The 133,469-nt window shown below is 39.9% G+C and overlaps 1 protein-coding gene and 1 long non-coding RNA gene across 2 annotated transcripts; one reads left to right on the forward strand and one right to left on the reverse strand.

The window, feature by feature from the left end:
* Window positions 1–74,162: 74,162 nt before the first annotated feature.
* Window positions 74,163–121,617, reverse strand: LOC134856974 (uncharacterized). The gene is made up of 3 exons (XR_010164870.1): window positions 121,512–121,617; window positions 79,326–79,636; window positions 74,163–74,596 (listed from the first exon to the last, which is right to left on the reverse strand). It is a non-coding gene; the product is annotated as an uncharacterized LOC134856974 (long non-coding RNA).
* Window positions 103,995–105,466, forward strand: LOC134856973 (uncharacterized). Its single transcript, XM_063873284.1, has one exon. It carries the CDS (start codon window positions 104,107–104,109, stop codon window positions 105,310–105,312), a length of 1,206 nt encoding a protein of 401 aa, XP_063729354.1. The 5' UTR covers window positions 103,995–104,106; the 3' UTR covers window positions 105,313–105,466.
* Window positions 121,618–133,469: the final 11,852 nt, after the last annotated feature.

Here is a 133,469-nt window from a genome sequence, read left to right on the forward strand (position 1 = left end):
AGACAACGCGAATACTATTCTCGGTGTCACTTTGGTGAATGACCCCTCCTTCGTCGCATCCACCACTTCACCCATCGACTCAAGGATATCTTTTATCGCTGGCCATACAGCGTTCTCTGCCGTTGTAGGATCTCTGAGTCTGCTCAGAAAACCTCTACTGTGTAGATGGTCATTGATGCCAGCAAACACAATCGTAATTGGGTTCATTGCCGTCTGCCTTTGTACCCCTATAGCCAGAGATATCGATTGCAGTAGGTCCAGGTCGACCGCTGCCAACATTATGACGTCCGGCCAAAACAGAGACTTGGAGGTGCACACGAACTCTGAATTCGTTACTATCATAATCTTGGCCTTCCTCATTTCTGCTTTGTCATAGGCGGCGAAGATGGTCTCATCTTTCTTTATCGCTATCAATCCGCCGTATCTCTGGGCATCACCATCTTGATTCACTAGTTTTGGGTATATTCTCTCCTTCACATGACCAGGGGGTGAGCTTAGTTGCTTGAACATCTTCACATGTTGTCCGATCGGTGCCCTTGTCACTAGAAATCTTCCAGGTCTCTCTTCTCGATTCCCTTCGTCATGATTCAACCTCACGTCTTGCAATGGTCTCGCGTTCACTGGTCCCATTGTGTTGTTAGAGGGCAATCCCTCTAGGTCAGCAAATCTCAAGGCCGTCGTGGAGCTGAAATTTATGCTAGCGGCTATCAACCAGTCTACGCCGGTTATCGAGTACAATCTGCTGACGGATAGCGTCGCTCCATTCAGCATCCTCCTTGCATCTTCGATGAAGCTTACCCTCTGGAGATCCAGCTTCATTAGCTCGTCCGTGTATACATGCCGGGGAGACGGTATGGATCTTGACCACATCAACGAGCCTCTGCCCGGACGTCTCTCCTCTCGACTGGTACTTGTCGTCTCCGATCTAGTGTCCAATCTAGTGTCCGATCTAGACGTGCCGGCTGTCTCTTCGATTGGGTTGACAGGTCCTATTCTTCTCCTATGATGGATGGTCCTCCTCATCGGCGCTTCTCCCAATCGATCCTGTACGTCTGTCCTTTGACCTGGTTCGCTGGAGCTTTGTTGCCTGTAGTTCGTGACGGCCGGGACCGTACCCAAGCGTGTTTCCAGGCTAGGGGGCACAAAGGTGGTAATCACCGCGTCACTCGCTGTTCCTTCTTCCTTCAGCACTCCTATGTCAAAGAGCTCTGCTTCTAGTTCGTCCAACCGCTCTTGGAAGACTCGATTCAACCAAGCTTGTCCTTCGATACTGTCGAAGTGGATGCCGTCCGTGGTCAGTCTGGCCTGATCCATAGCTCTCAACTCATGTTCGATGTCCATGAGGATCATTCTTCCGGCGTTCCGACTTGCGAGGTTCCTCAAAATGTTATTCCACCTGACGACTCCCTCGTTGTGCCCTCTTCCTGATGCTGTCAGGCTTCTCGTATTCATTGGCACAGTGCAAACGGTCAGTACCGCGCAATTGAATTTCAGCCAGAGGGTAGTAAACAAACACACCATCATTGACTCCCATAGTGCTTCCTGCTCATCTGAACCTCTGGAGATGTCATTCGTCCCAACTAAGATCATCACAACTAAAATCGTCCCAACTAAGATCATCGCTCGATTGAAGCAGCCCCTGGGATCTGTCTCCGGAACTCCCGTGAAATTATATTTCAATTGATTATTCTTTTGCACGTCTATTATGCGAGACACTTTCTTCGCTGGCATCTTCCGTATTCTTCTCTCTGGGGCCCTCGAGCTCCCCATGAGTGGTGTCACGTCACTTATCCCCTGTCTGATCACTGTCTGGGAGAGTCGTACTCTGCCCGTGTCGTCGATCGTTCCATAGGGTGCAGTCACCCCGGAACCTGGCGCATTCTTGTTGGCGACCAATTGTCCAGCTGTCTCTATCAGCTTCCTCACTGTCTGTTCCACGACTGGGTCACCCAAGGTGTCACTAGGATCCGGGATTGTTACTCGATTTGTCTCTGCTGGGAGCCGTGTCTCCGTTGTTTGACTCATTTCTCGAGGCGTCAAGAGCTCCATCGGGGACTGCCCACGAGGAATATTCCTTGCAGGTATCACTTTCTCCACGGCCGTTGTCAACGCCATCTGTTCCGATCGCTCTTTGTAGTCCTGTCTCAAGCGCTCAATTTCTTGACCCTGCTTTTTGTTGCAGTCTTCAAACAATTTTCTCCACATGTCTCGATCTTCCTCCATCTGGAGCATACTTTTGGTCATCTCGTCCAGCTCCTTCTTCGTACTTTTCAGTTCATCGTTCATCTCATCCAGATCTTGCATGGTTTGGTTCGTCTGAACCTTCTGTCCTACTTTCGCCCGCCCTTTTTGGTGGCACAGCTGCTCTCAGTGGAACCAGACGAGGCCGCCTCGCTGTTCATCTCCTGATGCATTCTCGTCAGCCCAGGTTTGGGCTTGGAGGGCATAGGCATCTCACCTGGTTGGTGGTCCTAGAACTTCCCAATCCAGGCTCATTCGCCAAGTCACTCCCTGAGAGAGCCCCGTTTCTCCACCTCATCACTCTCATGTTCGGGCGGTCTAGTACTCCCCTTTCTCCATATGCTGCCATCAACAGGACTTCCGTGGGGCGGTCCCCACGGTTGTCGTGCCCCAAGATGTTGATCAGGGCGGTCAGCAACATGACTACCTCTGGGTCCTCCAGAGCGAAGTCTCGTTCCATCAGCCGACGATAGATCGCATCTACCATCGGTCCCACATCTGCCTCTGCCAGGTCCATCAATTCATCCAAGCTGAAGTTATCCATTCTATTCTTTCAAGTTCGATTCGGTTTTGATTCCAAGATTTGACTCAAGTGAGTAATTAAACGATCAATCAGGATCTAGGAAAGAGGTTACGAATATCATCCTTGTCAGTTCCATCTTAACATATATCGCTAAAAATGCTAAAATTTGCTTAAAAACAGTTCAGATAAAAAGATATTTTATCCTAAAATTTATTAAAATCAATCGGTCTCTAAAATTTTTGAATTCGACCTAAGATTGGACAGTCCAAACTTTGGATCTATTCCTAAGATCGTCATTCAGTTTTTCATGGTCACTAACCCCTTCTTACCCACGATCTTAATAACCTAACACATAACATAACATAACCTAACATAACACATATTACATACAACTTAGTCTTTGGCCTAACACCCTCTCGCACGTCACTCAGCCTATACTTAAGTAATATTTCTTATGTAGATATACTTGTATAATCGTATCAGAGAATATCACGTGTACAAGAGCGTACAATTCCCGAGGATGCAGTCTTCCTCTGTTTCGATCGTACACTGGAAGCGAGAGCTCCTTCACGTCCATTTCCACGAGAAAGTTCCTCAGCCTCGTCAGGGACAAGACTAGGTTCTCTGGGTCCACGTGCTGCTTCTCCGTCGCCCTCGTTACCAGGAAGCATAGGTATTTTCCCGGTATCTGCGACGCCGCCGGAGGTAAGGCCGCTACGCCCCCTATCCCTGGTCTTTGCTTCCAAAGGAATTCCACGTTTTTGTATCCTCTCTTAAAGTCGGCCGCTAACGCTGTCCTAAAACTCATGTCTGCTGTGATTGCTATCAAACATGTTCTATTTGTGAGTATGAAATCACTGTCTGTTAGTATTATGTTACTTGAATATTCATTTGGTAAGTTAAAATATGACTCAACTACCCTGCGTATGTCAGGTTTCTTAGGTTCTTCGCCTGTTTCTGCTTCTAAATCTCCTGTTTCTCTTGCTATTCTTAATTTTTTTATCATCAAGTTTTCAGTGTGGGTAAGTCCTACCCCCACTCCCCGGACAAAAATATCCATCGACGTCCCCGTCGATCGCATACCGGGTATCAAGTCGAGGTTAGAAGCTGGAATGAGTAGTCGTCCTTCCTGGGCAGCCCAGGAAGGATCATCTCGTTCGGTCTTGATGTATTTCATGCTTTCACGATCTGCGTCTTGAATCGTGACACTGGTCTCCTCAGGATCCGAGGTCGTTTCATTCAGCCACTCTAAGACACAACGGTTCGTCAAGTCTTGTTCATATGACTGCTGTTGCTCGTCGTCGAATTCTACCTCGGGTTTCGACCAGTCGTCAACCCACTCATCGTGGTGATCATCGACTATGTCAATGTCTTGTGACACAGTTATTTCCTCTAGACCCACTACTTCCTCCACTATCTTCTTCAGATCTATCCTATCCACTACAAAGTCGTCACCGTAAGGATTGTATTTCTTTCTTGGTCTCGTCCCGTCCTTCTGACGAGTCTGTATTGTGAACGGAAGATCCGGTTCGAAGTTCTTGGGAACTTCTGCCTGTTCGGGATCCTGCCAATCTTCCTCTGCGTAGGGTAAGGTTTCATCGTCCGCTTCGATCTCCTCGTTTGGAACCAGGTCCAGCGGTGTATCCGTACTTTCCTCTACGACTTCGTTTCCATCGTTCTTCTCCCTGGTGCCCTTTTCATTGACCTCACAAGCAGGATTCATCATTAGATTATCCCCTTCTTCCATGTCTGCAGGTATACTCTAGTCTTCTGTCGATGGATTGTGTGGCTTGATGTTCTCGTAGTGGGCGGCCCGGCCAGTACTCAGTCTATGAAAGCGTCCCTCCTGGTGCACCTCTGTAACCATGAAGGGTCCCCTCCATTTTTTTAGGAGCTTTTTTGTCCCTTTCGGTGGCATAACGTTCTGAAATACCCATACGTAGTCCCCACCGAGTAAGCTTTTGCACCAGCTGCTTTCTTGTCGAATCTTTTCCTCTGCCTTGGCTGTGCTTGCTGAGTATTTCGTCTACACAAATCGTTCAACTCCTGTTGGCGTCTCATCACATCCCTCACGTAGACCTGTGGAGACGTTTTCTTTCCCTCATATTCTGGATAGAAGAAGGTTAAGAGTAAAGACTTTTCGTGTCCAGTTAGCATCATGCGTGGACTTACTCCGGTGGTGGAGTGTTGCGTGCTGTTGTATGCTCCCATCACCTGTGGAAGGTATGTGTCCCAATCGGTCATGTACCTGGAACAATAAACTCTCAGCATCGACACTAACGTCCTATTCTGTCTTTCCACTAAGCCATTCGTCTGAGGGTGGTATGTCGTGGAGTGAGCCTGAGCGACCTGTGAGCGTCTCATAAGCTCTTTCGTAAGCTCTCCTACGAAAGCTGTTCCATTATCCGATTGAAACTTCATCGGACAACCATGTCTTGCTATCCCCGTATTGATCAGGTGGTCGCATGTCTCTTCCGCCGAGGCAGTTATGCAGGGCACGGCCTCTGCATACTTCGTAAAATGATCTATCATGACCAGCACCTGATTAAAACCATTGTCTGTCATGCATATCTTTTGGTGATCTATCTGCACCACCTCGTTGAATTCAGACGACTCGATCGACTGTAAAGGAAATCGCAACTTCCTTGGATCCTTGACTTGTTGGCATGACAGACATGCTGTTACCCACTTCTCGCATGCTTTTTTCATCCCAGGCCACTCAAAGCGCTTCAGGATCCTCTGATATACTTTGTCGATCCCCTGATGGCCCATCTGATCATGTGACCTGAATAATAGCTCTGTCTGATAGAGTTGCGGTAACACTATCGCGTTATACTTGTATAGGAATCTGTCTTCCTCCCTTCTTTTGCAAGCCACAATCCCGTCCTTGTTCAAATATAACCTCCCTTCCTTCTGCATGAAGTATTGTCTCAGGATGCGATAACTATCTTCCTCGAAGTCCCCTTTATCCGGAAAACCATTCTCGATCCACCTTTTCAGGTTGCTTGTCATGCGATCATTTCTCTGCACCCTTAGAAGATCCGAGAGTCTGTATCTCGCCTTTAAGTACGTCTTCATGACCCTCATCTGACTATTCAGCTCGTTGGTCTGGTGTGTGTCTTCTTCCATCTTAACGCACCAAATCTTCGCCAACGGCTGTGTTTCTTGTTTAAACGGCTGAAGATCAGTCCTGACTACCTCTTTCTGCGGCAACAGGCTTATCGAACGTTTCGATACCGCTATTGTCTCCAAGTCATCCGCTGCGTTGTCAAAGACTCTTTCGCTTGGTATAAGGTAGCGATCGCTGTCAGGATCCTGGTACACCTCGCTGTCCATGTCCCTTGCCCGAGTTTCCACTAGTAGTGCGTGTATCGCTAGTTCTGACAGTTCTGATCCCGAGCTCGAGTTCCTGTCTGAATAGGTGTCCATTCCTGAGTTTCGGGAATTGTCATCCGTCGAAGAGGTTGTGCTGGAGACTGCACGCTCCTCCAGATCATGTCTGTGCCTTCTTCGCATCCATATGAACTCCCCGGACAAAACCTTGTTCTCTAGGTCCTGTTTCTCATCAGGAATTTTCTCGTCTATCTCAGACTCCCCGGACAAATTTTCTTGTCCCGGGTGTTGATCTTGTGATCGCTGGTTCTTCTCATCATTCGTCTCCCCGGGCAAATAGTCTTGCAGCAGGTTTTGTTCTACCTTTTCACCTTCCTTATCCTGGTCCACAAAGGTGACGGTTTTCTTTCGCTTGCTGCTCCCCGGTTCTTTCTGTCCGTAAGAAGTACTGGTTAAAATCTCATGGGGTATTGAGGACACTAGTTGGTGAACTATTGTCCTACAATCCCTCTCGTTCTCTTCGTGCTGTCGTCTGGACGGCATGATCTTCACCTTCTCACTGATTGTTAGCAATGCCACTGCTGATGTCCACTCTGGGTCATCTCTGGTCACTTATCTTTCTAACAATCCACCCAGCATCCGTATCACTTGCGGTGTGACTTGCACCGTTCTATCCAATAATGAGAGGCTGTTTATGTTCATGCGAGAGAGTTCTTGCTGGACCAGATTCGAGCGCAGCAACAGATCCAAGGGGACTGGGTCCTCCCTGGATAGGATCTTTATCTCGGCTGCTTTCTCTACAGGTAACTCAGGATGCCCTGGAATTGGATGTCCAGACTTATCCAACCATCTCGTTAAGGGAAGCGCTTCATAAGTTTCTTTGTCCAGAAACGAGAATCCCTCCTTTATTTCCGCCTGATTGGCCTGCTTCTGCTCCAACCTTTCATAGAACTCAGTTTTCTTGCTGAGGCTGTCAGCATTTTGGTGTTTATCACGCATCCTATGTTCGATTATCATATGGTAGCCATCCAATCTTACTATCCATCTACCAATATAACTCTGATCCATCGAGTAGGTCTTCAACCAAGATAACGCTCTGTTGTCCACGCGTAACTTGAAGGGAGCGCTCCCCAAGTATGCACGGTACTTTTCCACGAAGGTGACTACTGCAAACATTTCTGCCTTCGGTGCGCCGTATTTCATCTATGTGTCACTCAAGACCTTGCTGCCGTATGCAATGGGACGGAGAACTGTTCTTCCGTTCCATTCTTGCTCTTGATGCAAGATTCCTGAGATGGCCACTACCGATGTGTCAAGAACATACATGCCCTTTTCTGTAGGCATGCCTAGCACTGGCGCTTCGCACAGTTCCCGCTTTATATTCTCGAAAACAACCTGTGCCTCATCGTTCCATTCGAACTTTTTCCCTTTGTTGCGAATCAGCTTCTGCATCGGATACACCTTGTCCGCATATCCTTTTATGAATTCCCGGTAGTAATTGGCAAACCCTAGGAAGCTCAGGAGCTGTGTGTCCGTTCTGGGAGCTTTCCATGTCAACACTGCTTTCACTGCTTCCGGGTCCGGCCTCACACCATGCCTATCCACCATTCTTCCCAGGTACTTTATCGAATCCCTAAGGATTTCAAATTTCGATGGTTTGCACTTCAATCCTGCTCTTTTCATGCATCCAAAGACCTCATCGAGCCTATCAATGTGGTCTTCCAGGGTCGGTGTCGCTATGACTACGTCATCCACGTAACACATCACGAGATTCCCGTACTTCTTGGTCACTCTCGTCAAAGCCTGAGCCATCAGTCTTTGAAAAGTGGCCGTTGCATTGCACAAGCCGGAGGGCATCCTCTTCCACTGGTACAATCCCAATTCGCACGCGAATCCGGTTTTCTCTCTGTCCTTCTTCCGCAGAGGGACCTGCCAGAAGGCAGAACCTAAGTCCAATGTGGTGAAGAACTTGGCATCACCAAGCTTAGATAGGCTCTCGTCTATTCGCGGTATCGGGTACGCATCTTTTATCGTTACCGCGTTCAAGTAACAAAAGTCGCAACAAAATCTAAGCTGCCCCCTTTCTTTTTCGCCATTACTACCCCGCAAGCCCATGGCGATTTCGAGGGTTCTATCATGTCGTATTCAAGCAACATTTCTATTTCCGCTCGGCGCGCTTCCGATTTGTGTGGCGTCATTCGTCTTGCGCCTTCCCTATGGGGAACGGCGCCCTCTTCAAGTTCGATTTCGTGTTCGACGAAATTACAGCAACCAATATCCGCCTTATTTTTTGAAAATACATCTGCGTTCCGATTTAGGAGGTCCCGCGATTTTTCGAAATCTCCCTCACCTGTTTTCCCTTTTAAATGTTCTATCTCTGGCAAAACCGGTTTGTCAGATTCTAGTTCATATGGCGAGGGGCGTTCCTGAAAATTCGAGCAGCTTGATAAGCCGTCGTCGGTTTCGGATTTCATTGAAAACAATTTATGAATAGATTTTAATTCATTAATCCTCTTTAAAATTTTATCTTTACTGGCATGATAAGGACAGTCTTTCACACTGTGTTTCTTCAAGTTTTGTGTCTCCTCATAGTCGGTCCTCATCGGTAAAGCGTAACCAAGCTTCTTTCCACGCTGGATTGAAACCGTGGTGTCCAGTGTGTTCAATAACACACTGACACACAGTCCGTTTCGCGTTACCGAGAAGCTCCGGCCTAAAATCACCGAACTCTGACTATTTGGATTCGGTACTAAGCAAACCTGTTTACTATCACTTAACAAATTCAAATTTCTCATTCTAAAAATTGCCACCACAGCTTGTCCTGGCTGTAGTTTTACCTTTCTATCTAAAAAAATCGGTACCTTGTTTTCGTCTGTTATTATCCTATTAATTGGTCTCTTAACATACTTCCGGTCCGGGTTTCTAATCCGTATCAGACCGTTGTTCAAGTCAATCATCACGTCAAAATTCCTGACAAAATCTCTGCCCAAGATGAATTGGTCGGCGTCGTCCAAATTCTCTACCACCAGGAAGCTCATCCAAAGATCCCGTCCTCCCATGTGGAGTACCGTTATTGGTGTTCTTCCGGCTACGTAAATAGGTCCTCGATTGGCGGCGGCCAGTCGGAGATTCGTTGGAATTAGATCTTCCCGCGTAAAGCCCATTCTTTCCCAAGTTTGTATCGGCATCACACTCACTACCGCTCCTGTGTCCAGAAGCCCTGTGACTCCGATTTTTGTTCCGTTGGCGTCGAGCAGATGTGCGGTCACATTTGCTTCATACCCAATGTGTACTGCGTCTTGTTCCATCATGGCGTCATGGCCTATCCTGCGGACTTTGAGTTCCTCCTCACCCAAATTGATCTGCCCCATTTGGTCATCATCTGTTGTTACATAAGTCCTGGTGTAGATACTGATTCCATCCACGTTCAGCATCACTTGATACGGCCCGTAGACCTCTAGGTAGCGTCCATGAAGTTTCTTCATGCGAGGGCCACCCGTCGTTAGTAGTGCTCGCACAGCTCTCGACTCGGTGCGTGGCTCCACCTGCCTCAGATAATCTGCATATGTGTCCAAATGCATCAAAGTGAACTCGCATGGTTCACTCAGATTCCTGATCACCTGGTGTCCAGCCACTGAGATTATCGACTGTATCTTGCTTCCTTGCGGCACCATGCCGAACCTCTGACCAGAGATCACATTAAGTTTCTTGCTCAAACTGCTTGGTGCTTTAGTTTCTTCGAACTCCGTTGCTTCGAAGATATTCAGTTGCTCCTGAAGTTTCTCATTCTCCAGTTCAAGTTTCACTTTTTGTTCTATCTCTTTCGTCACCAGTTCCTGCTGCACTCTATTTAGAGCATCCCTCGCGGCTGCCCTATAATCGATCTTGAAGTCATCAGCCGCAGTTGCTGGTTCCGGTTCACGTGTCTCCTCTGTTACCGCTTGCATTTTCTTTGCCGCCAGCTCTTGAGGTTTATCCTTTCTGCGTGCCCCCGCTTCACTCAAAAGGCGAGCCTTGCTGGCTTTCACTCCTGACAAAGCTTCTTCATGTCTTGGATGCTTGATGTCTGCCACTGCATCCCAGAATTGCGGACAATCTGATTTAAAATGACCTTGCAAGTTGCAAAAGAAACACCTCGGGCCGAATTTCGCAATTACTCCTCTCATGAAATCCTCATGGTCTAATTCTGACGCATCTTCGTCCTCGAGGCTAAAGCCTATTGTTTTCATGCCTTGTTTGTAAGTTGGGCATTCTGACACATGATGGTCCGTTGAACTGCAATTGGCACAAGAGCGTCTCTTGTCCATATCATCCCTCGGTTTGTACCAATTGTTCCCTTGGTTTGCTGGTCCGTTGTTAAAAATGCCATAATTGTTCTTGTAGTATCCAGATCTCGAAGGAGGTTTCAACAAAAGATACTCTTTTGACTTGAGCCTCAACTCCTTTGGTGTTGGCGCATTGGTTGATAGTGGTGTGTAATGCGTTGCTAGCATCGTTCGAAGTTCATCATTCTCCACACCATCGATGAATTTTGAGGCTACGGCCAGGTTCATCCTTCGGTTTGACTCATCCGGTTGGCTGCGTCTTCTCAGCATTTCCAAGTCATCGAGAAACTTGTCTATCGTTTCATCTTCTCGTTGCCTCCGTTTCTCGAAGCGCATCATCGCTTGGTGCCCCTGCACCCCTGATCCGAAACGGTTTAACAAGATTTCGCTGATCTGTGTCACGCTGATATTGCTTCTTGGCCATGACACAGTTCAGGGCTGTCCCTTCCAAGTTGCTGGTGAGCGCACTGCATTCCTGTCTCTCCGACAAGTCCTCTTCCTCGAAATGCAGCTTCATTACCTCTATCCAGGTATCAATACAGCCATCAGATTCATCTTTATAGCATCTTGGTTTCTTAAAGACTCTTCTGGACTTCTCACTGCGTTCATTGGTTCTGGATAACCTTGTAAGGAATGTCTCCAAAGACCTGTTTAGGGGTTCAAATGCTGTGGCCATTGCCGTAGCATCCCTTGAGTGTCCCGCCTGAGTGTCCTCACACCTTGTCAAAGGCTCTGTATGCGGTGCATACCTGCATTCCGAATCGCCGTGAGTGTTTCCCGCTTGGCCCACATGACTCCTCCCCGGGCTTGCATGCCCCCTGTTACCGGAATCACTTCTCCCAGTCGCATGTGTGCCTTGCGTTGGTCGTTCATTAGAGGTCTGTCTGTTCCCCGTTGAACTTGTTCTACTGTTCGGGCTACATGTTCCATTACCCCTTGTGGCACAGCCTGATGAACTGCCCCTGCCTCTAGTGGATCCATACGTCTTCCTCTTTTGATGTTCATTGAAGTTCACCCTCGGCTCCCTGCTGGGACCTCCCGAGTTCGGTTCTCCTTCTTTTGGTCCACTCTTGCTGCTTAGTAGCCCGTCCAACCTATCCATGATAGCCTGAGTTCGCCTCTCCATCATCGCGTCTATCTTTGTGTCAAGAGTCCCAAGAGACTGCTCTTGCTGCACTCTTAACTTCTCCATGTCGTCTCTTAAGCGTAACTCTCGCTGTTTCGCTTCTCTTGTCATTCGCGACAAGTTCTTCGCCATATGCTCGTCCGTTCTTTCTTTCAAGCGTTTTTCGCTCCTGCCAACTTCTTGTCTATTGCGGTTTATTTCTTCCCGCAGACTCTCTCTTTCAATGTGAACTGCCCTTTCTAGTTCACTCATTCTTATGGACATCTGTTCATTTTGTTCTCCTAAACTGTCCACTATGTTGTTTAAGGCTTCTTCTAGTGCTGCCCCGTTATCCACGAGTGGCGTCACTAGTGGCGGTGTAACCCTGTCGGTCCCAAGTCGCTTCGTGCTGGTCGAGATCCGGGCCTTGACTCTCTGCCTCGACGTCTTTTCATTATCTACCTCAGGATCCGCCAATGCGTTGCCTAGCCCTCTGTTTTTACTCTCCCCAGTTTGCAACTCTGAATTTTTCATAATCGCGAAGTCTCTTGACTGGCCCGGTGTGTTTACCTCTTTGCTTATCGTTCTCACTACACCAAATTTGTCCATGGTTCCAGTCTCTCTTCCGACGTATGCCTCATTCTCCTGGGTCGAACTATTGAGGCTGATTTGAGATCCAAAGTCCACTTGCTCTTTTTCGTCCTCCTCCTCCTGGGATTCACCTTCATTTCCTGCGCCCCCTCCCATGGTGAATGGAACGATGTTTCCTAAGGTGTTCCTCATTCTTTCTGAGAACGATGATGACGTTGTTTGTTTCTCAGTTCCGCCTGCCATCATAGTGTTGTCTGTTGGAGATCTTCTAGTTGCCGCTATTTCAGTTGAGATGTCGGACAGTTCCGACATCTCCTCTCGATCCAATGTCCCGGTGGAAGTGGCAAAATCATGGCTTTGTTCTACCGGAGTAGATTCACTCGCCAGCCTTCTTCCTCTCCCATCCAGTCCATGTACTTCCTGGTTGTCATTCATAACTTGGTCTGTTTTGACCTCCACTACCAACATTTCTTTTCTCTCTTCTGAGGTCTTCTGACTTCTCGTTTCAACCATTCTGCCGGAAACCGTCTCCCCTTTGTCGGTCCGGGCTCGTTTGATCCAATCCACAAAAGGATCGGTCATCGTTTTTCTTTGCTTTTCAGGTATGAATTTCCTAGAGCTATTACCTCGTTTAGGTATCCTTGACTTGTCTAGACTCATTCTCTATTTGTCACTTCTTAATGCCTATACACTTAATTCGATTGCTAGTGATCTTATAGTTTGACTACCAATAATAGTGACACAGCACAATAAATTTCACAAGATTCTATAAAATAGTGACCACGAATCCTTGTATGTTATCAGAGTACAGTTTGTATATAACATTCGCCCAAATACTACACAGCGACGGAGCGTAGAAAAAGTACCTATTAACGACTGGCAGGCGTCAGTTACCTTAATCCTACTCGTTTTTCACCGTCTCGACCTTGCCAGTTGATTTTCTGGTCTGTTTAGGGCAAAGTAAAAAGTTACCATTTTTAGGCCATCAGTCAAACGACTTTTGATCAGCTTTCGTTTACATGCGAACACAACCACATAGCTGAGTCTCGGATCCTCAGACTACGTGATTGTCATTAAAAACACGGCTCGAACAACCTATTTTGTGTGACAGTTCTATATTAAATCCATTGGAGATGGATTGACCCTTTCCTCTTTCTAGCTACTCATATTCTAAAATATCAAGTTACACCGGTGTTAAATTAAAGTTTCACGACTCCCAAGTAGCTATATAATCAGTTTCATACAGTCCCTTCACATAAACAGTCTCTGGGGGACCAAGCCTCCGCTCCCGTGATATTCCAACGATAACGCTCTTTTTTCTCCTAATTTGCGTCCCGGGAGGGTTCCGTGGAATACTCCTTCCCCACTGAAGCTTCCTTCTCCACTAATATCTGCTGATAAGGGTCTTATCGTGCGTTGCTGCCACGATAAGAGGCTTCGTATTTTCCGTCTCTTGTACGACTGTTTTTCACAATATTTGTCGTTGTTCTGATTTTCCTAGTTCTTTTGGTCAAAATGGCCGTTTTTCGTATTTCTGAGAAATATCAACTTGAAAATCGAAATTTTAAAAATAAATATTCCAGAATATTTCGACCCTCCTTTCAATACTTTTTCGTTAATAAGGCCTTTTTCTTTCTTTTTCATGTCCCCGGAAGGTTGCGCTGTGCCATCTAGCAGAATGGCACATACTCCCCGGACAGTCCCCATCAATATCCCTATTGATCGCATAACACCGGGTTATCGTCAAGTAGTTATCCAGTTTTCTGTAATCAATCTTACAAATCGCATAAGAAAATGAAATTTATCTACCCCACCTCAACTCACTACGTGTTCACAAATGGCATCGTACTACATCTCACTGCCTTTCAACATTTTCACAAAATTTGCACCATGAGGAGTGTCCTAGATAAAATTTCTTTTCTGACTACTTACGTCGTCTTGCCATAAAATTTCTTTTCGCTCTTTGTGATTAAAAAGTGGGACGTGGCACGGCCACGCACCCGTTAAAATTAACTTAACGTCACTCACCAAGTATAATCAGTTATTTATGCGGTCCTTTCAATATTAAAACTAAGAAACTCTGTGGCTAGGAAAGTTATTGAGTTATCCACCCTTCTCGAGCGAGTTTACTCAATCTTACCATGTCGCCACACAGTGAAATTGTGTCTTACACAGGTTAAAAACTTCAATCGTGTTTAAATAGGTAAATATACTCACCTATGTTCTATATATACATACATAAATAATCATAACTAAAATTTCTTTTTCAACAATTTAACAATTGTCAAAGTTTGGTTTGACCAAACTAAATCAAAACAAAAATTTTCACAAGTTCAATAATCAAAACTTGGTTGATTGGTTTAAGTTTTAGCACACAAAGACAATCAAGTTTTCTCTCCTTCTCTTCTCTTCTTCGTTCATCTTCATTCCATCACTTCTCCATCTTGATCTTCAGCTTCGCTGTCTTCCAATACTTTCTCCAGCATGTCCATGGAGTTGCGGGCCGTGCCCCAACTCTCCTGTTCCAACAGCCTCGGTTTGCAACAAGGTATCAAGTCAACATTAACCTTTTGCTCCCGGTTCCTGCAAAAGCTGTTGTGAAGACACAGGCTCACGTTTCGTTCTAGGTCAGCTCTTAAGACCTCTTTCTTATCATCTTCAGTTACACAAGGCGCTCCAGCTACTCGCTTCACCGCCGTTGTGACCGCGTTTCTGTGCGTCAGGAATGCTCTCTTATAGGCTCCTGGTCCTATATCTAGCTGGAAAGATTGATAGGCTTCCGTGTTCCTCGACATGTGACGCTTCGCGCGTTCATACATCCCTGCACGGAACCAAGGCATCAATCTTTGCCTTGACCATATTCTTTCAATGGCTTTAGGTATTCTCAGAATCTTGCAGGTGGTTCTGAAAAGATCCAATTCATGACTCATCTTCACGTTGCTCAGCTGTTCAGGAGTCGGCACGGCCGTCTCCTGTTCACTTGTGTCCGCGTTAGCCTCCAGCCGTCTCACTGCCAGCATGGCACTAACCACCACGATTGACACCTGTTGATTCTGATCGGGCAACCCCGTGGAGTACAACTCCTCCATGTCCCATACTAGCATCAGATTCCCGCGTTTGGGGTACCACAACGTCTGCGCCAAGCAGTGGCAAGGATACTCTCCATGGGTTCTCACTATGTTCCTTCGGGTCCGATACCCTGAGGCTCCCAGCAACGGTTCCACCTCCATCAGAATTCTGTGTAAGTCGTCTTTCTCTTCTATGGTGGGGAATTCAGTGGGTAACGCTCCACTCGCTTTCTGCTTCTGGAACTCACTCACATTGCCTTCGTTTAATCTCAGAAACTCTTCACCCACTACGTCTTGCAACTCGCCTTCAGATCTCTTCGGGACTGCCCGAAAGATCTTCGCCAATAAATCATGTGACCTCTCCGACATTCTGGCCAACCTCACGCACTTTGGCATAGAGAAAAGTTGGTCAATCAACACCTGCTGTGTCCTTGCATCCATCACCACCATGTGTGTAGGATATCTACTACTGCAATATGGTGCGGAGTTTGAACCCACCAGATATTTTGAATCAGTCGGTTTATGATAGGCCTCACTATCTTTCAGATTCATCTCGTTCTCCAGAGCTTCTCTCCAGCCTCCGATCTTCTGCTCCGTTTGCAATGCTCCAGGGAATACTTCCACGCTGAGGGACGTCACTAGCTCATGGGCACGCTCCAGGCGCTCAAGCGATTCAATCGAACTCGTCATGCTACAAAATCCCAAGGCTGTGATCAAATTTACATCCGTCACCCCATGACAGTCCGCGACCAACTCCATACCACTCTTATCCGACATGCTCAATCTTCCGTACAATCGTGCCAGTTGCCGATGCTGCTCGCTCAGCGGAACTAGGCAGTGTCCCAGGTTACAAACATGTCCTTCCATCCCACTATGTTGAGCCAAGCATGTGCCTTGCTTCAACCAATTGCTCGATGGACCTTCCTCGGACAGCTCCGTGGATGGGTTGCTCTTCCGCTTCGTCAGCCTCATGGCCAGCAGATGATGTATCATGGCCAGATCATGTAAACTCGCGTCATCATCTAGGTCTAATGTGGTATCCGCCGTCATGTCCCAGATTAAACCGGCGTTAGGATGAGGACACCAAGAAGGCTTCATGAGTTCCCACATCGTCACTAGACTGGTTTTCAAGGGACCGTCCCAAGAACCACAATCAAAACTCACTTGCCCCCTTAGCTCGGGAACCGAGGGTTCGACCACTCGTTCTTCCAAGATAATTCCCAGCTTGGGTTGTTCCACCATCAGCATCCCAGTTTCTTTAATACGTTCAACCCAGAAATTGAGTACTATGACTTGCTCATAGTCGAAGTACGCTTCCCTGGCTTCTTCATTCACGAAGGGATTATACGCCATCCCCGGTATGCCAGACACATATTGGAACGACTTCAGTTTCCCTAGTGTTGCAAACTCTTTTTGTCCTTTGACTGCTTCAATCAACTCCCGGCTCACTTTCAATTCTTTGTTGGAATATCTTCTCACTTCTTCCAACTTGCGATAGCTCTCCATGTCATTCGACTCCTTGTTTGGTACAGTCAACGGCATGTCCTGATACAGTTCCAGGAGTGCCCTAAGGAAGTTCCTTTCGCAATCAACTCCCTTTTGCCGAATGATCTTTATACATTCTCCCAAAACAGGAGTGGGGATACGATCCACCACGAACCTGACAAAGCAAAGGGCATCCTTACGCTTAGCCCATGCTATCGCAGAATCGTCTTTTGAAATCAACGCTCGCAGAGCTTCCATCAACTACAGCTCCTGTTCCCGTGATTTCGAATCATTACTGGCTTCATACTCCGCCTTCTTGATGCCCATCAGGCACCAAGCCAACCGTACTTGCAGATCAGTTCTCATGCAAGGATGAGCCAGGTATGCTGCCACCGTAGCAGGTGCATGCATCAACTCGTCGAATTATCTCTGGAGGGCCGCCCTCCAGGAGATTTCTAGTAGCTTTTCCAATCCAACTTCGTTCGCTTCAGAGGACATTACCGTGCCGTATTCTTTTCGATTTAAGTTTGAATTCTCCGTGAGCTCTTTCAGATATTCCTGCATGGCTCGCTTCTGGCTCCAAGCCATCAGGTGCCCTCTCGCTGAGTTTCTCGCTTTCAACATCTCCACATAACCTCCTGCTGGATCTCCCATGTGGACTGATTCCGGCACAGTGACTCGACTGTACTCGACCACGTCGAGTTGTCCTTCCAGCTTCAGCTTGGCTATGTTGGTCCGCGAGGGCCTGTAATCTTCAAGTCCTCCAAATCCACATTGACTGATGATCTCCATCTCTAATTTAGTGTCTGCCAGGGTTCGTGCTGTTTTCTTTGATCTTACGGCAGTCGTGGTCAGACCTGCCAAGAGCATAGGGGGTATCAGATTCTCTTTTTCTTCCCCTGTCAGCGTTGCACTATCTCCTTGCCCGCTCTCGCCTGAATGACCTGCGCTCGTTAGAGAGGTCACCACTGCGCTGGCTCTCGACTTCACCACTCTCGGGTTCATGGCTCGACTTCCTGTTATCCATTTTAGTCGCTTCAGCCCCTTCCTGGCTCGTCTGACAGGTAATTTCTTTGCAACCTGCTGATCATCGGCACTGTCTTCTGTTACTGACTCGGTCAGAACATCCGACTCCATGGAGTTCACTATTTTCTCCAAGACCTCACGCATGATGTGCTGGTTCAATCCCACCTTCATTATGGACTGCGTCCCATATCGTCGTATCACGTCCCATGATCTTTCCATGAAATTCACTCGGCTCCAGGTTGCCCCTGTCTTGCCTTCTAACTCACTTTGATATCTCACCCATTCCTCTTCCGGCAGCGTGCTCAGGAAGGATACCCTCATTGATTCTTCAATTTTTCTCCTCCTTGGTGACTCATGGAGCAATTTCTGCGGATCCCTGCTTCGGCATTCTCTCGCCTGGCTTATTGGGTCTATCGGGGATAAGTCGGCCGACGCCTCCTTTATAGGGGACATGAAAGACGATGGCGTCATTAGCAACAGACTCCCATCGACTTCCCCATCGTCGTCTTCACTAAACCGGTATTCTAACAAGTCTCTCTCCATCGCTCCCAGATCTGTCTCACCCGGTTTTCCCGTCTTTCCCTCGATGTCGTCGTCGTCATCGTCCTGATCCATCAATTCATCATCACCTGCATCAGGTTTCGGCCTGGGTCCTGAAGGTCCTTGTTGTGAGTCTATGCCCGAGTCCGGCCGAGCCGGTACGGTCATGTCACCTGCGTGATAAAACAACTCATCATTCACCAGGAATTCCACAGACTCCTCGCCATGTGGTGCCAGGTCCTCTACTGTTATATACGAGCCTCCTCTGCTCTCCTTTGCCACTTCCATCATCACTACTTTCACTTCTCGTGACCACTTCAGTCTTGACCAATCGTCTGTGGGAGAATACACTTCGTTCCACATTTCGGCCGAGACCTCTGGTCTCCTGGAAGGTAGTGCCTTGATCTTCTTTCTACTCCAAGCATCAGGAAATGAGAAGTCAAACATGTGCGCGGCTGCAACATTCCAGCCGATGAAGCGCGGCTCCATCCCTTCACTCCACTTCAACATTCTCTTCTCTGCGTCGCGAGCTGCTCCGATGCGAGGGGCAATGATGGGAGATGTGACTCCCAACAACATCCTCCTTATCGGTGGATATCGAGGGCATTGGTCCGGCAGCGGCCTGGACCCGGAAAGCCACGCTTGCTGGTTCTCTTTAGCGTGTGCATAGGCTTCTGGTAGGAGTGGCACTCCCATGGCCGCTCCCGTATCCTTCACTACTGGTCTTAAGTTCCAAAGCTTCGGGTTGAACTGGATGTGAGAAAGTTCCTCACGGCCCATTCGGCACTTGAAGTGGTTGTTGAAATCCATCAACATCCATCCTGGCTCCGCTATTCTTCCGAACAGCCTATCGTCTCTGGCCAGCCCTCTCAACTCCCTCTGTTCTACCCAGTTCAGCACAGAACAGTCCACGACTGAGACCAGGTTGACGTATAACACCGAATTCCTGTATGCCTCGACTTGCACGTCCGGGAACACGAAAGACATCACCGGTCCATACACCACCGTGACGAATTCCCGCAGTCCGTGAATCAGAGCCAACGGATCGATCCGCATCATGACTGCCAAATCTGTCAGCAAAAGCATGCCACAATATTGCTTGCACTCACTCGCATCCGTCGCCACCTTATCTTCTCCCGTGACGCTTCTGTTCTGCTGTAAAAGATATTGGAGCAGGAGAGTCCTCCAGTCTTTCATCTTCTTGAGCGAGGCGGTTTCCAACTGTGCATTGAACTCACGACTGGGTCCCTGTAGTTGTTCAGGGTAACGTAACAGCACAAGCAAATCACCCAGTCGACCGTAGGTCATGGCAATCAGGGTCAGGAGTCCATCCAATCTCAAATCTGCCAACGCTTGGGTGAAGAGATTCGCCGGCCCCTTCACGAAATTTTCGTGACCAAATGTCACGTACAAGGCTAACACCAGGCCAATCGATAACTTCCTGATGTCTCTGACAAAACTCGCGATCAAGTTCCGGGATGCCCTAGGATAGCACGTCGACAGGAAGGATGGCGTCCAATCCCACTCCCATTCCACCCAAGATAGCATCCGATCGTTCGTACTGTGCCCTCGTGGCTAGCACGTTAGCTTGGAACTTGTCCAGTGACATCGTGTTTACGTCCTGCATCAGCTTCAACATCATGCCCCCAGCTAACTCCCGGGCATCAAACAAATTTTTCAGATACACATGTATCTCCTTTATCACTGCCGGCGCATGCTCGAACGCGTCCTCACCCAAGGTGCACAGCCTTGGTGACAAGTACAACCATACGTTATTGTGCGGCTTCGTGCGCAAAGCCATTGCCATGAGATCTTCTTCCGCTGATGTCATGTTCTTCCTGACTACCCTGCCCTGCTCATTCTCGGCATGATCCATCTGTCTGAACCAGAGATCATCAGCCACCTGTTGTACTAACAGATGATCGTCGTCCACCCCTGGTCTTAGTTTCAGCAATCTGGCAAAGTTGGACAGCTCCAACCCCAGAACTTCATCTAGCACCAACCGAGTTGTGCTACAATCTCTGAGCCCTTGTATGGCATTCGAAATGTCAGCCCAAACGGCGGGAAGCTCAGATCGGGACGGGTAGTAATTGTCTGGGTCTACTACTCTGTTCGGGGCAGGAATTATTACGTTGAACCTCCCCTCTGCTATCGTCGTGACCATTGTGTATACAAACTGAAGGGGTTCTGGCAATGCAGCGTACCCTGGTGACAACACAAAGACCACCTTCACCACATTATGGGTGAAACGTTGTTTTGCTGCTGCTTCTACCTCAGCCATCGCCGAGAGCAATGTCATTATCGCCTCCCCTATGACCTCGTTGCTCGGGATCGACCCATCCGTCAGACGTGACAATAAGCCCCTGCTTTGCGGATGATAATTTGAGCCTGCAACCACTATCACCTGCGGCTCCATACTGACTACCCTTCGTACACTTATCATCATGCCGATTGCCTGTCCCCAATCCAATTTAGGTGCCGTGAAGAAAATCAAGTCGGGCCAAAAGAGAGAACGAGGCGTATAGAGATAATCGGAACTGGCTACGATCAGATACTTTGCAGCTTTCATCTCTAAGGGATCGTAAGCTGCGAACAGGCCGTCGCCTATTGGGGCCTTCAGTTTCCCATATCTCTGGTCATCTCCATCTACCGTGGTCGTTCGGGGGTAGTCCCTTGAATACTCACCAGGCGTCTGACCAGGTGGTTTAGCGAACTGCCTGTACATTTTACGGTGCTTGTTGTTGGGCTTGTTCTCTACCTGAAACTTGCCTCTTCGAGCAGGTGGCGTCAATTCCCGGGCTCTCTGTCGGACGTCCGTAAGGGACCGCGTGTTCAAAGGTCCAAAGGTATTGTCCTGAGGCAACCCGTTCAAGTCTGCATGTCGGAGCATAGTCGTAGAGCTGAACTGCTCCTGCACTGCCAGCAGCCAATCCACACCTGATATCCGATATAGTCGCGACACCGTGGGGCTTTCTCCGCCAATCATTCTCATCGCGTCCTCCCGACACGTCAGGGTATTCATGTTCAATTTCGTGGACATGTCTGTCTTGTACTGTCCCCAATGACTCGGGTCTGATCGGTTCCAAAGCAGCAGGCTGCCTGGTTCAACTCCCTCCGCAGGCACGGCGCTCGTAGACGGTCCTGCTGCTGAAGCAGGATTTGCCGTGGCGGGCGGATCGTTCCTCCTAGACACGGTCTGGGAGTTATTTCTGTTCTGAACCACTGATCTGCCGAGTCGGCTTTCAAGCGGTTGTGTTCTGGGAGGAGGAGCAGTCCCTAGCCTCTCTCTCACGTTTGAGCTCGGAGCGGTGGGTGCGGCTACAGCCGTCTCCATTGCCAAGGGCCCTAGGCGGTTGACGAGGGATTCGGGCACGCTTGCCCTTATTCTACTTCCTCCAGTCGTTGAGCTGGTCCGAGCCAGAGAACTGGTCTTCCTCGACTCCTGCTCCATTTCCCTCAATTGCGTCTGAAATACATCATTCATCCAGTGTCTCCCTCGTTGGGTGTTGAAATGTATCCCATCTCTGGTAAGCGCAATATGATCAATCATGCGCAGCGTGTTTTCGAGATCCAGAAGTCGCAACTCGCCAGGGTTGTTTCTCACCAGGTTACGGACCATTTCGTTCCACCGTGTCACGTTGCCATTCATGAAATCTGCCACTGTGGTGCCCACCAGCGGGTTTTGTGGTATCGTCCACAGCACCACAAACCTGGGCCTATACTTCTCTTTCAGTTCATTCAGGAGGCATACCAGCAGAGGCTCCCACTTGCACTCGGGAGTCACTGGGGCTCTCGAGACGTCGTTAGTTCCTAGCATTATCACCAGCATATCCAGGTGATCCTCGCTTTGGAATTCCATCATCTTGATGACCTGAGCCACTGAAGCTCCTCCAAAGGACAAAGTGGTCGTCTGACCATAGACGAAGATCTCATTCAGATCCCTCACCAAACTGTCTCCTATGATCAGGTGGCGACTCCCTGGGGGAATCACCTGGTCGCTCGTAGCGGGGTTCCAGCTCATATCATTCAGGCAGGCTCGAGGATGCTCCGCAGCTACTTGCGTGAACTGGTGCCGTTTCATCAGATTCTTCCTAATATCTACCACGCGGGACTTTTGATAGGTTCTGCCATGCGCAGTCCCCGAGGGCACTATCGTGTGGGGTGCTCGCTCCGAGCTATTAGATGACTGATCACGACGCTGGGAAGGAACGATCCTACCCAATGTCCGTCCAGTGGTTCGGCTGATCTCATCCATCGTTGCTCTGGCCACTTGGTTGAACGATTCTTGGAACTGAGGAGCGAGGTAAGTGTCAGAAGGGTCTGGTATCGTGAACCTTTGACTAGAAGCAGACAGTCGTGTCTGCTGAGGAGCCTCGGGCTCTCTCGATGCACGTAAATCCAGAACCTCGGGCCCTCTCGATACACACAGCTCCTGGGCTGTTGTCCCGGGGCGTGTGTCGTTGGATCCCTCCGAGGATCTCATGCTCGCCAGAACTTCCGGTGACACTTGGCTCACCTTCGCCATATACAGCTCCTTCAGGTGCTTTATTTCATCCTCCTTATAAGTCACCTGTAGATCTTCGTATTTCTTCTTCCATTCGTCTCTTTCTCGAGCTATTGCCCTATACTCCTGGAGTTTGGCACACAGCTCGCTCTGATCTTTCTCCTTCTTTTCCACCGTCTCGATCGTCTCCGACGTCTGGATCTCTATTTCACTCACCCTCACTTTCTTCGAAGGAGGAGCAGCTGTAGGGGAGTCGACCGAATGTGACGGGCCTGGCCCATCACGTTGTCTCTTCGCTCCGATGAGTGGCTGCGCCGGTTGGACTGGTAAGGGCATCTCACCTAGCCGGTGGTCCCTCTGCTCGCCTAGTCCTGGCTCACGAGCCAGGTCGTGGCCAGACATTTCTCCACGCCTCCATCTCATCAGTCGATTTCGGCCTCTCTCGGCGGTCCCGGACTCACCGAAGGCCAACATCAACACGACTTCCGTAGGGCGATTCCCTCGACCCTCTCGTCCTAATGCATTGAGGAGCGCGACCACAAACATCGCCAGCCCCGGGTCTTCTCGTGTGAAATCACAATCGATCAGCCGCTGATAGATCTCGTCTAGAGTCGCTCCTAGACTCGCTGAGAGGAATTCCATGAGTTCGTTCGTATCACCCATTTCTTATCGTGTTGATTCTTGCTGTCGTGTAGTGTCTTCCTGTCTCGTTTCGATTCAATGGATTCAATAAACAATTTTTGATCAATCAAGATCTAAAAAAATAAGTCGCGACTTAAAACCATCATTTTTGGACACAACATCATTCAACTCTTTAAAACTCTCCATTGAAATTCTCTTCTTAATTCTGATTTAAAAATTTAGCACCAGGGTGGATCGTCCACCTTTATCTTTGTCAGAGTAGCACGAATGAGCGCTGTCACCTTGATGACCTGGAGTACCCCAGGTCTTTTATGACACATCATAACCATCACATGAGACACATCATAACAATAACATAACACATAAACACATAAACATCACACACCTATGCCATCACATAAAAACATAATCCCTAATACTGTACCTAAAACCTAACCTAATCTAAAACTTGACTCTAATTCTTATCGAGTAACTTAATAAAAACCACTTATCGCCGAGCGCAATTCTTAGCATATGCTCAGATAGTATTTTTTATGTAAGTAAACCTCTATGTCAGTCTCTGAAAATATCACATGTACAAGTGCGTACAACTCTCTCGGATGTAGCTTTCCACTATTAGGATCGTATACTGGCAACGAGAGAGAGGTCACTCCTCTCTCAACCAAAAAATCCCTAAGTCGAGTCAAGGTCAATACCAAGCTGTTTGGATCTACGTGTTGCCTATCAGTGGCCTTGGTAACCAGGAAACACAAATATTTCCCTGGTATCTGTGATGCAACAGGGGGCAACAGTATCATCCCTCCCACACCAGGCCTCTGTTTCCATAAAAACTCGATATTCTTATACTCTCTTTTGAAGTCAGCCGCTAGTGCTGTTTTGAAGCTTACGTCCGCGGTTATCGCTATGGCGCACGTGCGTTCCGTGAGTATGAAATCGCTGTCCGTTATGACGATATTGTTCGAATAATGGTTCGGTAGATAAAAATACGATTCAAAGATTCGTCCAAAAGGTGGTTTTTTAGCATTCTCGCCCTCTGTCTCTAGTTCTCCGGTTTCTCTTGCCGATTTCAATTTTTTTATTATCAGATTTTCGGTGTGGGTGAGTCCTACCCCCACTCCCCGGACAAAAATAACCATCGACGTCCCCGTCGATCGCCCAAAGTCTAGGAGATCGAGGTTGGATTGTGGAACACGTAGAGGACCATCTGGGGCGACCCAGTTGGACTCGGTATTGTCATGACTGATGTATTTGATGCCGTCTTTATCGACGTCCTGAATCGTCAGGATCGTCTCTTTTGGATCTGTCGGCAGATCATACAGCCATTCGAGTACGCGCAAGTTCGTTAGTTCTTGCTCATGAATCTGTTTCGCTTCTGGTTCGAACTCCACTTCCGGTTCTGATCGATCGTCGATTCAATCTTGATCCATATCGTTCACCAAGTCGATTTCTTCTAGCATCGCCACTTCGTCCAGTCCCACTAGCGAGTCCATGACATCACTTACCACTATTCTGTCTACAACGAAATCCTCGCCGTACGGATTGTATTTCTTCTGGTTTTTTCCTCTCTTGCTTTGGCGTGTTTCCATAGTGAGAGGAAAGTCAGGCTGTATTCCCTTGTCAATTTCAATTTGTTCCGGGCAGTCCCAGTCTTCCTCGGCATAGGGTAGAGTTTCATCGTCCACCTCTACTCGCTCGGTCAACTCGAGATCCAGTGGTAGGTCGCAGTCATACACCACCTCATTCCCGTCGTTTTTGTCGCGAGTACCCCTTTCATTCACTTCACAAGCAGGATCCACTATCAAATAGTCTCCCTCTTGCATGTACGCTGGGATGCACCAATCATCTGACGAGGCATTGTGTGGTTTGATGTTTTCATAATGAGCTGCTCTTCCAGTGCTCAATCGATAAAAACGACCTCCTTGGTGCACTTCTGTTATCTGAAATGGACCACGCCATTTCTTTAATAATTTCTTGGTTCCCTTTGGTGGAACCATTTCCTGGAACACCCAGACGTAGTCGCCAACTGAGTAGGCCTTCGCATCGGCTGTCCTTTTATCAAACCTCCTTTTTTGTCTAATTTGCGCCTGTTGCGTATTCCTCCTGCATAAGTCATTGAGGTCCTGCTGTCTTCTAATAACATCCCGCACGTACGTCTGCGGTGCTGTCCTCTTCCCCTCATATTCAGGGTAGAAAAACGTCAACGGGAGCGCTTTTTCATGACCCGTTAACATCATGTGCGGACTTATTCCCGTGGTGGAATGCTCCGTGCTGTTGTAAGCACCCATCACTTGCGGCAAGTGCTTGTCCCAGTCATCCATGTAACGCGAGCAGTAGACTCTCAGCATGGATACCAGTGTGCGGTTTTGCCTCTCGACTATGCCATTCGTTTGCGGGTGATAAGTGGTCGAGTGGGCCTGCGCTACCTGCGACCTTTTCATCAACTCCTTCGTGAGATCACCCACGAATGCTTTGCCATTGTGCGATTGGAACGTGATGGGGCAGCCATGCCTCGCTATCCACACATTTATCAAATGATCACATCTTTCTTCCGCCGATGCTGTCATGCAGGGTGCTACTTCCGCATACTTCGTAAAATGGTCGATCATTACCAGCACCTGATTATAGCCCGTTGCTGTCATGCAGATTTTCTGATGATCAATTTGCACCACTTCATTGAAACCTGACGACTCTATTGACTGTAGGGGGAACCTTAGTTTCCTGGGATCCTTCGCCTGTTGACATGACAGGTATGCGGCGATCCACTTCTCACAAGCCTTTTTCAATCCCGGCCATTCGAATCGTTTTTGTATCCTGTTATACACTTTGTCCACGCCTTGATGGCCCATCTGATCATGTGAGCGAAAGAGCAATTCGGTCTGGTACAACTGTGGTAACACTATTGAATTGTATTTGTCGCTTGCAGGCAACGATTCCGTCCTTATTCAGGTACAACAAGTCGTTTCGCTTCAGGTAGAATTGCTTCAAGATCTTGTAGCTGTCTTCTTCCAAGTCTCCCTTGTAAGGTGCTCCATTCTCGATCCATCTCTTCAGACTGCTTGTCATTCTATCATTTCGTTGAGCCCTTAGGAGATCCGACAGCCTGTATCTGGCTTTCAAATACGTCTTTAACACGTTCATTTGCCCACTCATTATCTCCGGAGCATGAGCATCGTCCATCAACTTGACACACCATATCTTTTTCAAAGGCGTCGCTTCCTGCACAGATGGTTCCAGATTGGTACGGACGACCGTACCATGTGGCAGCAATCTGGTTGGGCGTTTCGAAACTGCTATCAGCTCGAGCTCGTCTGCGGCATTATCCACCACAGTGCCCTCTTCATCTGAGGTGTATCTGTCCCTGTCTGGATCCTGATGTGTTTCTCGGTCCAGCCCACGCTGCTTCCAGTCTACCAATAAGGAGTGGATTGCGATCTCTGACATATCGGAATTGGAAGTTGTTTCAGACGTGTTGTCCCAGGATTGGGGCCTCGAGTCAACACTTGAGTCGACTGATTTCCCAACATCATATTCCAAGTTGTCTGAGAAGTTTCTCGACTCCCCGGATAAAACTCTGTCCATCGGTCGCTTCAAACCCGACTCCCCGGACAAAATTCTGCCCCTAGGTGGTCTCGTCAACCTCTCCCCGGACAAGTCGTCCTGCACGGGCTCAAAGGTGTCTGACTCCTCAGACGAGTCGTCCTTGACTGGCTCGAAGGTATCAGACTCCCCGGACATTGTCTCGTCCACGGACGAACAATCTGGGCTCGGCTCGTATTCTTCTTTTGCGTCCGTGAAATGCACTCTCCTCGTGAAGCTAGATTTCGACCTGATCCTGACTTCCTCAGTAGTTTGGTTCTGATTCAGTGTTCCATATTCAGTGAACGAAGTGCTCAACAAGACCTCCTTCGGCATCGAGCTCACCAGCTGGTTGACAATCGACCTGCAATCCCGTTCAACGCCTCGGCTGCGAATGGACACTGGCCTCTTCTCTGTTCTCTCGGTGACAGTCAACCGCTGCATGGTCTCCATCCATTCACGATCATGCCTATCCACTTCCCTGTCCAACAAGTCACGGAGCTTTCCCATGACGTCCAGCGCCAAGTTCACCGTCCTGTTCAATAGAGCCATGCTGTTTATACCTAATCTGGTAAGTTCTTGCTGCACCAAGTTGGATCGAACTAGCAGATCCAACGGAACGGGCTCGCCTCTGGCTAAAAGCTTTATCTCCGCGGCCGTCTCCACTGGAAGGTCAGGGTGTCCGGGTATAGGATGCCCTGACTTGTCTAACCACCTAGTAAGTGGCAGTTTGTCGTAGGTTTCTTTGTCCAGAAAGGAAAACCCGTCTTTGATCTCTGATTGGTTAGCCTGTTTATCCTCGAGGCGCTCATAAAACTCTGTCTTTTTACTGAGGCTATCTGCGTTCTGATGCTTGTCACGGGTACGGTGCTCTATGATGATGTGGTATCCATCCAGGCGCACGATCCAACGACCAATATAACTTTGGTCCATCGAATAGGTCTTCAGCCAGGCAAGGGCACGATTATCCACACGTAACTTGAAGGGAGCACTCCCCAAGTAGGCCCTGTATTTTTCCACGAAAGTGATCACCGCAAACATCTCCGCTTTTGGTGCGCCGTGCTTCATTTCAGTATCACTCAGGACTTTACTCCCGTAGGCTATCGGACGAAGAACCGTTCTCCCGTTCCACTCCTGCTCCTGGTGAAGTATGCCCGATATCGCAACCACTGATGCATCCGTGTCCAGCACGAACATCCCCTTCTCTGTCGGCATGCCGAGGACCGGTGCCTCGCAAAGTTCACGTTTGATGTTTTCAAATGAAACTTGCGCCTCATCAGTCCAGGTGAACTTTTTGCCCTTGTTTCTCATCAACCTCTGCATCGGGTATATTTTGTCAGCATACCACTTGATGAACTCTCGATAATAATTCGCGAATCCCAAAAAACTCATCAGCTGTGTATCTGTCTTAGGTGCCTTCCAGGTCAGCACCGCTTCAACCGCTTCGGGATCTGGTCTCACTCCATGTTTGTCAACCAGGCGGCCCAGATACTTTATGGAATCCCTGGGGATTTCACACTTAGAGGGTTTACATTTCAGACCCGCCTGCTTCATGCAAGAAAACACCTCCTCCAACCTCTCTATGTGGTCTTCTAAGGTTGGTGTTGCAATCACGACACCATCGACATAAGACATGATGAGATTCCCGTATTTCTTAGTGACGCTCGTGAGTGCCTGGGCCATCAGTCGCTGGAATGGGCCAACAATCCCAGCTCACACGCGAAGCCTGTTTTCTCTCGATCTTGCTTTCTGAGTGGCACTTGCCAGAACGCAGAGCCCAAATCCAACGTCGTGAAGAACTTCGCGTCTCCCAGCTTGGATAGGCTCTCATCGATGCGGGGAATCGGATATGCGTCCTTTATAGTCACTGCGTTCAGATAACGGAAATCACAACAAAATCTGAGTTGTCCCCCTTTCTTTTTCGCCATGACCACGCCACAAGCCCATGGGGACTTCGACGGCTCGATCATGTCGTACTCCATTAACATCTCGATCTCCTTCCTACACGCTTCTGACTTGTTTGGGGTCATTCTTCTCGCCCCTTCCCTATGAGGTACCGAGCCTTTCTTCTATCTCAATCTCGTGTTCTACAAAATTACAACAACCTATGTCGGCCTTATGCTTCGAAAAAACGTCTGCGTTCCGATTTAGCACCGCTCTGAGCGAATCTAGTTCTTTGTCTGATATTTTACCCTTCAGATGTTCTATCTCAGGTAAGACAGGTTTATTCGCTGCTAACTCTGCTTCCGTCGGCCTCTCAGGAAAGTTGGAACAACTAGACAGCCCATCATCTGTTTCCGACTTCATTGAAAACAATTTCCTAGAAGATTTCAATTCATTCACTCTCCTCATTATACATTCTTGGTTCGCGTGCAATGGACATTTAGTTACATCAAACTTTTTCAAGTTCTCCACACTCTGAAAGTCTGTGTTCAGAGGCAAAGCGTAGCCAAGTTTCTTTCCCCTTTGTATTGTCACTGTTGTTGCTTCTGTGTTCAATAACACACTCACACATAGTCCGCTCTGAGTGAGTGAGAAGCTTCTTCCTAAAATAGCCGAGCTTTTACTGTTTGGATTTGGTACCAGACACACCTGTCTGTCATTGCTGAGTTCATTCAAGTTCCTCATCCTAAACGTCGCTACTCTGGCTTGGTTTGGTTTTAATCTAACTTTTCGATCCAGAAAAATTGGCACCTTGGCCTGGTTAATTAAGATCTTATTAAGGGGTCTCTTTTCATACTTTCTCTCAGGATCCTTGATCCTAATCAACCCGTCATTGAGATCGATCGTGACGTCAAAGTTGCGAACGAAATCCCTTCCTAAGATGAACTGATCGGATTCGTCCAAATTCTCCACTACTAGGAAGCTCATCCAAAAATGTCTCCCTCCGAGCTGCAGTGAAATGATCGGGGTTCGTCCACTCACATATATCGCTCCCTGATTGGCCGCTGCCAACCTGATGTTTGTCGGTATGAGATCCGACCTCTCGAAACCCATATCGGTCCAAGTTTTGACTGGCATGACACTAACCACTGCTCCCGTGTCTAGCAGTCCCTTTACTGAAAGTTGTCTGCCTTGCACGTCCAGAACGTGTGCGGCCAGATCGGCCTCGCAACCTCATCTTGTTCGAGCACCGCATCTTGTTCGAGCATCGCGTTGTGTCCGATCCGTCTAACCTTCAGCTCCTCTTGACCAATGTATATCCGGCCAATCTGATCGTTCGCCTCAGTTATGTGAGCTTTCGTGTAGATGTTGATGCCATCCACATTCATTAGGATTGGGTAAGGGCCATGGACATCGATATAATGTCCGTCCACTTTCATCAGCCTCGGACCTCCTGTTGTGAGCAGCGCTCGCACTGCCCTGGAGTCCAGTTTGGGATCTTTCTCCTTCAGGTAGTCGGCATAGATGTCCAGGTGGACTAGTGTAATCTCGGATGGTTCACTCAAGTTCTTGACCTCCTGGTGCCCTGCGACTGAGATGATGGACATTATTTTGGTCCCCTCCTTCGTCATGCCGAAAGTCTTACCAGATATAACATTCAGTTTTAGTCCCTGTTTCCTGGGTTCCTCTTTGTCTTCTACTTTTGTCGTTTTACCCAGAACATTAAAACTTTCCCGAAGATCTGTGCCTTCCAGCTCCGACCTTACCCATTGCTCCACTTCTTTCGTGGCTAGGTCCTGTTTGACATTCTGCAGCGCTGTCCTTGCCGCCAGGCCGTAATCCACCTTGAGTGGGCTAGACGACTCTGCTTCGAGGTTCGAGGCTACCACCTCGTCAGGCCATGTCTTAACCTTTTTGGTCGCGAAGGTGCTCGGTGTCGTCTCCTTTCTCCGAGATTCAGCCTCGTTCATCAGACGTGCTCGACTGGCCTTGACACCCGAAAGCGCCTCTTCGTGGCGGGGATGTTTTGCGTCCGCTACTGCATCCCAAAATTGAGTACAATCCGACTTGAAGTGTCCCTCCAAATTACAGAAGAAGCACCTCGGACCATATTTCATGATGAGCCCTCTGACGTACTCTTCATGATCCTCGTCGGTCGCGTCGGCGTCCTCGAGAAAGTAGCCTATGGCCTTCATGTTCTGTTTGTATGCAGAACACGCGGAAACGTGATGGTCCATCGAACCACAATTCGCACACGACCTCCTCTTATCCATGTCATCTCGAGGTTTGTACCAACTGGAATTCGCACCAGTGTTTGTCCCGCTATAGTTACCATAATTGCTGTAACGGTTTTGCGCCCTCGGTTTTATGAGTAAATACTCGCGTGACTTCATACGCAAGTCGTCGGGTGTGGGTACCTGGTCAAGCGACAGGGTGAAGTGAGTGGCCAACATCGTCTTCAACTCCTCACTCCTTACTCCGTCCATGAACTTCGAAGCAATCGCCAAGTTTCGCTCGGATATTTTCTCATCTGGGTTGCTTCTCCTCCTAAGCAATTCAAGGTCGTCCAAGAATTTATCTATGGATTCGTCATCTCTTTGACGCCTCTTTTCGAACTTCACCATAGCCTGGTGCCCTTGTACTCCAGAGCCGAAACGATTCAGCAGGATGTCGAATATCTTGCGAGCGCTGTCTCTCTCATTGGCTCTTTTCGCCATTACACAACTTAATGCAGTACCCTCCAGATTGCTCGTCAGCGCGCTGCACTCTTGTTTCTTGGAGAGATTCTCTTCCTCAAAGTGTAACTTCATCACCTCTATCCAAGTATCAATGCAGCCGTCTGACTCGTCTTTATATGACTTCGGCTTTTTAAGTGTCCTTCTTGACCTATCTCCTCTCTCGGTTGACTTCGAGAGCTTGGTGATGAATGTTTTGAGAGATCTGTTCAGAGGCTCAAACATCGAGGCATACCATGTTGTGTCCTGTGAGACTGTAGTCAGATCTGGTACTGAACTGACTTGTGGCACAGTTGGCAACCTTGTCTCCGGGGTGGCATCTGCCTCCGGCGGGACTGGATTCGTCCAGCCAGGCCTCGACGGGGTTGCCCTTGGCCGCTCCTTGTTTCTGGGTTCGTAGTTCGTTCTCGAGCCTTGCTGGGATCTGGCATTGCTGCCCGTACCATCTCCATCATTTGCATGGCGTGAGCGCTCCGTTGGGTTGGAACGCTCCTGCCAATTGCTCCCATTCAGGATCGCGTCAAGCTTCCGCATCATTAAGTCAGACTTTGCCTCTAACCTTTTCTCCAGGCTAGTCATCGTGTGGGCGTAGGTACTATCATGATCGTTCAACAATCGTTCGATCTCCCTGGTCATCCTAGCCTCTCTTTCGTATGACTCCTTGTTTGCCTGTGCCAGGCTCTCCGCCAGGCATTGATCGGTGTCGCGAATCAACTGAGCCTGATCAACCCTCGCCTGCGACTTCACATGCGTTAGTTCGTCTCTCAGATTCTCTTGACCTTTGTGAGCTCTCTCATCAACCTGATCTATTCTTTTAGTCATGTCCCGCCTCAGTTCATCTAGACCATTCATTACGCCAGCGAACATGTCACTTATGTCGCCAGTGGCCCCAAATGACGGGGTTAGTCCCAGAGAAGATGAGGTCAACTGCGGCTGCAGCCTGGTACTTGATGACGCACCGCCTTTTTGCTTGCTCATCGACGTCATTAATCTGTCGAAGGTTGATGACGCTCCCATCGTTATCCCATCTGACATGGGCCTGGTCGGCGAGGTTGACGACGCCTTCCTGCTCATATCGTTCCTTGGGCACGGTGTGAAGTTCACATCCGGATGGGTTATCTCCGGGTAGTCATCACTGGAAGTCAAACCTACAGTTGGTAGTGACGCCATGCGTTCGTCGTACAAAGACTTCCAACTCTTCTTGGCCTTCGAACCCGTTTGTTCTTCAATCGGGCTTATACTCGACATCATCGCGTTGTTGCTCTGCTTGGCCAGAGATGAGTGGGTAATAGCCGAATGTGAGTATTCTCCCCTCCACCTGTGACTTTTGGTCTCCGATTTGGACATCCCCTTGAATAATATTTCCTCTCGCGGCTCGATTTCGGAACGCTCCGAGGTCTCCTCTGCCCTCTCGACTTCCTCCTGCTCGAGGTCCTCGCTCGGCTCAAAGTCGGGTCGAATGAGCGTCTGTTCTCCCTCGTCAAAGGGGTCCACAAGCGTTTCGCCATCGAGGTTTTTCTCGCTCCTCAATCTCATTCCGCTCACTGAAAGATCAGGTTGACCTTTAGTCGATTCATTTTCAGCAAACACGTCGGAGGCGCTGCTAAACGAGGACTGGCTACGCCTAGTTTTAAATTTTCGCGTGCTGCCCTTGCTCAGCCTGGGAATCTTAGTAGTCGATCCTAACGAGTCCCTGCGCTGCATACTTTGTGACACAAAAAAAAAACAATATTCGTATGTCGAAAAGTCAGTATCAATCTCTTAGGTTTCTCAATGACAATCTTAGTGACTCAGCTAGAGTTACACACACACACACAGGGCCTGCTCAGTATTGATATAATGCTAACTCAACCCTGTCGTATAGTATAACAGTATCACAAGATTTTCACAAGATATAATCAACACACAAAACACAATAGATAATCAGATAAGAATATCCTACAGGTGACAGCGACCTTTTGTCAGTATCAATTTATCGCCACACAATTTATCAAGTCACTATTTTGTTAAAATTAAACAATCTTTGATAAAAAGCAGTGATGACTCAGAAACAGATCAATAAAACTTAGTCTTAAAGAAAAAGACTTCCCTCAATCGGAACGATCTGAAAGAACAAAGCCCAGGACACAGTCTTCTCAAGTGGGTGTGTATTTGCCTAATACACCCACCGAGGTCTTCTTTTAGGTGCCCTGCGATTGCCCGAGCTGTCCTATTAAGTAGCTCAAGGCAACCTCTGATCGAAAACTTCTAAAGTCTATGAAAAAGCTCCCCCACACCCGGAACGCTCCAAGTGCACGAGAGCAGGGAACAACTTTTCTTCTCAAGTGAGTGTGTATTTGCCTAATACACTCTCCGAGGTCTTCTTTTATTTGTTCCTGGATTGCCCGAACTTTCCTATTAATTAGCTCAAGGCAACCGCACAACCAAAATAACAAACAAAAAAAAAATTTTTGTTCGGGTACTTCTAATACACCCGATCTAGAATCCAAAGTTGATCACGAATTTCCGGGTCAAAATGGGCTCTTATGATCCTAATAAGCACGCCTAATATCCTAATATGATCTTAATTAAATGGATATTTTCCGTCTCCCAAATTGCCACAGAAGGTTTCCTCAAGCTCCTAACAAGGAGGGTTGCTAAGATGTTTATGTCACTCCGGAGGGTTGTTAAGACACTTAGCCTACCTCGGAGGGTTACTTCGGAGGGTACCTTAATCGCCCAAGTTACCTCGGAGGGTCCCCTTAAATTTACTAAGGAGGGTCAATAAGATGCTTAATATGCTCCGGAGGGTTACTTCGGAGGGTACCTCCAAAATTTTCAAATTTCTGAAACTCACTCAGAAGGGTCTTCAATTAACCTCAGGAAGCGTCAAAACAAGCGAAGTTCTCTACGGGGGCTGTTTTAACTTCTTTGGGTGATCTCGTGGAATTTTTCCACTAAGGAGGGTTGCTAAGGGGTTTAGCTGACTCCGGAGGGTTACTTCGGAGGGTTCCCCAAAAATCAAGAAAAAAGGTTATGTTACCGCAATAAAGTCTCCAAAAGCAGTCTACCTGACTTAAAACTAGGTTGGCTGACACGGTCAACCTTCCCAGTTGGATAAAAAGGTGTTTTGATAAAAATTTTCCGCCGCTCGGAGGGTTACCTGAAATTTGGACCCTCCGAACCAACAAATTCTAAAAAAATTTTCTCTTCCAAGATTATCAACCCAAAAACGGTTGCGGTCCGGAAAAGTGGGCCAAAACGTCGACTTATGGTACCAAAATTATCCCGATCGGATGACTAGTCTTTGAGAAATTGCCAAAAACGTGTTTGTCCAAATGGCCTTTTTTCACCACCTATATAGGTTCTGAGAAACTTTTTCCGCAATTCCTATCGAAAGTGCCTAAAAATAATTGAAACGAGCGTAGTAGCCCTGTACGGCACTGGAATAGTGCAAAAAACCGTATCAAAATTGGTTTGGAGACAAAAATTTGGCCAATAACTATCAAATTTGGACCCTCCGGTTCCTTCCTTTTCCAATCCTTAAGTCGTTAGCTCTATCCAAGGAGCCAATCGGAGGGTTACTCAAGAATTTCTCTGGTAACCGAGCACGTTATGCTAGCACGCTCCTAACGCAAAAATTTTATTGCTCTGACTCTAAAAACTCAAAAACTCGATCCCCAAAACAGATTGACAAAATTCAGAAAATTATCGAAATTTTGACCGAAAAATTTTGGTTTTTTCCAACTTCTACTGAGTCTTCTCTCACGCGGTTTCTTTAGTTAGGGGGATCGAAATACGTAGCTACTCCCTATATAAAAGCTTTTTGTTGTTCGGAAAAGCTCGGATATCCAAAAATTTGGGGGTCTACAGTTTGATCGAAAATCGATGATTTTCGACAAAATTGGGTGTTTTTTGGGTCTAATTGAGGAGATAAGTAATATGTAATAAGAATAATAACCTATTAGTAGTCGTTAATGAATAGTACTATACCCTCTTTTGCACCAAAATACCCGAATTAAGACCCTTAACTCGGAAATTTGTAATCGATGGAGGGTACAATCGGACCGCGCCAATCGTGCCCCCCACCACTTAAGTTTTAATGAAATAGTACCCGAACGATACTAAAATTGCTTCAACGATACCAAACAGTCGTTGCGGATGTTGTCCCTGATGTCCCTGTTGAGTGTGGAACACGTTGATCAGCTTGCCACTCTACCCTCCTGTCACCGGCAAAATCACCATTAACGTGCTTAAACACTCAAATTACACTCGAGGGAGGGTATCCAACCCTTCACCAAAACACACAATCTTTCTATCAGAAACGATATAAATCAATCTGAAACAACAACAAATAGGAAGCTCAGATCACATCTCGTCCGGAAATAACATATAAACTGTCACTTTATGTTTTTTACTGTTTTTGGTCTTTTTTGGATTTTTTACAGTTTTTGTTTGGTTTTACGCTTTCTCTTTAATTGTTTTTGGTCCCGGGACCTCGGGACAAGCGGGTTTATGGCTTCCCACCTAACCCTCCGGCCCCCGGAATTTTCGGTGTTAACTAAGTTAAAAAGCTAAATAGTACTGGACGGAGGGTACGCACCTTCCCCCCAGTACAATAACGGTCATTAAGGCCTCTACCTCGGGCTTACGCCCGGAGCGGAGGGTTCGTCGCTGAAACGCTTGCTGATCATGATGGTCTTATGCCTTTGACACGCCCACCCAGGAGCGCCATAAAAACGTCTATGTAACATTCGCCCAAATACTACACAGCGACGGAGCGTAGAAAAAGTACCTATTAACGACTGGCAGGCGTCAGTTACCTTAATCCTACTCGTTTTTCACCGTCTCGACCTTGCCAGTTGATTTTCTGGTCTGTTTAGGGCAAAGTAAAAAGTTACCATTTTTAGGCCATCAGTCAAACGACTTTTGATCAGCTTTCGTTTACATGCGAACACAACCACATAGCTGAGTCTCGGATCCTCAGACTACGTGATTGTCATTAAAAACACGGCTCGAACAACCTATTTTAATATGTTTTTGTGTGACAGTTCTATATTAAATCCATTGGAGATGGATTGACCCTTTCCTCTTTCTAGCTACTCATGTTCTAAAATATCAAGTTACACCGGTGTTAAATTAAAGTTTCACGACTCCCAAGTAGCTATCTAATCAGTTTCATACAGTCCCTTCACATAAACAGTCTCTGGGGGACCAAGCCTCCATTCCCGTGATATTCCAGCGATAACGCTCTTTTTTTCTCCTAATTTGCGTCCCGGGAGGGTTCCGTGGAATACTCCTTCCCCACTGAAGCTTCCTTCTCCACTAATATCTGCTGATAAGGGTCTTATCGTGCGTTGCTGCCACGATAAGAGGCTTCGTATTTTCCGTCTCTTGTACGACTGTTTTTCACAATATTTGTCGTTGTTCTGATTTTCCTAGTTCTTTTGGTCAAAATGGCCGTTTTTCGTATTTCTGAGAAATATCAACTTGAAAATCGAAATTTTAAAAATAAATATTCCAGAATATTTCGACCCTCCTTTCAATACTTTTTCGTTAATAAGGCCTTTATTCTTTCTTTTTCATGTCCCCGGAAGGTTGCGTTGTGCCATCTAGCAGAATGGCACAGTATATAATTTATTCACACTAACCGATTATCTCGGTCGTAAGATTTGAAAACTAGCACAATATGATGTTATCAGTCAATTTAAAAGATAGTGTACTCACTACCCAATCAAGCACAGTTTATGTAGATTTAAAATCAAGAACAAAAAATATATATATATATAATGACAGAATATGAATACCTCTATGAAAAAACGTATGTGTAATGTACTTTTAGTCGGTCGCAGTACAATGGTCGAACTTGTCTTTTAAAGAAAAAGCTTTCCCTGCTCGGTGCTGCACCAAACAGACAAAACTTTGAAGGCAGTAATTTTCTCAAGTGGGCGTCTATTGCACCCACCGAGTACTGTGTTACCTATTTGCCTTCGGACTGCCCGAGCTAGACCTACTAAAATCCTCAGGGCAGTCACTTTTCACAAAAACGTATTATGTTACAATCCACACCAATGAATCACGCTCTTTTTAGTTTAGACTTAGTGTCGCAAATATCCGAGTTCGGAACTGTTTTGTTTTGGTCTGGTTCTTATTGAAAGGCAAGTTACCAGTGCAGTCACTGATTCCTAGCCTGTCTGCTAATAACCTAATACCTCTCACTTTAGTCTTTCTTCCGTCTACCTAAGTCCTTTAATAAAATAATACCCCTCCGGATTGGCACAAATAGGACCCTTCCGGATTAACAAAATCTAGACCCCTCCGGATTGGGACCCCTCTGAGTTAGTTAAAATAAGACCCCTCCGGATTTGGACCCCTCCGAATTAGCAACTATAAGACCCCTCCGGATTCGGACCCCTCCTAATTTGAAAAAAAATTTTGACCCCTCCGGATTGGGAGCCCTCCTTTTGTAGAAGTAGCTTTTCGAAGATCTCCTTCTTTCAACCTATACCCCTCCGGGTACGTTTTTCGATGCTATTTTGCTTTTTTGATTAACTAGGAAGGGTGTGTAATGCTTTCCTAGACCCTTCCGGATTGAAGTTAAGCCTCTTATTTGACAATTCACGCTAACGGTGAAGGGTCTTATCGCTCGCCTAACTTCGGCTCGATTAAGGTTTTGCTGTGCCTTTAGCCTTCCCTTTTCGGCTAGAACAGTCTAAAGTTAGTTTATTCAACCGCTATTACCTTTTGGTAGGGGTATAAGGGATTTTCTAAAAGAAATTTATAAAACGTGAAGGGTCTACCCTCCCAAATTATTGAATTTGCTAAAAACAATCTCAAAAAATGTTCACGCTTATTTTTCCGAAAAACTTTTGACCCTATTAGTAAGCTCAGCTAATTTCTGATCTATTGGTACCAAGCTCAACCGGATATGCCCAGTAGTTCCAAAGTTATTAACAAAAACGTCTTTTTTCTAAAGTCAAAAAAATTTCTCGCTTATAGGTTCCGCCTAACTTTTTCCGCAAATCTGGTCCTTTTGACCTAAAAATTATTGATCCGAGCTCAAAAGGCCTATACTCTTCTAGTTCAATGCAAAAGACCCGATCTAAAACGCTTTAGTTGAAAAAATTTGCGAAAAACTATGCTACCTGTACCCCTCCGGATTGATGAATCCACCAAATCAAACACGTTAAGTTCGATTTCTCTGCACCCTGGAAGGCTTTCGGGTAGCGGGTTTTAAAACTTGTAGATTCACTAGTGGACGTTGTCCGAACAACTATTTTTACTGTTCTAACTCAAAAATTTCAAAAATTTTTTTGATTTTATAGTGTTTCTTACTATCAAAAATCGCGAAAATTCGGTTTTCGGTACCAAAATAGTTCCAACCACTTCTGAACTGAAATTAACCGGTTCTATCTATTATAGTAGTGCAGTTACGATGTAACACACTACTTTTGCGCTTTTTTCCGTTTCAAAAAGTATCGATATCTCAAAAATCACGATTTGTGGGGGGATCAAAATATCGCTATTTTGACCCTAAAAACCGGTCTGTTTTCGTTGTTTTTCACTGAAAAACGATATAAGACTATTAATATGGGCTATATAAGTAATAATATTAGTAATACTATACCCCTCCGGGTTTGTTTAATATCCGAATTAAGGTGCTTAACTCGGATATTCGCAGTTCGGTGAAGGGTCACTACAGTGCAGCACTGTCGAGCCCCCACAGATTACTATCTTAATTTTTGTACCAAAATGGAAACAAAACTTGTTAACGATACCCAACAGTCGGTTGTTGTTGTCATTGAGCCCCTTCTTGTTGCTCCTTGTACTGCTTGCCGGATCAGTCTTCTCCCTTCCGGATTGAGCGCAATTTATCATTAACGTGCTTAAATGCTCAAATAACCCTACAGTACAAGCCTCACAAACGGGCTACAAAATTAATCGTAACAATCCTGACTGATATAAATGCCTGTAACAACAATATATCTATCAACAACAACGGGAGGGTCGGATTACATCTTGTCTGGGGGGATGATTTCTACTGATTTTTACTTATTTACTGTTCTTGGTTTTTTCGGTTATTTTTTTAATGTTTTTTGTTTTTGTTGGGTACTATACTACTTTTTGTTTGGTTTTATATATATCTTTAAGTGTTTTTGGTCACGAACCCCTCAGGGAACGAGGGAATGGCCGATCCCCCCACCCTTCCTGATTCGTGAATTTTCGGTCTTAACTAGGTTAAAAAGCTATTCACGGTAATCCGGAAGGCTTCCGCGTTCCGAACTACCCTTCCGCCCCAGGGGTTTAGGCCTATTAAGGGCGTTAATGTGAGCATCCGCTCGGCGCGGAGTGCTCGTTAATGGTTCTGCCGGTCATGATGTTAAAAAGAATAACACCCAGGAGCGCCATAAAAGTATCTATGTAACATTCGCCCGGAAGATACATATCGACGGAAAATAAAACTAAGTCCTAAGACGACTGGCTAACGTCTAAACAGAGCTTTACATGCTTTTCACCGTCTCTACCAAGCCAGTACTTTCGGTGGTCTTTTCTAACATCGGGTCGACAAAAAAAGTTACTGCATTCGGCTTCGGTCAAAACACTCAAATTAACTTAATTACATGCAAAAATAGTGAGCTCTTGGCTGGGTCTCAGTATCCCCAGACCACGAGGTCACTCCTAAAAACAGGGGTATTACTATTTATTGAATTATTATTGTTTTTGTTCAGTAGATAAAAATTATCATCTCCATCGAAGATGGATCAACCCTTTCCCCCAACTCCTAGCTTCTCATCCTTATCAAAATGAATCCAGTTGTTAATTAAATTCAATTCAGGACATGACAAGGAAGCTAAAAGTTCATATAAAAGGATAAAAATTTCAGTCCCGAAACCCTTCCGGATTCTTGAATCCACTGAATCAAGCACGTTAAACTTGATTTCTCCGTAACCAGGAAGGCTGGTTTCCACCCTTCACCGCTGTTCGCAACGTCCTTGCAACTATTGTAGCGACACATTAGTTGCCACTCGGGACGTTCTCTGTCAACTCCGTGATTCGTTGTCGTTTCTTAATCACAATTTCCGTTGTTCTCGCAATCGCAACTAATGTTGTTCTGTTGCTTTTTAGCTCTTCTGCCAAAATGGCCGTTTCTGACGTTTCTCAGAAATGTTACGTCATCACTTCGAAAATTTAAAATTTCAAAATACCAGAATATCTTGACCTTCACCGTTCTACTAATCATCCGAATAACATCGTTAATCCTTCAAAATCACTAACTCGGAAGGTTCGCTGCTAAAAGTTCCTAAACTGCAGAGATTGCATTTTGTCCATTCTGGTCGAATGTCACAAACCCCCATGCCAAAACATCGCGAAAACTGCATAAGGATGCATACAAAAACCACGAAACGCTGAAGAACTCCAAATATCAGCAAAGATTTTTAAACGTAGAGCAGAGTAGCTTCTGCCCGCTTATTTTTGGATGCACCGGTGGCGCTGCTCCAACAGCCACGCGGACGATGCAGCGATTGGCCGAAAAACTAAGTGAAAAAAGACAAGAAAGCTATCCAGAATCTATAAACTACATAAGAACGAAAATAAGCTTCGCACTCCTGAGGAGCTCTATACTTTGTATAAGGGGGTGCAGATCGCTACGCAAAGCTCAATTTATCCACAACTCCATAAGCGCTATTGTAGAGGAAGGACGGCTAAGATAAATTAACATTACGACGATGCATTTAATGCTGATTTATGACTTCATTGCTGATATATATGCATTTTTATATCGCTGGTATGGCCCTATCGGGCTTGTGCACTTACCGTAACTAAACGGAAGGGCCCCTTTTGTAATTTAGTTTTTTTTTCAAGATCATTGAATTTGAAATTGAAGGCACGTCTCAGCCATTTTTATTACAGTATCCGCTCAAATCCTTACCTATTTGAAACACTTTCTCGCAGCTTCTTACTTCTAACAATGACAACTTTTGAAGAATTATGTAAGAAAGGTTGTTTAATGAACAAGCTTAGGTCCCGATTACACGACATTCGCTCTTGCTTGAACTAATCAGAAAAACTTTTCCAAGAGAAAAACCAACCACTTTTCAAGTTAATCTAGAGATTGCCAATAATGACGAAATGATCAGAAATCAAATTCATTGACCGTAAAAAAAACTTCTTGAACAAGAGTACTCGGTTGCTGATTAGTTAGCACAAAGCTCACACAGATCTCAGTATTCGTTGCAGAAGTTCCAAAGCAAAAAATCATGAGTACTTTTGAGGGTTGAAATGAAACTTGAGAATTAGGTTGATAATAGCAATCCGGTTAAAAAAATTTAATTTTATTTCCATAAAAACAATTCATCAAGGCATCAATTTCATTGAAATTCAATTTGATGGCCTGATCAAGTTCGCGAAAACTGTGAGTTTTTGTTGCCAGCTAATGAAAAAAGAAATCTGATGTAACATTTGCCCGGAAGTACATATCGACGGAAAATGAAGCTAGGTTATGAAACGACTGGCTAGTGTCTGAACACAGCTTCATATGCTTTTAACCGTCTATACCAAAGCCAGTTCTATGTGTGGTCCTTTAACACCTGGTCGACAAAATCATTTTTGTTTTTGGGCTATCGGCCAGATCACGCAGATTAACTTAATTACATGCAAAATAGTGAGATCATGGCTGGGTCTCAGAATCCCCAGACCACGAGGTCACTCCTAAATACAGGGCTACTACTTATTTATTATATTACTATTGTTTTTGTTCAGTAAATAAAAATCATCATATGCATCGGAGATGGATCAACCATTTCCCTCAACTCCTAGCTTCTCATTATCTAAAAACGAATTTTGATGTTATTCAATTCCATTCAGGACATATCCGGAAGCTAAAAATTGCTAAAAACAATTTCAGTTTTCTTCCCGACACCCTTCCGGATTCTGGAATCCGGACGAAGTGCGGTCTTGTCCTCCTTCTGGAAGGGTGTTAAAATCCTCCCGATACACTTCCGAATTCTCGGGAATTGTTAGGTTACGATTGTACTGGTTTTAAAAGTTACAATTCGGACAGCCTCTACCGTAATCTCAATTTGATTCACTCTTTTTCTTCACTGTCGAGAGCCAATGTTGCTATTTTCTAGCGAAAATCTGTCTGTTCTGATTTTCGCGGTTTTCAGTGTTCGCAAAATTTCAACACTTTCGAGAGTCAATGTTGCTGTTTTCTAGCAAAAATCTGTTTGTTCTGATTCTCGCGGTTTTCAGTGTTCGCGGAATTTCAAGTTCGTGACATGTCTTTATTTTCAAACTAATTTTTTAAACATTATTTCGTCACTTCAAAATGACCCTTCCTAATTCGTCAAATTGCACGATTAGCACTGTTAATCCATCGAAACTGATTATTTTTCCACTCGGCTGTCACCAACAAATATTCGATCTTGCCATGCATTTTGGAGCTGTTCTGGTTGAATGTCACATACTCACCGGACAGCCCGGTCAATGTCCGCATTGAGTCTCGTGGTATTCATTAAAATGATACAGTGCCATCGAACACAAGCATGAAAACTTTTTTAACCACATCACATCGACACATTGCAGAAAACAATTTGCATCATATTCTGCTGTTATAGCCTTCTAACTTTTTTCACTAATCTGCACTCTGAGGATGTGACTCAAGAGTAAGACATCTTTTCTGAATTTTGGTACCATTACCTCGATTTAAAAAATTTTCTCCTACTTTAAATGGTGATGGGACGCAGGACAGTCCTGCCAACCAACAAACTAAAATTATCCTACCATGCTTTTTCTTTTCGGAAACTTAGTTGTTATTGGTCCTGAATATTAAAATTAAGCACTTGGTGGGTAGAAGGAGCAATGAAACATTCTCCTTCTTCAAGAAAATACCAAAGCCCTTCATCTCACCACAAAATGATCAGTCATCTTAATTGGTTAAAAACAAAAATGCAGGCTAGAATGTTTAATATACTTTTCACTTCAGCATCTCTAAATAAATAGTAAGTGTCTCTAGAGCCACTAACTAAAATACAATGCAATTTTATAAAAGCAACAAATTCTCAAACTCAAAAATCAACTAAAAGTTCTTCTTTTATTCAGTTTCAATTGCAAGCTTAGTTTCTTGGTTTGTCATTTAAGTTTTATTCACACAAAAAAATTCTGAGTTTTAGCTTTTGCTACTTAACCTTAGTTACTTCCTCGTTCACTTTTCCTTCTGGTTTTTCGTCGGTTAGAAGTTCTAAAAACTCAAAATTTTTCTATTATTTCTCTTTTTTGCATCTTGTTTTCCGAATCTTTGTCATTGCCCTATCTCCCCCCCCCCCTGCGACATTGACTCCGCACTCTCAGTTTCAGTGTCTTGCAACACGTCGGTGGCTATTCTGACGCTACTGGAGGCAGTCCCCCAACACATCTGCTCTTTTAACTTTTGTTTACAAGAAGGTAGAAGGTCTACACTAGTCTCCCTGTTCCTGCAGAAGCTGTTGTGGAGTCACAACGTCACGTTTCTCTCCAGGTCTTCCTTCAGCATTTTTTCTTTTTTCTCCTCTCACAATCACGTGTTCTGGACGTTCTTTTAACTGCTGTAGTGACTGCATTCCGATGCGTTTCGAAACCTCGCTTGAAAGCTCCCAATCCAATGTCCAGCTGATACGCACTGTACACTCTGCTGTGCTTCGAGATGTGTTTTTTGGCATACTTGTACAATCATGCAGTCATGTTGGCTCTAAACCATGTCATCAGTCATCTCCTCGCCCATATCTTCTTTACTAGGAATGTTCAACATTTGGCACACTGTCTCAAAAAGATCTAAATCTTTTAGAGAATCAAGTTCCTCCAGCTGTTCTTGCGTCAGTGTCTCTTGTCGATGGTTCTCCTTTACATGAGCTTCCAACCATCGAATTGCCATCATAACTCCATATATCACTATCGTTATGTGCTGTGAGGAATCTGGTAATTTCATGGAGAGCACCTCTCCAGAGTCCCAAATCAACACCACCTTACTACGCCCGGGATACCACCAATTTTGATGTAAGCAATGGCATGGGAACTCATCTTTTGTCAACATGGTGCTCCTCCATTTTCACTTCCACTTCCATCATCACTTGATGGATTTCAATATTTTCGTCTTCTGTAAAATAATATGTTGCTATTGATCCTATCTTTTTCTGTCTTTCAAAGTCACTTAAGTTTCCACTAGCATATCCCATGAACTTCTTTCCCAGTATCGGCTCCAACTCGTCTTTGGTTCTTCCTGGAACCGCTGCGAACATTTTACATAGCAACTCGAAAAGTTTTTCTAGCATTCTCGCAAGTCTTACACATTTCGGTACTGAGAAGGCTTGATCCACGATTGACCTCGTTCTCTTTACATCCACTGCTAAGAATTGTACTGGGTATTGGCTTTTGCACATCGGAACCAACTTCAATCCTACCAGATATCGCGCTCCAGACGGTCTGCGATAAGTTTCACTCTGTCGTCATTAAGTTATAAATGATGTTAAGGTCACGCAAGTTACAGTCTGAATTCAACTCCCGTTGCACATCCTGCGTCGCACGCAATATCGAATCAGCATTAAGGCTCGGGCACGCTGATGGTTTCATCACTTCCCACAGCCTCATTAGGCTCGTTCTCAGTAACTCGTCCGAGAAACCCAATCCAAATTCCACTCGGCTATCAGGTTTTGGCACTGGAGGTGCAGTCACCTTTTCTTTCAACACAAATCCCAATTTAGCTTACTGATTGACAATGCTCCTCATCCTTGCAATTCTTGACAACCAGAATCTTAGCATCACCGCTTGTTCGTAATCGAAGAAACAATCACGTAAGTCTTCGTTGATGAAAGGGTTGTATGCCATCCCCACGACTCCGGACACGTTATGATACGATTTCTTCCCAATCGATCCGCAAAACCCACTGAGCTTCGGCAGTGCCCCCATTGAATCTTTTGTGGGCCTCAACTCTCTATTTGAGAATCTTCGTATTTCATCGACTTTCTTCTTTGGTTCCAGTTCTACAGGCTCCTTCATATTCACTCACATCGCTTTACTCTGATGTATGTCTAACAGCGCTTGTAGGAGCAAGGTTTTCGCTCAATCAGTACTTTCTCTCAGCAATCTGGCACATGTATTCAACGCTGGCACCGATATTTGTTCTAGCATGAACCGGAGGAAACAGAGAGCGTCTCTCCGTTTCAGACACACCACTGCCGCTCCTTCTTGGACCATGAGGTCTCTTAGACTCGTCATCAAGAGCAGCTTCTCTCCCTTTGATCTTTTCCTTTCTTTTGAGTCGTATTCTCCCATTTTCAGTCCAGTCATTCACCAAGCAAACCTAAGTTGCAGCTCCGTTCTGACGTAAAGTATCGCTATCAGAGCGTGTATCTTCGGAGTGGTTCTCACCTCTTCTTCAAAATGACGCAAAACCACCGCTCTCCAAGGTAAACTCAACAACTGGTCTATCGTTTCTGCATGCATCTCAGAGGAGACCAATGTTCCATACGCCTTCTGCTTCTTCGTTGTGCCTTGTATCATCTCCTCCAGATAACCTTCCATGGCACCATTGTTCTCTGGAGCGAATAGGTAATCTCTAGCCGAACTTCTGTACTCCACCATCTCCATATATCTACCAGCGGGATCGTCAGTCGAGACGGTCTCCGATACTGTCAATCGGTTATGCTCCAATGGGATTAGCTGTCCTACGACGCTTCCCTTTCCATGGTTCATGCAAAACGGTCTAAAATCTTGTAGAGTACTTTGTCCACACTGGCTAAGCATTTCCAACTCTAATGTCGCTCCAGTCAAAGTGCGGTCACTCCTCTTGGTTTTGTAACTGGCTGATCTTAATCCTGACATGAGGATGGGTGGCACAACCGTAACATCGGTAAGTGTTCTATCTGTGCCACTCAATCGGTCGTCACCTTGCCCCATATCTATGATTTTCTCGACACGCTTTCGTTTGGCTGTGTTGACAGCTTTTGCTGAGATCTCAGAATCTACCGTTGTCTTTCCAGTTTTCCCTGATCTCACTTTGCTGCCCAGTTTCATTTTTATGTCCTTGATTTTGTCAATCACTATTTTCGATCGCATCGTTCCTTTTCAAGTACTGGACAGGTATACGACTTCATTACTGCCTTCTTGCTGCTTTGAATTGATTGGAGAGTTGGTTTTACTCTCGTCAGTGGCCGAATCAGTCAACAATTTGCTCAATCTCCCTTCGCATTCATCCAATTTATCGAGGATCTCTCGCATCAGCGATCTTTTTAGACCTGTTTTCAACATCGATTGGGTCCCGTAACAGTGCACTACTGACCAGACCTCCTCCATGAAAGCAACTCTGTCCATGATATAGCCTGTTCTGATTTCATGATCACTGTTGTGAACTTCGCACTCTGCCTCTGGAAAGGTTCCCAAGAAAGGTACTCGGGTAGTGCCTTCTATTCTTCTCCTCAGCGGAGACTCCAATAAAAGTTTCATTTCGGTAGTTTTAAACCTACCAGGAGAGCTACTCTCCGGCAAATTTCGGCTCAATTTCATGAAGGCTGACGGATGTTCTAGCGCGGAAGTTTCATCTTCCGCTGGCTTAGTCGTCCCTTCCAACGTTTCCGTCCCGGTCCCAAAGTCGTCCAAAAAATTGAAGTCTAGGCTGGACACTCCGCCTGTCGAGGCCTTATCATCATCTTTTCCCGCTTTTTTTGGGATCCTGTTGCTTTGGTTCTACCGGGCTACGGTCTTATCTCTCCTTATCGTCTCGTTTCTGATTTCTCTTTGACCCTGAATGTCTTTGCACTTCATTCAGCGTTTCGTCTGGAAACTTTGGCACCACTAGCTTGTCCGCTGACTGATCTTTTTCTTCTCTGTGTTTTATTTTGACTTCTTCAAGGCGAAGGGTGCTAGAGCAGTCCGCCTTGCCTCCCATGACCGTTGGGGCCTGGTAAAATTTTGCCCATTCCTCCGCAAATCTACCAGGTTTCGGAGTGGCTGCATTTTCATTCGTCTCCTCGTCGACTCATCCGCGTATGCAACCTGCGTGCATTACAACACGTTTCTGCCCACGAAGCAGCGTTTCTGTCCATCGTTTCGGAGAGCTTTGCCATCCTCCTTTCAATAGTCTCAAAGGCTCTCAACCTGGGAGTTTGTATTACGGAGTCTGCTCCAAGCAACATCCTTTTTATCAACGGGAAATCAGATATTTCTTCTGGCACCTTTCTGTAATCGCCCCAGTCTTTCGTTTCTTCTTTCATATTTTGGTACGAGACCATTAAACAAGGAATTCTTGCTATATCGCCGTTCCTTTTGTCGTAGGGCCTCAAACTCCAGAGTTTCGGAAACACTTCAATGTGCCCTCTCTCTACTTCGCCCATTCGGTCACGGAAAGGATCATTAAATTTTATTGCCGTCATCTCTGGCTCTGCTACCTTGTCGAATAATAAATCTACACTCATCAACTCGCGTAGCACGTTTTGCTCACACCAATTGAGTGTGCTCCCGTCCATTGCCGAAATGAGGATCAGGTGCAAGACGGACCTTCTGTATGCTTCCACCTTAACGTCAGGGAACGCAAATGTCACTGCTGGACCGTATATCACCGTCACGAACTCAGTGGTTCCTCTGATTAACGCTTAGAGATCGGTCCTCATAGCTAGACTCAAATCAGTCAATAGGGGAATGCCTCCTGCATGACGTCGCACATCTTCTTTTTCCATCGTCTTGTCTTCTCCTGTTCCAAAGCGATTCTGCTGTAGGAGGTACTGGATCAGAGAAGGTGAGTAGGTCCCAGGTCTCCTACTTTAGTCCAGGAGTCAGTGGATTGTTCCATATCAAATTTTTTCACATTCTCCCTCATTTCTGCGGGTTAGCGGGTCAAGTTAATCAGTCCTCTCAAGTTCCCGTGCGTGATCGCGATTAACGTCAGGAGTCCGTCCAGCCATCAATTCTGTACCCCTTTAGTGAGCAGTACCACTGGTCCTTTCACCAAACTTTGTGCTCGGAACATCACAAACAATGCCAGGATCATTACTATCGACAACTCGGTGACTGCTTTAAGAATTTCTTTTATCAGGTAGCGAGAGAGTGCCGGGTAGACTTTCGCCATAAAGGACGCGGTCCATCCTGCTCCCAACCCTTCTAACATACTGTCAATTCTGTCAAAGCCTTCTTCTCCTCTTAAATTCTGCGTCCAGAATGCTCCAAGAATTAGTTGGCACATCCTAATCACAAATTCAGCCGACTTTTTTTTTCGCATTTTCTGATAAGTTCTGATTTCTTTTACCAGGTAGGCGTGAATTTTCGTGATCATCGCTAGGCCTCGTTCGTGCTCAATGCTGCTATTCGAGGAGTCAAATGAAGCTACTTGATGGCCTCTGGCTTCGTTAGCAAAATCATAGCTTTAGCTTCCCAGTGAGCTTCCGTTTCTTTGGTGATTTGCCTTTTTCCCCTTCTTCCTTGATCTCCATTCCCTTGAACCACAGGTCAATGGACATTCCTACTATCACTTGATGATCGTCGTAGATTCCTGGCTTCAATATGAGCAGTCTGCTTAAATTGGACAGTTTCAATCCCAACACTTCATCCAATACTAGCATATATAGCGATTGGCCTTTAAACCGTCTCATAGCAATTGAGATATCCGACCATACTGCCCGCAATTCGGTCCCAAGTTGTCTCAGGCTTCTCGCTTCCACTTCGCGGTTCGGAGCAGATATGATCATATCATAATTCCCATCCGAGAGTAATGCTACCATTGCATTCACAAACTTCAACTCATCTGAGGGATGTGCATATCCCGCAGACAACGCGAATATGGATTTTGGTGTTATTTTCGGGAATGCGCCTTCTTTCAACACTTACCTTATCTCGCCCATTGATTCCAAAATGTCTTCTATTGCAGGCCACACTGCATCTTCCGCCGTTGTAGGCTCACTGAGTCTGCTCAGGAAATCTCTACGATGCAAGTGATCGTTTATGCCGGCGAACACGATTGTTATCGCGTTCATTTTGGTTCGTCGTTGAACCTCAATTGCCATTTTTACAGACTGCATCAAGTCCAGGTCTGTTCCCGCCAGCATTATTACGTCAGGCTAAAACAAGGACTTGGAAGTTTGTAGAAAGGTTGAGCTCACAACAACTAATATCTTGGCTTTCCTCATTTCTATTTTGTCATATGCCAAGAAGATAGTCTTGTCTATTCAAAATCTCAGCCTGCCGTATCTTTCGACATCACATTCTTGGGCTACTGATTTTGGATAAGCTCTTTCATTTAATGGAGCCATGGTGTTATTTGAGGGCAGCCCTTCTAGGTGAGCAAATAGTAATGCCGCTCTGGAGCTAAAGTTGATTCCTGCTGCTATCAATCAGTCCACTCCCACAATTGAGAACAATCCTTTCAAGGAGAGTTTCTTCCCATCCATCATTCTCATCGCATCAGCTGCAAGCTTTACTGTCTGAAGGCTCAGCTTCATCAGGTCTTGTTTATAGACGTGCCAGGGGGAAGGTATGGGTCTCGACCACATCAAAGAACTTCTGTCAGGATGTCCTTCCTCCCTGCTCATACTCGTCGTCTCAGATCTCGAGGTGCCTGAGATCGTGTCCACTTTTGGATTGTTAGGTTCCAATCTCCGTCGAGGATAAATGGTCCCCCTCACTGGTGCTTCGCTCAGTCGATCTAAAACGTCCAACCTATGCCCTTGCTTGCTGGAGCTCTGCGGCACTGCTGGCACTGATCACAGGCGTGTCTCCAGATTAGGAGGCACGAAGGTCGAGATTGCCGGTTCGTTCCTGGCTTCTTCCACTCTAAGCACTCCTGTATCAAAGAGTTCGACCTCCAACATATCTAATCGCTCCTGGAAGACACGATTCATCCAGCCTTGTCCCTCTATACTGTCAAAGTGTATCCCATCAGTGTTGAATCTGGTCTGATCCATAGCTCTCAGCTCATGCTCTAAATCCATCAGGATCACTCGTCCAGCATTGCGACTTGCCAGATTCCGCACGATATTATTCCATCTGGTGACTCTTTCATTCTGCCTTCTCCCAGTGGACGACAGTATCCTCGTGCTCATCGGTATGATGCAAACGGCCAGTATCGCGCGCTTAAACTTCTGCAATAGCGATGATGAATAGGCATATCATCATCGACTCCCACTGAGCTTCTTCCTCGTCCGAGCTCCTGGAAACGTTGTTTGTGCCTATCAATATCATTATATCCGGGATTCTTCCTGGGATCATCAACTCCACCATCCGATATAACTGGGCTATTGTGGCGCCTTCGAAGGCCATCGCCAGAGTGATCAATGAGGTCCTTAAATTCTGGAAAACTCTCACCAGACTATCGCCCAATATCAAATGTGACGTCCCGAGTGGCGGTTGCTGCATGTTCATTGCTGGACTCCACGTCGATTGGTTAAAACACGCTCGCATGTCCTTATCTGGAGCTACTGTGAAGTTGATTTTAATCTGGTTGTTCTTCTGTATGCCAAACACGCGGGAAGTTTTTTTCATGGGCATCTCCCTTGTCTTCCTGTAAGGGGCTTTTGAGGTCTTTGTCGGTCTCGTCACGGTAGCAGCTCCCGTTTTCGTCTTTGTTCCCGTAGAGAGCTCCACTCTACCTGTATTGTCAATCGTTCCAGGGGTGCAGTCACCTCGGAGTGACTGTACCCTAGTGACACTGGTCTCCTTTGAGTCCGATGACATTTCGTTCAGCCACTCTATCAGCTTTTTCATGTTTCTATCAGCTTTTGCATGGTTTGCTCCACGACTGGATCACCTAGGGTGTCACTTGGGTCCGGGATTGTTACTCTGCCGGCTGCTGTTGGGATTTGCACTTTCGTTGTTTGGCTTAGTTCGCGAGGCGTTAGAAGCTCCATCGGGGACTGCCCACGAGGAACATCCCTTGTTCTTTCTCCTGCTGTCGTTAGGGCCAGTCGTTCCGATCGCTCCTTATTTTCTTGCCTCAAGCAATCAATCTCCTCGCCCTGCTTCTTGTTGCAATCTTCGAACAGTCTCCTCCACGTGTCTCGGTCTTCCTCACTTTTGAGCAAGGTTTTTTCTCACCCGCTCCAGTTCGTCTTTTGTTACGTTCAGAACTTTCATTGTTTCATTCGCCTGGACTTCTTCTTCTACTCTCGCCGTTTTAGTGGCACAGCTGCGCTCAGTTATGAGCTAGACGAGGCTGCCTCGCTACTCATCTCTTGATGCATTCTCCTCAATCAGGCATCAAAAAACTTTGATCTCGAAATATCTTAAAATCAGTTCACTTCTTATATCTTGGAATTTGACCTAAGAACGGACAGTCCAAACTTTGGATCTATTCCTAAGATTATCGTTCGAAAACTCGTGGTCACTAACCCCTCCAAACCCAAGGTCCTACTGACAAAACACTTAACATATCACACATTACGCATAATACATCCTACACTCAACCTACACTCAGCCTATACTCAAATAGTATTTCTGATGTAGATAAACTTGTATGTTGGTATCAGAAATGATTATGTGTATCAGCGCATACAGCTTCCGTGGGTGCAGTCGTCCTTGGTTTGGGTCGTACACTGGAAGAGAGAGTTCTTTCTCCTCCCTCTCCACTAGGAAAACCTTCAGTCTCGTCAAAGACAGAACTAAGTCTTCAGGGTCCACATGCTGCTTCTTCGTCGCCCTTGTCAACAAGAAGCATAGATACTTTCCTGGTACTTGCTTGTTGCGAAACCGCCGGAGGCAAGGCTGCTACACCTCCTATTCCTCGTCTTTCCTTCCACGAAAATTCTATATTTTCTATATTCTCCTGAAGTCTGCTGCTATCGCTTTCCTAAAACTCATGTCCGCTCTGATCGCTACATGTACTATTTGTAAGTATAAAATCGCTATCTGTTAGTATTATGCTACTTGAGTATTCATTTGGCAAGTTAAATTATGAGTGTACTACTCTCCCTATGTCCAGTTTCATAGGATCTTTGCTTGTTTCTGCTCCTAGGTCACCTGTTTTTTCTCTTGCTATTTTAAATTTTTTTATTATTAATTTTTCAGTGTGGGTAAGTGCTACCGCCACTCCCCGGACAAAAATATCCATCGACGTCCCCGTCGATCGCATACCGGATATTAAACTGAGATTCGACGCAGAAACGAGTAATTGCCCTTCCTGGGCTGCCCAGGAAAAATCATCACTGTCATTTTCTATGTATTTCATGCTCTCGCGGTCTACGCCCTGAATCGTGACACTGGTCTCCTTCGGGTCCGATGCCATTTCGTTCAGCCACTCCAAGACGCGCAGGTTCGTCAATTCTTGTTCGTACGATTGCTGCTGCTCATTATCAAATCCTACCTCAGTTTTAGACCGGTCATCGACCCACTCCTCGTCTTGGTCATCGACTATGTCTTTATCCTGTGACGCGTTTATTTTCTGTAGACCCACCAATTCTTCCACTATCTTCTTCGGGTCTATCCTGTCCACTATGAATCGTCTCCGTAAGGTTTTATTTCTCTGCCTGTCTTGCTCTCTCCTTGTGTCGTGTCTGCATCGAAAATACTATACTTGGTTCCAAGTTCTTGGGAACCTCTATATGTTAAGGTTCTTCCCAGTCCTCTTCTGCGTAGGGTAAGGGTAAAGTTTCTTCATGTGCTTCAATTTTTTCATTGGGTTTCAGGTCCAGCGGCGGACTTGTTTCTTCTTCTAGGGCTTCATTCTCATCGTTTTTTTTTCCCTGGTACACTTCTCATTGATCTCGCAAGCAGGGTCCATCAACAGATAATCGCCCTCCTCCATGTCTTCCGGTACACACCAGTCCTCTGTGGATGGATTTTGTGGCTTTTTGTTCTCAAAGTGCGCAGCTCGGCCAGTACTCAGTCTAAAAACGTCCCTCCTGATGCACTTCCGTTATCGTTAACGGTACCATCCACTTCTTCTGGAGTTTCTTCGTTCCTTTCGGCGGAATGACGTTCTGAAAGACCCACACGTAGTCTCCTACTGAGTAATTTTTGCACCAGCTGCCCTCTTGTCAAGGCTTTTCCTCTGCCTCGCCTGGGCTTGTTGCGTATTGCGTCTGCATAAGTCGTTCAGCTCTTGCTGACAACTTATACGTCCCTTACATAGACTTGTGGCAATGTCTTCTTTCCTTCATACTCTGGATAGAAGAAATTTAAAGGCAATGACATCTCATGTCCAGCCAAAATCATGTGTGGACAAATTCCTGTGGTGGAATGTTGCGTGCTGTTAAAAGCTCCCGTCACTTGTGGAAGATATATATCCCAATCAGTCATGTATCTGGAACAAAACACCCTCAATATTGACACCAGAGTCCGATTTTTTCATTCCCCTCCACCATACCGATTGTTTGTGGATGATATGTGGCTGAATGAGCCTGATCTATTTAAGAACGTTTCATGAGCTCCTTGGTAAGTTCGCCTACGAAAGCTGTCCCATTGTCCGGTTGAAATGGCATGGGATTTCCATGTCTTGCTATTCACGTATTGATCATGGTCGCATGTATTTTCGGCTGAAGCAGTTATGCAGGGCACGGCCTCTGCATTTTTTGTGAATTGGTCTATCATCACCGGGACCTGACTGTAGTCTCTGTCTGTCATGCATTTCCTCTGGTGGTGAATCTGTACCACCTCATTGAACTCAAATGACTCAATCGTCTGCGATGGAAATCACAATTTCCTCGGATCTTTTACTTGTTGGCATGACAGACACGCGGTTACCCACTTCTCGCATGCCTTCTTCATCCCAGCCCATTCAAATGTTTCAGGAGCCTCTGGTATACTTTATCAATCCCCTGGTGGCCCATTTGATCATGCGATCTCAATAAGAGTTCCGTTTGATAGAGTTGCGGCAACACTATCGCATTATATTTGCACAGGACCTAGTCTTCTTCTCTCCTCTTACAAGCCACGATCCCGTCCTTGTTCAGATATAGCCTTCCCTCCTTCTGCATAAAGTAATGATTCAGGATACGATAACTGTCTTCTTCCAGATCACCTTTGTCTGGTGCCCCAATCTCGATCCACCTTTTCAAATTGATCGTCATACGGTCATTTCTCTGCGCTCGTAGTAGATCCGAGAGTCTGTATCTCGCCTTCAAGTGTGTCTTCTCAATTGACTAATCAGCTCACCGGGTTGATGCGTGCTATCTTCCATCTTATCGCACCAAATCTTCGCCAATGGCTCCATCTCTTGTCTGAACGGCTGAAGGTCAACTGACTGCTTCTTTCTGCGGTAACAAGCTCATCGAACGTTTTGATCCCGCTATCATTTCCAGGTCGTCCGCTGCGTTGTCAAAGACTCTTTCACTGGGTACCAGGAGGCGATCACTGTCAGGGTGTTGGTATACTTCCCTGTCCAAGTCTCTCGCCCGAGTCTCTAATAGTAAAGTGTGTATCGCTAACTCTGACATTTCTGATCCTGTGCTCGAGTTCCTGTCTGAGTAGGTGTAGATCTCTGAATTCCTCTGCTCATCCATCTAAACTCCCCGGACAAAGTTTTATCCTCCAGGCTTTGTTCCTCTACACGACCACTTTCTCCAACATCCGACTCCCCGGACAAACTTTCCTGTGTCTGGTTGTGTTCATTAACTCGACAAATTTCTTCGACATCCTTCTCCCCGGATAAAATTTGTTGTTCCGGGTTTTTGTTCATTCTCTCCTCATTTTTGATCGGACTCCTCAAAGGTAACAGTCTTCCTTTGTGTTCCGATCTCCTGTTCTCTTTCTTTGTATGATGTTCTCATCAAAATGCTTTGAGGAATCGAGGATACTACAATGCCTTTCGTTTCCCTTATGTTGGTGTCTTGATGAATTTATCCGTTTTTTCTTACTGACTGTCAGCGATGCCATGGCTGCTGCCCATTCGGGGTCATCTCTAGTCACTTATCTCTCCAATAATACCCCCAGCATCCGCATCAATTGTGGTGTGACCTGCACAGTTTTATCCAGCAATGAGAGGCTTTTTATGTTCGTACGAGAGAGTTCCTGTTGGACCAGGTTCGAGCGTCGCAACAGATCCAAAGACACCGGGTTTTTTTTAGATAAGATCTTTATTTCTGCTGCCTCCTCAACTGGTAACTCGGGGTGGCCCGGAATTGGATTCCAGGCTTGTCCAACCATCTCGTCAAGGGAAGCGCTTCATAAGTCTCTTTGTCCAGAAACGAGAACCCTTCTTTAATTTCCGCCTGATTGGCTCGCTTCTAATCTAGTCTTTCGTAAAACTCAGTCTTCTTGCTGAGGCTATCAGCATTTTGGTGTTTGTCACACATCCTGTTCTCGATTATCATGTGGTAGCTATCCAACCTAACTATCCAACGACCAATATAACTCTGGTCCATCGAGTACGTCTTCAACCAGGATAGGGCTCTGTTCTCCACACGCAACTTAAAGGGAGCGCTCACTAAGTATGTGCGGTACTTTTCCAAAAACAAGACTACCGCAAGTATTTCTAATTTTGGTGCACCATATTTCATTTCAGTGTCGCTTAACACTTTGCTGCCATATGCAATGAGAACTGTTCTCCAATTCCATTCTTGCTCCTGATGCAGTATTCCTGAGATGGCTACTACTGAAGCATCAGTGTCGAGAACGTACATATTTTTTCCAGCGGGCATGCGTAGCACTGGCACCTCGCACAGTTCCCTCTTTATATTCTCGAAGGCGGCCTGAGTTTTTTCACTCCACTCGAACTTTTTTCCTTTGTTGCACATCAGTTGCTGCATAGGATACACCTTGTCCGCGTATCCTCTTATGGTAGTAATTGGCAAATCACAGGAAGCTCATGAGCTGCGTGTCCATTCTGGAGGCTTTTCATGTCAACCCGGCCTCCACTGCTTCCGGATTCGGCCTTACGCCATGCCTGTCTATCATTCTCCCCAGGTATTTCATTGAGTCCGTAAGGATTTCACATTGCGACGCTCTGCATTTCAAGCCCGCTCTTTTCATGCAATCAAAGACCTCATCGAGTCTTTTAATGTGATCTGCCAAGTTGAGTGTCGCTCTGACCACTTCGTCCACGTAACACATCACGAGATTCCCGTACTTCTTCGTTATCCCGATCAAAGACTGAGCCATCAGTCTTTGAAAGGTCGCCGTCGCATTGCACAAGCCGAAGGGCATCCTCTTCCATTGGAACAAACCCAATTTGCATGCAAAGTCAGTCTTCTCTCTCTCCTTGTTCCGCAGAGGAATCTGCCAGAAGGCAGAATCCAGATGCAGTGTAGTATAAAACTTAGCAACGCCTAGTTTCGCGAGTCTCTCGTCCGTGCGTGGTATTGGGTAAGCGTCCTTTATGGTCACCGCGTTCAGGTAGTGCAAATCATAACATAATCGAAGCTTTCCCCTTTTTGTTTCAATCATGACAACTACACAAGCCCAAGGTGAATTTGAGGGTTTCGTGCTCAAAAAAAAACAACAACCAATATCCGCCTTGTTTTGAAAAACAAACGTCCGCTTTCCGGTATGAAACCTCCTTTAGTTACTTGAAATCTCCCTCACCTATCTTACCTCTCAAGTGCTCTATCTCCGGCAAAACTGGTTTGTCAGACTGTAGTTCATATGACGAGGGGCGTTGCGGAAATTTCGAGCAACTCGACAGGCCTTCAATCGTTTCGGACCTCATTGAAAACACTTTTTTCACAGATTTCAATTCAACGATCCTTTTCAAGATCAAATTTCTATCCGCACGAAAACTACAGGCCTTTACCTTGAACTTCTTCAAGTTCGTTGTTTCTTCATAATCATTGCTCATTGGCAAAGCGTAGCCAAGTTTCCTGCGTCGCTGGATTAAAACCATTGTGTCCAGTGTATCTCACAATACACTCACACACAGCCAGCATATTATAGCTACTAAGGCCTGCCCGGGCTGTAATTTCACTTTTTTGTCTAAAAAAATTGGTACCTTTTTTTCATCAGTTATTATTCTGTTAACTGGTCTCTTAACATACTCCCTGTCCGGTTTCCTAATCCTAATCAGTCCATTATTCAATCGATCATCAAGTCGAAGTTCCTAACAGAGTCACGACCCAAAATGAACTGATCTGAAACGTCCAGGTTCTCCACTCCGAAAAAACGCATCCATAAATTTTGTACTCCCATGTGGAGGACTATTATCGGATCTCTCCCGGCCACCTAGATTGCTCCGCGGTAAGCGGCTACCAATCTTAGATTCGTTGAAATCAGGTCCTCCCTTGTGAAGCCCATTCTTTCCCAAGTCTTCACTGGATTTACACTAACCACTGCTCCTGTATCTAGAAGTCCTGTTACTTCAATTTTCTTTCCATTGGTGTCTAGCAGATGTGCAGTCACATCTTCCTCGTATCCAATGTGCACCGCATCTTGCTCCATCATGGCGTCATGACTGATTCTACGGACTTTAATTTTTTCCTGACCCAAATAGATCTGTCCTATTTGGTCACTGTCTGTTATGACGTAGGTCTTAATATAGATACTGATCCCGTCCACGCTCAACACTGGTATGACGTAGGTCTTAATATAGATACTGATCCCGTGCACATCCAACACTGGTTCAACTTGGTATGGTCCATAGACTTCCACGTAGCGTCCGCGAAGTTTCTTTCTTCGAGTGTCACCCGTTGTTAACAACGCTCGCACAGCCCTCGATTCAGTGCGTGGCTCTACCTGTCTCAGATAGTCCGTATATGTGTCCAAATGCATTAAAGTGAACTCTGAAGGTTCACTTAGGTTCCTGATCACCTGAAGGCCCGCCACTAAGATTATTGACTGCATTTTGCTTCCTTTAGGCACCATCCCGAATGTGTGCACGGAGATTACATTAAGTTTCATGCTAAAACTGCTCGACGCTTACGTTTTTTCCACCTCCGGTGCTTCAAAAGCGTTTAGCTTCTCTTGAGTTTTCTTATTTTCTGGTTCGAGCTTGACTTTCTGTTTTATCTCCCTTGTCACAAATTCTTGTTGGACTCTGTTTAAGGCATCTCTCGTTGCTTCCTTATATTCGATCTTAACATCGTCTGCTGCGGTTCCAGGTTCCGGTTCACACCTTTCATCTATCACCGCCTGCATTTTCTTCGTAGCCAGCTCTTGCGGTTTCTCCTTCCTGCGGGCCTCCACTTCGCTCATCAGGCGTGTCTTGCTGGCTTTCACACCCGATAAGGCTTTCTCATGCTTTTGATGCTTATTGTCTGCAACATCATCCCAAAATTGTGGACAATCTGATTTAAAATGAACTTTCAAGTTTCAAAAGAAACACCTGGGGCCGAATTTCGCAATTAATCCTCTCATGAAATCTTTATGATCGACTACTGACGCATCCTCATCTTCTAGGCTAAAGCCTATCGCCTTCTTACCTTGTAGATTGGGCATGCTGATACAAGATGGTCCGTCGAACTCAGTTTGCACAAGAGCGTCTCTTGTCCATGTCGTCCCTAGGTCTGTACCAGTTGTTACCTTGGTTAGCAGGACCATTGTTAAAATTGCCGCAATTGTTTTTGTTGTAGCCAGATCTCATAGGAGGCTTTAGTAGCAGATACTCCTTGGATTTGAGTCTCAATTCCTCCGGTGTAGGCGCAGTGGTTGAAAGTGGTGTCTAATGCATTGCTTTGTGTGTGTAACATTGTCAGGAGCTCATCGTTCTTCACACCATCTATGACTTTGAGGCTGCTGCTAGGTTCATCTTGCTGTTTGACTCGTCTGGTTGACTGTCCCTTCTCAGCATTTCTAAGTCATCTAAGAACTTGTTTATCGTTTCGTCTTCACGTTGCCTCCGTTGCTCGAAGCGCATCATGGCTTGGTGTCCTTGTTCCCGAAACTATTCAAACTAGAGCCAAACGATTCAACAAGATTTCAAATATCTTCTCAGCTGTGTCCCGATAGTTTTGCTGTTTGGCCATCTGGCAATTTAGGGCTGTCTCTTCCAGGTTGCTGGTGAGCGCACTGCATTCCTGTCTTTTTGTGAAGTCTTATTCCTCAAAGTACAGCTTCATGACCTCTATCCAGGTATCTATGCAGCCGTCAGATTCGTCTTTATAGCATTTTGCTTTCTCGAATACCCTTGGGGACTTCTCGTTGCGTTCACTCGTCCTAGGTAACGTCGCCAGGAAAGTTCCAAGGACCTGTTCAGAGGTTCAAACGTTGTAGCCATTGTTATTGCAATACGCTGGATTGACTTCTTCGGGGCGCTGTATTGACTTCTTCCTTGACCTTGATTGGCATGACGTCCGCTTGTCGATTCACATTTCTCTGTCGCATTTGCGTCTCGCCTCGGTCGTTCGTCTGATGTTTGTCTGTTGCCAGTAGAACCTCCTCCGATATTAGCTGGGCCCTCGGCCTATTGTCCCCGGTGGCATAGCTGGATGAACTGCCCCTTCCTCTCGTGGTTCCATATGTCCCTTCTCTAATAGAATGTTCATTGAAGTTCACTCTCGCCCTCCCTGTTGGATACTCCTCTATTCCTCGATCCACTTCTGTCTCCTAGAAGCTCATCGAACCTGTCCATAATAGCCTGAAGGCGCCGCCTCTCCGTCATCGCGTCTGTTCTAGAGTCGAGAGTCCCAAAAGTCTGCTCGTGCTGACTTCGTAGTTTCTCCATATCATCTCTCAGTCGTGTCTCTCTTTGCTCAGCTTCCCTCGCCATTTGCGACAAGTTTTCGGCCAAGTATTCATCCGTCCTTTCCTTCAAGATTTTTTTCGCTTGTGCTGTTTTCTTGTCTATTGCGCTTGATCTCTTCCCGCAGGCTTTCTCTCTCGACATGAATTGCTCTCTCCTCTTCACTCATTCTTAAGGACATCTGTTCATTCTGCTCACTTATGCTCTCCATTATACTAGTCAAGGCCTCTTTGATTGATGCCCCGTTGGCCACTAATGGCGTCACTAGTGGTTGCGTCACCCTATCGTTTCCAGCCAGTTTAGTGCTAGTCGAGACTCCAATTTTACCTATCTGTCTCGATGTTTCCTCATAATCCGCCTCCGGTTCCGCTGGTGGGTTACTTGACCCTATGTTCCTGTTTTTTTCCGGGTTGCACCTCTAAATTTGTCATGGTCAAGACCTTTCTTGCCTGCTGTCTTCCATCTATAGTTTTGTTTATTGTCCAGACCACACCAAACTGATCCGAAGAGCTAGTCTCGCTGTTGGTCGATGCTCCATTCTCATGGGTCGAACTCTTGAGGCTTACTTGAGATTCGAAGTCATCTATCTCGTCATCGTCGTCCTCCTCTTCCTGGGTTTCTGCTTCATCACCCGTACCCGTTCCCATAGTAAATGGGAAGAAGTTTCCCAAAACGTTCTTCACCCGTTCTGATAACGAGGAGGACATTGGCGTTTTCTCTGTCAATCCATGCATCATGGAATTATTAGTAGGTGATCTTGTTGTTGCTACATTTTCAGTCGAGATGACGGACAGTTCCGACATTACCTCTCGAGCAAGAGTCCCGGTGGAAGTGGCAAAATCGTGGCCTAGTTCTACTAGATAAGATTCACTTGCCAAATTTCTGCTCCCATTCCCTTCCGTTCCACGTCCCGCCTGATTCTACTCCAGGGCGGAGTTGTGGTGAATCTCCACTTCTAACATTACCTTTTGATCTTCCGAGAACTTTTGACTCCTTGTTTCAACCATTCCGCCTGAAACTTTCTTCACTTTATTGGTCCGAGTCCCTGCGATTCTTTCCACAAAAAGGTCGTTCATCGACTTTCTTTGTTTCTTTGGTATAAAATTCCTAGAGCTATCACTTAGCTTAGGTATCCTCGATTTGTCTAGACTCATTTTCGATTTATCACTTCTTGCTACTTACACGATCAATTCGTTTAATACGGCTTTTATAGTTTGACAACCAGTAGCAGAAACACAACTCAATTAAAGCCAAAAGTTTCACTGAACTAGTGACCACAGTACCGGTTATAGAATATCACCGTACAGCGTGTATACAATTTATGCGAAATAATTGATTATTGGTTATTGGATGTAAAGCTAGCACAGACTGATGATATCAGTATATCTAAAAGATAGTGTACTCACTACTCAATCAAGAACAATTAACGAGGATCCAAAACCAAAATCGAGGAACGGTAAAAAAAATGTATTTCCAAAAAATGTTTGTGTATTGCACTTGGTCTGTCGCAATTCATCAGTCGAACTTGTTTCTAAAAAAAAGAGTTTTCCCGGTTTAGTGCCGCACTTAACAGACAAAACTTGAAGGCAGCACTTTTCTCAAGTGGGCGACTATTGCACCCACCGAGTCCTGTGTTACCTTCGAGTTGCCCGAGCTAGACCTACTAAAATCCTCAAGGCAACCACTTTTCCAAAAATAGCTGGGATTTTTAATCCACACAGATCAGTGTCGAACTCTGTTTTCAGATACACTTAGAGTCGGGAATCTCTGGGTTTAGATCTGTTTTATTTTACTATGGTCTTTCAAATCTTATTTAAAGGCAAGTTATGAGTGCGCTTACTGGTTTCTTGCCTGATTCCTAATATCCTCATACTCTTCACTATGTATCTCACTTTCGTCTTAGAACGTTTTAGGATCCCTACAACCACGTTCGTTATATATATGAACAAATGGTATTTCTGGGATCCCTCTGGATTGACGAAAATAGGACCCTCCATTTTGAAGAAAAAAGGACCCCTACGGATTGGCAAAATTAGAACCAAAACGTGAAGGATCTACCTTCACAAATCGGTAGTTCTGCTAAAACGAATCTTAAAATTTTTTATGCTTGGCTTTTTCTAAAAACAATTACTTTATGGGTGAGCCAATTTCTGTTCTAACGGTACCAAGATTATTAGTTCCAAAGTTATTAACCAAAATGTCTTTTCTGCGAAGTCAAAATCTTTTTTCGCAGTTCTTGTCTTATCGACTTAAAAGTTATTGATACGAGCTCAGAAGGCCTATAATTTTCTAGTTCAACGCAAAGAAAACGACCCAAGAACAATTATTGAGGATTTAAAACCAAAATCGAAGAGCGGTAAAAAAAAATAATTTCCAAAAAATGTTTGTATATTGCACTTGGTCTGTCGCAATTCAATAGTCGAACTTGTTTCTAAAAAAAAGAGTTTTCCCGGTTTAGTGCCGCACTTAACAGACAAAACTTGAAGGCAGTACTTTTCCCAAGTGGGCGACTATTGCACCCACCGAGTCCTGTGTTACCTGTCTGCCTTCAAATTGCCCGAGCTAGACCTACTCAAATCCTCAAGGCAACCACTTTTCCAAAAAGAGCATGGAACTTTAATCCACACAGATCAGTGTCGAACTCTGTTTTCAGTTAGACTTAGAGTCGGGAATCTCTGGGTTTAGATCTGTTTTATTTTACTATGGTCTTTCAAACCAAATTTAAAGGCAAGTTATCAGTGCGCTCACTGGTTTCTTGCCTGATTCCTAATATCCTCATACTCTTCACTATGTATCTCACTTTCGTCTACGTACGTTTTAGGATCCCAACAACCACGTTCGTTATTTATAAGAACAAATGGTATTTCTGGGACCCCTCCGGATTGACAAAAATAGGACCCTCCGTTTTGACGAAAAAAGGACCCCTACGGATTGTCAAAATTAGAACCAAAACCTGAAGGATCTACCTTCACAAATCAGTAGTTTTGCTAAAAACAATCTTAAAGTTTTTTTATACTTGGTTTTTTTTTTAAAAACAACTGCTTTATGGGCGAGCCAATTTCTGTTCTAACGGTACCAAGATTAGTAGTTCCAAAGTTATTAACCTAAATGTCTTTTCTGCGAAGTCAAAAACTTTTTTCGCAAATCTTGTCTTATCGACCTAAAAGTTATTGATACGAGCTCAGAAGGCCTATAATTTTCTAGTTCAACGCAAAGAAAACGACCCAAGAACAATTATTGAGGATTTAAAACCAAAATCGAAGACCGGTAAAAAAATTGTGTTTCCAAAAAATGTTTGTATATTGCACTTGGTCTGTCGCAATTCATTAGTCGATCTTGTTTCTAAAAAAAAAGAGTGTTCCCGGTTTAGTGCCGCACTTACCACACAAAACTTGAAGGCAGTACTTTTCTCAAGTGGGCGAATATTGCACCCACCGAGTCCTGTGTTACCTATCTGCCTTCGAACTGCCCGAGCTAGACCTACTAAAATCCTCAAAACAACCACTTTTCCAAAAATAACTTGGAATTTTAATCCACACAGATCAGTGTCGAACTCTGTTTTCAGTTACACTTAGAGTCGGGAATCTCTGGGCTTAGATCTGTTTTATTTTACTATGGTCTTTCAAATCTTATTTAAAGGCAAGTTGTCAGTGCGCTCACTGGTTTCTTGCCTGATTCCTAATATCCTCATACTCTTCACTATGTATCTCACTTTCGTCTTAGAACGTTTTAGGATCCCTACAACCACGTTCGTTATATATATGAACAAATGGTATTTCTGGGACCCCTCCGGATTGACAAAAATAGGACCCTCCGTTTTGACGAAAAAAGGACCCCTACGGATTGGCAAAATTAGAACCAAAACGTGAAGGATCTACCTTCACAAATCGGTAGTTTTGCTAAAAACAATCTTAAAATTTTTTATGCTTGGCTTTTTTTAAAAAAAAATTACTTTATGGGTGAGCCATTTTCTGTTCTAACGGTACCAAGATTATTAGTTCCAAAGTTATTAACCAAAATGTCTTCTCTGCGAAGTCAAAAACTTTTTTCACTATTCTTGTTTTATCGACCTAAAAGTTATTGATACGAGCTCAGAAGGCCTATATTTTTCTAGTTCAATGCAAAAAAAAACGACCCAAGAACAATTATTGAGGATTTAAAACCAAAATCGAAGAGCGGTAAAAAAAAATTATATTTTCAAAAAATGTTTGTATATTGCACTTGGTCTGTCGCAATTCAATAGTCGAACTTGTTTCTAAAAAAAAGAGTTTTCCCGGTTTAGTGCCGCACTTAACAGACAAAACTTGAAGGCAGTACTTTTCCCAAGTGGGCGACTATTGCACCCACCGAGTCCTATGTTACCTATCTGCCTTCGAATTGCCCGAGCTAGACCTACTAAAATCCTCAAGGGAACCACTTTTCCAAAAAGAGCATGGAACTTTAATCCACACAGATCAGTGTCGAACTCTGTTTTCAGTTAGACTTATAGTCGGGAATCTCTGGGTTTAGATCTGTTTTATCTTACTATGGTCTTTCAAATAATATTTAAAGGCAAGCTATCAGTGCGCTCACTGGTTTCTTGCCTGATTCCTAATATCCTCATACTCTTCACTATGTATCTCACTTTCGTCTTAGAACGTTTTAGGATCCCTACAACCACGTTCGTTATATATATGAACAAATGGTATTTCTTGGACCCCTCCGGATTGACGAAAATAGGACCCTCCGTTTTGACGAAAAAAGGACCCCTACGGATTGGCAAAATTAGAACCAAAACGTGAAGGATGTACCTTCACAAATCGGTAGTTTTGCTAAAAGCAATCTTAAAATTTTTTATGCTTGGCTTTTTTAAAAACAATTACTTTATGGGTGAGCCATTTTCTGTTCTAACGGTACCAAGATTATTAGTTCCGAAGTTATTAACCAAAATGTCTTTTCTACGAAGTCAAAAACTTTTTTCACAATTCTTGTTTTATCGACCTAAAAGTTATTGATACGAGCTCAAAAGGCCTATATTTTTTTAGTTCAACGAACAAAAAAACGACCCAAGAACAATTATTGAGGATTTAAAACCAAAATCGAAGAACGGTAAAAAAAAATTGTATTTCAAAAAATGTTTGTATATTGCACTTGGTCTGTCGCAATTCAATAGTCGAACTTGTTTCTAAAAAAAGAGTTATCCCGGTTTAATGCTGCACTTAACAGACAAAACTTGAAGGCAATACTTTTCCCAAGTGGGCAACTATTGCACCCACCGAGTCCTGTGTTACCTATCTGCCTTCGAATTGCCCGAGCTAGACCTACTAAAATCCTCAAGGCAACCACTTTTCCAAAAAGAGCATGGAACTTTAATCCACACAGATCAGTGTCGAACTCTGTTTTCAGTTAGACTTAGAGTCGGGAATCTCTGGGCTTAGATCTGTTTTAATTTACTATGGTCTTTCAAATCATATTTAAAGGCAAGTTATCAGTGCGCTCACTGGTTTCTTGCCTGATTCCTAATATCCTCATACTCTTCACTATGTATCTCACTTTCGTCTACGTACGTTTTAGGATCCCAACAACCACGTTCGTTATATATAAGAACAAATGGTATTTCTGGGACCCCTCCGGATTGACAAAAATAGGACCCTCCGTTTTGACGAAAAAAGGACCCCTACGGATTGTCAAAATTAGAAGCAAAACGTGGAGGATGTACCTTCACAAATCAGTAGTTTTGCTAAAAACAATCTTAAAATTTTTTTATGCTTGGTTTTTTTTTAAAACAACTGCTTAATGGGTGAGCCAATTTCTGTTCTAACGGTACCAAGATTAGTAGTTCCAAAATTATTAACCAAAATGTCTTTTCTGCGAAGTCAAAAACTTCTTTCGCAAATCTTGTCTTATCGACCTAAAAAATATTGATACGAGCTCAGAGTGCCTATAATCTTCTAGTTCAGCGCAAAGAAAACGACCCAAAACGTTCCACCTGAAACACTTTGTCAAAAACAATGCTATTTGTACCCCTCCGGATTGATGAATCCTCTAAATCAAACTTGTTAAGTTCGGTTTCACCGGGGCCCGGAAGTTTATTGGCAAACGGAATTTAAAACCTGTCGATTCACTAGTGTATATTGTCGGAACAACAATTTTTGTTGCCCTATTTCAAAAATTTTGAAAAAATTTCTTATTTTGTAGCGTTTTCTTTTTTTAAATAAGGAAAAATTAGATTTCGGTACCCAATTAGTTCGAACCACGTCCAAACTAAATTTAACCAGTTCCACTGATTATACTAGTGCAGTTACGATGTGACTCACTAATTTAGCTCTTTTTTCCGTTTCAAAAAATATTGATATCTCAAAAACGGCGATTTGTGGGGAGATCACAAAATCACTATTTTGACACTAAAAACCGGTCTGTTTGCTGTGATTTTCACTGAAAAACGATATAGGAGTATTAAAACAGGCAGTATAAATAAAAAATACTAATAAGTTTATACGCCTCCGGGTTCGTTCAATATTCGAATTAAGGTGCTTAACCCGGAAACTCGCAACTGGGTGGAAGGTCACGACAGTGCAGTCACTGTCGAGCCCCCCACAGATGGTTATCTTAATTTCTGTACCAAAAGGGATAGAAAACTTGTAAACGATACCCAACAGTCGATTGTTGTAGTCCTTGAGACCCTTCCGGCTGCTCCTTGTACTGCATGCCGGACCAGTCTTCCGCTCTAATCCCGAGACCCTTCCGGATTGAGGGCAAAGTAGCATTAACGTGTTTAAATACTCAAACAACCCTACAGTACAGGCACCCGAAACGGAACACAATTTTGATCGTGAGGATCCTGTTTGATGTAAATGCCTGTAAGAACAATATATCTAACAACAACAAAAGGGAGGGTCGGATCACATTTTTTCTGGGGGTATGATTTCTACTGAATTTACATTTTTTTGCTGATTTTGGTTTTTTTATGTTTTTTTTTATGTTTTTGGTTTTCTCTTGGGTACTATACTTCTTTTCGTTTGATTTTTGTATGTTTTTAAATTTTTTTGGTCATATACTGCTCAGGGAACGACGGGACGGCCGATCACCCCACCCTTCACGATACGTGAATTTTCGGTCTTGAATAGGTTAAAAAAACTAATCCTGGGAATCCGGACGGCTTCCGCTTTCCAACCATCCTTCCGCCCCTGTGCTAAGGGCCTTATTTAAAGCATCCGCTCGGCGCGGAGTGCTCGTTGACGGTTCTGCCGGGCTTGATGTTAACAAAAATAACACCCAGGAGCGCCATAAAACATAAATGTAACATTCGCCAGGAAGTACATATCGACGGAAAATGAAACTAGGTTATGAGAAGACTGGCTAGTGTCTGAACACAGGTTCATCAGCTTTTAATCGTCTCTACCGAAGCCAGTTCCATGTGTGGTCCTTAAACACCTGGTCGACAAAATCGTTACCGTTTTTGGGCTATCGGCCAGAACACGCAGATTAACTTAGTTACATGCAAAATAGTGAGCTCATGGCTGGGTCTCAGTATCCCCAGCCCATGAGATTACTCTCAAAAACAGGAATATTACGTGTTTATTATATAACTATTGTTTTTATTCAGTAGTTAAAATTCATCATATCCATCGGACTATACTTCCTCAACTCATTGCTTTTCATGTTCTGAAAATGAGTTTTGATGTTATTTATTTCAATTCAGGACATATCCGGAAGCTAAAAGTTGCTAAATTACAGTTTCAGTTTTCTTCCCGAGATCCTTCCGGATTCTTGAATCCGGACGAAGAGAGGTCTTGTCGTCCTTCTGGAAGTGCGGTAAAATCCTCCCGATACCCTTCCGATTTCTCCTGGAAATGTTAGGTTACGATTGTACAGCTACAATCGTTACAATTCGGACAGCCTCTATTGTAATCTCAATATGATTTACTCTTTTTCTTCACTGTCGAGAGTCAATGTTGCTGTTTTCTAGCGAAAATTAGTCTGTTCTGGTTTTCGCGGTTTTTAGTGTTCGCAAAATTTCAAGGTGACGTGTCTTTATTTTTGAACGAATCTTTTAAAAATGATTTCCTCACCTAAAATTGACCCCTCCTAATTTGTCAAACTGCACGATTAGCACTGTTAATCCATCAAAACTGCTAATTTTCCCACTCGGACCTCCAACAAAAATCCTGATTTTGAAATCTTTCCTGATTTTGAAATCTTTCTCCTTTCTTCATTCACTCTCAAATCTGGTTCAGATAGGCTGCAGGGTCAACATGGAGGTGTTCTAATAGCAGAATCAAACCAATATTCGATTTCTCTCAAATAATTTCCTTTTTCTATCTCTTGTGCACTTCTTGACGATGATGTCAAACTTTTCATTGTAATCTACAAGCCCCCTCCTCGTCAAAATATCACATCGATGTCTCCCTAATTATCGAGTGTTTGCATGAATTTCAGAAAATTTTCTCCAAGTTTGCAGTTCTCAACTAATGTTAGGCGACATCCGATGACCAATAAAAAAAGTCGATATTTTAATGCATTTTGGCGCAATTTTGGTCGAATGTCACGTGGAACATACCAAATTGTTTGCATAACTTGCAATGGCTCACCAACAAGTTTTTTGAAGCAAACAATCACGCCAAAAAATGAAACTTTGATGGCTTGAGTTTTGCTGTAAAAGTGAAAAGCAACTTTTTGAAGCCAGCTAGCCAAGCGATGAAGCTTCAAATTTCAAATTGAATTGATTTCAAACAATGGCTTGCTTCAACTTGAAACTTTTAAAGGAAGCTTTTAAATAGTTTTTCTAAATAATTTCATAAATGACTCTCGAAACGTTAGATTGGTCTCTAAATGTACCCTCAAATGTGAAACCTGCAAAAAATGTAGTCAAATAAGACGACTTGTCAGGTATCGCGTGTTACTCTTGCGATCTCTGGTTTCGTGGGAAATGCGTTGACTTGTCGCTGGACGAGGTGAAATGGTTGGGGACAAGACGGAACTGCTAATTCGTTATTACCGGTTCCGATGAGATTGAAGATACTTACTTACAGCAAATCGAGAGATACACCGACGAAGTGAATAAAATTTTCAACCATATGTGATTAAATGAGGAATGTCACATATCTGAAATCCGTATATTGGGCAAAAGCCTAAGCCCTGAAAACAAATAGAGACGAACATGCCGTTCCAAACCCGTAGCAATCATCTGCAGAACTATGAGAGTGCCGTTTCACTCGAAAACTTTGTGTCGTCCTAAGAACGCCAATCGCAAAAATAGATACTGTCCCAAAGTAATTCCATAATTAAAAACGAAGGCAAGTCCAAAGAAGATTTTCGGATAAAGAATTTGAAACTCTATTAAAAAGGGAATGTTGTGAATGTTGTGAATGTGAGTGATTCCTGACTGGCAAAAGGGATCTATTGAACTGCCAATTGATCTGCAGTCTATCTAAACGTCATCAATTATCAAAATTGCTCAATTTGCTTTCTATTGTCTCAGCAATTCTTTTTGAGACGTGGCTTTCGAGGGCTTTTTCTGATTTTGAGATCTTTCTCGGTTCTTCATTCACTCTCATATCTTGTTCAGATAGGCTGCAGGGTCAACATGGAGAAGTTCTAATAGCAGCATCAAACCAATATCCAATTTATCTCATAGATTTTCCTTTTTCTGTCTCTTGTGCCCTTCTTGACTGGCTCCTAGTCAATTTTTTATCGAGACCTAGTTAACATTTTTAGCACTAGGCTAGCACAATCATCATTCGAAAATTCAAATGCCTATCGAATCCATTTTAGGTTATCATTAATTCTTTTAAATGAAAATTAAAATATTTGATTTTTTTTCTCAGATTTGTGGTCTTTATCTTCATTTTTGTCAGCTTATTTTGCGTTTTTATTATTAAAGCGTTTTTTATCATCTGATTTAATATGAAAAAATTAATTTTGATTCGGAATGGAAAAAGTAATTTTTTTTGATCTTATGTTAAAATAAACCGTAACTTTTTTCTACTCACGAACTTGTAACGCAGTGTTTTTGAAGTGCTGCAATTTTAATGAACACTAAAAATTTGCACAAGCTCTCACCCAATTGGTCTAGAAGTTACGAGGTTGCCTTTGCACCCAAAATTTTTGGGATAAGTTTGTCCGGATCTAGCTTTTTTTAAAATGAAGATATGAAAATGAAGGTTTTTCTATAAAAATTTGAGACGAGACTTTCGTTTGTCTGTTTTTTTCCGCTCAGCTTCCAGCGCATTAACTTTTTGATGTAGACATGTGTGCTTTAATTTACGATCAGCACTTGTCCTGTTATTTTGTCTGTTCACTAACTCGGATTTTGAATAAGTTTTTTTTTCTGTGAAAATATTTTCAACCTATGTTTCTTTGGATGAAAAATTGTCGTTTTTATCGTTTGAACGGCAAAATTGGTTTTTTCTAGTTGTAATTTTGTTCGGTTGTGGCTTTGGTAATAAAATAAAATCGTCCAAAAACTTGAAGAACAGTTTGTTTAATGTTTTTTTTTCTTTTCGGTTCGATTGGTGTCTACTCACGTCATGTTGATAAGTTGCCGCTCGATAAATACAAAGAGTTGATTCAAAGTTGATACTTGTGTTTTTCAACTGTTTTTCTGAAACTGATATTTTCAAATTTTCTTTAAAAGGTTGTTTTTATACATCTTTAGTCTTCTTTTTTATTCTTTAGCTCGTACAGTTAAGCTTGCATTGTATACATTTGTGTATTAGAATTTCTACTTGAATGGGTACTAACTTTAACTAATAATCTGAAAAACTTAAAAGTTGATATCAACGAACTCATCCGCAGTTTCGTGATTTCAAATATGTCAGTGAAAATTTATAAAAAAAATTCTTTTATTTCAAAGTTTACCCTCACTTATATTTAGTTATCAAAAAACTCTTTTTAAAAGAGATGGTCAAGTAAAAGCAGTCACCTAAGTTGACCTGATAGAAAGCTTTTTGGATTTTACGTTGATGTTCCGAATTTCGAAGGAAGTGAGGTGTATATCTGCTTGTGTTGATATGTTTCTGTTCAGATAGATTTCCGAAAAAAATCGCCTAATCGGGGGGCTTAGTTTTGGATATTCGTGTTCTTAGCGGTGACTCTTTCAACCTACCACGTAATTAAACTACGTTTCCGCTGAACTTGGACGCAGAGAGTTTGGCAAAGTTGGGACTTGAAATAGGGAGCCCTCAAAAACCAATTGCCGACAAAAAAAGCACAATGAAAGCTTGTGAAAAACTCCCGCCTGTTGAAAACTGTAGACCTGCCCCTATGCTAACTAAAGGTATAAAATTAGGATTGAACTATTTTTGACTGCCAGATTTTTAGAGTTGAATTACAGCCGTATTGGAGGACTAAATTTGCAATTTTCTTTAAAGAGTCTTAGAAAAAATATACGCAAACATTTTTTGGAGTCTGGGAGGAGGGAGTTGATAGCGTCGTTTTTTGTACAATGGAGACTATTAACAAAGGGGACAAGACGGAACTGCTAATTTGTTATTACCGGTTCCGATGAGATTGAAGATACTTACTTACAGCAAATCGAGAGATACACCGACGAAGTGAATAAAATTTTCAACCATATGTGATTAAATGAGGAATGTCACATATCTGAAATCCGTATATTGGGCAAAAGCCTAAGCCCTGAAAACAAATAGAGACGAACATGCCGTTCCAAACCCGAAACAACTTGAAACCCTCTCTTCCTGCAGAAGTAGCAATCATCTGCAGAACTATGAGAGTGCCGTTTCACTCGAAAACTTTGTGTCGTCCTAAGAACGCCAATCGCAAAAATAGATACTGTCCCAAAGTAATTCCATAATTAAAAACGAAGGCAAGTCCAAAGAAGATTTTCGGATAAAGAATTTGAAACTCTATTAAAAAGGGAATGTTGTGAATGTTGTGAATGTGAGTGATTCCTGACTGGCAAAAGGGATCTATTGAACTGCCAATTGATCTGCAGTCTATCTAAACGTCATCAATTATCAAAATTGCTCAATTTGCTTTCTATTGTCTCAGCAATTCTTTTTGAGACGTGGCTTTCGAGGGCTTTTTCTGATTTTGAGATCTTTCTCGGTTCTTCATTCACTCTCATATCTTGTTCAGATAGGCTGCAGGGTCAACATGGAGAAGTTCTAATAGCAGCATCAAACCAATATCCAATTTATCTCATAGATTTTCCTTTTTCTGTCTCTTGTGCCCTTCTTGACTGGCTTCTAGTCAACTTTTTATCGAGACCTAGTTAAGTTTTTTAGCACTAGGCTAGCACAATCATTATTCGAAAATTCAAATACCTATCGAATCCATTTTAGGTTATCATTAATTCTTTTAAATGAAAATTAAAATATTTGATTTTTTTTCTCAGATTTGTGGTCTTTATCTTCATTTTTGTCAGCTTATTTTGCGTTTTTATTATTAAAGCGTTTTTTATCATCTGATTTAATATGAAAAAATTAATTTTGATTCGGAATGGAAAAAGTAATTTTTTTTGATCTTATGTTAAAATAAACCGTAACTTTTTTCTACTCACGAACTTGTAACGCAGTGTTTTTGAAGTGCTGCAATTTTAATGAACACTAACAATTTGCACAAGCTCTCACCCAATTGGTCTAGAAGTTACGAGGTTGCCTTTGCACCCAAAATTTTTGGGATAAGTTTGTCCGGATCTAGCTTTTTTTAAAATGAAGATATGAAAATGAAGGTTTTTCTATAAAAATTTGAGACGAGACTTTCGTTTGTCTGTTTTTTTTCCGCTCAGCTTCTAGCGCATTAACTTTTTGATGTAGACATGTGTGCTTTAATTAACGATCAGCACTTGTCCTGTTATTTTGTCTGTTCACTAACTCGGATTTTGAATAAGTTTTTTTTTCTGTGAAAATATTTTCAACCTATGTTTCTTTGGATGAAAATTTGTCGTTTTTATCGTTTGAACGGCAAAATTGGTTTTTTTTCTAGTTGTAATTTTGTTCGGTTGTGGCTTTGGTAATAAAATTAAATCGTCCAAAAACTTGAAGAACAGTTTGTTTAATGTTTTTTTTTCTTTTCGGTTCGATTGGTGTCTACTCACGTCATGTTGATAAGTTGCCGCTCGATAAATACAAAGAGTTGATTCAAAGTTGATACTTGTGTTTTTCAACTGTTTTTCTGAAATTGATATTTTCAAATTTTCTTTAAAAGGTTGTTTTTATACATCTTTAGTCTTCTTTTTTATTCTTTAGCTCGTACAGTTAAGCTTGCATTGTATACATTTGTGTATTAGAATTTCTACTTGAATGGGTACTAACTTTAACTAATAATCTGAAAACTTAAAAGTTGATATCAACGAACTCATCCGCAGTTTCGTGATTTCAAATATGTCAGTAAAAATTTATAAAAAAAATTCTTTTATTTCAAAGTTTACCCTCACTTATATTTAGTTATCAAAAAACTCTTTTTAAAAGAGATGGTCAAGTAAAAGCAGTCACCTAAGTTGACCTGATAGAAAACTTTTTGGATTTTACGTTGATGTTCCGAATTTCGAAGGAAGTGAGGTGTATATCTGCTTGTGTTGATATGTTTCTGTTCAGATAGATTTCCGAAAAAAATCGCCTAATCGGGGGGCTTAGTTTTGGATATTCGTGTTCTTAGCGGTGACTCTTTCAACCTACCACGTAATTAAACTACGTTTCCGCTGAACTTGGACGCAGAGAGTTTGGCAAAGTTGGGACTTGAAATAGGGAGCCCTCAAAAACCAATTGCCGACAAAAAAAGCACAATGAAAGCTTGTGAAAAACTCCCGCCTGTTGAAAACTGTAGACCTGCCCCTATGCTAACTAAAGGTATAAAATTAGGATTGAACTATTTTTGACTGCCAGATTTTTAGAGTTGAATTACAGCCGTATTGGAGGACTAAATTTGCAATTTTCTTTAAAGAGTCTTAGAAAAAATATACGCAAACATTTTTTGGAGTCTGGGAGGAGGGAGTTGATAGCGTCGTTTTTTGTACAATGGAGACTATTAACAAAGGACCCGGTTTTTTAAGCAAACAGTGTTGAAAATTAACTTAGAGCAAATTCTAAATTAGATACTTCATATTAAAAATGCAGTGGGTGATATAATCGATGAAGATATTGGGAATAGATTTGCCTTTTTCCGAGAAAAGTCGAGACCTATTTTCCAGTCCACAAATTTCCGCGCCTTTTTTGAGGTGCTTCCTCTTGTGGCCAAATGAAAAAAGTGTCTGGCATATAATCGTCGGCAGCTTCTGCTCCTGAATCGTTTTCTGGTTCGGCAATGCTGTCGGAGACTTCCCACTGATCGAAAGCGCGAGACGGCCAGTATCCTACCATAGTCCGTGGTCGAGAGTTAAGCCACTGCAAGGTCTTTTGAGTATGTATGGACTGTGTTAGGTCTTGTTGGAGGAATATGGTAGCGAGCATGAGTAGCAGTCCGCATTGGGCGAAAAGTGTTGGTTTTCTGGAGTTGCAGAACATCTTCGCGTATTGGCTTATTTAGTTGTAAATGCTTCTGAAACAAACAAGAGATAATTTATCTTTGCTAAATTTGCACGTCATGCAGTGGTCAGGTTAATGTCAAAAACATGCAATTCTAGCGCACTGAAAAGCCGCAATTTTGTCAAATATTTTTGAAAATGCCCAAAAAATGTCAATTTTGGCCGGGATTACTCTCAAAAAATTTGGCAAAATGGTGTCTGTATAGCTTTTTGTAAGAGATCAGAAAATCAGATTGGGCGACGAAGAAAAAATTCAATTTTTAAATTATTTCAAAAAAGCGATCCACTTGAGTAAATCACCGATCAGGAACTGCCTACCGGATTCAGGCCGAAAAAAAACTGGCCAAAAAATTAGGCCAGATTCAGGCTGAAAAAAAGCGTGGTTGCAGATTGAATATTTTTACTGCCAAAATATGATGAATGCTAAATTCAACACTCCTAATATAGGTCAATAGGTAATTAGACTGGGTAAAAATTGTGGTACCCGGGTTGACCTCCATAAGCCAAAAATGGATAATAAAATTGCATATATCAAATATATGCAAAAAAGCTTGTTATATAATTTTCGAACAATTTCGAGAAATGGTTGAAAAAGGATAAATTGATTTATGCGACTGTTTGATTCTAATAAAACAGTCTGGTGCTGAAAAAATCGAGGTTTTTGTTTTTTGGAAAATTGCTTATCAAACATCCGCATATATGGAAATTGTATGAGTAGCATTTTTTTGATGGCGACACAAAATTTTTTTTTCTTGTTAATCTGAAAATGCCCCAAAAAATGTTTTTGTTTTTTCTTTCAACAGCAAATCGAATTTTGTACTCATACAATTTTTTTTTAAATATATTTTTTTTGCATGTAAAATTTAACTTTTTGTGTGCACTTCGTAGTCCTGGATACAATAATGATAGATTTTTCCTTTTTGCTTGAGTTTTTTTTTCAAATTTCTATTTCTTTGATATAACATGTTTACTTATGTCTTGATCAATCCCGGAGTATATCCTCCTTCAACACAGATCCCAGCAAGGTTGCCTGCAATTTCAGCTTCGGAATGGACAAAGCCTTAATTGTTGCTACCCTTGCCTTGCCAAAAACGAACGCAAGTTTCATGTTTTTGAGTCTCAGTAATCTGGGCTTGATGAAAACCAACCGCCCACTAACTCAGTTGTTTATGACGACCTGCAAAATCAGGATAATCGTTTGATAGTGTAAAAATGACTCAATTGTATGTTGTAGAGTCGTACAGGTGTTAACGGCGTTCGGATTAAAACTTCGACCAAAAATGGCTGAAAAAGTATCATAAATCTAGTTGCGGAGTGACGCGGGCCATTTTTCCAGCGAATGATGCTTGTACCGAAGATAAAAACCATTAATGGTTTCATACCAGAAAAAAAGAGATGCGGCGAATACCAGAAAAAAAAAGAGGAGCAGCGGATCTACTTACATCACAAAAGTTATTGGGTAGATTTAAGGGGTGTCGTTTAAATTAAGTCAAAGTCCCTTTAACCGCTTGGAGTAAGCCTGTGGTCTCCCAGGAGTTCAAACTAAACTATACGACTGGAGTTTTTGACTTGATAAAAATTAGACTGAAACTTCCAAGCGTTCCGGCCAAGGGAGTTAAGTTTTGCTGAAAAGACCATTTTTGACTGTAATTGTCAGATTTTAGAAACTTTTCGATGGCGGAAGTTTTATTAGTATCGAACAGATTGGTTTCAAAAAATTGGCCTAAAATTTTACAAAAAACTATAACACTCGCTTTTATCTTGGTGCCTAAAATTTTGGCCCTGAATTCTCAGAACAAAATTTGATACACTAGTTTTTCTAAGTCAGGAGTATTTCATCAAAAATATGTCCAGTACTTGTTACCGTGTTCTGCCATAACGAGCATTGATAATTATGTGTGAAAACAAAATTAAACTCATGAATATTGGATAAGCGAGAGTTGAAAATAGGAGAAAATTCGAATTTTTTTTCATTCAGATCACGAAACAGGGGTTCGGCCATTTATTGCCTAATAGGAAGCTTGGACCGCTGACCCAACTGCTTTTTTTCAGGCACTCCGTCTCTGAGGTATCCGCTTGTCTGCAGAAACCCCTCTCAGGTAGTCGTCTATGAACAGATATCATCTCTGTGGTAGTCTTCTGTGTACATAGATGGCCTCTTATTTAGTCGTCTGTGGGCAGAAACCCCCTTTCACATCCACTTCTAGTTTTTTTACTATATTATTGAAGATTTTTTTTCGTGTGGTCTGCAAAGTACTGCTCGAAGGTCTTGATCCTTCTCAGGGTCTTTGTAAGAATTTTCGTTTTTAATGGTATGTTTCCGTCTGTATAGCTCAATTGTTTGCAGCTCAGCACTGCTTTTCGGATGCTTCGAAGGGAAGTCGGACCGGTCCTCGTAATTAAATAATTCGTCGCGAAACCAAAACGTGCTATCGAAAACTTGTGTTGATCCAATCTGCCTTTTGCAGAAACAAGAAAAGTTTTGGCAAAAATTTCACTTTCAAATCATCCCCTCTTTCTGTTCACAATATTGAAAAACACAAAACTTTAAATATTCAATGGAAAAATTTGTTTTTGGAAAATGTTTAAATGAGTACACAACACAATTTGCAGTTGAAAAACAGACCAAAAGTATTTTTGGGGCAACTTCAAAATTATTTGGACAACTTTTTGTGTCGCCATCAAAAAATTGCTAGTCATATAATTATCATATATGGGAACTTTATGATGAGCTTTTTATTCAAAAATCAAAAACCTCGTTTTTTCGATCACCAGACTGTTTTATTTGAATCAAACAGCCGCAGAATTTAGCTTACATCTTTTTTCACGCATTTTTCGAAACTGTACGAAAATTGTACGACGAGCGTTTTCCTTACACTTAATGTATGGAATTGTATGATACGCTTTTTCGGTGTAAGGAGGTCAACCCGGGTATAGAAGTTTGATATTGCATGTACTTTGACAACTATCAATCGAAACCCGATTTATAAACACGACATTTTTGTCCAATAAAGTCACGAAATGTTACCAAAATCGCTCGTATCCTTGCGAAGCTTTGAATCTTTCAACAAACTTTCAAAAAATATGGAGTAGTGTCGGCTTTATAAAGAAATGATAAACCTTCAAAAATGAAATGAAATTATTTCAAATTTACTTTCTGAGACTTTTTTCCGTAATTAGTTCCCCACTCTCTATGTAAAAAAAACAAAAAGATTTTTTTTCAAAAGTTTAACAACCTAAAATACCCAATCTGATTGATTCAGGTCAATTAAGACTAGTTCTGATTTTATTGGCGGATCACAATGGTTGTGTGGTAATAGCTCAAATTATATCGCGAGTTAATTGTATCAAATTGCATAAATTCCGACTTTTGAAACCCCTATAATTAAAAAAAAAGTAATGAAAAATTGTTGCAGATTTGTGCATGAGACAACTATCTATTTCGAATAACAAAAATTACCAAAATTGCTAAATAAAAAGTCGTGAAAGGTCTGGAGAAAAAAATCGCCCCAAGCGCAATTGTTCCGTCACTTTTTTCAAAAGTGGGATTAATTAGGTCTTTCCAAACTAATTTGATGCGAACATTTTGCTTGCGTTAATTAATACGTTACCGGGCGCAAAACATGTATTTTTTTTTACTTGACACAGGGAGTGTTGGCTTGAAATTGAGAAAAGTCGGTCGGAACATTCAGAATTTTTCCGGTAGTTTGCTATTCCAAGAACGAACTACTTGTGCTCGATGTGATATTTTTTTTTCTTCAGAGAAGTTTCGACTTTTTAATTGGCAAATTTTGAATCGAATTTTTTGTACCATGTCAACAGCAATAAATTTAAAATGTTTTCACCTTTGAATTTTCTTATAGAGAGGTCCAGGAGCGGATCTAGGATTTTCTCAAGGGGGGGCGGAGTTTCAAAAAATGTTTCGAAATTTTTAACGACTATTTTTCTTAGGTTGACCAAATTGATTTTCTGATCTCTTCTAAATCATTATAAAGACCCCATTTTGTCCAAATTTTCAGCACCGATGCAAAAGTTTGAAACAACAGGCCAAAAAAAAGCGTTTTTAGGCAGATTTTGGAAAATGAGACCAAAAAATCGCGTTTTTTCGGCGCGCGCTATCCCCCCCCCCCCCCCCTCAAAATTAGTATATATTGGCCCCAAAGGCGCGCGCCTCTGAAAAGTGTTAGGGTCCCTCATCAAAAATGGATATTTTAAAATAGTACAAAGGGGACTCTTTGGGTCGGCAGGGGGTCAAATTCCTGAGGGAAAACAGGGGCGTCCGCCCGCCCAACCCCTTAATCCGCTGGTGAGGAGGTGGTTTGCTAGTTTGACTAATTTAGGACTATTAACACGCAATATATTGGTTCTGTTAATGTGCGAGTAGCTAGATGCTATCACTTTGTAATTTACGAAAAATATTTTTCAAGTTAAACTTTCATTCATTTTTTCGAATGTAATCACTTTTTATATTTCTTAAATAAGGCCTATTCCTAAAATCTAAGAACAATTTTTTATTCTTTTTGAAAATGTGTGTTCAAAAATCTCGCTTTTTAGGCACGCATCTCCACCTCAAAAATAGCTTCAAAAAATTGTTTTAAAAGTTTATGGGGAGTTGGTTGATCGGAAATAGCACTAGTAAGATAGTGCCAAAGACTGAACCCTTTGGTAAATTTTGGCAACCGGAATTGGGCGAGGGAGGGAGCTGCGTTTTGAGCAAAAAGTTACTAAAAGTTTGCTTCTAACCTGATCTAAACATAAACTCCAATTTCTAGTCCGATTCGCCGGCAACTGGTTTAGTTCAGTATTTTTCACTAATGAAAACAACAAATCACGCCTGGTAGATATCACTTCAGTTCCCTAAAAACACTTTCACGCAAAGTGGGAAACGAGGGCTGAGAAAGTTAAGTGATCAACTTGGCTCAAAGAGTGCTCCTTTGATTTTGATGAATGGCCTGTTCGGCTGCGATTCAGTGCCACTAATAAGTCATCATGCGTGACCGAGGCGTGAAGTTTAGTCCGGACGGTGCAGCTGAACAAAGTGATTGGTGTCCGATCTACTCAATAAACCAGTTCACTTATTGTTTTTTCAGCATTTGGAAGAGCTGATCGATAGAGGTGAGGGAAACAAAATGCCGAACAGATCAAAAACAGTTGAAATACACAATATAATCTTCTTATCAAATTCAAATGACGTCAAACCTGAACATTTTCCGCCAAAAGGATGTTAAAAAGATAATGAGTTACTGCATTCGTACTAACTTTGCGTATTATGTTTGCGTATTAATTTGAATGACATATCTGATAGAAAACTGGAATCAGCTGATTACTTTTTTGGGAGAATGAAAAATATGAATGAAAAATGAGAATGACTATGTCATGGAAAATACTTCGGTTTCAAAGTAAATAGTTTTGAACTACTTTCGGTCAAAATGAAAAATTTGGATTGAAAAAGTTGAAAAGTTATGAAGATGACTGTCAAAAAGCAAATATTTTGCGCAAAAGCTAATTTGAGTTATGTTTAACAAGGTTGAAAAGTCTTTGATTTTGAAATGAGTTATGGCCAAATATTAAGCTATAGTATCTTATAATGATTTCTGTTCAGATATCCCATATCGCGCCCGAATCACAAGTAACCTCACAAATACAACCAGTACTACTCTGCGAACTCTTACTGCAATAAAACTAGAGATAAAAGTTGATCTCTGCGAGTTCTAAGTTTAACAAGCAAAAAACTAGAAAGAGTCGAGTTCCAGGACTCATGTCCAGACTTTGCGCGGTTTTCCAGACCACATCTTTAAACATGATTATAGAGTGTTCATTACTAGCAATCTTTTTTCAACTAGCCTTTGCAAAAGTTTTTTTGTGAAACATGGCTGTTTGCGTAGTCAGACTGCTTTTAGAAAGAAAAGAACACAGTTGATCTAAGACACTAATCGCTTGACCTAGTTTCTAGGATCTATTGCTGCCTAGAAAAACAGGTTTCACTGGGATCGTTATCAAACTAAAAAGTTGCACAAACCCATCCGGCCAAAAGTAGAAATATACGATTTACTCAACCTGAATTAATGAATCTCAGAAAAACCCTAAAACTTAAAACCTGTTTAGAAGAAAAATTTTGATCAATTTATCCGACAAAAAAGTTCAAAAATTATTTTAACAGAATACTAGCGCAGAAAAAAAGGCATCATTGGATTTTAAACAATATACTTTTGAAACACTTAAGTATTACGCAAAACCTACATGTTTTTTTTGGAAAATTAATTCAAACTTAAGCAATCAAGCAGAAATTAGGTTAAAGATAAAAAGAAGTTTCAAATAACACAACAAATTATCAAGGCTCCGCTTAAATCTATTAAGTTGTTAATTTCGTCAACAATGTTATCGATTCTTATCGATGATCGCTTAAATTATGTGTTATGGCCCGCTGGTGTCAAATCACACTCTAAACTAACAAAACAAGTGTCTTGTAATAAGGAACTAGATTTTTTTCAGTAACAACTTTTGTGATAAATTTCAACCCGCTTTTTTATGAACCTTAACATCTTGTATGATCTTTCCCACTTGGCCTAGAGGTAACGCCGTCATTTTTCCACCGTGAAGTATTGAGTTTGAGTCTCGGCCGGATCATTTTGTTTCAATATGTTGAATGCAATTGACAATTTTTCCAGCAAAAGTTGAGTTGTCGGACTTACCTTTGTCTGTTAACAACTTTCATTGTGCGTGAAATAACCCAAGTATGTTCATTCACATGATCGCAGGTAAAAAACACCATCAGAAAAAAACCTTCGGGTAAAGCCAACCATGAAGTCGGCAGTCTTATAGGCAGAAAAAATACCGCAAATAGAAGACGACCAACGACGCTAAATTTACCGCAAATCTATTTTTGTATAGCGAAACCTATCAATAATTCATAGACATTAAAATGCAATCGGAACAATCGGGGCTTCGTCCTTATACGATTAATCTTGTTTGTTTTTTATTACAAACTTTGCTAAATGTAAAATTTGTTACTATACTTTGCAAAAGGTGTGAAAAAAATGTTCTCAAAAATATTTGAAAATTTTAATTTTTTGAAAATTTCATAGACATCGATGATCGCTTATCGATGTCTATCGTCCTAAATATTATGTCTTATCGATGTCTATCGTCCTTTAAATATTATGTCTGTCGTCCTAATATTTAAAAAAGTAGATATCACATCGATGTTTTTTCATAATTAAGGTAAAAGAATGAACATAGTTAAAACAGAGTAAATCTATTGTAATGGAACCTGATCTAAACTACATTTTATGATTGGATAAATTAGATATTTTACCACTGTAAAGTATTTAATATTAACCAATCATGATCCATACAACTAACAACCCACTTATTTGTAAGTGCTGGAATTACTTGTAATTTCAGCACCAGAGAGATTTGAATTTAACTTAGAAATTAGTTGACTCTCCAAGAAGACTTCAGCAACCGCAATAAACCAGTATACCCTAGATCTATTGAGCCTAGCAGAGACTAGTTAAACAACCTGAGACTAGATAGTATAAGAGTAAGATTAGGATTGGTATTAGACTAAGAAGTTGCACGAATCTATCCGGCCGAAAATAAGATAGCGTGACGAGCAGACGGTGTACCCTATCCGAAATTACTCTATGAGTTATACTTTTCGGTCCTAACTCATCTGGTGCTACCATAAGTCTCGAAAAAGACCTTAATAGCTTAGAATTAACCAAAAATAGATTAGAATTTAGACAAAACCTTTTTAAAAAATGTTACACGACAATAATTTAATCGAAATGTCTCTACGACTCAATAGATCAAAGCCAATATTCCGAACGATAAGAGAACTACCCGGAATTGCAAGAAGACCTCGAACCAGAGACGACATACGACAAAGTAGAAACCTACCATATAGTTATATGATAGTTCGGCAAAAGCCAACACAAACTTTTGTATTTAGAATACTACTAGCAATGAATTTAGATTTTCATTTGCAAACATAAAATCTTGAAGTCAATCTTCAAAATCATTTCAGGCGCTAAACCAAATTATTATTATACAATAACGATTGATAAGGAGATCTCAGATCGTTTTCCTAAAATTATGCAGTAATATACAAAACATGTTTGAAAAATATTTATTGAAAAATCAAAATAAAAATTAGTAGCATGACAATAAATGGTTAGTAATTATAAATCATCCTGTTGTTCCAGCTTCATCACCTAAACATAACAGCATTCATAAGCTCACTAATATCATAAAAACACTAAATTTTTTCTCTACACAAATTTAAATCATTTTAAACTTAAATTCACTTAAATTTAAAATCAGATCATCAAGGCTTATCCTTGGATCTTAAATCATTTTCTATTTAATTAAATTTAAAACTTGATCATCAAGGCCTCTCCTTGGATCAAAAAGAACAATTTTGTTCTCCCCCACCCACTTAGCTAGTGTCTAACGACCTCAAACGTCGATTCACTATCCAACCCTTTCTAAAAACCCAGGACTAACAGAAATTTTTGAACAAAACTAATCATTCAAATTAGGATAAACAGTGAAGAACTTCGGTTATTCATCCTTCACTTGATCCCCCCTCTTACCAGACCCAGGATAAATCTTAGACTTAGTAAGTTTAAAATAGTATCTAACGAACTACTCGCGTTCTAATTATACCTGAACCTTGTGGATCGATTTACTATTCTCCAACCATTAACACAATCACTACCCTTAAGTAAGATTAAGTAAGTTAACACCTTAGCTTATACTAGCCACGAGAAAGTATAAAATCATTCTTCGGAATCGATATACTTTTCTCCCCAACCCTGAACAAATAGACCCAGGTTAGGCTAACCAAAAAATCGTAAGGACTAACAGTCTAAGTAATAGAAATCATTTAACAACCTTTTGCATCCGTCATCCTAAACCTTATGTCATTTAAAAACCTAGGAAATAAACAAACAATCGTTTTACACAATTGTGAAATAGATAACAAAAAATACGATCTTGTAATCACACCACACACACAAACAGTTGGATATATCAGAACAAAACGACAAACACTAAAAAGAAAAATAATAACCAAACAAAGACAAATTACACGAAAAAGATTTTCCAAAAACCGCAACGCATTTTCAGAATCAGAAACCAGCAGTTTAGACGAACTTTATAAATTAAAAGAATCTATAGATAAAAATTGCCCCATTCATGATCAATTATATTTTTCCGACTCAGAAACAACTTCAAATTCATCAAAAAGAGGAAAAAGAAGAATAAAAAAGCAATATAAACACAAACCAGTACATTTATACAATTGGAATCAACCAATTAGACACATTGATAATTACATATTAACAGTCATCAAACGAAAAAATGAGCTCAACACACACCCCAGGTGAAGAAAGTCCAGATGATGATGATATCTTCCCCTTTATCGTAGATGAAACCACTGATAGAGGACAGCATATATTTTGCGAAAATTTACTCTTAAATTTGTTTGAACCCATAGGCTACTTTCTCGAGGACGCCGACGCGACCGACGAGGATCACGAAGAGTACGTCAGAGGGCTCATCATGAAATTTTAATAATTATACAAGATCTCGAAACTGGGATAACCCAATAGCACAAACTAATTCAGTAAACTTTCAAACAAATTTACATCCTTCACAGGATCGTACTGAAAACTATCCATTTTTTCAACAAAATAAAAATAAAAAACAAACATCTTATCAAATGGATTACTTATCCTCAGATGATGATTTTTTACAACCAGATATATTTGCACCATATAATCAAGAATATCGTGGACAAGGAGTACAGAAACCACATACAAATCATAGAATTTTTTCTCCACAACCGATAGATACACAAAATCAACAACCAATTCAGCAACAAAACCCAATTAATACACAATATTTTCAACCAATTCAGCAACAAAACCCAATGATCACACACTCGTATCAACCGACACAAATGCAAATTGAAATACCACTCCCATATTATCTTCAACAACACGAAATAACAAGAAATCAACTTTCAAATTTTTCTCAAATGCCAAATGCAGCAGAATCATTACAAATGACAATGAATCCATACCTTATGGGTGGATCATCAATAACATCAAATAAACCTTTAATGGTATTCACAGGAACAGACCCTGAATATTCTGTAGAAGACTATTTAAATGCAGTAACAGCAAATTTGATTTTAAATATAGGACCTGAACCAATTAATACGCCACTACATCAAAACTGGATACATCGACGCACAGTGTTGATACAAGCAACTTTAGACGGCGCAGCTCAAAAATGGTTTTCAGTATTGCCTATAGAAATAAAATCAAATTGGAAAAGGTTTACACAAGAATTTTCAAAAATGTTTGACTCCGAAAGAAACAAACAACAACAAAGAGTTTTATGTAATGAAATTCGCAGATTACCAAATGAAACCATCAAGCAATTAGCAGTACGCATCGAAACACTAGTTCGAAAAGCATATTCATTAAATACACACGACTATAAAAACACAAAGATGACAGAAATCTTAATGATGACCTTAACACCGCAATTAAGAAAAATAGCAATAAAAAAGAGAGCATCCCATCCTTCTTCAATTCGAGAACCCGATTTAGATTTTCGAAAACTAGTAGACAAACTAGAACAAGCAGAAATCACAATGAAACTCGAAGAAACAGAAAATCTGAAATTACAATATGTTAACCGAATCGAAACAAATACCACAAGTATCAACAATATACAGGAATCAGATACAGACCTCGTTGAAAAAATCACTGAAATACTCAATATTTACGAAAAACATCCAAACTTTAAAGGCAAACCATCTTTCAAAAAATGGTGTAATTATTGCCGACGATACGGACATAGTATTTCTGAATGTAGACAAAAACAGCAAGACAATCAAAATAAACCTCAAAAATATAAAGAACCAAATAAATCATTCTATCAATACATGAAAAAAGATCAAAATCTACCGAACAAAACTGTGTACAGCAACAACAGTTCAGGAAAACCACTAACGAACAATACAAATTATACAAGAAATCAATCACCATATAACTCAAGTTATAGAGGAAGATCACCAGAACGAAGAAATACGCAAAATTCATCACAAAATCACTACAATAGACCAAATAGTCGAAATAACTACTCCAGATCAAATTCAAATACAACACGATTTGTTTCTAGATCTAATTCCCAATCAAGAAATAATTACTATCCAAACAATCAATCACGAAATTCATCATACAATAGGAATAGAAACTACTCCAATAATCGGAATAGAAGTTATTCAAACAACCGAAACCAGAATTACCCGAACAATCGATCAAGGAATAACTCATATAATAGATCGAACTATAACAGACCAAACAATAATTACCAAAACAGATCACGAAATAATTCACAAAATCGACATTCAAGTTATAATAATCGTTATAGAAATTATTCCCAATCACCACACAGGAATAATAACCATTATAATAATTCTAATAATCGCCATAGAAGTAGTACACCTAAACATCAAAGGAATATAAATCAAGTACAATCAAATCCAGAAACAACATCAGACCCTCCAGGTATTGACGACACAGTAAATGATGTGTTACAACTCAATCAAATAAACTGTGAATCATCAGACTCAGAAAGTGAAACAGAAAACACTATCTCCATCAATATGATAGAAGTCGAAAATGACTATGAACCTATTATATATGAACAACCATTTTCATCACACATATATGAAAATCAATCAGAACTCCTTCACAATTATTATATTGAACCCATCCATTCCACACCGACGACGCAAAAAACTAATGAAATTAACACTACAAATCAACCCAATAAAAATGACAAAACAAAATGCTTGAATACAAATCACATCTATCAAAACATACAAAAAGAACAACCCAAAGAAAAAATTTGGACAATACCATTTCTTTTAGAAAGTCCAAGAAGCAAAGAATTTCAACCACCAGATCTTGAAATTGATTTTCTAATTGATTCAGGAGCAGAATCAAATATAATAAACATTCCCACATGGAATGAAATAAAAACCTTACACCCAAAGCTAACACCTCTTGAAACCTCCAGTAAACTAGCAACAGCACAAGGATCAACATTGGTAAACTATGGAAAAATTCAATTATTTCTTCTCCCCACAAGAACAATGGAGCAAAATAAAATTTTAACTAAACCATTTAAACAAATATTCCATATCACTGATATTAAACACAATATCATTGGAATACCATTTATCTCTAAATATATACCAACAATCAACATATTAAACAGTAAAATACTAATCAAAGATAAATACACAAAAGCAAAAGACACATCCCTAACATTTTTTCAAAGATTAAACAAACAACCACCATTCTTTTCAAAATTTTATCCAATATATAACCAACAAAGAAAACACCTGAAACCACTATCAGGAAACATATATAATTTTTCAATAAAACAAGTTCACCAATATGATAAAAAACAAAACAAACAACAACTCTATATGTCAGATTTTGAATTCAAACCTATCCATAAGTTTTTCAAAATCACAATTTCATCAATAAAATATTTGAAAAACTCGAATTCAGATATTATTTCTCTACAAGTATACAACAATACACCCTATCAAGTAACACTACCTTTAGGACTTTTAGGCTATTGCGAAACCAACGCTACAATATCACCAATACACGAAAAAGCATATCGCGTAAATAATATACTCCAATTATTAGATATTTGTCAATCCACAATTCTTAATGAAGAATTATCCATATATAATATAATAAGTAACGAAAAAAGAAATACGGATTATTTCACAAAAACCCCATATTTCAAACCGACATTCAACATAAATAACTACACAGAGAATCAACAGAAATTTTTAACAGTGTTTAATTTCCAACATTCACAAATAACACAAGACGAATTTGAAAAATTAGCCAAACAGCTAATTAAATATTCATCAGTCTATGCAACATCCAAATTTGATGTTGGCAAAATCAGCTCATCACTACATCTCCCATTAAAACCGGACGCAGTTTTCAAAAAACAAAGAGCAAGTAAAGTACCAATTCATTTACACGATAAAGTGAACAGATTACTCGATATTTTAGAACAATACAATATAATCTCACCAGTAAATAAAGAAGAACAACCAAAAGGTAACACATTTATCAACCCTGTTATCATTCTAGCCAAAGGAGAATCTTTAAAAATCGTTCTCGACGCTAGATACCTCAACTCACTCATAGATGAATCAAAGTGTAATTGGCCTATTGAACCAATACAAGTTATTTTAACAAAAATAAACGGAAAATACTTTACAACCGCAGATATGAATAGTGCATACAATCAAATGCCATTAGATGAACAATCGCGACGTTTAACACAATTTGTTATTGGAAACCAACAGTATGAATTAAACCGCTTATTCTATGGAATATCCATAGGACCAGCAGCATTTTCAGCTTTTATGAGCAAAATTTTTCGACCACTAATACTCAAGAAAAACGCAATCACTTATTTAGACGATGTTTTTATGCAATCACAGACTAAAGAAGAAATGTTCAATGTTTTAGAACAATATCACCAAATACTTCAGAACGAAAATCTGAAGGCCGCCCCCGATAAATCACACTTCTTTTTGACAAGAGTAAAATTCTTAGGACATAATATAGAAAGAAAAACAATCACCCCATTAAAATCACGCATTGATGCTATTCAAAAACTCCAACCACCAACAAACAAAAAGAAAATCCAAGAATTCCTTGGAATGTTGAGTTTTTTAAGTAAATATGTCTATAAAATGCAATTATACCTAAGACCATTTTATAATATACTTAGACAACAAAATAATTTTGAATGGAACACAGAACATCAAGCACGATTTAAAGAAATTAAAAAACTTCTAACTGAACAAATTTCAAACACAATTCCAGATTCAAATCAACCATTTTATGCAATGTGCGATGCTTCGAACTTTGGCATCGGCGCAGCGTTATTACAATCACATAATGGTACAAACAAAATGAACCTTATATCAGCAAACTCTCGATTATTCACTCAAGCAGAGCTAAGACTCTCAACCCTAATGAGAGAATGTACAGCCATAATCTATACACTTACAGAATATGAATTTCTGATACTTGGATCCAAACATCCAACAGTTCTATTCACAGATCACAAACCAATCATTTTTCTCTTCACACAAAAATCTAATCCAAATCACCGAGTTTATAGATTTCAACTAATTCTAATGAAATTTCCAAACTTACATATAGTTTGGACAGCAGGAAAGAATCTTGCATTACCAGACACATTAAGTCGAAATACGCCACCGGAATTACTTACACTTAAAACCACAGTTGAAATACCCAAAAATATAAAATTCTACCTTGCAAAAAACGAAACATCACCCGACTAGAATGCAAATATGCAGTAAAAACTGACGTTGAACAATCACAGATAAACAATCTACAACACTTCCCACTTTATTTAGATTGTCAAAATAATCACTATGAAGTTGACCTACTTGGAACATCAACTTTTAAACCAATCCCATATTCACAATGGATAAAAAATAACACCCAACAAAAAAGAGTAAAACAACACTCGCATAAAAAAGACCTTTTTCCACTAATTGAAAAAGAAAACCTAACTGATAAAATAAATTTATCAGGACCACAAACAAACGATTCAAAATACACAATAAATCAAATATTTGACCTTCATGACCCACTTGATACAATTCCTTTATCTAAATTAGAAATAGAAAACATTTTTCTCCCCCCAACAGAAACAATTACAATTTCAACATTGAAACAATACCAAAATCTTGACCCAGTAATTAGACAACTAAAATCATGGCACAAATATAAAACTAAACCCGTCAAGGCAGATACAACTATTTTAGGAAATAAAACACTCCTCCGATATTTTCGAAAATTCAATAATACAACAATTAACGAAAACACAGACCTTCTAGAATACAAATTAAATGAATCTACAGTTCCCTGTCTCCCTCTAAGTATGATTCTCATAGCTTTTAATATTTCACATACACAAAATATTAAAGGACACTCTGGATCAGAGAAAACATATTCAAATTTCATACAAAACTTTTATTTCCCAAATGCACCAATTTGGATAAAAGTACTATGCAATGATTGTATAGTATGTCAACTAAATAAACCTTATCCAAATCAAAAACAAATAGCACAAAAACAAGACTTTAAAGGACAAAGTTTGTACTTTAACCACCGTATCTCCTTTGATACAAAAGGACCAATTTCACCCTCATCCGAAGGAAACTCCTACATTATGGTAATTGTTGACGCGTTTACACGTTATGTAGCACTTAACCCAGTACCACATTGTAACGCTTATTACGCTTACACAACACTCTATGAACACTGGATAGCCAAATTCGGACTACCAGAAATTTTAGTTACAGACAACGGTACAGAATTCATAAATAATGAAATCATCACACTATGTCATCTATATAACATCAAACACAAACCACGTACATCTCACGCACCTTGGACAAACGGCTTAGTCGAAGGTATGAACCGTTCATTACAAGAATATCTCAGATGTATCATCAATGGAAATGATACAAGATACACCGAATGGTCAGCAGATGTAAAATTATTTCCCTTAGCATATAATTCACAAATTACGACAACTCTAGGAATGTCACCATATGAAATGGTTTTTAACCAAAAGCCACGCAAACCAATAATGTTTACAGCAAACTCTCATAAAAACGCACATAGTTATTGTCAACCAAATAAAGACTCAATCTGTTATAACCTACCTTTACATACACACGATGAAGATCATTTTCATCACCCACAAATTCTTAAATTAGCCTCCGGTACACACACCGAATGGATTTTAAACAGAGATAAAAAACACAATGAAATTTACCAGAAAGTAACAAAAAAGTTGTTACAAAGGCAAAACATTAATGAACAAATAAATTCACGCTTTACACCAGCCTCCGATTTAAAAATTGGAACATTTGTATTAATACCCAATTTTAATACTCAAAAAGGAATTTCTAAAAAACTACAACCCCTTCGTAAAGGACCATACCAAATAATTGCAAAACCCACTGATGTCACATATAAAATCACCGACTCAGACAAAAAAGAAATCGTTCAACACCGAAATAACCTATTACCTTATTATCCAAAAGAATACGCACTCCGCGAACTAACTCAATTATATTCTTTTACAGGTTTACAAGTTATTCAAAATGACCCACATACGGAAAATACAACAAAGGAACAAAAAGATTTTCACCTCAAAAACCAAAATACAAAATCAACCACCACAAAAAACAATACAAAAAATCTAGATCAAAATACATCTCAAAAAGAAAGAAAAAATAGAAAATTGACAGAACAAATAATACCCCAAGAACAAATCGACAAATCAGAACATAGAGAGTCTTCACGACTTAGAAACCAACCACGTAAAAATTATAAATTATTCATCCCACAATCTAAAATATTAAAGAAAGTTGAATTTCAAAAACAACTTTAATTCTACATTTAATAATCTTTGCACCTCTGAAACATATTACACTTCCATTTTTCAAAATAACATGCTGAGAAACACGCAGCGATTCTAGTTCAAAATTAGCCAATAGGATTCATCCAATCCGTCACCTTCTATAACTCTAACACAAACCAACTAGACGAAAAAAATTAAACTCCAGGCATATCTATAACTATAACTTTACGACCTCCAGGTCAAAAATAAGCAAACCACTCCAACTTGACAACTAAAATAAATATCACCATAATATCATAACCCTCCCTTATCTAATAAACCAAAGATCAACAATATTTCCCCAACTCAGACCTCAAATACCCCCCAAACAAATATGTTAAATTAGCCTAAAGTAAAAGAACGACCATTTAATTAGCCTAAAGTATAAAAATCTCAAAAATACCCCAGATCATTTGACAAATGAAAATAAAGACAAAGAAGACCTCCCGATCACCATAAAAATTGCCCCCAACAATTTTTCACAAAACTCAACCCACTTGTCAAAAAACCAATAAATAACCCGACCACACTTGAAAATTGCCCCAAACAACAAAAAATATTCGATCAAGAAGTCATTTCGTAAATGCTCTTCTCTCAATCAGTCACTATAATTATCACAAACCTCAAACAATTTTTTTCGATACTTAAAAATTTTATAATATTTCTTTTTGATATCTTTGAATCTTTTGTAATAATCTTAATCATTTTTTGCAATATTTTTTTAATTTTCTATTCCCTATTTGAACTATACCTCCAACTTTCAAAAGCTATTGACTATATCCACAGGTACGATTCACAAAACTTATCTAAATGATACGAACAATTTTTAGTAGAACCGATATTTTTTTACTATTTGTAATTTTTATAACATTTCTCTCATCCCTCATCTTGACAATATGCAAATGTATAAAAAAAGCAATCATCACATTCGCCCTAGCAACAATTCTCCTAATTCTTTTTTTAGAAGAATACTATAATAAACATAAGCTTTTTCACTAAAAGAATAGACCAAAAAGCTATCAAAAATTGCTACCCAACAGTCACCTAGTCAGTCTTCACCGACATCATCCCAAGATAACCCAACAACACCTTCAACTACCCAAAATCCTCAAACATCTACACGAATTTCCTTTCAAGATAACCCATATACCTTTGAAGAACGACACGCTCGCTTATCAGAACCACTAGAACCAGTTCAACGACAAGCACCTCTAAGCGAACCAACATATAACTTATACCCAACACTACCACAAGAATTAAGTAAAATAAGAAATCCTAGTCAAAACCAAAATACAGTCGAAATAAATAGACAAATTATACATCCTCGACGAAACAGAAATTTTCAAACTGCCCGAGATCATTTTGATATACCTCAATCCCCATCACAAAACACTCCAGAAAACCCCATTGGAATATTACCAGAAACCCCTACGCTTCTTTCACAACGTAGCACCTCAAGCTACCATCAGATTACTTAGGTTCAACACCAACATCTGAACAAATACGTGAAAATCCCTTTAACCCCCCAAACCAGGCATCACGACTACCATATTGGACAACACATTCATTTACACAAGGTGAACTAAATTTAGTCAATGATCCAATAGATATTTCTACGGATACAACAACATCCTCATCACTACCAGAAACATTATCACTACCATCAACACCATCAATAAGCCAGATTTCACCACCACCTTTTAACTTAAATTTCCCAAATAACCTCGACGCTAGATATCGAGAACAATCATCAACAAATATTCCTATAAGACTAGACTGGAATACATTCACAGCACCTCCGCCATTATTTGGACAACACCTAGAAAGTAACCGACTCCACAATTGGGCACTAAATAGACTACAATATAGACAAGACATTCACGAAGACATTCGTGCTCATAACATCCAAATACTCCAACAGAATAGTCTACAATTAAAATTTGAAATCACGGTTAAATTAAACAACATTACTCAACATCCCTATACATTAAATCCACCAAATATAACAGCTCAATCCCTACCACCACCATTTATAACAACTGAAGTAATATACAAATACGACAGATATACCAAAAAGACAATTGGTTACATCACATTTTATAACCCATACTCAGGATTGTCATACACATGTATATTCTAAAAATTTTAATTTTTCTCCAATTCCTTTTTCTAATAACCTCAAATCAAAACATAAACCCTTCCCCCCGCACAGGACCACAAGATTTATTAGTAACACATTACGATTGTGAAGAAAACGAACAAAAAACACTACACAAATATGCAATAAATCAAGTATCACAATGCGAAACAGAACCACAAGCCATAGAAACAACAAATGTAATAGCGACACTCTATTCAAAAGCCCGAGCAACTACAGTTATAGGATATAAATTCACAGCAACATTTTCTGAAAAGAAAGTACATTGTTCACAAGTCTCAAACGGAAATAAAAACCGACTTGACCATGAATCATTCTACCAGAGTAATATAGAACGACTTTTACATCTCAATCCCGAAGATTGTAAAAACGAGTTACTCCGACTAAACATCACAAAAAATAAAAACACAGATAGAAAGTTAGTATATTTCCAAGTTTTTTCAGATTCTGTACATCAAGCAGAACTTGAAAGATATCAAGGACATATAAAATTAGATGAAAAGTACCCATATAACGGCGCACACGGACGATTAACCTATGACATGCACGATAAACACTGGATACCACACATTGGTATAAATAACCCATCAAACTGCAAAGCAGACACAAAAACTAAAGGATACCAAGAAATAATGTTTTTCGATTGGAAAATACAACTCGAAAAAATTCAACTCACACGAGATTTATCAGACAACACAATGATCTATCAAGGAATTAGATTACCTTGTAAAAACGACCAAGGCTTTTGTGACCCTACAACAAGAACACAAGCAACAATTGTTTGGTTCCCCGAAGACACATGTACAACATTTCAAGTAGCAAAAATACACGCTCGTATGATAAAATTTCACGAAAAATATTTTATACAATCAATACCATGTGAACAAGTAAATCCATTACGAAAAATAAGTTCTAATTTTAGAAACATTCATAATATAGAAAATAAATTAACACGTTTTCAAATATATCAAGAAACAGAACTTGCATGTAAATACAGAAACCCACTTCACAAAACACAATACTCCGAAATACTAGTTGAATACGAAAAAGGATTCGACATGACCACTGGAAAAATAAAAGTCGACCAATACAACACAAGTCATCCTCCAAATGAAGGAACATCATACATACCAGTTCATTTTCAAAAAAATACAGGTCAACCTGGTGGACATTTAAAGCCCCAAGACGATCAAAGCACACGTTTACAAGAACTATCACTAATGAATAGTACATATTTCGGTAATATCCACTATGATATTCACTTAGATATGAAACTAGACTACACGATTAGCCGAATTTTTCAAGAAATGTCACTCTCTGAATTAGAAACACTACACCAACTATGCGAATTAGAAAGAACACAAATATTACAATCACTTGCACTAGCAGTATTAAAAATACCCTACGCAGGATATTTACTATCAGGAAATAGATCAAATTTTTTAGACTATGAAGGAAACATTTTATGGTTTTATACTTGTACCAAAAAAGTATCACCACTATACGTTTTTGAAGATAAACGATGCTATAAAAGAATCCCTATCTTTTATAAGAACAAAGTACATTTCGTTGACACACTTTCAAGAAGAACCTATTTCTGGGATACCGCAGTCCCATGTGGATCAGAAAATAGCCACAATGTAGTACAACTAAACCCTGATGAAGATAAATATTACCTTCTCACCCCCATATCCCACATTAATGCAATCACTCAAAAAATTTTCACCAGAAAGCATTCGCGCTATCGCTCGAAACCCAAATATAGACTTACAATCAATAGGAATATACTCAATATCAGATATTCAACATCACATTAGAACACAACAATTCCAAGAATTATTAACACAAATGGACACAATACAAAGACAATCAATTGACCAAAACTTACGCAAACTTGCCGAAACCGCAGGATTTGCAGACATCTATACGCAAGACTATAGCGGATATTTTAAAGACATTAAAGATTATTTATATCTAAACGGTGAAAAATACCGTCCCCAAGATATATCACCTATCAATATTTTTTGCTTTGTTACACTCAAGAATGAAATTCTTGATTTTCTAGGATGGCCCTACTACATCTTAGAAAAACTGACTATTTTATACGCAATGTTTAACTTTATTGGATTTCTTTTTTCACTCTTAAAAGGAATCTATAACACATGTGCTATACACACACAAGTCAATAGACAAGCAAGTGTAGCACGCATACTATTTGCAGGATTTTTTGGAATTTTTTCTACATCAATAAACAAAATTCTTTTAGATGCACAAATAAAAGAATACAACACAAAAATAGCAACAAGACAGAACACATACGACGAAGAACATAACAATGTAGACACAATGCCAACAGCACCACAATTACCACCCCTACCACATAACCATCCATTATCCCTAGTCCCACGTAATTTTCGAAACTTAGCAATAACACATAATCCAAATTTTAGACATACCATATCACAAAGTCCCATCCAACATATAATGACACGCCACTCACAAGATGAAAATACTTATGAACAAATTATAGAACAACCCCATACCACCGCTTTTCAGTCTCAAAATAATAATTTTTTTAGCCCACGATGAGCCGACAACTTGGATCCCTACACCGTTCAAATTCCCACCCAACCAACCTCACTACTCCAATTACAATAATACCACTTTTTGCTTTCCCGCCACCCGATTTCCCAACCAGTAATGTAACATCAGGCATGAATTCCGATACTAATTCACACATCTCAGTTTTATATTGCACATCACAACTCAATAACCCGAATATTGAAACCCCCGATGAATTTGCCGACTCTGAACCATCTCCATCCAATAATTTTCACACCAACCCCTCAATTTTTTCCCACCCCCCTTTTCAACCAATGCTACCAAATAACCCCGTCCCCACCAATTCTACACCCTCTTATGCTTCCCAAGTCACTCCAACCTATTCTTCACATCATTCAGACCGATCATCCAATTCTCCAGACACCCCCCAAATCTCCCCAGAACTAGATAATTTTATTACATTACAACAACAACCCTACCACCTTGATACCCCCACCATAAACTTAATTTCATCCACAATAGATTCATCCAACCCTCCTACCCCTACACCCTCTTCAATTTATACCGAATCATTAGCACCATCATCCACATCTACTGAATCTTCACTCAGCACTAATAGAGCTTACCGCACTTTTAAAAGAAAGTTCCCCAACCATCCTTTCCCAGCAAAACCAGGAACAGCCCGTGAATATATAAATCACCCACATCACACTAATACAAAAGAATTTTTAGCTATCACCTTACCCTCATTTCCACAATACACCTTAAACACCCCTCACGACACTAACGAGACACGCAACTTTGTAGACGAACACGTTTTAATGCCTACCCTTCCTTGGACCTCATATTATCATTTTACTAATCCCCTTTGCTTACCTTTATCTAACACTCACATCGATATAGAACGAAATAAGGACATGCCATATCGACTCACTACACCACTAACACCTAGACAATTTACTTACATCGGATATAAAAAATCACTAAAAATATACACTGCACCCCGAGCTAACGAACATACGCTAGAATATTACGATCATAACATCATCAGAACTAACCAAGATCAATTCTTAGACGACGATCGCTTCGCTAACCCACAAATCACAGAAAATTTTTTCATTAAAACACCGTATGTATTTACACTCAATATCTTTGACCGCAAATTTGACCACATCATTTCAGAAGTACTAACAGACACACAAGCTTACGAAAGTTTTAAAGAACGCTTCCAAATATTTTCACTAACCTTTCATTTCCTTGCACCACATGAAAGAGATTTGCACTGCTCACACGATATTATGTTGCGCACTAAACAAACTCACACATATACATATTATCGTTTTATCCAAAATCACTTCGACCTACACACCCCCTCCAGACAACCACACCACCGTTTTCAATTCATTAATTCCAAATACACCTCACCATTCTTTCTTAACTTCACATATTGCATTAAAGATTCTAACCTTCATGGTATTCTTCGGAATTATGATCCCATAACCCAAATGTATATTTTTTGTCCCATCACCAAGACCTTCAACGCAGAAGAATCCCGACCCTTTCTTCTCCCACACGAATTTGTTCAACCTATAGAAATCCCCATTTTAGAATTCATCCACAACACTAAATTCAATCACAAATTATATAATCTAATCCAAAACACACCTTATGAGTTTGCAATTGGCACTGAAGAACTAACCACCATTAAAGCACTTCAATTGCTTTGGCCACTGCTTCAAACTAAAAATATCATCCGCATCTTAGCTAAATTACTAACAACTTCAGATCTCATTCACGACATCTTCCCCCACGGTTTCTTCCCCGACGACTAACAGGTAAGTATGAACTATACATATTATTAACTAGTTATTAAAATTAGAAACTAACCATTCTTTATTCATGTCTTCTTTAGAATTTTAGCCTTCATCCAACGATCATCTGAAAAATTCACAAAAGAAAATAAAAATTGAAAACTTCTTCAAACTGTTTAAAACTCTATAAATTTTTTGCACCAAATAATTAAATAAAAATAATACCAATGCAGTAATTTAATTTATAAATTTTTTCCCAAATGCAGTAAATCTAATTATAATGAAAATTTGTAACTTAATTTTTCCCAACAAATAGCAGTAAAATTTGAATTTCTATGAAATAAATTGATAAAACGAAAATGCAGTACTAACCTTTTGATATTTTCATTCACTCGCACAAGAATTCTATCCAAATTCGCACAGCTCGCCCACGAAGAATTGTTTAAAATAATGAATTTCAGTTTCAAGCTTTCACATTCAACAACTCTAACACACGATAACAAGTTTCAAACTTTCCTTTAACCCGGTTGGAAAGGAATTATATACTAAACAAAACTAACCAATGCAGCTTACTAAACACCACAACACATAGCATAACAGCATGACTAAGAAAAGGAAACCAACGGTACCCAAACCGGATTAACCCAGTTCAAAACTGGATAATTTATTCTTTTGAAGACTATTATAAAGTCTAAGAAAGAAATAATAAAACACAAAAAAGTCGAAAGACAAACCCATACCACAAACAATTTGATTTTTGAAAAAAGGACACAACCAACAAAACATAAGAAAAACCACAACAAACCCAACATAAAACGTTGTCACATAACAGGACCTCTCACAAAAACCGCATGCAATCATACTCCCACTCCTGGCCTAACCCACCAGAAGAGGACGTCCTGAGCATGCTCTATAGCCGGCCTAACCCACCGTGCTACATCCACGCTTTGTGACCACACTCCTATTTTTAATAAGAGCTACTCAAGGGTGAGTAACTCTTCAAAATAACTGAACTAAAACAAAAAGCTTTTGTGAAAACAACTAACCAAAATCATAATTAAAAAACATTAAACTAATAAAAGTTTTATAAAATGTAAATTATATTATGCAATATATAGATCAGCACACAACACCAAGGACGAACATCCAAAGACAAAACGACCCCACTACACTCGAAAAAGAAAGGCCAACCACAATCAATATGCCGCCCACAATCACAACTCAAAGGATTTAGAGTACGACTTGACTTCGCAGAAAAGGACTTCATTGAACTAGACCAATGACCACCTCGATGTTCAAGTATACGTACAGATCCGAGTAACCAGGCATGCCCTCCACGCACAATCTCCACGCCATTCCCAGACAAGATAAAACACAAAGAAGTTCTCATCAATGAAACAGAAAAACCTGACATAGCCAACCATTCTGAAATCAGATTTGATATTGTTGCGAAAACCCAGTCGTTGTCATGAGAAGACACAACGATTGAACCTGGAACTTCTCTAACAAGAGAACCCACAAGAAATATGATGTTCACCAAATACCAACGTCCATCATCCATCCTTTGAACTACAGAAAGGCTATTCTAAAAAACTCTGTAAAACCCGGATGGGTGGAACCTGATCTAAACTACATTTTATGATTGGATAAATTAGATATTTTACCACTGTAAAGTATTTAATATTAACCAATCATGATCCATACAACTAACAACCCACTTATTTGTAAGTGCTGGAATTACTTGTAATTTCAGCACCAGAGAGATTTGAATTTAACTTAGAAATTAGTTGACTCTCCAAGAAGACTTCAGCAACCGCAATAAACCAGTATACCCTAGATCTATTGAGCCTAGCAGAGACTAGTTAAACAACCTGAGACTAGATAGTATAAGAGTAAGATTAGGATTGGTATTAGACTAAGAAGTTGCACGAATCTATCCGGCCGAAATTAAGATAGCGTGACGAGCAGACGGTGTACCCTATCCGAAATTACTCTATGAGTTATACACTTCGGTCCTAACTCAGTAATAACAAGGATTCATTTCTGAATTGCAATGCAAATTCATGCCGGGTATTTAGTGTGATACTACTACAACTCTTTTCATTTTATACCATGAGTTGTAAGGTTTGTATTGGGATTTAGAAAATCGACGACAAGCAATGTAAGATCAGTAAAAAATAGAATCTTGCTTGCAAATTGCGTGAAACTGGTTTACAGCCTTAAGTTAACTTCTGATTGAATAAACACTGATTGTCCAACCAAAATTCAAGATATTATTGTTACAGCTGTTTAATTCATGCATTTCAAAAAAAATGTAATTTAATTTTTCCGCTTATGGTTTAATAATAAGTTAAAATAAAAAATTTGATCAGTTCTGTAATCATACTCTTTTTTTCTTTTTTTTGTAACTTAATTCTGAACAAAAAAAGTAATTGGTCCAGTTCTTATTGTCTAAATTCACAATAGTGTATCGTCCTAAGTCCGTTTTATTACAGTTTCCCAATTTGGTGGTCGTCTAATTTCTTAAGCCCCGACTGTATTATTTCAAAAAAGTTAAAAAATCTTCTGTCAGACTCTCGGGTTGACCTCCATACACCGAAAATCCTTACTATACAATTCCATACATCAAGTGTAAGGAAAACGCTTGGCATAAAATTTTCGTACTTTTCGATACAATTTTCAAAAATAATTGAAAAAGATGTAAAATAATTTCTGCAGCTGTTTGATTCTAAAAAAACAGTCTGGTGATGAAAAGACAGAGGTTTTTTGATTTTGTTTTTTGAAAAAACAAACGCTTATCATGCAACTCCCTTATATGGAAATCATTTGTCCAGCGTTTTCTGATGGTGACACAATTATTTTTCCCAGTAGTTTTGAAAATGTCCCATTTTTTTGCTTTGTTTTTCAGCAGCAAAATGAAGTTTGTACACAAACAAACATTTCTCAAAAAACTTTTTTGCATGCATAACGTAGTCCTAGACACACTTATATAGGATTTCTCTATGCTTTCTACTTAATAACTTTTTCAAAAAGGCTGAAAATTCCTAATTCTTGAATGGCATGTTTATGTATAGTATACCTTGATCGATAACTGACAATTTAAAAAAAAAGAAACTTTGAAAATAATCATCATTGAAAATTGGCCAAAATTCTGAAATTTGTTACTTTCGCTATAACCTTTGTAAAAGACAGCTTTAGGACATTTCAGTTTTTTTTGCATTGTAAATGCAAGACCGTCCAAATTTGGTGCTTGTAGTAAAACAAGGTCTTTGTCATTTGCGTTCGGTTACAAATACAACCCAAAAATTTTCAGACTTTAAATTTAGAAAAAAAACATCAAATTTTTTGGTTTTTGGAAAAATACTTGTCATACAGTTTCATATGTCGAAAACGCTTATCAAAGAGATTTCATACATTTTTCTCTACATATGGAATTGCATGAAACCATGAAACTGTATGGAAAATTTTTTTTAAATATGGAAATTGTATGATAAGAAGTTTTGGTCAACCCGGGCTGCTTCAAGAGTATGTAAATGACACACTAAGGGACGCAAGAACCAGGTCCTCTGATCCGTGAGAGTAAAATTTGGTGGTCTAATTTTTTAGTGCTTCTTTTTTGTTTTCGCGATCTCGATTCGCTGAGAACTTTTCAGAAGTACAATTTTTTTCCAACTTCAGCTTTTGATCAAATTATCTATAAAACAAAATGTAGAAGAGCTTTACTCTTTCTCAAATAGAGTACTATTTACTTTTACGAAGACCGGTTGATTCGAGATAAACTTGATCGAAATAATGACAGAACCTCAACCCGTCTTCGTATAGATCTGACGTCAGATTTTGACTTCTGAGCCGTATACGCTGAAAATTTTAAGATATTACATTGAATTTTTTTCATTTAGCTGAGATTTATTATTGTGAGACGTAAAATGAAACATTATTTTGACTGATCAACCGGCAATGCGCGGGAAAGAAATTTTCTTGCTTAGACACACCTGATAGCTTTTTATAGATCCTCCGCAAACCGTGGAAACATCAATTATTACTGCTCCGACTTTCGACGAAAATGAGGTAATATTTGTACTCGGGGTGATTTTTGGGGTCTTTTTACTTTTCCGCCCAAAAATATTAATAGCGCAACATTTTCTAAAAGAAACTGTTGCTCAAACTGCGCACTAAGTTGGTATTTAGCTTCAACCAATCAGATTTTAACAATTGGTTTTTTGTTTTCATGTTTTAAAAATTAAAATATCAGGCGGAATAAGTAAAAAGACCCGCTTTTTGTTCCGAGTTTTGAAGAAAGTGACAAAATGTTTGTGCTCGGGTTGGTTTTTTCTCCAGTCTTGTTTCAAATTTTTAACTAGCTATTTTTGAAAAAGCTTTTTTTTTGTATCGTTCAGTGCTCAAGACGGAGATGAAATTCGTCTTAGAAATCGTTCCAAATGTAATTTAGACAGAGTATTTGGTCTAGTTAAAATTTTGCCATATCTGTTTGAATTTTACATAGCGTGGGCATACTTTTATCAAGTTTTTGAACGCAAATATTACTCCATAGAATTAAAAATGCAGTCGGAACATTCAGGCTTCACTCTGATACGAGCAGTCTTCTTACTATTAATATCAATGCTTTTGATCCAAACAATGACAGAACCTCAACCCGATTTCGTACAGATCTCAGGTCAGATTTTGAACTATGAGCCATTTCCTTTGAAAATTTCAACAGATTACATTGAGTTTCCTTCATTTAGCTGAATTTTATTACTGTTAGACATTTAAAAAAAAACTTTTAACCTTATAAAAAAAATTTTGGCTAATCAGTCTGTAATGTAGGGGAAAAAACGCACTATGCTTAGACAGACCTGATAGCTTTTCATAAATCCTCTGCAAACAACGGAAATATCAATTATTATTGCTCCCATTTGCGAGAAAAAAATGACGGAACATTTGTGCTCGGGTGATTCTTCGGGTGTTTTTATTTTTTCGCCCAAAAAATTTAACAGTGCATCACTTTCTTAGTAAAGCTGTTGCTCAAACTACGCGCTAAGATCGCAGTTACCCCTTGAGTTCGATATTTAGTTTAAGGGGAGAGATTGTTCACATGGGCCATGATTAGCCTTACGACTCGATTTTGTCATGCAGGGATTTTTGATATTTCATCTCTACTCATGGACCGACAACTGTGCGACGATTCCTCTCGAATCCTTCAATCTTTTCCCGACTGTTCCGTCATACCCATAATTCAGTTTCGGAAAATAAGTAGGGGCCAAACTCACTTGGTTAAAAGAAATATTTTTCAGACAGTAAAATTTGAGGAAAGGCCGGCCTATGCTCAAATCTTATTGGCTGGAAAGTATTAATAAAAACCAAGTAACATTGTCTCCCTATTTTGATTTAAGGGGGAGATAGTTCACGTGGCCCTTAATATTTTGTGGTCCGAATAGTAATTAAACAACGCTTAAAAAGTCAAAATGATATATGTGGAAAACGGATTGATCGAAAAACGATGGTATGAAAATTTTTCCGTTTGAGTGGAATGGACAACGGAAAAATCAAACTATCGGCGCTTTTTCGCAAGTTTGGTGGATTCCGCTATTACCAACAAATATTTTCAGCGTTCAAAGTCTGTCCATTTTTGTTCGAAAAGTGAAAAAATTCGGGTGAGCGAAAAAATTTCAATTATTTCACAACCTTTCAGTGGACAAAGTTTTGCCAGAAAAGTTAACATATACTATGCGATGTCATTGCTACACATTTTATTGTGTTGATACCATCCTCACTTTACGTTTTGACGCTCTTCCGCTTTGCACGAATATGACCGCTCGTTTTCATTTCTTACGACTGTTTACTCTGTAGTATTACCAGCATAATTATGCCCGTCATTCATTTACGTTGTTTTTATACCAACTCAATTTCGGCCTTGTTTTGCTTATTCTGCTTATTCCTTCAATAGATTGACGTGATTTTGCTTTATGCATCTCAATCATTACGAACGTTTTCTAAGCCGATTGGTCACTAATTTGAAAACACAAAATTAAAACATCAAAATTTTTTTCTGAAGATACTTTGGGTTCGAAATTGATTTTTTTTTTTTTCTGTTTTGACTTTGTATCATGACTAATTCTATCATTCTCGGCTTTGAAATAAACTAAATGACGATTCTGCTTAATTCTTTTTTGTTTCAGCGGTACAACAGTCATCAGCAGACAGAAACGAATGACAACTACAATTCTACAGCTAATACTCGCTCACTATGAACGTCTAGAGAATATTCTAGAAATTCCGATGGTAGCTAGTATAAAAAAAGAAAACTGGCCATCAAAATTCACTCAATTTGCCATTATTCGAATCGCTTCATAGTTCCATAAAACTTTTGAAAAACTTAAATCTTTTCTGTCTGAATTTTTCGAACAATTAAAAAAAAATGTCGCTGATAGTTAAAGCTTTCTTCAGAGACGAAATCCGCCGAATCCCCATTGAAGCGTCCAATGCAACGTCTTTCGACCTTCTGGGAGAAAAAATTCGCGCCATTTTTTCTGAACTGCCCGCTAGAGGTCGCTTGGTCATGCAGTGGAAAGACGCCGACGGAGACTTGGTGACTTTCAGTTCCGACGAAGAATTAATCGAAGCGCTCGGCTCAGTTGCCAACGGAATCTTCAAAGTGTACCTTGACGACAAAGAGGAAAAAGAACACAAGCTGGGAAACAAAGGATTCTGCGAACTCATGGAATGTCTGAAGGAAAACTTGGTCGGATTAGGAGCTGCGTTTGACTCCGACTGTGGCCTCACAAATCATGAATCTTCGCCAAACGAATACAAACCTGATCAGTTTTGGTCGGACGAAGAAAAGGAAAACTTGGATAAACTTTCATCCAAAATTCGCGTTGCAACTAAAGAGAAAATGGTTGAAATATGCGGGCGCGAAGACGCTTCGGGTATCGAAGATTGCATCGATGTGGCACTCCGGTCGTCGGTTCAACGAGCGACGAGGATTCAACGAGACACCGGAGGATTGCCAGCAAAAAAGGCCAAAAAGATTCCGAAACAACTGAAAAAGGAAGGATCTTCGAGCAGTGATGATGACGATTCAGACAACGAAATTTCGGACGCCAAAGTTGCTCAGCGAGGCGTGAATAAAAAACTGCAAAAAGCTGTGAAGGAGATTGAAAAACTGACGTTCGTTGAGGCGAATGAAAAATTTGGAAAAATGGCGGCGAAATGGGCGTCTCAGGCGGTGGGTCAAACTTTCCGAGAAGCGGTGAATCACTTGCTTAAACATGGGATGCTCAATTCCTCAAACGACGATCAGCCCAAATTGGCGACAAAAGAGAGTTCTGCGAATGAAAAAGGAAACTTTTCGGGGAACGACGAGGCTCGATCTTCGTCTTCGTCTTCGTCGTCGTACTTTGGGAATCCGAGTTCATTCGCGAATATGGCACCTCAGTTCCAAGAATTGGGAAACTTTCTGTTCGGGCTAGGCGGAGCTGCAGTGAAAGATGACAAAGCAGTTCAGAATGCAGTTGATGTATTTAAGAACATGGGATTCAATTTGGACCAAAACTTGGTGGAGGAAATCAAGAAAGCCCAGGGTGATATTTCAAGAGTGTTCGAAAATATGAAAAAGCGATGAACAACCAAAATACTAAGTCAAAAATGAAGTTATGACTGAATATATATATTATTCAGGAACTCAGAAGAAATTTAACATATTTAACATTTAATAACTTTAGTTAACATACAATTTATTTATATGAGAAACCCTCAAATTTAGTTTTCTGATGCGATATCTAGTTAGAGCTCCTGGAAAAGGCTCTTTTTGCCTGTCAGTGCTTATGCTTTAAAAAATCCGATGCTATTTCAGAGTAAAACTCTGGGAAACCCTCCAAAATCCTCCAAAAATCCGCCTCTGAGAAATGTCGCAGATATTAGAGCTCAAAAAACGAACAATTCTAAAATTAGATGCCCTGTTTTTGAAAGATCCGAAACTGAGATAGCTGTATTCCATAGGAATCAATGCAAAAGAAACCATCCTTTTCAAAAACAGTGTAAAAAATTTTGGTGCTTTGTGGCGAAATGGATGTGACGAAATGATTTTATTGCAAAAAGCATCCTGCATCCTATTTCCTCGTCTTATAGTCCTAATCTTGTGGTTACAAGTCCAAATTTCTTCAATTACTCCCAATTCAATAACCCACAGGAAAAACTTGGAAACACAATTTGGGACTGCTGTTTGCTTTCTTATGTAATATGACAAATAGGCGGGACCCATGTAATCTACTTTTGTCATGGGACCAATCAAGTACACCCCCGTACTTGACTTATTTCCTACCCGCATTGGAGTTCCACGAATAAAATCGATTATAATTGAGTTTTCTTGTCAGTGTCCACAAAAAAAGAAACAAATCGATTATAATCACTTAAAAATGGATTATAAAATTACTATTTTTTTTGAGGCAACAAAATCCTTTTTTCATCCATTATAATCGATTTTTTTTTCACTTTTGTGCGCACTGACAATGAAACTAAATTATAATCAATTTTCTTCCCTTTTCACTGAGATGCGAATTTCAACGCACATAAAGTCTTTTCTATCTTTTAAACTAAAGTTGGTTATGTTGGTTACTTGTTGTTCAATTTAACTATTTTCTGCCTAACTTTGATATTTTTGTTAGTTTTTACTTATTTATGTTACTCAAAAACTGAATTTTGTTCCTTTCAACAATTTTGTTAAATTATTAGAAACTTTGGGGGGGGGGGGGGGGGGGTTCACTTACAACCCTAGCGTTTGCCCATTTACAACAACCCCCCCCTCCCCTGGGGGTTCAGTGGGGCGGGGGGGGGGGGGGGTTGGGGGAGGGGGTGGATTCAGGTGGGGGCGTTCAGGTGGGGGAGGTGTGGTGGGTTCATGTGGGGGGAGGTGTTCAGGTGGGGGGGGGGATGTTCAGGGGAATGGAGCAAAGGGCAAACGTTCGGGGGAATGAAGGGGAGAAAAGGGGCAAACGTTAGGGGGAGAGCTTAACGGAATCTTTTTGGAATTTGAATTTAGGTTTAGAAATGGATTAGGCCGTACACTCGCTTTGCAAAGTTTCCGCATAACTCACTTGATAAAGGCAGAATTTCTTTCAAAATTTTGCACGACTCGCGAAACAAAAATAAAGTGGAAAAAAATCCAGTTTAATGTGATTTCCTACTTAATATAAAATTCATTATAATGGATTACAAATGAATTATAATGCTTTTTGTTTTAGCAGAAAAAATGAAATTAAATCCGTTTTTAGTCCAATTTCGTTGTCTGAACGTAACATGGGAATATATTATATTTATAACATTATAGACCACGAAAATCCATTATAATCGATTTGTTTTCACTTTTCCTAAATGCGGATAAGCAATTTAATTACCACCGATCCAAACATGAACATCAAAGTATACAATTCTCATCATGTCGAAAAGAAATGTTATTTATTCAGTTCCAGAATCAGTAGTTAATTCCCCTAACTAAAATACGTTATCATAGTTGGAAAAAAACAGATATTTCAGTTATGCTTGATATTTTGTTGCCGCCTGGTCTATTTAAAAGAGAAAAAACCTAACTCTTCCTAAGTTAATCAACCTAGAAGAAGTTTCTCACTTCGAAGTTGAATTAAATTATAAAAAAAATGATATAAGAACCAAGCAGTCGTTTTGTTTATCAGGGCAAAAAAAAAAATCTATAAATTTGGACAGCAAAATATCAATTGAAAAATGCGATAATTTGAGTAGAAATAAGTTGATAAAACAATTTGGATTAATGGGTATGAAAAAAATTTGACTCCGTTTTTAAAACTTGATCTTTGATATTGTCCTAAATTTACAGATTTTCAATATTTTTTTTCCTAAAAACTGTTCCATTACGTGGCCAAACTTTGCATTGGATAGGCGCACCATTTTGTGCTTGTCTGTTCCTGGATTCCAGAAACAAGTCTATAACATCTTAATGTTTTGTCGGAACGATCAAAGAAAATGAGAGATTGAAAAACAAAACAAAGGGAGCGTCCCTGTTACGGAATCCACTTACAATTCAGAAAATGCACAGCTTGGTCTTGTAATGTTGGGACAGTCGGAACATTTATTTACGAGCAGTCATGCTCAATAAAGTGCCTGAGTTGGTTCATGATATTACTGAGTTGGTTTTAATTGCTACAGTTCTAAAAGCAATTGCTAAAGGTTAATTTTTGCTGGTTGATTTTAGCTGCTACATGCTACCTAAGGCTACTTCAATTGTTATAGGCCGCGCACAGAAAATTCAGACAATTTGAAATTCAGAAAAATCAGCCAAAAGCATACAGACAATTCAACCTTTGAAAATTCTGCCAGTTTTACAGAAAGAAAAAAATCGGAAATGAAGCTATTTCTCGGTTTAAGGTCGCCGGTGGGCACGCTACGCGCGCGTCGCCGCTTTGCGGCGATAACCGGCTCTAAATTTCGTATAGAATCCTACCCTCTGTTGGCAAGCTCGCAACACGTTGGCGCGACTGCGGCGGTCACGATTATTGGCTGAATTGTCTCTGGCTGAATTGTCTATGTATACTTTTGGCTGAATTGTCTGAATTTCAAATCGGTTGAATTGTCTTTGGCCGAATTGTCTGGACGCGTTATAGGCTACTAAAAACTTACCAGTTAGTGGTTTACAGAATCTTTGCAAAATAAGGTCTTCACAGCTATTACAGTCTTGTAAAATTTACAGTAGCGCTTACGTTCGATGATTTTCTTGTGACATTTTCAGTTTCGTAAGAATCGAATTGATAAAACTTTTCTCTATCAATTGTTAAATAAAGTAAGGTGACAGCCGAAATGATCTCATTGCCCCCCTCAAGTCCAATTAATAAAAATTTTGTAAAGAGATAGAAAACTGATAACTGATGAAAAAAATTCAATGAGAAATTAGAGTTTTGTTCTGATGTTTTTTTATATCCCTCTTGCGATGTAAATGAAATGCTGCACTCAGTATCTGTCACTGCATTAAAATTCCAATCAGTTCGCCTCAAATCAAATTAGAGCGTATTTGAACCGGTTCAAATCAGCACATCAGCGGTGCGTTTATAGAGTGAAATAGATCGCTCGTTAATTGTTTCAAATTGAGCAAGTTAACAATTTTCAAGCCGCCATAATGTTACAAAACATGATCACAGATAACCTTATGTTTAAATTTGACCTCAAGCCGTTAATACTTTTTAGATTGTATCAAAAACTCTAATCAAGTTTTATCATGATTCCGCACATACCATTTTTACAGTGACATCCCGCACTGGAGTTCCATGGATAATAATCCCTGTACAAAACAGTCCCATACAAAACAGTCCAATACAAAACAGTCCGGAAAAGTATGAAAATGAACGAAAAAACGGTCCGATACAAATAGTCCGAAAAACAGTCTCAATTAATAATTGTTTTAACAAGCCGGCAGGTCGAGAACTGTCCTTTGTGTCAACAAGCATAATGAACAAAATAATGACCGCCGCAGTCGCGCAAACGTGTTGCGAGCTTGCCAACAGAAGGTAACACTTAATACGAAGTTTAGATCCGGTTATCGCCGCAAAGCGGCGACGCGCGCACAGCGCGCCCATCGGCGACCTTAAACCGGACTGTTTTGTATTGGACTGTTTTTTTTTCTCCATTACATGATTTTTGGGACTATTTTGTATTGGACTGTTTTGTATGGGACTGTTTTGTATATGCACCTAATAATCGATTATAATGTCATTTTATAGTCAGTATCTATAAAAATACAAAAATAATTGATTATAATCCATCAAAAATGGATTAAAATCCATTTTTTTATATCAATATAATCCATTATGATCGATTATCATCGGTTATAATCAATTATAATGGATTTTTTCGAGAGGTTAGTCAAGAAATTTACAACTTTTTTTCAAAGTTAACGCATTTCCTGCTCAGTGCAGTCACTAAGTTTTAAGTTTCATAAAATGTTACATTTCACGTTTCAGTTTTTATAATTTTTGTCTTTTATACCTTGTTTACACCTCAACCCCCCCCCCCCCCGTTTACCCCCCCTTCTCCCTGCCAGTTTACCACAACCGCCATTCGCCCCCCCTTTATGGGGGGTTATTTATTGGTGGTGCACTTTGGGGAACTGGCATATGATTTACACCCCCCCCCCTCATATTTAATACCCCTCCACCCCCACCTCCCCGCCCCCACAGTTTACCCCTCCTCAATTTACCAAACGTATCAATTGGTACGTTTGTGGCACACGTATCATTTGTTTTTGATTCAAATTTTGGAATTTTTGTCGCTCTTCACCCATACAACCAATGTACATTATAAAGTGATTTTTTAAAATCTTCTGACCGTTATTGTTCCGACTTTCGATACGAAAGTAACGGAATATTTGTGCTCGGGTGGGTTTTTTTTTCTTCAGACAAATTTCGACTTTTTAACTAGCCTTTTTTGACGGCATTTTTTAAAATATCATTCGAAAGGTATTGTTGTCCTAAGCTCAAATTTGAAAAGATATTTCACCTGTGATCATTTTTCGTAAAGTTATGGGGGTTTAAAGATTGCCATTTTGGCCAACTTGGGACAATTAACGCGCGATATCTTTCGCGCTATTAACGCGTAAGCGGAGAGTTAATCCGTGTTAGAAATTGTTCCAAGTTGGTTAAAATAAGCTTATTCGCCATAATTGGTTTGTTAGAAGGAGCGACATCTATCCTTTTGTACTTTTTATGGCATGTGGGGAGATGATTTTCTTAAAAAATTTCAAATTTCAGAAATAAAATGTCATTTTATTTTTTCTTACGTTTAATTTTTTAATGTTATTACTGCTCCATAAACCTTAAAAGGCAGTCAGAACATTCAGGGTTTTGCCCTGATGCGGGCAGTCTTGTTGTTCCGACTTTTGATACGAAAGTAAAAGAATATTTGTGCTCGGGCTGGGTTTTTTTTCTTCAGACAAATTTCGACTTTTAAATTAGCCATTTTTGACGGATTTTTTTTTGTCATTCAAAAAGTATGAGCTCAAATTTGAAAAAATATTTCACCTGTGATCAGTTTTTGTAAAGTTACGGGGTTTAAAGATTGCCATTTTGGCCAATTTGGGACAATCAACGCGTGATATATTTTTATTTCATTGAATTTTTTAATGTTTTTACTGCTCCATAAACCATAAAAGGCAGTCGGAACATTCAGCGCTTCGGCCTGATACGAGCAGTCTTGTTTCTTGTTAATTTTATTTGATTGCATCGATTCCATTTGAACTTCTGAAAATCGAAGTGACTGCGGAAATAACCAGCCAATCACAGATATTCTGCCACCTTTTTTGAATTTTTAGTTAGTCTTCGATTTGATGTAATTAATGAATAAACTATTTTATTCTGCAACACCACAAATCAAATTACGGGGGAGGGGGTTTAATTCGAGTCGGCCTAGATTGCGAGTAGGCCGGGAGTAACGCAGAAATGTTGCAAATTTTGCGGAAGAGTTTGCAAAAAAAATGTATAGATTATAATGCGTTATAATCAATTATAGTGGTTTTTAAATGGATTATAATCCATTATAATGGATTTTAATGGAATGTGTACTTACAAAAATAATCGATTGAAATGAGAATATAATCAATTTTCTGGTCTAAAATTGCAAAAAATAATAGATTATAATGACACAATTTTGGACGACAATTTTCCATTATAATCGATTATTATCCATGGAGCTCCGAAGCGAGATTAAAATCCAATAATGTAAAGTGTCTCCCAATTAGATTTATAACCGTCAAAATAGTCACAAATTTCATTACCCGTTTCATCAGAACAAATGCTTGCAGTTGCAGATGAATTTTTAAAACTCCATCGAGAGCTTTGAAATGGTTTCTAAAGTTCCGCCAAAAGAGCCAATTTAAAATGTCAAACTTTATGAGAAAAAAACATCCCGAGCACATTGAAATTTTCCGCTTCTCAATTACTTTTCCGTTTTTTCCAAACTTCGATAATTTAACAAAAATGGGTCACAGGTAAAAAAAATCTTTTTAAACTTTTACCTCAGAAGATCTTACCTTTCACATAATTTCAAAAACCTTGTCAAAATCCTGTATTCTAGTTGAAAAAATTGAAATTTTCAAATGAAAAGTAAGCAACCGAGCACAAATATTCTGTCACTTTTTCAAAAGTTTGAACAAAAGATGACTTTTTTACACCTCGTGATTGAAGAAATGACCAGCTTCTTCTACTTATTGCTAACTCCGTTCTTGAGCTTGTTTGACGATCATGATATAATCTCTTAGTATGAATTAACTCAAATTCAATGGCTCAAAGGATTGTGAGCGAACGATGAGTTCATTTGAGCATGCCGGACTAATTATTAATTATTAATGGGCAATACTTACGTTTTTTTGCTAGGGATTTTGGCTTTATTTGCAAATTTTGGCTTTATTTGAACTCACTGCTGGTAAGTGGCACTCTGTCAACCAAGCCATTTTTTAAATTTTTCTGTCATAGAGCTAGTTTCAAATGAGTCATACCAATGTCTTTAAAAAATTCCGTAAAATTTCAGAAAGGTTTCTGCAAAGCTTGGATTGAGTTTTTAGTACTAATTTTTTATTTCTAAAAAATAATTTAGCTGATCTTTTTGCAGTTGTGCTGCCACGTAGACTATCTACAAATGTTTGTCTAAAATTGTTTTAAAACGTTCAATTTGAAGCCAAATTTTATTCTTGTGAAAACTCTTCAAAAAAATGTCAAAATAAGATGCACTTCAAATTTTGCGGTACATTTTGTGGTATCCTTCCTTCTTCTACATTTCACGCAAGGATTGTTCTTTTTTCAAAAATTCTCGCTGCCAATTTTCAGCTTTCTGGTTACTCAGCTTTCTCATTCAATTGTTAAATAAAGTAAGGTGACAGTCGAAATGATCTCATTGCCCCCCTCAAGTCCAATTAATAAAAATTTTGTAAAGAGATCGAAAACTGATAACTGATTAACTGATTAAAAAAATTCAAAGAAAAATTAGAGTTTTCTTCTGATGTTTTTTATATCCCTCTTGCAATGTAAATGAAATGCTGCACTCAGTATCTGCCACTGCATTAAAATTCCAATCAGTTCGCCTCAAATCAAATTAGAGCGTATTTGAACCGGTTCAAATCACCACATCAGCGGTGCGTTTATATAGTGAAATAGATCGATTTTTACAGTGACATCCCGCACTGGAGTTCAAACGCGCGATACAAAAACATAGTGGAAAAAAAATCCAGTTTGATGTGATTTCCTACTTAATATAAATTTCATTATAATGGATTACAAATGAATTATAATGCTTTTTGTTTTAGCAGAAAAACTGAATTTAAATCCGTTTTTAGTCCAACTTCGTTGTCTGAACGTAACATGGGAATAGATTATATTTATAACATTATACACCACGAAAATCCATTATAATCGATTTGTTTTCACTTTTCTTAAATGCGGGTAAGCAATTTAATTACCACCAATTCAAACATGAACATCAAAGTATACAATTCTCATCCCGTCGAAAAGAAATGTTATTTATTCAGTTCCAGAACCAGTAGTTAATTCCCTTAACTAAAATACGTTATCATAGTTGGAAAAAAACGCATATTTCAGTTTTGCTTGATATTTTGTTGCCGCCGGGTCTTCTGAAAAGAGAAAAAACCTAACTCTTCCTAAGTTAATTAACCTAGAAGAATTTTTTCACTTCGAAGTTGAATTAAATTATAAAAAAAATGGTATTAGAACCAAGCAGTCGTTTTGTTTATCAGGGCAAAAAAAATCCATAATTTTGGACAGCAAAAAATTAATTAAAAAATGCGATAATTTGAGTAGAAATAAGTTGATAAAACAATTTGGATTAATGGGTATGAAAAAAATTTGAGTGCCGGACAATCGGTTGTATTAATTTTGTACGACTCCGTTTTTAAAACTTGATCTTTGATATTTTCCTAAATTTACAGATTTTCAATATTTTTTTTCCTAAAAACTGTTCGATTACGTGGCTTAGGTTCGATGATTTTCTTGTGACATGTTCAGTTTCGTAAGAATCGAATTGATAAAACTTTTCTCTATTAATTGTTAAAAAAAGTAAGGGGACAGCCGAAATGATCTCATTGCCCCCCTCAAGTCCAATTAATAAAAATTTTGTAAGAGATCGAAAACTGATAACTGATTTAAAAAGTTCAACGAGAAATTAGAGTTTTGTTCTGATGTTTTTTTATATCCCTCTTGCGATGTAAATGAAATGCTGCATTCAGTATCTGCCACTGCATTAAAATTCCAATCAGTTTGCCTCAAATCAAATTAGAGCGTATTTGAACCGGTTCAAATCACCACATCAGCGGTGCGTTTATAGAGTGAAATAGATCGATTTTTACAGTTACATCCCGCACTGGAGTTCCATGGATAATAATCCCTGTACAAAACAGTCCCATGCAAAACAGTCCAATACAAAACAGTCCGGAAAAGTATGAAACTGAACGAAAAAAGCGTCCGATACAAATAGTCCGAAAAACAGTCCCAATTAATAATTGTTTTAACAAGCCGGCAGGTCGAGAACTGTCCTTTGTGTCAACAAGCATAATGAACAAAATAATGACCACCTCAGTCGCGCAAACGTGTAGCGAGCTTGCCAACAGAAGGTAGGACTTAATACGAAGTTTAGAGCCGGTTATCGCCGCAAAGCGGCGACGCGCGCAGAGCGCGCCCACCGGCGACCTTAAACCGGACTGTTTTGTATTGGACTGTTTTTTTTCTCCATTACAAGGTTTTGGGACCTTTTTGTAATGGACTGTTTTGTATGGGACTGTTTTGTATGTGAACCTAATAATCGATTATATTGTCATTTTATAGTCAGTATCTATAAAATTACAAAAATAATCGATTATAATCCATCAAAAATGGATTAAAATCTATTTTTTATATCAATATAATCCATTATGATCGTTTATAATCGGTTATAATCAATTATAATGGATTTGTTTGAGAGGTTAGTCATGAAACTTAAAACTTTTTTTCAAAGTTAACGCATTTCCTGCTCGGTGTAGTCACTAGGTTTTAAGTTTCATAAAATGTTACATTTCACGTTTCAGTTTTTATAATTTTTGTCTTTTATACCTTGTTTACACCTCCCCCCCCCCCGTTTACCCCCTTCTCCCTGCCAGTTTACCACAACCGCCCTTCGCCCCCCCTTTATGGGGGGTTATTTATTGGTGCACTTTGGGGAACTGGCTTATGATTTACACCCCCCTCATGTTAATATTTGTGCTCGGGCTGGGTTTTTTTTTTCTTCAGACAAAATTCGACTTTTTAACTAGCCACTTTTGACGAATTTTTTTATCATTCAAAAGTTATGAGCTCTAATTTGAAAAAATATTTCACCTGTGATCGTTTTTTGTAAAGTTACGGGGTTTAAAGAGTGGCATTTTGGCTAATTTGGGACAATCAACGCGTGATATATTTTTATTTCATTGAATTTTTTAATGTTATTACTGCTCCTTAAACCTTTTAAGGCAGTCGGAACTTTCAGCGCTTTGCCCTGATACGAGCAGTCTTGTTTCTTTTTAATTCTATTTGATTGCATCGATTCCATTTGAACTTCGTCAAACCAATCACAGATATTCTGCCAACTTTTTTGAATCTTTAGTTCGTCTTCGATTTGATGTAATGAATAAACTATTTTATTCTGCAACACCACAAATCGAATTACAGGGGAGGGGTTTAATTCGAGTCGGCCTAGATTGCGAGTAGGCCGGGAGTAACGCAGAAATGTTGCAAATTTTGCGAATGATTTTGCAAAAAAATGTATAGATTATAATGCGTTTTAATGGTTTTCAAATGGATTATAATCCATTATAATGGATTTTAATGGATTGTGTTTTTACAAAAATAATCGATTATAATGAGAATATAATCAATTTTCTGGTCTAAATTTGCAAAATTAATAGTTTATAATGACACAATTTTAGACGACAATTTTCCATTATAATCGATGATTATCCATGGAACTCCGGTGCGAGATTAAAATCCAAAATTTTTAAAGTGTCTCCCATTTAGAATTATAACCGTCAAAATAGTCACAAAATTCATTACCCGTTACACCAGAACAAATTCTTGCAGTTGCAGATGAATTTTTAAAACTCCATCAAGAGCTTTGAAATGGTTTCTAAAGTTCAGCCAAAAGAGCCAATTTAAAACGTCAAACTTTATGAGAAAAAAACATCCCGAGCACATTGAAATTTTCCGCTTCTCAATAACTTTTCCGTTTTTTCCAAACCTCGATAATTCAACAAAAATGGGTCACAGGTAAAAAAAGTCTTTTTAAATTTTTACCTCAGAAGATTTTACCTTTCACATAATTTCAAAAACTTTGTCAAAATCCTGTCTTCTAGTTGAAAAAATTGAAATTTTCAAATGAAAAGTAAGCAACCGAGCCTACATATTCGGTCACTTTTTCAAAAGTCTGAACAAAAGATGAATTTTTTACACCTCGTGATTGAAGAAATGACCAGCTTCTTCTACTTATTGCTAACTCCGTTCTTGAGCTTGTTTGACGATCATGATATGATCTCTTAGCATAAATTAACTCAAATTCAATGGCTCAAAGGATTGTGAGCGAACAATGAGTTCATTTGAGCATGCCGGACTTATTGTTAATTTTTAATGGGCAATACTTACGTTTTTTTGCTAGGGATTTTGGCTTTATTTGCAAATTTTGGCTTTATTTGAACTCACTGCTGGTAAATGGCACTCTGTCAACCAAGTCATTTTTTGAATTTACCTGTCGTAGAGTTAGTTTCAAATGAGTCATACCAATGTCTTTTAAAAATTCCGCAAAATTTCAGAAAGGTTTCTGCAAAGCTTGGATTGAGTTCTTAGTACTGATTTTTTATTTCTAAAAAGTAATTTAGCTGATCTTTTTGCAGTTGTGCTGCCACGTAGACTATCTACAAATGTTTGTCTAAAATTGTTTTAAAACGTTCAATTTGAAGCAAAATTTTATTCTTGTGAAAACTCTTCAATGAAGTGTCAAAATAAGATGCACTTCAAATTTTGCGGTACATTTTGTTGTATCCTTCCTTCTTCTACATTTCACGCAAGGATTGTTCTTTTTTCACAAATTCTCGCTGCCAATTTTCAGCTTTCTGGTTACTCAGCTTTCTCATTCAATTTTTAAATAAAGTAAGGTGACAGCCGAAATGATCTCATTGCCCCCCTCAAGTCCAATTAATAAAAATTTTGTAAACTGATAACTGATTAAAAAATTCAATGAGAAATTAGTAGAAATTAGTTTTCAATGTTTATCCCCCCCACAGTTTACCCCTCCTCAATTTACCAAACGTATCATTTGGTACGTTTGGGGCACACGTATCATTTTTTTAAATTCAAAATATGGAATTTTTTGTCGCTCTTCACCCATACAACCAATGTACAATATAAAGAGGTTTTTTAAAATCTTCTGACTATTATTGTTCCGACTTTCGATACGAAAGAAACGGAATATTTGTGCTCGGGGTGGGTTTTTTTTTCTTCAGACAAATTCAATGAGAAATTAGAGTTTTGTTCCGATGTTTTTTATATCCCTCTTGCGATGTAAATGAAATGCTGCACTCAGTATCTGCCACTGCAATAAAATTCCAATCAGATTGCCTCAAATCAAGTTAGAGCTTATTTGAACCGGTTCAAATCACCACATCAGCGGTGCGTTAATAGAGTGAAATAGATCGCTCAATAATTGTTTCAAATTGAGCAAGTTTACAATTTTCAAGCCGCCATAATGTTACAAAACATGATCACAGATAACCTTATGTTTCAATTTGAGCTCAAGCCGTTTATACTTTTTAGATTGTATCAAAAACTCTATTCAAGTTTTATCATGATTCTGCACATACCATTTTTACAGTGACATCCCGCACTGGAGTTCCATGGATAATAATCCCTGTACAAAACAGTCCCATACAAAACAGTCCGGAAACGTATGAAAATGAACGAAAAAACAGTCCGATACGAATAGACCGAAAAACAGTTCCAATTAACAATTGTTTTAACAAGCCGGCAGGTCGAGAACTGTCCTTTGTGTCAACAAGCATAATGAACAAAATAATGACCGCCGCAGTCGCGCAAACGTGTTGCGAGCTTGCCAACAGAAGGTAGGACTTAATACGAAGTTTAGAGCCGGTTATCACCGCAAAGCGGCGACGCGCGCACAGCGCGCCCACCGGCGACCTTAAACAGGACTGTTTTGTTTTGGACTGTTTTTTTTCTCCATTACATGATTTTTGGGACTATTTTGTATTGGACTATTTTGTATGGGACTGTTTTGTATATGCACCTAATAATCGATTATATTGTCATTTTATAGTCAGTATCTATAAAAATACAAAAATAATTGATTATAATCCATCAAAAATGGATTCAAATCCAATTTTTTATATCAATATAATCCTTTATGATTGATTATAAACGGTTATAATCAATTATAATGGATTTTTTTGAGATGTTAGTCATGAAATTTACAACTGTTTTTCAAAGTTATCGCATTTGCTGCTCAGTGCAGTCGCTAGTTTTAAGTTTCACAAAATGTTACATTTCACGTTTCAGTTTTTATAATTTTTGTCTTTTATACTTTGTTTACATCTCTCCCCCCCCCCCCCCGTTTACCCCCCTTCTCCCTGCCAGTTTACCACAACCGCCATTCGCCCCCCCCCCTTTATGGGGGGTTATTTATTGGTGCACTTTGGGGAACTGGCTTATGATTTACACCCCCCCCCCCTCATGTTTATCACACCCCCCCCTCCCCCACAGTTTACACCTCCTCAATTTACCAAACGTATCATTTGGTACGTTTGGGGCACACGTATCATTTGTTTTCGATTCAAATTATGGAATTTTTTGTCGCTCTTCACCCATAAAACCAATGTACATTATAAAGTGGTTTTTTAAAATCTTCTGACAATTATTGTTCCGACTTTCGATACGAAACAAACGAAATATTTGTGCTCGGGGTGGGTTTTTTTTTCTTCAGACAAATTTCGACTTTTTAACTAGCCATTTTTGACGGAGTTTTTTTATACATTCAAAAGGTATGAGCTCAAATTTGAAAAAATATTTCACCTGTGATCATTTTTTGTAAAGTTACGGGGTTTAAAGAGTGCCATTTTGGCCAATTTGGGACAATCAACGCGTGATATATTTTTATTTCATTGAATTTTTTAATGTTATTACTGCTCCATAAACCTTATAAGGCAGTCGGAACTTTCAGCGCTTCGCCCTGATACGAGCAGTCTTGTTTCTTTTAAATTCTATTTGATTGCATCGATTCCATTTGAACTTCTGAGCCTCCAAAAACTACTTAAAAATCGAAGTGACTGCGGAAATAACCAACCAATCACAGATATTCTGCCAACTTTTTTGAATCTTTAGTTCGTCTTCGATTTGATGTAATGAATAAACTATTTTATTCTGCAACACCACAAATCGAATTAGGGGGAGGGGGTTTAATTGGAGTCGGCCTAGATTGCGAGTAGGCTGGGAGTAACGCAGAAATGTTGCAAATTTTGCGAATGATTTTGCAAAAAATTGTATAGATTATAATGCGTTATAATCAATTTTAATGGTTTTCAAATGGATTATAATCCATTATAATGGATTTTAATGGATTGTGTTTTTACGAAAATAATCGATTATAGTGACAATATAATCAATTTTGTGGTCTAAATTTGCAAAAATAATAGATTATAATGACACAATTTTACACGACAATTATTATCCATGGAACTCCGTTGCGAGATTAAAATCCAATAATTTAAAGTGTCTCCCAATTAGAATTATAACCGTCAAAATAGTCACAAATTTCATTACCCGTTACATCAGAACAAATGCTTGCAGTTGCAGATGAATTTTTAAAACTCCATCAATAGCTTTGAAGTGATTTCTAAAGTTCCGCCAAAAAGAGCCAAGTTGAAACGTCAAACTTTATGAGAAGAAAACATCCCGAGCCTAATGAAATTTTCCGCTTCTCAATAACTTTTCCGTTTTTTCCAAACCTCGATAATTTAACGAAAAATGGTCACAGGTAAAAAAAAAATCTTTTTAAATTTTTACCTCAGAAGATCTTACCTTTCACATAATTTCAAAAACCTTGTCAAAATCCTGTCATCTAGTTGAAAAAATTGAAATTTTCCGGAGAAAAGTAAGCAAACGAGCACAAATATTCTGTCACTTTTTCAAAAGTCTGAACAAAAGATGTCATTTTTACACCTCGTGATTGAAGAAATGACCAGCTTCTTCTACTTATTGCTAACTCCGTTCTTGAGCTTGTTTAACAATCATGATATGATCTCTTAGCCTGAATTAACTCAAATTCAATGGCTCAAAGGATTGTGAGCGAACGATGAGTTCATTTGAGCATGCCGGACTAATTATTAATTATTAATGGGCAATACTTACGTTTTTTGCTAGGGATTTTGGCTTTATTTGCGGATTTTGGCTTTATTTGAACTCACTGCTGGTAAGTGGCACTCTGTCAACCAAGCCATTTTTTAAATTTACCTGTCGTAGAGTTAGTTTCATATGAGTCATACCAATATCTTTAAAAAGTTCCGCAAAATTTTAGAAAGGTTTCTGCAAAGCTTGAATTGAGTTTTTAGTATTGATATTTAATTTCTAAAAAAAAATTTAGCTGATCTTTTTGCAGCTGTGCTGCCACATAGACTATCTACAAATGTTTGCTTAAAATTGTTTTGAAACGTTCAATTTGAAGCCAAATTTTATTCTTGTGAAAACTCTTCAAAAAAAGTGTCAAAATAAGATGCACTTCAAATTTTGCGGTACACTTTCTGGTATCCTTCTTTCTTCTACATTTCACGCAAGGATTGTTTTTTTTCCACAAATTCTCGCTGTCAATTTTCAGCTTTCTCAATAGACATTCTGCTTCTCTACCTTTTGTTAGATATACCACTTAACACTGATCGTTGAGTTTTGGGAGGATGTTCATCAAGGCAGATGGTATGGAAAAAAAGTTTAGAAAGAAGGAGTTATTATGATGAGAGTTGTTAAGTTGGTAAAAATTGGTAAATAATACCGCCCATAGCAGAATTGTTTGTGAGTCATGGTAGCAAATTTCCGCTTCATAATAGGGTCCTTATAGCATTTTCGGAGAGTTCGGAAAATCAAATTTATCGACCTAAAAAATAAATCAACAAAATTTTTAAAACGTTCGAAAAACCGCCCCCCCCCCTTCCCTAGAAAAATTCATGCGCAGGGAACCGCTGAGTTCAACATTTGAACCCAAATCGTGAAAAAAATCCAAAAAAAAACTTTTTGTCGCTAATTGAAAATTTTTAGAGGCCTCAAACTTGTTCATGAGCTGGGCGGAAAAATGGTTTTTTTTCTTAACTTGGGTTGAAACGTCTAACCCAGAGGTTCCCTGCGGATAAATTTTTCTAGGGAAGGTGGCGGTTTTTCGAAAGGTTTAAAAATTTTGTCTATCTATTTTTTAGGTCGACTAAATTTGATTTTCCGAACTCTCCGAAAATGCTATAAGGACTCTAATTGTAAGCAAGCAAATTTTGGGGGGAAAACAGGCTAAAAATGACATTCTGAGTACTTTGTAAAAACAGTCATAGCACAAATAGCGCTCACGAGATGAAAACTATTAGTAACTATATTAATGCAATATGTTTTACTCAAACCGATACCACGCAATACCTCGCAAAATGTTCGGGGGAGAAGCCGATTTATCAGCGTGCATTTGAAACAGTCCAGCTTCTCATTCGCTTTTTTTGCTTTATTATGATTGGTTTTTAAATGATTGTAATGATAAACTTACTTGAAGTAATTGAGATTCGAGAGTTGATGGCTTGGTTCCTTTTGATCACAACGGATGATAATTCAGTAGATATTTTCCAAAAGCACCTGTTTAATTTATCGAGAAGCTGAGTATTAATTTTTCTGGTGACATTTACAATTCAATCAAAAAACCATCTGCTATGAAATTGCTTGTACATTTTAATAAGGACTTTAATTTTTTGCTGACTAATTCGCCCACTAAAATTTTGACAGAACTTCAACACGGCTGATCATGACGAGCCCAGTGAAGCGCTGTTCTAAAGGACTTTCCTTTCTGCTTTTGTTTTGTACACAAGCTATCGGAAACGAATCGAATACTTTTTTTCTCGACGAACAGCTTGTATCAAATGCTACCCTTCCAAGTGGTTCGTCGTCCAATATTACAGAACAACAGTGGACAACATTGGCAACAGAAACTCCGAGACAATGTCCATTGTTAAATAGGGGTAACAAAAACTATTTTTGAACATCTTTAAGCCGTTTTTTTCCTTCAAATTCTTTGGGCCCGACTGTTTCAGTAGCAATTTTTGACGAAACAATTCTCGCTTAAAACTAAAAATGATATTTTACCAGTGATAACTTTTTGCAAAGTTACAATAGTTTGAGTTTGGGACTATACTTTGACGACAATAATTCAAATTGGGACAATTAACGCGCATAATAATTTGTACTGTTGAAGCGTAAGCAGCGAATTGAATCACTTCAATTTTAACTGAGGCAAGGATTCTGCTCCTAATAATACGTCGCCAGGCATAAATCCGGATCATCTAAACTGTTCGCGCCTTCTGATACCTAGTAAAAAAACTGCAAACCCCCCTATAAGTAAACAAGACTTCTCGTATCAGGGCGAAGCCCTGAAAATTCCGGCTTCCTTTTACCGTTTATGGAGCAGTAATAACATAAACAACATAAAAACAATTAAATGAAATAAAATAAATGAAATTTTTTTTTCCAAATTTTGAAAATTTTTCGATGAAAATTATCCCCCCCACACGCCATTTAAAAAACAAAACAATAGATTTCGCTCCTTGTAACAAATCAATTATGGCAAATAGGCTTCTTTCAACCCATTTGGAACGATTTCTAAGACGGATTAAATCTCCGCTTACGCGTTAATGGCGCGAATTATATCGCGCGTTAATTGTCCCAAATTGGTCAAAATGGCCAAAAATGGCAATCTTTAAACCCTCATAACTTTACGAACAATGATCACAGGTGAAATATCTTTTCAAATTTAAGCTCAGGACAACAATAGCTTTCGAATGATATAAAAAAATTCCATCAAAAACGGCTAGTTAAAAAGTCGAAATTTGTCAGAAAAAAAAACCCACCCCGAGCACAAATATTCCGTTACTTTCGTATCGAAAGTCGGAACAATAATTCAGTGTTTAAGCAAATGGGAGTTTTTAACCTTGAAACCAAGAAAAAAAACAATTGACCGAGCTTTGCTTCGATACGAGCAGTCCTGATTATTTTTGAAAGCAGCTGTTTTTGTCAAGCAGGATGAGTTTTTCTTCAGCAGTTAAGCACGAGACTGAAAGCTTAAGCATATTTGAATTGCTAAGCTTATCTAAATTTTGAACCTTGTAACAGTTTCCTCCCTTTCTGTAACAAGACTGCTCATATCAGGGCAAAGCCCTGAATGTTCCGAGTGCCTTTTAAGGTTTATGGAGCAGTAATAACATTAAAAAACTCAATAAAATAAAACAAATATTTTTTCTTCTAAAATGTGATTTTTTCAATTGAAAATCATCCCCCCTACACGCCATATAAAGTATAAAAGGATAGATTTCGCTCCTTGTAACAAACCAATTATGGCAAATAAGCTTCTTTTAACCAATTTGGAATAATTTCTAAGACGGATTAACTCTCCGCTTACGCGTTAATAGCGCGAAATAAATCGCGTTAATTGTCCCAAATTGGCCAAGATGGAAATCTTTAAACCCCCGTAACTTTACGAAAGATGATCACAGGTGAAATATCTTTTCAAATTTTAGCCCAGGACAACAATACCTTTCGAATGATATTTAAAAATTCCGTCAAAAATGGCTAGTTAAAAAGTCGAAATTTGTCTGAAGAAAAAAAACCCACCCGAGCACAAATATTCCGTTACTTTCGTATCGAAAGTCGGAACAAAAAGGAGATAACTTTCCGCAAACATTTCCTTTTGTTTCGTGCTTACCCCCCATTAAAGTTTCAAAAAGATGATTTTTTAAAATCGATTTTGGTGAGCTGTCAGGGCATTCAGAGCTTTGCCCTGATTCAAGAAATCTTGTTTATTACTGAAACAGGCCGTTTTTGTCGAAAGGATGCTTTTTCAACAACTATCCTGAGAAAGGTTTCATCGATCATCAGTGGTTATAATGGATTTTCTCGTTCAGAAATGCTGCCGTTATAATCGATTTAAATTATATCGACTTCGCAATCAGTTATTATCATTAATTTCTGAAAACTTAAAACAGCTGAAGTCCATTTGAAACCAATTATTATTAAGGAATACAATGAATATAATCTTTTTAAAAAATTCGCAGTTTTTTATATGCATTAATTACAGCATTTTCTTATTCTAAACCTACTGACATTTTCAACATCCTTCTAGTTTTTAACACCCAATTTAAACACTTCCCATCTTACCCCCATCTCGCTATCCCAATCTTTTAGCTATACTTCGATTTCAGATATATTTGGATTTCCATATAAATTCAGCACCCGCGTTAACTTCAGACTAAATTTTTGGATTTACGACGCAATTTCAGTCACCATTTGAAAGTTTTGAAATGAATTATATCCACACGAAAAGAATTATATCTAGGTTTTCAATTAATGTTACGTTTGCTATTAGCAAGCTTTAAAAAGTCGGAATGTAGATTGTTTTTGGGTTAACAATTACTTGAACAGTTGAATCAATTGCTGACATGTGTGCAATGTTTGTTACTAGGAAGTTTTCAGAAATAAATTGCTTTTTTGTCGGTTTCATGGATTTGCAGGATGATTTAAACTTTTGAATATTTTTCTAAATTGTTAGCTTTTTAACCAGTCAAATACATGGTGAGTTTTTAGGTTCATTCAAAACTACTGGTTGTGGGAATTGTCCCCGCATGATCACATGACGAGTAAAATTTGATCACATTGTTCGATCGTTAGTGGACTGATTTACTAATTGGGCTACGACACATTGGTCTCTTTGTACATAAACTTACAAAACTTAAATAGCTTGAAAAAGTAAATAGAGTGAAATTTGTACTCCTGCAATTTGTAATTCTACTAATCATGACTTCGTATCTTTTCATTTTTTCGCTAAAATTTTTTAGGCCAATTATTTCTCTCTTTATCTGTTTTCAGCTTAGTTGTTACATCTCGTAACCGTTTTTTTTGCTACGCGCATTTTTTAAAGTCGCTTTTAATGTTTGATTTACTCCTACAATTTGTTATTTTACTCTTACCTTGACTTTTTTCTCCTCTTTAATTTTTTTCGTTTTATCAAAAAAAACTCGTCAGCTCTAACTTTATTGTTTTATTGACCTAATTTTTAGTCGTTTAAAGGGAAAAAAATTCCAACACTTGCCTTTGCACTTCTCAAGTTGATTGTTTGTTTACCAATCCTTTTGTTGAAATTTCTTTTTTTTATTTCATGAAAATTTATTTCAAAATATACTGGAAAACTTCTAGTTTTTTCTCAAAATATTCTTTTTTGTATCAACTGAAAGACCGTCTCATAACTTGTGTACCTGTATACTCTCGTATAATGTTTTTTCACTTAGTTCCTTTGTCTACAGCTTTCCAAAAATCTGTAAGAGAAAGTATTCACCCATACTTATAATTTTTTTCTCTGAAAATATCCCTCTCAAATCTGCCCTCTAAATTTGACTGCTCAAATCCTTTTCTGAGATGTGGCGCCTGATACATGAGCCCAATTCATCTTCACGGTTGCAAAAATAATTTAGTACGTGTTTTAGGAAGCTCTTTTAACGTTCAACGATCTGTTTGAAGCACCGTAGGTGCGAGTCATGCGCTAGTTTATTCATATTGCTAAGAGCGTAACACGAGTTATTTATGCGTGGCGAATTATCCCGCATAACAAAATCGTTCCAAATTGAATTGAGGCTAGCTAATTTGTCGTATTAATTTCGTACGACTCAATATTTTCCACTTTGATTTTGTCCAAAATTTACAGTTTTTCAATATTTTCTTTTCCCAAAATGAATTAAGGGAGAGTCGGAACATTCAGGGCTTTGCCTTGATATACGAGCAGTCTTGTATTTTTTCCGCCGATTGGTAGGCGTTATTGATTTATTATTTTGAGCTAAAACAAAAAGAATCATATCAAACAAAAGAATCATAAAGAATCAACTGTTTTATGGCATAAAAAGCCATTAGTCCCTATATCTTGCAGTAAACATCTCTGTTTCTCGTCACTTCAAATATCCGAATAAGGGTTTTAAAAAACTCCCTACATGAACGACTGCAGCCAATTTTATTTACACGTTAATATGACCCTCGGAAACTTAAAATTGTTGATTTTTGAGCGTTTAGTGAATCTTTTTGAGCTTCTGAGCATCTTTTTGAGCTTTTTTAGCTTCTGATGTTGTGTTTAATGGAGATAATGAGTAGTGAGACACTCCCCTGTTTAGCGGTCGCTTACAAAGTTTTTTGAAGAAAAAAGTTATTGCCCTCGGAAAATTCATTTAAAAAAAATTAGTTGGTCGTTTTTTAACTTTTAACTTTTTGAATATTCGCAGAAATTACCCTGCCATATGAGATTTTACGTTTAATTCAAAGAAAGACTTTTGTAAACTCATTTGCTAATGCGAAAACGCCCGAATTTTCTTGACACTAAAAGTTATGGCCCTCGAACAAGTTGAAGTTTTTTGAGCTTTTTTTGTTATAGTTTTTGAATTTTCTCGAGAACTGCACTGAGTTTATGGGTTCAATCAAAATTTTAGTATGTTTGAATCCATTTTGCGTAATTGATTACGCCTTAATTTTTCACACAAAAAGCTATGATTCTCTGAATTATAGAATTTTTTTTAAAGTTGACCTTTTTTGGACTAGTCTTGCTAACTATCCTGCGAAATCGGATATATATCATAGGTTGTCGAAAGCCTAGCTTTATAATTGGCCCATTTCCATTTTTCTTTTTTAAAACGTTCTGACTCTCATAGAAATCAATATTTTGAATCTTTGAGAAGTTTTTTGGAATCGTCTTGTCTTTACGCGAAAACTACCGTGCCAATTCTCAGGTTGTGTTCAAACGAGAAACTCACTTTTGGGGATCGTTTCTGCTTAAGCGGCCACAACCTGCTTTTTGCAGAAACAAAATTTCAGATTTTGGTAGGTCTTTTGACTGTTTTTTAGAATTTTCGACCGTTTTTTAAGGAACTTTTTTTTGAATTTTCACAAAGTGTTCGCAATCAAATCTGAAAAGTTCGTTTGAAAGAACCGGTTGCGATCATTGTTCCGGCAGAAGCGGCGACTCTTTTCTGCAAAAGAAATGTTACCTTCTCGGGAAAATTGGTTGTCTCAAATTTACTCTTCTCACTTTTGTTTTTAGTAGAGAAACAACTAAGATTTTGCGCAAAGTCCAACTTTTGAAATCACACTTTTTGGTGACGCAAAAACATTTAATATCAAACACGTGTCTCCAGCTTTATTTTTTTCAATATCTAATTATTTTTCGGCCCATGCTTTGTTCTGTTTGTGTTGTATCGCAAGAATAGCCCCCGCCTTTCTTTTCTAAATTTTGATGAACTAAAAAAAACAAAAAGAAGGAAAAGACTAGTTTGCTCAAGTTTTGCCGAAAAGTTTTTGTCTTCAGAATCACTCTCAATTGAAGTATTGAAATTTAAGAATATCTATATATTTTTTACGTTTTTCAGATGGAAACCCACTCGTCCCGCTCATGGAGAACTTCGAGCCTGAGCGAATCTTCCGGCAAAACCAACCATCTGCCGATTGCTCGTCGGCTAACAGAACCAACACAGTGCGAGTGCTCAGTGGGTCACCACAAGAGTACCCACTCATTCAGCAGCCTACTCAACTGGACGAATACTTCTTCGTGTGGCGAATCGAGTGTGATATGGAGAGTGCGTACCTGTTGATTGACTTCATGAAACCCACTTTCTTGAGCAGCGCAGGAGGCATAAGTGTGAACAATTTTGATGGAGATTTGTGCAAACTGAATTTTTCCTGCGAGGCTTATCACGTAAGTGTAGTCTTCAGAACTAGTTCAATTATAACTTGCAATTATTATTCTGACTACGTCCTATGAGAAATAACTATGGATTAGCTAGTGTTTCTTTGTCAATTTTTAAAAAAAGTCAAGGAGACTTTGTAAGGCTTCAGATTTTGCAAAACCCTATTGATCGTAATTGAAATCGGAAATAAAGTTGCTTCAATGTCGAGAAGATTTTCATTTTTCAGACAAGACACCAAGCTTACAATTTCGACGATAAGAACTACCTTTCATCGTCTTCTCATTCGTAAATTCGTGTCATATTGTCTGAATAACTAAATTGACCGACAAGTACACAAAACAAAATCACTGACAAGTAAACTTGTAAGTGAGCTCTCAAATAAGTTAGATACGCATAAGTTAAGCTATTACATTTAATTCATTGATTAACATGATTTTATCATCCTTTAATTGAAAAAAAAACAACAGAAAATTACGTAAAATGAAAATTTTTAGAACAGTATTGTCGTCTGCTGTGCAGAATGAACATAATGCTTCGATCAGAATTGAAATTGACGCGAAAAAAAAGCTAGTTGAATTTTGGATTCGAGTCTGGTTAGGAAATTTGACAATTATCAATTTTTTTTCGGGTCTTTTAGCTAATCAGCCGATTTCCCCTTCCTCAGCCATGCGAGCTTACTCATTGAGCTTTTTTTAAATAAAAATAAATTCGTTAGTAGAAATTGTTAAATAGATTCTTAATACTTTTTTAGTTTTTATAATTTTTTGCGAACTAATTTTTTGATGTCCTTAGTGTGTTATGTTTTGTTCTAAGTAATTCAAATGAGATATTTTGATAACCATACTCGATTACTTTACAGAAAAAAGAAAAAACCTAAAAAGAAAAAAGAGAACCTTCTTGTAACGGAATCCACTTGCAATTCACACAATAAACAGTTTGGCCTCGTAATGATTATGCTGCTTTCTCAATCGTGTCGAAATTTTCGTACTTACGAAAATGCTTTTCGCTTTTTTCAAGTTCAAGTTGTTAGGTAAAAACAACCGAAATGAAAACCTTGTTTTTTGATTTTGTTTCAGTGAATCAGTACTCGAAAAAATCGAAAAAAAGTAAAACACAAAAACGTTGATGAAAATATTTTCGTCCATTAGAATTTTTCAAATTTTTCATCTCCACTGAAATTTTTCGAATTATTCAAGTCTACGTTTGAAAAACATTGCTCTCAGAACTCTTCTTTTTCGATTCAAAATCTCAGTTAGGTGAAATTGAGACCTAGTACCGTAGTTTAGAATACTTTCAAAGAATTTCGGATTGACCTAAGCCTAGTAAATTCAAAGCAAAAGTTGTTTGGAGAAGAAACTTCTGTCTTTCCATGAAATTCCTGAAAACTTGATCCGTTTTTTGCATACGTACTTTGAATGTAGTGTGAAAGAATGAAAAAAAAAAAAGCTTGTTATGTAAGAGCTTGCATAAACACTTGCAAATATTTGGAAAATTACTAGCAATTTCATGATTTGAGTTTTATTTTGACTGACACTTGAGTAGTTTACTTGAAATCAATTTTTGTTTTTTCTGAAGCGATCAATATCAAAAGCGCCGCACTTTTTTTCTGCGTTGCATATATTTCGACCATCATTAATAATCATTTTCTGTGATCTATCAAACATTTTGGGATTATTTTGGGATTTTGGGATTATCTTTGGGAAACAAAATTGGTCTCAGAACTGATCGCTGAGGGTTTCAACATGCAAGCATAGGAAGCTATAGATGATCATTTTTCATCGTTTTTATTAAAATGTGCCTGTTTTTGATATCAGAAGTTCTGTGATTTTTTACAAATCCTGTTTTTCTAAGAAGCTGTAGCCAAATTTTTGTTCCGATCATAGAAATTGGGGAAAAATTTTGTATTCGGCTGTGGTTTGATTTTTTTTGGTTTTCCTTGTAAATCAGCTACCATGAATAATTATTGGATTGGGTCGCGTGATATATCAGATTAACGCCCTCTCATTCTGATTTTGAACGAAATCTGTAAATTGCGAAACTTTTTCTCTTTCTCGAGAAAAACCTGTTTGAGTTTGTTTTTTGATTTTTAGTTTGAATTTGAGAAAACTAGTTAGTGAGCATGCTTATTCTGTTTTTCAATCAATAAATTTCACCACAATTAATCATCGTAATTCTGTGATTTATTTAAAATAATTTCAGTTCTGGTTCGAACGGTTTTTCAAAACTTTCAGAAAAATTTTCCCACTTTCGAAAAAACGGGTTTGAAGTTGTCGAGTTTAAGTTTAGATTTGAGCCAAAAAAAGCAGGCAAGAAAGCTTATTATAGAATATGCCGAAAATTTTCGTTAAAAAAATTGAAAAAAATGTTTGAATTTTCAAGCGCCATTTTTGTTTTATCTGTTTTACTGCGTTTATCACAAGGAAAACAACTAAACAACACCACAATAGAAAAAAAACGTTAAAAATTTTTCTATGTTTTTTTTTCTTCAAAATTGTGGTTGGAACAATCTGTTTCAAAGCCACCTGCTAACTTTGTTACAATTTTGTTAAAAGTACGTATTGATTGATGGTATCGACTGCTTTCATGAGATTTACAAAGCACTGTTCAACAGCAAGTTTTTTTTTACCTCACCCATCTCTGTTGATTTCCGCGAAATCGTCCAAGCATCCAGACTTGACTTTTGTTGCTTGAAATTTGAACTGTGAGTTTTTTTCACTCTCTGTCAAATTTTTCGACAGAAGAATTTTGTGGCAAAACTTTTGTTTTGCCAGAGAAAAAAATGGCACTTCAGATTTAAAGCAAAAAAAATCAAATTGAGTGCTTTGGACATTTTTGCGGCATTCAATAGAGATGGGTAAGGTGAAAAAAACTTGTTGGTGAATCGTGCTTTTTGGATCTCAAGAACGCAGTCGATAACTTCAATCAAGATGTACTATTAACAAAGTTGAAACAAGGTCAGTCGGCTGTTGCGCAACAGATTTTTCCGAGCAAACTCCTGAAAAAAATCGTAAAAATTGGAACTTAGTTAAAGTATTTGGTCTATGATTCTAGAAAAGAACTTTTTGATACTTTTGAAAAAAGGCATAATTTTTGCCACTTTTATGACATCAAATAAATTTTGGTTGAAAAGTCTGCAAACGTTGTCTGAAAATACTCGCATAGAAATTTCAGTTTTGTCATTTAAGCTGTCATGACCGAACAAACAACCCTTTGTTTTTTCGGCGAAATTATTGCAGCCTTATTATCTTTCAAAGGTGTCTCAGTAAGAACGTTTGACTTTTTGCTCTATCTAAAAAAACTTTGGCGCTTTTTTGTGATCTAATGAGGGAATTTGCAACTTTCAATTGAAGCAACTTGTTCATAAACTCTTCGCCATCAAAACAGTAACTTCTAAATACGAATTTTTTTAATCTTAATTTTTTTTGTAAAGCACATTACAAACTTGTAATAGTGTTTTAGCGTTTTTAACATCTCCAACTTTTTTGTCAGAGAATTTTCTTTTTGTCATTCTGGTTATCTTTGTTGCGTAGTTTCTAGCTTTAGAAATTTCTATTTTCTCTGCTTCAGTTAGGTTCTGAACCCATTTTTCAAAGACTTGACCACAATTTCTTCAGAACATTTTTGAGTCATTCCTTACCCATGATTCTTTTTTTTTTAAATTCTTCTAAAGCTGCAAATCAGTCGAGATTTGGATTGAGATATTCATCTAAAACACCATTTTTATCGGGATTTTCAGATGTTTAAAGTACAATCAATTTAACTTACATATTAATTAATAACTTGAATTAAGAGTATTATCATCGCGATATTGTAACTTAAGACTACGACAATTTTTTCCGGATTCCCGGGGTGTTAGATTCATATTAACCAAGTATATAATTTTTCAGATAAATTTTTTCTATCAGGACTTTCACATGTTTAAAATACAAACAGTTTCTTTTAAGCAACAATTAAAAAATTGAATCAAATTTGTTATAATCGCGATATTATAATTGAAGAGTACGGCAATTTTTTTCCGGATTCTCGGGGTGTTAAGATTCATACCAATCAGATTTAAACAAAACAAACAAGACTGCTCGTATCACGGCAAAGAACTGAATGTTCCGACTGCCTTTTAAGGTTTTATGGAGCAGTAATGACATTAAAAATTTGAATGCAATAAAAAAAAAAGAAATTTTTTTTCTCTAAAATTTGGAAGTTTTTTATGAAAATTATCCCCCCCACACGCCATTTAAAAAACAAAACAATAGATTTCGCTCCTTGTAACAAATCAATTATGGCAAATAGGCTTCTTTCAACCAATTTGGAACAATTTTAGGACGGATTAACTCTCCGCTTACGCGTTAATAGCGCAAATAAATCGCGCGTTAATTGTCCCAAATTGGCCAAAACGGCAACCTTTAAATCCCCATAACTTCACGAAAAATGATCACAGGTGAAATATCTTTTCAAATTTGAGCTGAGGACAACAATACCTTTTGAATGATTTTTAAAAATTCCGTCAAAAATGGCTAGTTAAAAAGTCGAAATTTGTCTGAAGAAAAAAAAACCCCCGAGCACAAATATTCCGTTACTTTCGTATCGAAAGTCAGAACAATTATTCTGAAATAGATGAGTTGAGTGTTTCTACATCAGTAACAAAATGCGCTATTGCTTGATTAAAATATTTGCAATCAATAGAGATGCCGATACTCGAGTGGACTCATTGTTTTAAATACATATCTCAAGTTTTTTCATGAGGTTCATACAGTGCTGATTTAAATTAACCGGACAAAACGCGTTAAACTTGAAATTTAAATTCCATTTTTCCTCAAATTGCGTTGAGTTTAGGTAAAAACTTATGAAGACAAAACTTGCCTTAAATTTTGGCAGAATTAATATGGTGTAATTTGTTTTGCGAAATTCGGGCCCGAAATTTTACCCCAAAAAAGGACAATTTTTGGCTTTTTTTAGTCAATCAGAATTTACGCCAAAACTACTCCTTGATCACTGACATAATTACAATAAAGTGAGCCCCTTACGTAGCCCAACAAACTTTCAGAAAGGTAAATTCTCCGAAACATTGTATAAACTAATTTATTTTTGTTTGATAGACAAAAAAGGTCGTTTTTACTATATAAAATACCCATTTTTGATTTAAAAACATTTTAAAAACTTTTTCAATTATTTTTTAGAGAATATATCTTTCTAAAAGTTTGTTAGGTTACGTAAGGGGCTCACTTGATATAATTATGTCTGTGATTGACTTGTTATTTTTGGCGTAATTTTTGATTAACTAAAAAAAGCCAAAATGACCCATTTTTGGGGTAAAATTTTGGGCCCGAATTATGCAAAACAAATTACAATATATCAATTCCGCTAAAATTTTAAGCAAGTTTTGTCTTCATAAGTTTTCACCTGAACTCAACCCAATTTGAGAAAAACGCGTTTTAAATTTCAAATTTAACGCGTTTTGTCCGGTTAATTTAAATCAGCACTGTATTTGATCTTGAAGTATTTGAAGATTTTGAAGTGTCAAAGATAAAAATACCGAGAACAATGAAACCAGTTTTAATCTCATTCAAATGAAAAAACTCAAATTTAAAAGATATCACTGTCAAGAAGCCACATTTCGCAAAGCGCAATAAGCATTGATTTCTGGTATAATTTATTAACTTCTGTCGCTAGTTGGTCATAATGGCATCTTAGTACCTTAATACTAAAAACTACAACAAAGTGTCTTTCAAGTCGCGCAATTGTTTCTT

Source organism: Symsagittifera roscoffensis, chromosome 1 (assembly GCF_963678635.1).
Source record: "Symsagittifera roscoffensis chromosome 1, txSymRosc1.1, whole genome shotgun sequence".
In the NCBI taxonomy this organism is placed as follows: domain Eukaryota; kingdom Metazoa; phylum Xenacoelomorpha; order Acoela; family Convolutidae; genus Symsagittifera; species Symsagittifera roscoffensis.

What these genes read in the sequence shown, in the direction of transcription:
- LOC134856973 (XM_063873284.1), top strand. Translation starts at nt 104,107, where the DNA reads ATGTCGCTGATAGTTAAAGCTTTCTTCAGAGACGAAATCCGCCGAATC.